This window comes from Drosophila takahashii, chromosome 3L (genome assembly GCF_030179915.1).
Source record: "Drosophila takahashii strain IR98-3 E-12201 chromosome 3L, DtakHiC1v2, whole genome shotgun sequence".
Taxonomy (NCBI): Eukaryota; Metazoa; Arthropoda; class Insecta; order Diptera; family Drosophilidae; genus Drosophila; species Drosophila takahashii.
In genome coordinates, this window is record NC_091680.1 from 13,884,328 (window position 1) to 13,993,453 (window position 109,126).

At 40.6% G+C, this 109,126-nt stretch overlaps 9 protein-coding genes and 1 long non-coding RNA gene across 13 annotated transcripts; 5 read left to right on the top strand and 5 right to left on the bottom strand.

Moving 5' to 3' along the window:
- Positions 1–1,663: 1,663 nt before the first annotated feature.
- rgn (regeneration) lies at positions 1,664–50,992 on the top strand. Of its 2 annotated transcripts, none has more exons than XM_017155093.3 (7): positions 1,664–2,248; positions 35,989–36,036; positions 45,197–45,383; positions 45,448–45,759; positions 46,891–47,002; positions 47,081–47,329; positions 48,229–50,992. In XM_017155093.3, the coding sequence occupies exons 3-7, from the start codon at positions 45,332–45,334 to the stop codon at positions 49,862–49,864; spliced, it is 2,361 nt and encodes a 786-aa protein (XP_017010582.3). In that variant the 5' UTR covers positions 1,664–2,248; positions 35,989–36,036; positions 45,197–45,331; the 3' UTR covers positions 49,865–50,992. The 2 variants fall into 2 exon arrangements, with proteins under 2 accessions (XP_017010582.3, XP_017010583.3); XM_017155094.3 differs by having other exon boundaries at positions 47,105–47,329.
- Positions 29,388–30,929, bottom strand: sa (spermatocyte arrest). The gene is made up of 3 exons (XM_017155096.3): positions 30,771–30,929; positions 30,126–30,704; positions 29,388–29,665 (listed from the first exon to the last, which is right to left on the bottom strand). The coding sequence occupies exons 1-3, from the start codon at positions 30,883–30,885 to the stop codon at positions 29,445–29,447; spliced, it is 915 nt and encodes a 304-aa protein (XP_017010585.3). The 5' UTR covers positions 30,886–30,929; the 3' UTR covers positions 29,388–29,444.
- barc (RRM1_TatSF1_like and RRM2_TatSF1_like domain-containing protein barc) lies at positions 47,020–60,595 on the bottom strand. The gene is made up of 7 exons (XM_017155095.3): positions 60,462–60,595; positions 51,861–52,688; positions 51,022–51,224; positions 48,011–48,177; positions 47,758–47,944; positions 47,562–47,698; positions 47,020–47,503 (listed from the first exon to the last, which is right to left on the bottom strand). The coding sequence occupies exons 2-7, from the start codon at positions 52,678–52,680 to the stop codon at positions 47,341–47,343; spliced, it is 1,677 nt and encodes a 558-aa protein (XP_017010584.3). The 5' UTR covers positions 52,681–52,688; positions 60,462–60,595; the 3' UTR covers positions 47,020–47,340.
- LOC108066540 (uncharacterized) lies at positions 55,518–60,637 on the top strand. 3 transcript variants are annotated; one of them, XM_017155092.3, is made up of 5 exons: positions 55,518–55,656; positions 56,688–56,888; positions 57,624–57,839; positions 57,902–60,412; positions 60,504–60,637. In XM_017155092.3, exons 1-5 carry the CDS (start codon positions 55,518–55,520, stop codon positions 60,635–60,637), a joined length of 3,201 nt encoding a protein of 1,066 aa, XP_017010581.3. The 3 variants fall into 3 exon arrangements, with proteins under 3 accessions (XP_017010581.3, XP_070070355.1, XP_070070354.1); XM_070214254.1 differs by lacking the exon at positions 55,518–55,656 and adding an exon at positions 56,196–56,425; XM_070214253.1 differs by lacking the exon at positions 55,518–55,656 and having other exon boundaries at positions 56,196–56,888.
- A 740-nt stretch (positions 60,638–61,377) lies between these two features.
- On the top strand, positions 61,378–66,111 carry Aef1 (Adult enhancer factor 1). The gene is given in 3 exon segments (XM_017155132.3): positions 61,378–61,663; positions 63,357–64,310; positions 64,367–66,111. Coding segments are annotated over 2 exon segments (1,377 nt in total). The 5' UTR covers positions 61,378–61,663; positions 63,357–63,502; the 3' UTR covers positions 64,936–66,111.
- Positions 66,112–66,675: 564 nt separating this feature from the next.
- LOC108066563 (uncharacterized) lies at positions 66,676–69,475 on the bottom strand. Its single transcript, XM_017155131.3, has 3 exons — positions 68,618–69,475; positions 67,901–68,566; positions 66,676–67,839 (listed from the first exon to the last, which is right to left on the bottom strand). The coding sequence occupies exons 1-3, from the start codon at positions 69,368–69,370 to the stop codon at positions 67,006–67,008; spliced, it is 2,253 nt and encodes a 750-aa protein (XP_017010620.3). The 5' UTR covers positions 69,371–69,475; the 3' UTR covers positions 66,676–67,005.
- A 299-nt stretch (positions 69,476–69,774) lies between these two features.
- On the bottom strand, positions 69,775–72,800 carry Alp1 (Alkaline phosphatase 1). The gene is made up of 4 exons (XM_017155186.3): positions 72,658–72,800; positions 71,849–72,108; positions 70,120–71,224; positions 69,775–69,919 (listed from the first exon to the last, which is right to left on the bottom strand). The coding sequence occupies exons 1-4, from the start codon at positions 72,731–72,733 to the stop codon at positions 69,789–69,791; spliced, it is 1,572 nt and encodes a 523-aa protein (XP_017010675.2). The 5' UTR covers positions 72,734–72,800; the 3' UTR covers positions 69,775–69,788.
- A 1,005-nt stretch (positions 72,801–73,805) lies between these two features.
- Positions 73,806–76,384, top strand: Syx7 (syntaxin 7). Its single transcript, XM_017155182.3, has 6 exons — positions 73,806–73,985; positions 74,141–74,348; positions 74,428–74,497; positions 75,153–75,297; positions 75,377–75,799; positions 75,859–76,384. The coding sequence occupies exons 2-6, from the start codon at positions 74,198–74,200 to the stop codon at positions 75,952–75,954; spliced, it is 885 nt and encodes a 294-aa protein (XP_017010671.3). The 5' UTR covers positions 73,806–73,985; positions 74,141–74,197; the 3' UTR covers positions 75,955–76,384.
- Positions 76,385–90,719: 14,335 nt separating this feature from the next.
- Positions 90,720–91,508, top strand: LOC138913175 (uncharacterized). The gene is made up of 2 exons (XR_011418827.1): positions 90,720–91,354; positions 91,416–91,508. It is a non-coding gene; the product is annotated as an uncharacterized lncRNA (long non-coding RNA).
- A 14,758-nt stretch (positions 91,509–106,266) lies between these two features.
- croc (forkhead box protein crocodile) lies at positions 106,267–108,581 on the bottom strand. Its single transcript, XM_017155022.3, has one exon. The coding sequence runs from the start codon at positions 108,326–108,328 to the stop codon at positions 106,817–106,819; it is 1,512 nt and encodes a 503-aa protein (XP_017010511.2). The 5' UTR covers positions 108,329–108,581; the 3' UTR covers positions 106,267–106,816.
- Positions 108,582–109,126: the final 545 nt, after the last annotated feature.

Here is a 109,126-nt window from a genome sequence, read left to right on the forward strand (position 1 = left end):
AGTTCCTCAAACTTTGGCAGCTTCTAAATAGCGCTAATGAATGGGATTACTGTGTTACAATTTTTGGAAATTAAGGAATCAAAATTTTCCGAGAAAACTTCTGTGTCAGTATGCAAATTTCGCAAGACCTCTGCATGATTCATTAACACTGCCGCGCTGATCTACGTAATTGTTTATAAATATGGGCGGCACCGGCAGACAGATGGCGTCATTTGTTTGCATTGAATGTGGTCAGGAATTTTCTCCCCCATTTCTCGAACCATTTCAGGTTGACTGAGCCGCAGAAGGTAAACAGAACGCAAAATCCGAATCCACTGGCAACACTTTCCGCGTTGGGTAACTAAGAAGAATTCGGTTTATTGCTCTGTTATTTGAAACATACATTTTTAGTTTTGCCGACGAGACAAGACGCACCCGTTGCGCCCATAAATTAACTGGGCCAAGCACTCTGATCTCATGCAAAAACTCGGCGCCCATAAATTTAAATGTCTTTATAAATAAGCAAAGGCTAAAGCGGCAGGCGGCGCAAAATAAAAATCTAAAATCCAAAGCGAAACTAAAATAAAATCAACTGTATAAATTATAAATCAGGCATCAGCAATTAAAGGGGCCAACTCAAATTAGCGGAGCAGACTTCAAATAAATAAAAGCGCGCCAAACTTCGCTCGGCAACATGTTGGGGAACTTGGGGGTAGGCTATATACAAAACACTTGGAGCCGGCAATTTTGCAAAAGAGCAAATCTTCTTCTCTTTATGCTTTCGGATGCGGTGAGAAGAGTAGGCTCCTCTTTTGATGCTCTCTTCACTTAACGAAAATTATTGGGGATTGCGATTGGAAATAAGAAATAGGGAATACTAACGAGTAAAGAATACATTAAAAGATAAGATAAAATATGTTAGCATCTAATTATACTAAGTTGGTCATAGGCATTTCAGATGGATAAAATTCAATTGATTAGAAAGATTTTTAAAAATATTATACCAATTTATTATTTTTTATAACTATATAAACATTATATTTTTTCATTTATGGTTAGTAAAGTTAAAGATATTTTAAGAATTTCTTTTAAAAACTAGACTTAATTTGAAAATATAATAAAATTTTTTTTAATATGAATATGACTTAACAATTACAATTTTTAATCGTTAAATTATAAAAAAAAATTATTAATACAATATAAATTCTTATTCGTGTTTAGTGAAGTTAAAGATATTATTAGATAGATATTATTAGAATTGGAATTAGAAAAACTACTCTTGATTTTTAAAAACTGTTTTTAGAATATGAAAATATCACCTAACAATTAAAATTCCTTATTTGTGTTTAGTGAAGTTAAAGATACTGTTAGAATTAGTATTAAAAAACAACTCTTGATTTTAAAAAACTATTTTTAGAATATGAAAATATCACCTAACAATAAAAATGTATTTTAAAACTTTGAATTACGGTTAAATCGTAAGTGGTGTTCGATAGCGCAAAGTTGCTATTAGGGAATTCAGTTTCTTGAAGTTTTTTTTTTCACTGTACCCCTCTCTCTCTCTCTCTCTCTCTTTTGGCAACAACAGCATCACAGCAGCGACGTCACAACACTGAGCGGCAACTTTGTGATTCGTTTCGTTTCTGGCAAGCCGGCTGCGAGCTTTGCGTCTGCTTTCGCGACGGCCAGTCGCAATTTTCCGTTCGCGACGAGCACACGCGTCTCCCAGCGAAACAGCGAAAGCAGCGTTCAGAACTGCCGGCACTCGAATCTCTTGGCCGTTAGAAGTAGTTGGCCCAAAGCGAAACCTAAACTCCGAACGACTAAAACACAACAAGTGCGATTCTTTCATTTTCGCCGATGCTCGCCAGTGCCACTTGCAATTAGCTGCAAGTGCTTCTTGGCTTTTTGGCTTCTTGGCAGCAGGTGTGTGGCTGCAGGTGAAATTTCGGTCGTGCCGGTTAGATTAGCCTGACACCTTCGACGTTTCCGATTCCGATTCCCATACCTATCCGAAACCGACTCCGTGTGTTATTTTCCCCCGCCAAAATCGCGCTAATTGGCTTGATTTTCGGCCCAAAACTAAATATCAAGTTTCAATATTTACCGTGTGTTCGTGAAGTCGGACAGTCTGTCACTTGCGGAAACCGAAAGAAATCTATATACAAGCCGATATATATTTTTGGCAACGGGCCATCGTGAAGTGAGCTTGGAAAGCAAAGAGTTCTGCCTATTTGCATTTCAAATTGTTTGCGAACATCTAAGAAAGGTAAGTGGCTCGCCGGCGAAAAAGACTGGCTAAGTGAAAATCAAACAAGAAGTGGTACAATAAACTCGAACGATTTTCGATTCGATTTCTGGATATTCGAGCGATATTTGCATAACCCGATGGGAATATTCACTCGTTTATATATTTTTGTGCTTGTCCATTTCCTTTGGGCTGCATAAATTATCACACTCTCGCGAGCTCTTCTATTCTATTCGGTCGCAATTCTAATTAAGTGCCGAGACCTGCCCCAATGATGTTGCCACTCCCACGACCCTTGGCTCACCTCTGACCCCTTGATTGCTACACGGAGAAATATAATTGTTGGAATGTAACTGTGTGTAGTTTTTCTTATCAGTGCGAACCAAAGTCATCGATCATCAAGAGCTAATATGATTTGTATTATTATCGCCTGGCAACATGTGTTTAAAAGCACTTTTTTCGCCAAAAATATTATTAAAATTGGCAAAAGAGATAATGTGATCTATATTTTATTTTCAAATAAATCAGAATTAGTAGAAATCATACAAATTAAATCGGTTTTAGTAGGTAATTTAATACTATGAAGTGGTTTTTTTATATTATTATCTAAGATGGTATTAAATTTAGTGTTTTGGTTAATAAGTTATTAAAAATCATACAATAAAATCTCCTATGCATTGTGCATAAAATACATTTAAGTGGTGTGTGATAAAAAATGTTAGGCTTATTAGAAGCTAATTTAATAGTTCATTTTCATATGTAGAAAAAAAGTGGGAATAACTTTTATCTTTTAAGGTCAATATACTCCTAATTATCGTAGACAAAGCATGTTATGTGTTATGTGCAAAAATACAAAGTAGACTTCCTTATAAATGTGTGTCAATTGCGATAGGCTAAAAATAAGTTTACCAGTATTATGAAATGTCAGAATGATAAGACGGAGATAGTAGCCAATTTGTTTGATTACCAAATTTCGTTGATATTTTTTCGCCGTGCATTTGGCTGCCACTTGAGGGCTCTTTTTATTGCCTTTTTCGCTATCTGTGCTCTTGTTGGAATTGTTAACAAAACTGTAGATTTATGCAGTAGATTAGCTCGTCAACAGAAAGCGAAGGCCAAAGGACATGCTCCATGCGAAGGTCCAAATCCGCTTATTAATGAGCTGTCACAGGGCAATGGGCACTGGATAAGGGGCGGTGGTCAAGACTTACTTGGTCATCAATTAACGTTAATGTGCCAGTGTCGTCAGCGCTGCTCGCTCGCTAAATGTCCTTGCCACACTTTTGTCAATCACAAGTATTTATTGCAATTTGTTTTATTTTCGCCAGCCGTGCGAATGCATTTCATATTCATAAGCTGTCGGTTCGAGGTAGTGAGTGTGACTAAGCCGACAACTTCCACAGGCCAAGAAATCATAAAATCGTTAAAATCGATTTGGTTGGTTTGTTTTTTTTGGATAAGGAGGATGAGGAGAAGGAGGGGTACGTGACCAACGATGACCTTCAGCGAAGCAGCTTGCTCCTGGGAGATTTAAGCCAAATGCACGAATCGCTTTTCGAGGGTCATAAATAAAAAAGCGAAATGGACCCCCTCTCGTATTTTAGCCCCCGCTCTATGCCACTCAGGTGCTCGACATGGCGCATATTTTTAGACGTTTAGCAGAACCCACTAAAAATACATTGCTTTCTTCAGCAAAACGAACAAAAAAGGAAAAGTAAGGCAGGAGGGAACGAAATATCCCGCAGAAAAAGGAAAACAAAGCCCTGCACTCAGAAACGACAGAATGCGCGCTGGGATATCATAAAATGCCGAAATGCAGAAAAAGAAACCAAAATACAAGAAAATAGACATTAGCCAGCACAAAAGGCGAATCTGAGGTAGAGGACAGTGGAGTTTTTAGTTGGGATAAGTCGAAGATGGACTACCCTAGAGTGCAAATGATATTATGGCATATTTATTAAAATGTATGTAATCACGAAACTACAATAAATATTAATCCATCTTAGAACATTAAAATAAAAGTATATGAAACAGAAAATAGCTGATAATTATAGTAAAACCAATAGTCCAATTTCAAGAAGTAGATTAAAAATATTAAAATTCTTGCATTAATTAGGCAGATGAGTTTTTTAAGAATATTCTTGGTTTTAAGCTAATCATCATTCGAAAAATAAAATAAAATTTGTTGTAGTACAACTCCCCACCCGAACTATTAAAGTTACATAGAACACCAATTGCTTCTCCATTGGGACAAAAATGATCAACTTTTTAGGGTTTGTGTGTGCAGGGGATGTAAAAATGCGAGACGTGGAAAAAAAAGCATAACAAAAAAGCAAGAAGACCGAAAAAAAGGACAGAAAAAACATTTGGCAGAGCGTAAAAATAAAAATGAAATAAAATGGCATAAAAAATGCAACAGTTCAGTGAGATAAACACGAAAAAGCCAAGGTAGAAAAAGATATGAAACGGGGGAAGTTGGCTGAAAGCGGAGGGAAGCAGCTAAGAAAGAAGAGGAAGCTGAAGCATTTAGACCGAAAGAAAGAAAGAAGGGACACAAAATGGGCCAGTAGCTTGGATTTCAAGCCCACTCACACATGAACACACCTTGCCGAATTTTAAATGAGTCAGCCAACAATTCAGGTGGCCAAAAGGGGCGGAACGGGGCGTTGAGAGGGGACTTCAGGGAGGTGGATCCTTCAATAAATGTCCAGTTGTCCGGCTCCTCTGCTTTCGGCCAACTTCAGGGCCCGGCTTCGACACTTGGCACGGTTTTAATGCCCTGCCCAAGGTTAGCACGAACACACAGAGAGAAACAAAGGTCAAGATTTTAAAATAAAATTAAATTTAAAATACCATTGAAAGACCCTAGCTTCATGTAAAAAAGTTGAAAAAAAGAATTGTCTTTCAAATAAAATTTTGTTTTGATTTTTCTTAATAATTTACAAAGAAACATTTTAAATTAAATTATAATAATTATTGGTTTTTTGTCATCTCTTTAATTTACTTCGTTTTTATTAGACATCACTGTTTAGATCTATAAAGTTGCCAATCCCTAAAAAGCTTTAATAACTTCAAGATTGAAACCTTCCTAGAATATTAGTATCTTTTTCCCAGTGCACTTACACAAAAAGAAATACAGACGCTCTCACATAATGAAGAAAAAGGCGGATAAAGCTAGCAAATAGAAATGAAGAAATACAAATTGTATAAAAAGGCAGGAGGGGTTTTTGGTAAATGTGCCACAGAGATAAAAGCGTAAATAGAAGCGAGGCACGAAAATTTTTTCAAATTACCAGCAAAGCGGTTGAGGCAGGGCCACCCACTACCTCCCCCTATTTGGGTGGAAAATGCGAGTATGTGAGTGTGTGAGAACTTATTGAAAGTGCTAACACACACGCAAGTGAAACTGCTTATGCATTCGTGTGGGTGTGGTGCTTCCACATCCTGCCAAGCGACCGCAGTTTAAACAAACTGCTTGGCCTGCCCGTGTCCATGTTCCATATACCACAACTACCAAGCGGAAAAGTTGTCACCTTTCTCCTGCCCCATTTACTCATCCTTTTTCCCCTCCCTCTCTGCACGGAAAAAAATGCATTCTAATTCTAATTTTTGGTATAACAAATTTTGATATTATGTGTGAGATCCACTGTATAATAAATACGATAATAAATATTAGAGCTTTCTTTACCAATTTCTCTTGTTTAATTTCCATTTATCTTATCCCTATCTATCTTATCTTCTAAACCATTGAAAAATATTTGATTACAATTTTGGATCATTAGATCTTAATAAACTGTAGTTGGTCTTGACCAAGCTGCACATATTGTATTATTTAAAATTTTTCTTCTTTAAATTATAAAAATATTGCTTTTAAGAAAAATCTTAAACCAAAACTAAATTTTTGGTAATACATTTTTTGTGTGTGCACCTACCTCCTTTCAACGCTGCTGACTTTGCGTGTGTGTAATGAATTTAAAGTTTGCTCCGCATACATTTTTCATACGCTTGCAAATTGTTATGGCTTTTGGACAACCCCCTCCACTCCGCCCCTCTGCACAAGCACCCGGAAAACCCCCATGTATGTCGGTGTATCCACCTTGTATTAAGTGGGTGTCGTGTGTTAGCTTTTGTCCTTGTTATCCACATGAGACATGATTATTAATTTGCAATTCCTGCTAATTGCATGAGCTTCAGCCACCCCTCAGGTGTTTCTTTTGCCATCCAAGCGATCGCTTAGAAACTTACTTTCATGTGTAGCAAACTGAGGCACATTCCTCCACGCCGCTGCTGTTCAAATAGATAAGCCTAGATTAGATTAGCGGTCACTGGAGCACATGGAAAACATATTATGCTTTCCCTTTGGCTCCCCCCACCGAAGTGTTCTACTTGGGGAATTATAATGGCTTAATGGGATCTTCGAATAGTTTGGAATTTTCGCATTTTAGGCTGGCCACTTGACATTGAAATGGTCAGCCGAGCGAAAGTATGCGCGCAAATGGTTCGAATTGGTGGAATTATTCTCATTGACCTAGCAATTAGTTCAATTTTTTCGGGAGAAACTTCTAGAAGAATCTACTTATCCAGAACAAATTGTTCCATTACCATTAATTATTTTTCAAATGTATTCCATAATTAAATAATTTAAATTATATATTTCTAATAAACGAAGTTATCGAAGATTTGAATTATTAACTGTATTTATTGTAAAGCTTGGAAAAATCAAATCAAAACAAGAGAGAACGCTATAGTCGGGTTGGTGTCCCGACTATCTAATACCCGTCACTCAGCTAAAGGGAGTGCGAACGCTGTGTCGGGTTGGTGTCCCGACTAATAATCGTAACTCAGCTAAAGGGAGTGCGAGCGAGATAGATATATGTTGACAATTTATAAAGCGTATAAATTTTTAATGAATGGTCCGATTTGAAAAATGTCTTCTACATTTCGATAGGTATAAATATACACAACAAAATTTCATTTATACTTCTCGGAAATCTTTAAAGATGTGGGCGCAGGACCCATTTTAAAATCGTTAGTGGGCGATTGTGGGCGTTAGAGGGGGCGTGGCGCTCGGCTAAATTAAACTTGCGCTGCGTAGGAAGCCAAAGAATATGTGTGGGAAATCTCAACCTTCTAGCTTTTGTAGTTTCTGAGATCTCAGCGTTCATACAGACGGACAGACGGACAGACGGACAGACGGACATGGCTAGATCGACTCGGCTAGTGATCCTGATCAAGAATATATATACTTTATGGGGTCGGAAACGCTTCCTTCTAGCTGTTACATACTTTTGCACGAATCTAGTATACCCTTTTACTCTACGAGTAACGGGTATAAAAATATGCATATTCAAGTTATTTCCCAGTTTACATTTCGTTCCCAATAATCCAAAATCATCTTACACTATTTATTCACACAGCTTCCACCTCATTTATCTCACTTGATGACGGCACTCATTCATTAGGAATTTTTAATGCCACCCCATTACATGGAAAAATTCACAAATTTGAATATTTATTTTGTGGCAAATTATAAGCCATATATTTTGTAATAAAAATCAATTTGTGAGCGAACTGCCTGCCATTAAGAAGGCAACCAGCCCGAAGTGGGCTCAGTTTAGCTCAGCTCGGCTCGTCACAATTTTTTCTTGGCCGTACGATGATGATGATCTTGGTGATGAGGCGATGGCGCTTGAGAACCGACGGCTGTCATGTCGATGCATTATAAATTGTTGACATTAGCGGCAAATCGACGACCAGACGGCGTCGGGCGATAGGTTTAATTTCGTTGATTGAACAGCATCGAAACGGAGCAGCTCCTCCATAGAACTACATATAGCTGCTACGAATGTTTTACGAGCGCATTTTAGCTTTTCGCATTTTGCTTATAAATCGCTGGCAATCTAATCGATCGGATGGGCTTTGGCATTTGATGCTCGTGGGGTTAGCGGCTAAGTGCCGCTAGTTTAACTTCCTGTCTGCCGGCGGCCAAAAGGGAGGCGCTGATTCGCTGGGTCGGCCTTGACCCGGGCGCCATTCAAAAGGGCGGCCTATTATGAGGCTCGCCCACCGAAAAGTTTCACTCTTTGTGAGCCTTTCTGCCTAGTACAGCGCCATTGCGCATACACTCAAAATAAATTTAACCCTAAATTTTAGAAAATCGCCCTAAAAATTTCTTTTTTCTAAATACAAGAAAGTTATTTCTAAATCTAAGGAAATTTTTCTTAAGTCAAGAAAGTTTTTCTCAAATCTAGGAAGTTTTTCTTAAATGTAGAAAATGGTTACCATGAACTAAAATCACCCTAAAATCTAGAAAAAATGTCCTAAACTTTAGAAATTATTTTCTGAAAAATAGAAAGGCAAACGAAAATAATAAAATATCTTGGCAACACCTTTTCTAAAAATTAGTGCCCTAACCCTAAAATGAAACCAACCCTAAATAATAGAAACATTTTCTAAAAAGTAGAAATTTTTTGTAAAAAATAGAAATATTTGTTTTCTCATGCTCTGGCACACCAAAATGTTCAATGCCAGAACTTGTCAACTGCCGGCCGGCTGTACCCGTGGCGCAGACGGTTAAAGCACTTGGTTAGCAATCGAATCGACGCGGGTTCGAGTCCCAGAGCAAATTTTTTTACCTTTTTTTTTTAATTTTTTTTTTAATGTTATTTTATTTTTTTTTTATTTATTTTTTTTATTCCTTTTTTTATTGATGGCAAGCGGTAAACTGAAAATAATTAGGTTTATATTCAGCTATTTACTATATACTACACATAATATAAATTGCGTTAGCATAAATATATACATATGTATATACGTATGTAAATAAGTAAAACGCGGATGGTCAAAATTATGCAATTAGTATTCAAATGTGTTGTCCGCTTCACCCTTTACATACAATGCTCCGTTTGCCACAACAAATTTATGTGCTACAATGGCCCAGTATGTAGGCCGTTCGCTCCTCGCGCGGGAGACCCGGGTTCGATTCTCACGACGGACAAGTAAAAATTGTAAGTTTTTTTCATGAAGATAAAATATTAACTAATCATAATTTATACATTCCCCCATTCCCCCGCAGTCCCGTAGTCCACATTTACAACCACATTTGGCTTTGGTGCAAGTCCAAGTGCAAATACATAATAATAAATACATAACCTTTAACATTCACAATATACAAGACACACAACGCCTGCATATGTACATAGGGAGTAGTACATAATATAAACGTATATACAAAAAAAATCATGATTGAACATGTTTTTTTGTTTTGTTTTTAATTTCTATTTTTTAGGAAAATTTCCTACTTTTTAGAAATTTTTGCCCTTAAATTTAGTAAAATTACCCTAAAATTTAGAAATATGACGTCAAAAAAAATCAAAAATATAGAAAAATGTGACCCTAAAATTTAGGGCTAGCTTGTCTTGAAGACAAAAGTAGGGCGATTTCCTTGACTTTAGGGTTAATTTTATTTTGAGTGTACGCCCCGTTGCCAGACTCCGATTAACCCTTCGCAGGGCATGTACTTTTGAGTAGTAGCGTTAAGAAATTAAAACAAGATTATGTGTATTAAATATAAGCCATTATCTATGATAATAACATGAATATTATTTAATAAAATTTATAATTTATTTTCAATGATGTTTTATAAAACCATCAAAGATTGAACTTTTATGAATAAAGAAAAAATCTAACTAAAATAAAAAACCTTAAATAAAATATTTAACAAAATAATAATAAGAGACCGCCAACATATTATAGAAAATAAACTAAAACCCATAAAACCTAAGAAATTTTCCTTTTCAGGGTTAAACTGCACAGCAGCAGGAGTTTTCCTCCTTTCATTTAATATTTTCCTTTTGAAGCTGCAACAGAGGCCGGGTCCTAATTAAGTCGATGTTTGGCTTTCCAGCTGCGCTTTTGATGGCCAGCTCGAACCCCTAGATTTTGGTCTGCTATGTTACCGAATTCAAAGCGGAATCCTCCCCATGGGGAAAACAGGGAGCGGGAGCTGGAACTGCAATGGTGGGATGTCGGGCCAAAAGGCACGCACATGCTGATAATTTGGCAAACTGGCGGGCAAATCTCGGCCAAAATCCCCAACAACCCAACCGCAGGTCCACCGCTTGACAACTTCCATCGGGCAACAAATTGTTTTCTTTTCTGCGGTTTTTACTCTTAATTATGCGCAGTTAGGTGGAGTTGACTCGGGAATTACCACGATTTGGGTACTGGTAATGGGACCCCGGGTTCTTCGCTTGTTGGGATTCGCTGACTTTGACATTTGAGTTCAGCTTGGTTCCCTTTTTATATATATATTTTGTTTTTTTCGCTGGCCAGACTGTCGCGAATCGCCAGTTCATTAAACTGAAGTGTCATTCTGCGAACGTTTCCCTGTCTTTCTTTTATGTCTTTCACGGTAACGGAGAAAAGTACACGGTTGTAAGAATGTGTTGTAATGGGAATGGAAAGAATGATTTTTAGGATTTTTTACAACTCTTTTCGAGCTGACCCTAGCAAATTTCGGTGAATTACCCAGGTTTCTTTTTAAAAAAAGAATCAATTTCTGTCAACTAATTTAAGATCTTAAGGTTTATAGTTTACTTAAATATAAAAGATTCAGTTAAATTTGAAATCTTGAGGTAAAAATAAAAATTATATTTATTTCGGATTTCTGAGGAAATCCACACAAACCACAAAATCTTTAGCTTACAAATTAAACGATTCCATTTTTATAGAATCTGGCTTTTCCCCAAAACTCCAATAGCCGTTATAAAAAGCTTAACTTTTGAACCAATAAAATATATGCTTTAAAAGGGCCCTCGATGACTTTATCCCCATGAATTTATAATATTCCGTTTTCCAAATTCGCACTCATCGGAATTGCCAACACCCAAGTTTCGACTTTGCATGAATTACATCATAATCTCCTCGTTCGCACACCTTTAAGAGCATTAAACGCGTCGCTTTGCCCATAACAAATTGAAAAACTTTCAAATTGCGAACATGCTCGTAAAATCAGTTGTTATGGCTTCCAACGCCGACTACGGAATACACCCGACTCAAATCGGTAAGATATGGCACCATTATGATTGCACAGGCACAGACACTCGTCTTTTTTTCTTTTTTGCCAAAAGAAAGCGGTGAAAAAAGTTTTTTTTCCTTTGGCTTCGACATGCAAAAATTGTCAAGAACAATAAGGCGAAACCATATAAAATATGTTTTGGGTGCGTTGAGGCAGTTCATCAGAGAAGCAGAGATGGCAACGCGTTGAAAATGCCAATTAGGCTGAAACCGGCCTCTCAAAAGCCGAAAAAAAACATAAAAAACTCTCCAAAACTTAATAAAAAACTTTCAAGTTTATTGTGCGTTTGGAATGCGAAATAAACAAGATCATGTTGCCGGCGAAAAAAAAAGAGAACAAACATAACTATAACAAGGGACCGAGAACCGTCGTTTCATGAGACCCCTTATCATAAACGATCGTGCTCAGGAAATCAAATAAATTATGTGGTCAGCGCAAAAGAAAAAAAAACCCAAAAAAAAATATAGGCTTTCGTGGTGGATTAATTTCTGACGCCAGAACTTGGAGACAATGTTGTCGCCAGGGCGAAACAATTGACGGCGGTAGAGTTCTTTTTTTTATTGCGGAATTCGCTTTGATTTTGATTTGGGCAAATAAAAGAATAAAATCCACACAAACTCGTTTCTTTTGGCCTACGAGGTGTTAAGTTATATTTCTAATTAAGCCAATCTAGTGGGAAGTAGTCATAAAGTCAGTCTTAAAGTTCAACGAAATTAATCAACTTGGCTTATTTATCGCTGCTCCCCTGATTAATTTGGCTGCGCAGAATTAATGATGTAATACATAAGGCCAGCTTCTCCAAGCCAGCCTGTGCCTGTGCCTCATTATAAATTCTATTGCGCCGGTAAATGAAAACACCATAAATATGCAAAATGATGGCCAAGATGGCGTTGACACAGTCAATGATGAGGCACCTGATAAGGTGAACCTGTGGGCGAAACCATTTCACTTAACCCGGTAAACTAGACCAGATAGCAAAAAGGGAGTAGGGTAGTTGTGTGCTCATTATATAGAGATAAGATAACTATATGTCTCAGGTTTATCTAAAAATCTTATCTAATATGCGGAAAGTTAGCCAAATAAAACATACAACGTGCTCAATTTAATAGTTATTAAATTCTGGAAATTGCGGGAAATTACCTTAATTGCATTAAGAATGGGCAAGGCATAAGTGCTAAACTTAATTAAAACGTTTTAGCTGAGGGAAACTCGTAGATTTAATTTAATTAGTCGTTTAAGTAGTTACAAATCGAAAGCCTCTTCCTAGCAACATACACTTCACATGTTGAATTCTTATCTCATTAAATGTGGGGCATTTGAGCGCAAAAAATCTTCCAGGTTATATACAATAAAATTCCGGGAATTTAATAAAATTCTGGGAATTGAATAAAATTCATTGAATACCAATTTGCCAAGCTTTTGGCCTTAAAGATAATTTATAAATAAATATGAACATATTTTTATTATATAAATCTTTACTCATGAACAATTTTCGTTTACTTGCACCTTCGCTTCAATTAGACCATTTTAGATAGCCAACATTATTGAACTGAAACTCGTTTAATATTAAAAACATTTCCGACAGCACTCGTCGGAATGTTCTAACTCCATCCATCATATTTCCGGCCTTCGAGCGACTTCCTCTTCATCGCCCTTCAGCATTATGACATATGAAATTAATGTACATTTAATATGTTTTCAATTTCAATGAAAATACCAAAAATATGCCGAAAAATTTCCGGCATAAATTGGCGCCATCCAACCGGAGCGGGCCTCATAAATCTTTTGCAGCCAGGACAGGATGCTCCACGTCCTCCGCGTCCCTTAACTTCAAATTTCAGTATCGCCCCGGAGGGCTGTCCGCTATTTATGCAAATTGCAAACAATCCGAGGCTCCTCATTTCCTCCCGCTTCCCGAAATTATTGTGGCAAATGGAATTCATATTTGTGGCTTGTTTGTGCTTTTTTCAATTAGAGTTTGGTCAATGATTTGTTGTACAATTTAATGGAGAATTGATTTTGGCCCAAGGCAATTTATAAATAAATTTATTTTGTCCTGTCCTTTTAGACAATTTATTTTTTTCCAAATTAGTTATTAAAGAGGGACAGTCGACTGCTAAAGGGGGTTTGCATTTCCGTTTAAAATGTAATTTCCCTACGTAAGTTCCATGCATGTAGAAAAAGCGGAAAATTCTGCAGCAGAAGGAAACGCGAAAATGCGGAGTGCAAAAAAAGTGAAATATGTGCGCCAAGCAAAAAATGTGTTTTCCTCGCACACACTCACTCACTCACACCCCCAACCCCAGCCCCCTGTTTGTTGTGCATTTATTTTTGTTAGTTTCATTTGCTTTGTGCAGCTGCTTTGCAATTTAACTCCGCTCCCGCCCCCGGGGAATCCCCCTTAACCCCTTGTTGCCGGCTTGCTTAGCTGCTTCGCATCGCTAATCCAGTACGAGATATTTTCCCGCTGCTGCCAAAGATTTTTCTCGAGCATTGTTCGGCTGACAAAAAGTCATTTGTCGCACTTGCCAACTGGCGAGCTGAGAAAAGAATAGATCTTTAGCGCGAAGACGGCTTCTTATGATGTGCTTAATTTGAGTTTGTTTAGCGGAAATGTGACAGGAAAAAATAGTTGAGCAAACAAGGAGATGATGGTGGGAATACCCAGGGGAACTTCGCTAGAAAATTACTTTTTTATTCACGAAAAACTAATAACGTTGCACTTAAGTCTGGAAACCTCGAAAACAATTTAATTTAATATTGATTGTAGCGCAGAATATTTATCTATGATTAGTTTATTAAATTTATATTTACACTAGGAGAGTTTTTACTTTAACTTTTACTGTGACCATATCACTTTCAAGCCAAATTATAATTCTATAATTTTTATTTCTCTTTTCAGGTAAGCCCTCCTGCCATCCAGATAATCTTGGTAAATATTTCCAGCTGACCAAATACTCCCTCCCATTTCTTGAAACTTTTCCTTGAAACTAAAAATAAAATATATGTATGCAATGCAACATTCGATATGCAAACACACAACAAATTGTGTTCAGTTGGCAGAAATATTTCAGCTTTTAGCATGTTGATTTTCGCGAAAACGAAGCGAACGGCGAGCTGCACACCAGTGCGTATGTGCAATGCATTGCGGCAGGCAGGCACGAGTCGCATAACGCATACGCAGCGTATGCACGCCATGCGCAATTAAGCCAAACAAAATGCGATCGCAAAGCGTTCATAAAAATAAAATAAACCAAGAAGAAAAAAAATGCAAAAAGCGAGATGCGAAAAACGCGAAATAAAAATTAACACCGAGCATAAAATATTCCCAATTTAACGGCGGCGTGTGCATGATAAATATATTTGAAATGTGCACGATAATTAATAAACATTTAGGCGGGAAGCGAGGGGTGCTGGAGCTCCTGGTGCTGGCCAACAGCACTGTGCAGTCAACCACTTGACCATAATCAGTCAATCAGCCGGCAAAACGGGGACGTTGTTGTTTCACCCATTAATGAAGTTGTTGTGTTTGCTTTGCGCCAGCCCACGCATATAAATATGTGCGAATCTATGGACACATATAGCGATATATGGCGATATAGCGCTATAGCGATACAGCGACTGACATGACTGCAATTGCCGCTGGCAATGGTTTCGATGCAAGCCAATTAGGCGCATCAATTTGGCCCGCTTTGCTTGTTTATCGAAGTGCAAAGCGGCAGACACGAGCCACATGTCGAATGGCTAATCAGACACTTTGGGGTCATTTCCAATGCAGATTTTGGGGCGGAGTTGTCCCGGAGTTGTCGTTCGTTTCCCCCGGGGGGCGACCAGTTCCGCAATTGTTCAATTCTCAATTAAATCTATCCCCTGTTGGGAGGCCATTTCCCCCTTCCATTCGAAAAGGCACTCTCTGCGCCTTCGGTTATCACAGCCGAAACAACTACGCACTTTCAGTTCTGTTGAGCCATCGCGATTTCAGTTTTCACTGGGTTCCCTTTCTCTTGTTTTCATTCATGTATCCATGTGGGACAGGGTGAGTCGGTGTGGGGTTATATGGAGCAGTTGCAGTTCCTAAATGTTCTTTTTGGTTTACTTTATTTTCAATATTTAATATTATTTAGTAGGTAACATTCCAAAAGTTATTATTAAAAAATATTCAAATTGATTTCTAGTTATTCCAAAGCGTGACTAATTGTTTTAAGATAAATAAATAAAGTAAAATAAATTGTATAAAATGTTACTATTCTAAGAAAAATAAACAAATTTGTATTGTACTGAAGACAGTAACAAAACTTACAAATAAAGTATGCACTTAAAAGAATATTCAATTACCAAACATTTTTATTTTAAATATTTTAAAATAAATATTTATTGTGCAGTATTTTATTTACCTAAACTAAATACTTTATTCCTTTTGGTAAAATACCTCAAGAGCGTTGTGAATTATCTCCAGATAAGCTTCCCTCTTATGAATTCATGCGTTGTAGGCAATTTAAACAGAGCCACCCTAATAGGCTGACCCAGTTGAGTGGTGCAGTGCGTACACATACATATGTAGGTGGTGCTGCCCAGTTCTTCGCCCAAGCAGGTCAACAATGGAGTGCCACTCAATATACAAAAACACGGCTATCCGCCGATGAATGCAAACAAGAGTGGCAACAAAGACTTCCTAACAATCTGCAAAAATGTAGGGGCGGCTAAAAAAAAAAGAGTGTTTTTAGAAAGACCAGTAAGCCTGTGAGGGGATACCAAAGGCAAATTGCTGAAATCCTTTCAGACCGAACGGCGGCGCCACTGGCCGGAAAGGATACGCTTGTTAGCAGCGGAAGTGGCACCCAGGATAAGAAAGAGACAGGCACACGCAATTAGAAAGAGACAGGGCGTAGTGGGGACACCATTGTTGCCAGGAACACTGTAATTAAACGCTTAATGCGATTTCACTTGCTGCTGTTTTTGTTACTGCCGGCCGCTCCGTTAATTGGGTCACTCGAAATGAATTTTTAGCGCTTATTCAAATCGCCGGGCATAATGAAGATGTTTTCCCAGGCTTAGCCACCTAATTGACTTTCATTGTTGTTCGCAGTGTTCTGTATTCTCGCTACTCGCTGTTCCACCTGCAGCACAACTCAATTAGCTGAATGGCAAAGTTCTTGCACAACTTTCGCAGTCTGCATAATTTGTAGGTCAGCTCGCTTTGGCACAAAAGCCTCTCGAACAATAAATTGCAGTTAAATGGAATTGCCAAAGGATTTTGTTTTAGCCAAGTAGCTGGGATTCTTCGCTCTGCATACTTGAGTTCCGTCGTATTTATGTGTGGCCTACTCCAGGCCAAGATGGCCCATTTATTGGTCAACTAATCGCCAAGCATTTAATTAATTCAGCCCTTGATTGGAAATAAGAAAAATATTAGGGCTCTTAGACACAGAAAAAAATATATATAGAAAAAGGCTCCATATTGTCTTAATAAAATCCAAAATAATATTTCTAACTTTTAAATCCAAATTTCTTAATTTTAAAATGTTATACATCTTTAGGAATTTTTAACGGATTTATTTGGTAAAATAGCCGTAATAAATGAATCTTTCTATTTTCAAATTTATATTTCTTATTTTTGAACTTTATACAATTTTATGAAATTTAAATTGATTTATTTTTCGTTTGCCCGCGCAAAAGTCGCGAGTGAAACTAGAAGCAGCCATTTCAATTTTCCATGCCTACAACTTTTACTTCAACGGACTTTTGCCAAAAGTTGAAGTCGAAAACAAAAGCGAAGCGTGCGAAATATTTCTTATTCTTTTCGTTCCTTCGGTTGTCAACATTTCGGCAATTTGATTAAGTCCAATTTGTGCGACGTTTTGCTGCCACGCCCACCAACCCATAGACCCTTCAGCCCACCGCCCCTCTGCCTCCCGAACAGATCGGTTTATTTGCGCTCAACTTTGCAGTTAAATAAGACAACAAAAATTTATTTTCCCAACTTTTCGTGTGTGTGTGGGTGGCTGGGAAATTGTGATTCCATTAGGAAAAGTCTGCAACTCAAATGTCATTTAAGTTTGTCTAAAAGGGATGCTTGAGGGAGGGGGACTTGCCCGAACTCCTGGGATTGGGATTGGATGCGGAAGAGCTCCGAAGTCGGAGTAACCGAGACACACAGCATTTGCATGGCAAATATAATTACAAAGAAACAGAAAATGCAATTTTCCGTTGCATACTTCTGGGCAATCTAGCAGGAGCTCACACATACGTAAATTTTTTAGGGCAAAATTTGGTAAATACATATGAATATTGCATTGATCGATTTTTGAGGGCAGCTGCCAGCTCGGTTACATCAATTAGAGTGTCCAATGAATATTTCACAATTTCGATTTCGTCCAATATATTGCCATATAATTATAAGCAAATTGATCCTTTTCACAACGGATTTGCCACAGGCTGACACCCAAACGAACAATTGTATTCGTGCAGTGAGAAAAATATTTACAATTTTATTAGTTTTATCGAAATGTCGAAGTAATTTATTAAAAAGTTATAAGCAAATACTATAGTATTTCTATAGAATCCATAGATGCATGCATATGTTCATCTCCCTCGCACTTCTTCTGTCTGAGTAACGGGTATGTGATAGTCGGGGTAAACTATAGAGTTCTATCTCTATTTTTTATTGCAACCTAGAAACAGTAAAAAACAGTATTTTAAGAATGCAATAATAGCATTGAATTTGTTTTTGTTTTTAAATTTAACAATTACAAAGCATCTCCAATGTTTTCGCCTGTGCACTTGGGAAATCCCCCCGCACATGCATGCAGAACAAGTTGAGCTCACTCAAACTAATCAGTTGTTTCAATATTTGCCCGAAGGCGAACAAGGACAAAAGTCATCAGGAATGGATGAAGCCGGGGAGGCGGATGTAGGGGAAGGGAGGGGAGGAACCTGCAATGCAGGCAGGAAGCGGAAACGAGCGGCGAAGAACAACGGAAACAGCGCAGTGCACTGCAGATATGCGAGCCACTTCCTCCTTCTCCCTCTGTCACATGCCACCTGCAAGCAGCCACACCCCCTTAAAGCGCCCACATGTCGATTAGGAAAGAGTTAAGGGCACTCAGCTAAGGGCTAATTGATTTTCCCGCACTCGCTCAAGTTGGAGTTGCATCATCAAGAATCCACCAATTTTTCCATCATTTCACACCCACTCAGATCCTTTTCACGTTTGTCTCGTCTTATCGCGTGGGCCTCGTTTTCAACACTCTTTTGTTGACTTAAATACGTTTGCATAAAATGCGGCTAATTAAAACTTATGAAACGCCCGAAAAAAAGCAGAAAATGGTTAACGCAAAGCGAAGGAATCCGCTTGAAAAGTGCCGAGAAAAAAGGCGAATAAAAAATGTGAGAACCAACTTTATTTGAAGGAAAACTTATTGAATTTTCATGAACTTTTACGACCATAAGAGCGGAAGACCTTCTTCATTCAGAAGGCAAAAAAAAATATTCTCAACATTAATAGGCCTAGGTATTTAGGATATACCCTTTATATTTGGAAAGATTTCAGCAATATAAAAAGGATAAAGGTGTTTCAAGGAATATATTAATAAATTATTTTCAAAGTCAAAATTATAGTAAAATTTATAAATATTATTTATAGTAAAGGAAGAAAATGTAAAGAAATTTTTTGAAGAATAATTTAAAGCGGTAAGTTATAATTTAATTTGCGCAACTGTTTAATTCCGGCTGCTTTCGCAGAAAGTCCCAGAAATGCAAACATGTCCAAGTTATTTAATCTCAGAAAGGAAATTTCACATCGTTGCTTCGCTCCAGGAATTTCCGCTTGGCCAAAGTGCCATCGCTCATTGTGAGTGAAATAAACATAATGTCGTTACCCCAATCCTCCCGCTTTTCCTCTTACCTTTTTTTTTCTTTTTTGCACGAGGACAACGGATGACTGTGCAAATGAGCAATAATAAAAGCCAAAACTCTTGGGCTGTTAATGCTTGCGCATTAAAATAAAAAACCCCGAAAAGGCGAAATAAAAAAGGGAATACAGAATCCAGGGGGAAGTGGAATAAATCGCACAAAAAGCGAAGTGAAGTGACGTGCCACGCCCCCAGGCTCCGTTTGCCCATCAAGCATAATCAACTCGCTGCTTAAGTTATAATTTTTTCCCTCTTTTTTATTTATTTTTTGCCCCTGTCTGCAATGCTAATGTTCCATTAAAGATGCCGCAAAACTTCTCATGGTCGAGTGTGAGGTTTTGCCAGTTTGCCCTTTGCCAGTTCCATAAACAAATCCAGAGTGTTTCTTGCAAGGCTGTTGCATAAATATCCCAAACTTACTGCCCATAAAAATCAATTCCCCTAAAACGGCGAGGGAGCTATTCTGGATGTTCTTTTGTTTATTTGCATTTCCTGCCCCGAGAAACGGAAGTTCGCATGTCAGTCGCCGGGTAGCTGGATGATCATAAAATCAGCCAAAGGCCAGCCGCAAACTTCTCTTATTTACGGTTGTCTACATGGGGCTTCGCAGCCCCAAAAAGCGGGAAAGAAAAAAATAAAACTCAGTGCCCGGGGCTTCACTTAGGCAAATGGGGCAGGATACTCGCCCCAGCTGGCCGTGAATAATTTCTAGCATTTATGATTAAAGCTCGTGGCGGAGGCATTAAAAGCGATTCGAGTGGCGATGATGATTTCGCTGACATTTCTATGCTAGCATTAAAAAATATTTAAAGACGAAAAAGAAAAAGAGAAACACTTAAAGATGAAAAACAAAATGCTATTCATTAATGTTTCTGCTGACACAAAGACACGACGAATAAATCTGCAAGAAGTCTAAGATATATATATATTTAAGAGGATTCTAGATGAGTAATATTTTATTTGACCAGAGATTTAATATATATTATCTAAATTATTTCTTTTCCTATTTCGTCAGTTTCTATTTTCAGTTTCTTTTTAATGATTTCCCTTCTTTTCAAAAGCGCCAAGTAATCACATACTTACAGTATTATTTTCTTTTTTTTTGGCACTACAAACCGCAAACATTTTCCCAACTACATGTGTGTATATAAATATATATTTCAGATAAGCCTTAAGGCTTAGCCCATAATTTAGTGGGCTAATTGGTTCACACTTTTATTTTCGCCGTAGTTTTCCTCAATTTTTGGGGTAAACATTTGTATTCGTTTTTCGGCTCTTTGCAAGAAACGAGAAGCGTGCCAATTTTCTCAGCAATTTTCCACTTTATTTTTAGACAGAAATTAGTCATACCCAACGCAACTCGAGACTCAGACGGTTTTCCATTTAAAAATATTTAAAAGAGATAGAAGGGCAAAGCAAACACTTGTTGCGACAGGCTTCCCTCGAACCTAATTGACAATTAATTGTTTCTTCGGCTACTCGGGCAGCTTTCGAGGCTATTTAGATGGCGTTTCCAAGAATGCCGGAGATTATTCAAAATTTATGGCAACTGGCAATCGTTAGGCCTTCGTTTATGTCACAGTTTCTCATTCTTGCTTTAAATATACATATTTTGGCTATACATCAAAACTTGTTTGATTTATTTGTAGCATGTTCTCTGTTTGTTGAATTTGGGTTAAACAATGTTGTGCCTCCGTTTTATTCCCCTGTTGTACTCTTTTCGCAGAATTTTACTTTTGATTTTATTGGCAAGCATTGATACATTATATGGACTGAATGATTGATGATTGAGCGGTTGCTGAAATACCGAAACATGAACTGCAAAAAGAGGAAAGAAACAAAAACTGTTGTGAAAATCATGGCCATTATTTTCGTGTACACTTTTTTGCTTTTCATATTTATTTCAAAATTATGCGACACCTGAGATTAAAGTGGATAAATTGTCCCAGGCATTCCAGCAGCTGTCAAATAAGTTGGAAAATATGTCAACTGCATGTGCGGGGGTCTCTGAATGTTGATGCCTATGAATTGGCCAACGTGATTGATGTTTTTCGTCGGATGACATAGACGGGAAGAAGAACATTTCCATTTATTTAAGAGTACATTTATGGAATTTTTATTTTGTTGATCTTTTTTATTGGCCAACCGTGTGCGGGATTTTTATACTTTGTAGAACAATTCGATTTGGCTGCATTTAATATGCAATATTGATGCTATTCGGCGTTTACTTTGTGCAATCAACAGGCTCAATGCAATTTTAATGCGTTAACCAAATTAAATAAGCCAGCTCGAAAGTGATTCGATTAATCTGCATAAAAAATGCATTTATGATTCATTTATACACTCGGCGCAAATGGGAAATCCATGAAAAATGCACAGCCATCCAACCGCAACAAAAGGTCAAAAGCGCAATTAGCCAGGCTATAAATATATATCCCATTCGGGGACAGATATCCGCTGTGACATCCACAGGGCATATAAATAAATAATGTTTGAGAGTAAAATCCATTCCCTGAAAATGGACTGGTAAGAGGGCAAAGTGCCTGAAATACATTTTCAAGTTCAGGCCAACGAAATCGTCTCGAAAATAGAAATGGCCAAAGGTCATGGGGCATCCCGATGGCGGGTGGGTGGATTGTTGGGGAGGGTCGTGTTCATCTGCTCATCGCTGCTGGGCCCCCGGCAAAAGTCCCCTCGGAGTGCACCGCAAATTGAATTCAAATTCGTAAACGTGCCATCTCATGTGTGGCAAGCAGTTGAGCGGTGGTTTTTGAGGGGGGGCGCAACAAATGTGGGTGGCTGGTTCTGCAGCTAGTCAACTGTCTGCGGGGACTTGGGGAATTGTTCTGAGTGCCACACAAAAATTGTCTCGATTGCAATGCAGCGACAGTTGATAAAACAAAGAGAGATACTACTCACACAGAAAAAAATCATACATAAAAAGGTATAAAGATATTTAAAAATCTCATCCCATAGAAAGCTAAGTAAAAAAAAACTTAATATTTAAAAAACAAAATTAGATACTTCTGACACAGAAATGTCCCATTAAAAAATGGTGTTGTATTATATTTCGTACATAAATCAAGAAAATCAACTTATGCTAAACCAAAAACCTATTTCATATATTTCATTTAGTAGGGGAGAGTGGGGGAATTTCGTCACAGGGGCAATTTCGTCACCTGCAATATCTCGGAATCCATAAGTCGAAAAAATATATAATTTTTTTGTTTTAGTCCTTCAAGACGGCCAGACACAACCAATGCATTTGTTTTGCACAGAAGGCCAAGATAATTAAGCTATAATATTAAATGTGTTTTAACAGTTCAAAAGCTACATTTAGTTATCGACGAAATTTTTTCTGTATGCAACAGTTCAAAAGGAATAAGATACACGATTTTTTATATAATACACAGTGCTATAATGTGCATTTCTGCGTCAGTGATTTTTAACTTCGCGCCTAATTTCGGAAGAAAAATAATTATTTCTAAAAAAGGACTGTCTGGGGAAATTTCGCCACCCTACGCTAAGGGTAAATTTGCACCTATTTTAAATACATATTTTTATATTTGACGAGCTGGCTAACGAACAGACTACCAGCAGCAGCAACAAATATAGGACGTCAACAAAAATGGTACGCTTGATCAGTGTAGCATATTTACAGGCGTTAAACTCCCTACATTTTTCAGGTGACGAAATTGCCCCGGTGGTGTGGTGATTTTACCCCCCTGTGTAGCGAGATTTCCCCAGTATATTGGTTTTACATTTTATTTTTTTATAAATCACCAAGGTAATTAAAAAACATTTTTAAAGCTTGGTGCTAACCGCATTCAACAATAAAAATAAAAATATGATAACGTGTCTTAAGATGGACAAAAAATAGCTTTGAAAAAATGCTGACGAAATTCCCCCACTCTCCCCTACAACCAACTCTAAGAATAAAACGCAAAGAAAACGTATAAAGAAGAAATAAAACAGAACTCCAACCACAGAACACTCAATAATCATTCGATCGCTTCGTCATTGAACTGCGACGACTTGTCTCGCGACGCCCAGCCGTTTTTCCCATTTCTTTCCACTATAGAAATGAAAATTTTGCGCTAAAGCCGAATGCATTTTCCACTTGGAAATGGACGGGCGAGTGTGTTTGCGGATATTTTCCAATATTTTAAATTTATGGGCTGCTTCATGACCTGCAGAAATAAATACCAACAACATGTTGCTGTAGAGCATTTTTCTGCCGCTGACAGGCCGCGTTATTGTTTTTGTTGTTTTAGATTCTGGTTATGGTTGTTGTTGTTGTTGCTATTATTATTGCTGTTGGTGGCCTAATCTCCGACAAGATGAAGCGGCAGCCATATGGAAAAATATTTCAAAGAAAGATTGCCAAATGCTGATAAGAACGACTGAATGCGACCGCCACGAACTCCCCGAAAAGCATTTGAAATTGATTAGAGAGGGAGAGAGAGAGAGATGCCAGATGAAAGAGACGGGGAGATGGAGCCAGCGGAGCATCGTCTGCGATAAACATTTAAGATAGCATCGAGCCCATTAGAGACACAGATCGCATGGGCCAACTCGCAGGGGGTCGCAAATCAGCCAAATCCCCACAGATTTATATTACGAATTTTATGGCTTCGATATAAGTCACATTCAGGAAATTTTAAATTATATAACCCTTGGGAAAATAAAAAATATTCTTTAATTTCGTAATAACAATTGAAATTTGCTGAGAAAGGGATTTTAGGAAAATGTATAACTTACTTGATAAAATAGTTTTCTGAAGTTTTATAATACAATAGGGTGGTCGTAAATCAGCCGAATCCCCAAAGATTTACATCCCGAATTTTATGGTTTCAATATAAGTCGTATTTAAGAAATTTGAAATTATGTAACCCCTGGGAAAAAATGCCAAATGTTCAATCATTTCGTTATAACAATTGAAATTGCTGAAAACGGGAAATTAGAAAAATGATAACTTAACTTGATGGAAAAGTTTTCTAAAATAATATGGAAAAATAAAAGTTGGTAATTTATTTAAAACAGGCAAAAAATATTAACATATTTAAAGAATATGAATTTTAGTAGAATTGTCAAAATTCTAGAATTTTTAAATGTAATAATATTTCTTTTTATATTACCTTGTTTTCTAGGACCCTTTGAAATTTTATCCCAGCCACACCACTGATACTGTCTCCTACTACTACTTTCCGCCATAGATCTTTACCAATGATTTGTGGCTGGCAAGAGGCTAACTTTGCCTCCTGACACAATAAAAAGCGATTTGAAAGATTGCGGAAAGTCAAGCTGCCACCTTGCAAGTGGAGCATTCGAGTCGCCTTCGAGCGGGAAACTCGAGATGCGCGAAAAGCTGCGCATGCGCCGCCGCCTGCCCTTGCTGCATGCCCCATTCATGGCTGTTTGGGCATTATATCCATTATATGTTTGGTATATAGTATAGTGGCATTGTTCGGCAGTCGCCAACTTTGTTTCAGACATCTTGCCGCGAGCTTTTGAGCCAAGTTTGTTGTGATTATGAAATGAAATTCCCCCCTTTCGAGGCTGGCTTTCATTGTCATGATGGCATCTCGGCTTGTGGCCGGGTGAAACTGCTTAGAATGCATAAATTGGCAAGACAAGCTAATGAGACAGGCCTTCTGACGGAAGTCGAGCCAAGATGTATCTGTAGTAGGTACTTGCATTCGCTGCTGCTACTTTGACATGCTAAAATTTCTGCACGCTGGCACGTTTCTGGCATTATAAACACATTAGGTATTCGCAAAACATTTTCATTTGCCAAATGGTTGAGGGAGCAATGCAACGAAGTTTTCCTCTCTTCTTGTCCTGCTGCTTTTCCAGCGCTTTTACAGGTTTATTAACTCAATTCGAAATGCATTTTCGGCGAAATTGCTGCCTTTTGCTAGTGAGTGAGTGAGGCTGCAAAAATTTGCATAATTGGGTGTTGTCAGAGGCGAAATCGACAGGTGAACCGAAGGGAGTCTGTAATTGCATCCTCTTTGGCAAGTTGGCACTGCCGGCAATCAAATTCAATCAATTTAATTAAGCCGAAAAGGGGGGCGTGTCGGCAGCATTTGAAAATAGAAGAGCGGACCCGGCGCATACGCAATTTGCTTTATTTTTAACACGTTACGCACGTAGAGCGATGCTAAAAATATAATCGCGTATACACTTGTCTTTATATAGCCGCCATAATATCGAGTAACAAACGCTGCGGCACACACGCACAAAGGCTGGAAAAGCGAGGAAAAGCGGTGAAGAGAGGGGAAATGCTAGAAAAGGCCAGAAGGAAGTGAGTTTCCCTGGTCCCCCGGCTACATAATAAAGCGGCCATAAAGCAACAGAACGTGCTAACAACACGTACAAATGGGCCAAAAGGGATGTGGCCTCGGTCCGCCCAGTTCTTCTCTTTCTGTTTCTGCTGCTGTTTTGCCAAACTATTTCTCAGAAAAGTCATACGGGAAAAATTGGGCAGAATGATAAGGGAAATGGGTAAAGTTGGAAAGTATGTAGTTTTCTCGATATATTATTTATAGTACTTTTTGCCAAATTGGTTACATCTTTGTTATTACAAATAAAAACCACGGAAGCTTCTCCTTTTTTCATAACGTTTAGATTCTGCAATCGATTTGCTAAATAAATTAAATAGTTAATGTGTAAAAATAAAATCTTTATTATATTATTATATTTTAACTTAGATCTCTTATTTACCACAAAAAAAATAAAATACATAAAAGGTTTAACTGACCTAAAAACCTTTTTATTTTAAAGAAGGACTGACCTAAAAACCTTTTTATTTTAAAGAAGGAACCCACCTATCTTGACTTTCCCAATACGAAATATGAGCGTTTTTTTTTTGCCACCCATCATATATTCCAAGTTAAAGTTTTTTGGAAGGTCCCCGTCCCCGACAGTGGATGATGTTCTGCAGTTGCTTTGGGCCTTAAGAAATTTGTAATTCCCAAACGAGGCAACGGCGCATTCTCATGCTAAACACGAAGCAAGAGCGATTTACTGGCACTTTTTCCTTATTTTTTTCTTCGCCTCGACTCCATATTGCCGAGTATGTGTGTCAAAAAGCAGACAACATAAATAACACGGGCCGCAAAAGAAGAAAAGATGCCCAACAAGGGCGAAAAGTAAAACACGTGCAAAAAAAGCGAAGCTTGCTTTGTATTTTCCTTAAAGGCAGCCGCTTGATAATAAAAATCAAATAAAGCCGGGCCCAAGTCGAAGAAGAAATGACTGAAACCGCAACGCAAAAGAAAGTGAGGCTGGGAAAAGGCAATGGAAAGTACATTTCACACACGCGCCGCTCCAAAGCAAAAAAGAAAAAATAAAATAAAAGCCAGGAAAACACGTAAATAAATAAGAAGCGTGAACTTGAATTGATTTGCTTAAGAGAGCCCAACGAAACTCCCCCTCTCGTTAGGCGTAAAAACATCATAATTATAACGAGGTAGCAATTTGTATGGCTTCACGCAGACAACGAGGCGTATGAGCAATATAAGCAGGCAACAGCAAGGAACTTTTTTATGGCACACACGGGCATCAAATTTAAAGCGAATGTCAAGAGAAAAAGGTTAAATGCAGCTGTAAAAATTCAACGACAGTGGCTTGTAGGGCCGAGGGAAAAAAAGATTTATGAAAAATTGGCTTTTGTTGTTATGGCTGTTATGTCGTTGTTGCTGTTACTGTTGTTGTGGTTCCTGTGCGTCGAGGGGCTTCGCAAGTAAACAAGATAACATGGTCGAAACACACACACACTCAGTCGTAACGAAACTTACTCACACACAAAAGTCCGTGAACGGAAATGAAAATGTGAACTTTATGACAGAACTCGCCTTTTTTTTACCACTGCCACACACGACCTTCTCCACCCGCTGTTCGTTAGGATATCCGCTTTTTACCCGGCCGCATTTTTATCAACTAGAATAAATAAATCAGAAACTATATGCCCTGAGGTCAACAAGGTTTGTCCGCCTGCATGCACAGCAAAAAAACCAAGGTTACTATGAAAAAAGAGAAAATAAATGGAAAAATATGTTACGAAATTGTTTATATTTTCTTAGGATTTAAAGAAACATTTTTATGCAAATCTAGGAATTATTAAAATCATTATTTTCATCATAACTAAAATATAATTTGTTTTTCTTTAATTAAAACGATTACGTTTTTTAATCCAAATGAAATAATTATTATTCTGCATTTACATGTGTTACATCGCATTTTTTGTCACTTAATAAATTGAATAAATTAAAAAATACACTTTTTTGTGTCTCTAAAAAATGCAAAATAATAATCAAAGCAACCATAATTTTCATCCTCGTTTTCATGTTGAATTGAATTTTATCTGTTGACCGCAAAATAAACAAAGATGCCAAAGCAATTTTGTGGCCAATGGAAACAGCAACAACAACAAGCTCAGTGTTGGTTTTTATGCATAGATAAATGCATATTGGCTAACATGGGTTAACTGGGTTAAAATGACAAACGCAATTGGGCACAGCAACAATAAAAACAGCACATTTTTGTTAAACATTTGCTGGCCTTTCTTCACGTGGCTGGCTTCTTCTTCTCCTATTCGTTTTGGCCATGTTTTCCCACATAAATGTAATTTCATTTTTATAGGTCTTTCACAAATTTGTGTACCGTTGTTGTTTATGTTCATGTGTTTATGTTTATGCATTTTAATGGCACAGTAACAAGAGCAGCAGCCAAGAAAAGTCGGAAAAGTTGGCAAGTGAAGCTGCCTGCAAGCAGCCGGCGTTTGCCAGCTGTCTGATCTTTGGCCCCTGGCCCCCTGAAAAACCCCTTTAACCCTCCCCGACCCTGGCACAATATCAAAGTCAAATTGTGCGTAAAATTCTGACGTTGCCTGTGCCAAATAAAATCATCATCGGCGGAAAATGTTGAAACCAATTCAAAGCTGATGACTAAATGATGAGCCAAATGATGGGCAGAAAAGGGCCAGCATCTCGGGAATGTGGAGCAAATGCGTCATGTTTCCAGGTCATTACACTTATTTATTGAATCAATTTCTTTTGGCAAAATTCAACAGGCAAATTCTTGTGAGATCTGAATTATTCAGGCCTCACAGCTGTCGCAAATATTTTTGCTTGTGCTTGCAATAATTCATTTATCCAGAGTAAAAACATTTATTTAGATGAGAAAATAAAACTTGAAGAGCATAAAAACTAATGAAAGCATTTGCCATTTAATTAAAAGATCCACTTCGTTTAAATAACAATTGAAATCATAATAATAAAATAAATTGAAACAAAAGGGAATAAAAAATAGGATCATTAAAAAAGAAAAACTGAAAAAATAACAGCGGTTTTTATTAAGAAATTAATAGCTCCAAATGATGGTTATTTGCAGGGCAATAAAAGCTGCTTGAAAACTAGTGGTTAAAATGAAATGGCGTGTAAAACTCATGGGATACATATTATTATTTCAGACGAAGTATAAAACTGGGGGAAGACAAATGGCAATTGCTTTATTGATTATTGCCACGACTCTTCCTGTGTAATTAGTTTTCCAAGTGATTATGCTCGTTCCCTGGGATTATTAGCTTGTCATCCTGGGAGACTCTCACCCGAGCTTCTCTAATTGCATTCAATATTCCCACCTTAAAAACACCCCCCTGCCATTCGCCAGATAAAATTTCAAATAGTTAAGGGAAAGAAGTTGGGGGGAAAGATGAGATGAGACAGGGATAGCGATGCCCTGCCAAATCCCCTGTAATCCGAGCCAGGCGAAGAAATCACAGTCACAATCCTTTGGATCCTGTGGACTGCCACTCAGGAGTGTCGCCGCCCCGATGCCGAGAAGTTCGGTAGAAACTTGTTGAAAAATTGCAAACGTTAATCAAAGTTAAGCGGCGCAGCAGCGCAGACGATGCTTCGACGTCAAAGTTAATTAAATTACAAAGTTATTTAATACTTTCGAATCGCAAACCGTTCAGGAGAATCCAACCAGACCAGCAGGAGCATCTGCTGCTGGCTGGGGATGCCAGGACCTCTGCTCCTGCGAACATCAGGGCATCGCACCATCAGGGCAACGTGTGGCAGTCCTTAATGAAATGTAATTGAAATAAATTAATTTTTCTCACACTTTACGGCGGAGTCCCGGTCTGTAATGGAAACATTTCGTGTGCTTTTCAGCTCTTTTCCTGAGCTGCAGTTTAATTCGGTTTTTCAGTGTTCAGTTTTCAGTCCGGCTGCGACCAGTTAATCTCCTGCTCGCAGTCCGAGTCCTGCATCCCATCTCCGCCCTCTCCTCCTGCAAGGACCTCTTCCCCCTCGTCGGAGTCCGAGTCCAGTTCCACATTGCTACGGGGCTCCTGCATTTCCACGTCTTCGCCTTCGTAATTTCCACTAGATTGACGTGAACTCTGCTCCTTGGGCTCCATCAAAAAGGGGCACAAGAGGGCTGTGGGGGCGGGGTGAAAGTGGTTATGACGATGAGGAGATGATGATGGCTGCATAATGAAATAAACTCGGGCAGGCAAAAACGATCAAAAGCGTTGAATGCTTCAGTGCTTCTGTGGATTTTTTCATTTTCGAGGTTATTTCACCAAACAGCATCGGCATTTAGTTCAGGTATTCTAAGAGTTCTTTTGTGATAGAAGGAGAATTATTCATCGCAAAACTATTTTTAATCTAAGCCTCTGAACTGGCTCTAAATTATTTAGATTATTGTTTCTTCTTAAATTAAATTATTAAAATTTTTAAAAGTTTTTTTCTAATTTGATCTAAGTTTATTATTTAATTTAGTTTTACTGAGTACTTATATTTAGTAATTAAAGGTCTAAGATTCTTGATTTTTAATCATATTGGATGTTAGTAATTTTTGTAATACTATAAAAATATTTCCCTATTTTTGTAAATACCTGCATGGGTGATCTCCTCCTTGGACTCGTAGATGTCCTTCTCAAAGACCTGACTGCGCGGCATCAGGGCATCCAAAAAGGCAGGTTTCTTGGGCGGACCCACAGACAAAACCTTTCCGATTTCATCGCTTTGGCCACTTTCGAATAGCGATAGATTGGGTCCGCACCTCAAGTAGAATCCGTTCAGAGCCTTTTGGGTGTTCAACTCGTTCTCGGCACGGCGATTCCTTACAGCCACATAGCTCCTATCAGTGACCTGCTCCATAACCGTATTCTTGAAGGTGTGCGCCCCGGGAAATGGGGGAAAATAATCGGGGATGTGCGAGGTGCAGGCCATTTCACGGGGCTTCGAGGCGCTCAGCAGTGGCTGTGGCCCCCTGTGGAAATCCTGGTCGCATGTCTGCGGCCCTGGAAATACGACCGCGGCCTTCGACTCCGAGTGACCCTGGCAAATGGCCTTGAGGTCGCCCACCTTGATGTCCAGCAGGCCAAAGGTGCGCTCCACATCAAAGTAGCTGGGCTGACTGCGACCGGCGTGATTGGCCCAATTGGTGGTCCGATTGGCAATCTCACGGAATCCTCCGGGGAATTCCAATGATTAACATTTTTCATTGCCTTGGATTGGATTTTTCTTTAGCTACTCACTGTCCCGCAAAAGTTCCAGCATCGACTGACGTAGCACGTCGTCCACCACCTCACAGTTCTTCTGGGCCAGCAAATTGTCCAGGACTTTGGACAAGGCTTCGTCGTAGGCATTCATTTTTGGCTAACTTACGTTGAACAAATAAAATTGACATGAAAATGAAGTGGAAGTAGAGTTGTAATCACTTACCATCGATATACGCATTGTTGCAACCCCAATTTCAAGATTGCCAGCTTAATTTTCCAATTAAACAAATTTAAAAATCATGGTTAATAAATTCCAAATATTTTAAGTTACTTAAATTGTATTTTCATGAGTCAACAAACCACCATCCGCTCTTAACAAATTTACACAATCTTTCCAAAAGGCTGAGCACTAAAAACCAGCAGCTGACTACCGATTGGAAACTGTCTTCGCCACTCCCCGAAAACTAATTACAATATTTTCGCCTTATGCGATCGCGACCAACTGCAAACTACCCAGCATAGACTCGTATCTTGAGCATCTCTGCTAATGAGATATGCAAATATTTGCAGACGAATGGGTTCCAAGAAAACCAAAGTGGGAGCCATTGTTTGTCCGATGACAAATTCTCCAGGCTCCGTCATAGATTAGCCGAAACGTGAGGCATAATCAGTCATAAGCCAAACAAACGGCGCGAAAAGAGAATGGAGAACGGAAAAATGAGTGGAAAAAAGGGGAAAATAGAGGAAAACCCAGGCACGAGGTCACTGTGTCAGAGTGGAAAAAGTACTTTAGATGCAGACAGATTCGCGCTTGTGACGCCCAAGAGGCTGCTGCAATTGAACAAATTGTACCTCCCCCTCCATAATCCCCATATTCCCCCACAATCCACATCCACTCTTTATTTTTTACGATCTCCATCATGATGATGTAGATGATGGGGATTATGTTGGCGGTCGTGCATTGTGGGCGTTCCATGGCTGACATTTGTACAAAGAACTCGCCCGTATCTGAGATCTAATGTTTTTGCCCCTAAGCGCTACCGTTTAAGGCCCACACAGGAAAAAAAACTTAACTTCTGAATAATTCATCAGAAACTTTGAATGCTAACCACTTATTTATCTATCAAACGGCGAAATATAATGAAGTTTGAAGTCATTATTCCTGAAAATGATATTAACATTTCATTAGATGTTATTCAATTTTCAATAGAGAACGAGTTTTCATGCATCCCATTGTTTATATAAAAACATACCATTTGATACGGAATATTAATCTTGATAAACAGGTGTTATTGGCTATAAAATTAGTTTTTTATGAATCTTCAAAAACTAGTTTAACTTTCTTTATAATATTTTCTAAATGTTGTATTTAAGTAACATCATTTAGATTTGATTCACTATAAGCCCTAGTTTAAAGTAAGTGTGACACTTTATATTATTCCAATTAATTCATGACAAATTTGTTAAGGGTTAGGAATTTTCAGATTTTTAAATAAAATGAATAAGGGAGAATACAATTGCCTACTTTTTATTGCAAGCCTAAACTGAACTTCTTAATTTGTTATTGACAATACCCTTCGACCACTTCCGTTTAAGCTGATTTTTCCCAGTGAACTTTTGTGATGAAAAGGAATCCGCTTTCTTGACATGCAAATTTATGCACTCGCATTTGCGGTTGCGCCCATTGTCGCATAAATTCATTCATAATTAACAAGAATAGAGAGTACATCCCGACATCCCGACAACGCAAGTTGTTTGCCCAGACGACAAACAAAATAATTGCTGCAATTTAGCCACCAGCAAAGAGCCTAACAAACGAGTATATATATGGGAAGTGCAGTCGCAGTCGGCGCAAATTGAGCTGTCCCGGGCTAATTCGAACGATTAATTCGATAAGCTTGCAGCTCAAATCGGCAAACAGAAAGACGGGACGACAGTTGGACAAACTGGCAGCCAATTGATTGAGCAGCCGATTACGATTACTGGGGAAGTCTTGTCCGAAGGCCCCGAGTCTCGAATCCCGGTGCAAATTGCCCCGTCGGCTGGTCGGAGCACAAAGCCCCGCAAATTGTTCCAGTTTCCGAGAGGCGCAGATAAATCTATTGAGATATGGAGAGAGACCCGGTTCCCCTTTTTTCTTCAGCTGTGTTTTCTTTCTGCACCGTTAAGCCCACGCAGGCCAAATGCATTTTGGCGAGAGTCTGTGGCACGATCTTCGGCGTTCTTGTTCCCTGGAACCAATCACTTGACCGAGGGCGGCATAATCTTTATGACAGGCCGCTGCCGGAACTTCACAACAGGTTGAGCCACGTCTTCGACGATAGAGCCAGTTGAACTAGTGACCTTTGCAGAAAATAGATTATTAAATTTCTTTAAAGCTTGCCAAGATAAAAGTTCCTTTACCACTCCATTCCATTTTTCTTAAATTAAAAGAGAACTTTCAAATTGCTAAAAATATTTAAATATTTTTAATTTAGATCTTTTTACCAACGAAAAATGTACTTCACATTTTTTCAATTCTGCTAAATTTATGTAATATTTTTCTTATAGACAGTTTTTAGAATTGAAAGCCTTAATATATTCTTAATTTAGTTCTCTTGCTGCCAGAAAATCCCAAGTCCCACTAAATTGCTGATTGGCGATCAGTTTTCGATAATGATCACTTAGTAAAGGCCTCATTACAATCTCCTGAAGTCAAGACAATCAAAAACAAGCGATTGCACGACTTTTTGCCGGTTAAACAAATCGCTAATGACACAATCAATGCAAAATCAATGCAAAACACAATCAAAACAAATCGGAGAACTACCAGTTCATTAGTTTTCATATGTGATTTGCTGACCTCTGAAATCGACTGCCCCGCACTGCTGGGCAGCATAGGGTTATCGGTGCCTGGTAGATCGTTAAGAACGTTTGAACCATTTTTTGTACCGGCTTACAGAGCCAATTATGCCCACAATGAGCCGTTGTGTAGAGCCCTGCATTTTTATAATAAGTTGCCATCTCACATGCGGTTGGATCCATGCTCCCCCAGAGATTTAATCAAGAAAAACTTGTATAATTATTTTGCCTCACTTAGTATTTAATTTAGTATTAGTTAGTAGCCAGTTAAGGTTTTTTTTACTGTTGGCGAATAAAGAAATAAAAAAAAAAAAAAAAAAAAAAAAAAAAAAATTGCGTAATTAAAGCCAGATGGCCAACGGTTTGGGCCACGTTTTTGATCAATGGCCAGTCAGCCCACGGAAGCCAATTTACCAAAGACACAAAGCGCGTTCGTCAACCCGTCAAATTGTGTTAAATTGTAAAATGACAACAGCACTAACAATAACAATAATTGTAAGATTGTAAGTTATTGTGTGGCGGCGGAAACGAGTTTGCTTGACCAGCAGGTGCCACGGGGAACCAAGTGAATTTTCAATACTTGGAGTACGAATTGGGAAATCACATATGTTCAATCTTTAAGTACTTACAATTGGGCCATGTGCAAATAATTACGGAATCGGTGGGCAAATTTTGATATGTCGCCTTCTTATCTTATCGGCTCAAAAAAAAACCAGATGCCTTTAGCACAAGCAAAAATAGGTTATGAACATATTTACACAAGCCTCTCACTGATTTTTTTGTTTTATTTTGTAAAAACCATAAAAGTTTTTACACTCGGTTGAGTTTCAGGAATTCTGTAAGTACTGATTGCGAGCAGCTCATAAAAGTTTACGGGCTAGTGAATCATTTTTTTCAGACAGGTTTAGTTTTAGTTTTGTGTGATACAGTTAAATTGCTTTGAGTTCTATTTATCTAATGGATTTTTTTCATAAATCTTTTTTGACAGTCTTTTTTCAGGACCTAAGCTACTTTTTTTATATACGAATATATCTTGAAACCACTTCCCAAAGAACTCTTGCTCGCTTTTTGTTTTCTTTTCAGATATTATTAGGGCACTTGCACTTTGCAAGTTCTGTTGTTGACTTCTTTGCACTTCGACATTTGTCTGCTCCAAAAACTTTTCCCCCAACGCAACTTGTTTGCATTTTTCACCCAGCTACGACAACGCTTCTTTGTACTTCGGTTATGCAAATCGAATAGAAAAGATTGAGATAGTCAAACAGACAATGTTGCAATTTAGCCTTTTATGAAGTTGACAAAGTAATTTTGCACCGAGTATTATTTTTTTACTTTCTATTTGCATTTGGCTTTTTAGATTGAACGGCATGTCTGGAAACGCCTATCTAATCATAGGCCAGGTATCGTCAAACTCAATATCTGAAAGGGAAAACGAAGATAGCAATCTAAATGACTTTATTACTTTCAATTGACACAATTTTGAGGCTGCGACGACTGGTTTTTGGTTTGACCAAATTGAAATTTATTGCCGAAACAAGAGGAGAATTATGTCGAACGGAATTTAATAAATTAACAATTCAAGTGAGGGGCTTCATGTGCAAAATTGGGAATTAAAAGCGGACTGCGAAGCTCGTGGCACATTTAATAATTCAATTCTCTTTTCCTGAAACGCGGCAAACGGAGTCTGCCCCGATTTCGATTCGATTTAAATTCAAATCAACTTTTCAAAAGCTGGCGGCAAATTTATGCAATATCAGGTTCCCCACGTCTTCTTTTGTGCTCCAACCGTTCCAGAAACACAAAAATGCAAAATTTGTGCTAAAAACTAAAAACCTTCTAAGCATAATTACACAGAAACAACATTGGGAAAGAACTTCAGCTCCCAGCATCATCAAGAATTTTGGGTAAAACGGCGGAGTTTTGTTATGGGGAAGTTTCTCCTACCAACTGACTGTATCGTATATGGGCAAAATAAACATTTCCAGCTGACAGACGTCGAAGCCAGAAAAAGATAAACAAACAAAACAACAGAATGCAGTTGCTTAAATTATGAAAGAAACGCCAGATCAAAGGGATGGGTAAAATAGAAGGGGTATTATTGCTGGGGGAAATGGGGAAAGGAAAATCCTGACATTTTCAAGTGGCTGTGATTCGCAGCGAATCCCGTTGCAATTATTATTATTTTTCGACCGCATTTCGCTGACGCCGAGTGCCTCGAATCGGAGAAGTCTGCATTTTTATTCGCCTCTCAATATGTCAAAATGCTTTTGCCCCACACTCGGAATTGTTGTTTGCATTTTGTGCTTCGATTGAGACAATATTTATGGCAAAGGAAACCTCTAGAATTTAATCTGCATATTTTTCTTAGCTTCAAGAGTTTTTATTGATTATTTTCTGTATTTTTGTATTGCAGATTCGCCAATTCTGTTCTGGAGGACTCTCGAAGACGCCTACCAAATAGGTAATTATATTGCAAGTATTTTATGTTTGAATGGAAAAAGTAATTCAGATGACTTATAATTTGAAAGAAATTATTTATGATTTATGCAAATGGGTGGTGAAAAAGATTTGATGTCTTTTGGCATAAATAATGTATTATTAAATTGGTTTTTGAATGATCAATTTAGTTGAATTCCTTCTCAATATCTGCAAACCGCTTTTATTACTACCACATAATTGCATATTAGTTACTTATCAATTTTCGCAATCAAAATGCCTTTTACGTGTTCAATAGATTCCCACTTACAAATGTTTAATGAAATTGTATTATAAATTTCACTCGGGAAAATGCCAGTATATAATTCAAATGAACGTTCGATACGGATGCCATTTCTGCAGTTCATTTGGCTAATGCAATTTGAGCCACCAAAAAACCGCCCACTCGAATGTGGTTACACCTCTTGGCCCTCTCTTGTTAATATTTACCGCACATTTTGCGCAACGCCAGGCGGCGACTTTGGTTTTCATCTTTGGGATTCGGTTTTTGTTGCTTCTCGCATTCGGTTTGCATTTACACTTATTTATATTTATTTCCACACATGGGCTTCGCTCTATGGCGACTCGATTCCCGCTTTTCCACTATGTATTTATTTATGCTGATTCCTTTGGGCACTATCGCCATGTGCATTTTTTATGGAAAAAGGGAATTGCAGCGGCATTTACTACAATAAGTTAGCGATAAGGCATTGGAGTGGCATATAAATTAATAAGAGTACAAACGGAAAAGTTTATGCCGTTGCACGTGGCGCATACGTAATAATTTCCAATGGTATTTCTGTGGCCTTACGGCAACAATTTACTTAATGCCGCCCGATCAATATTGATACTTGGCCAATATTTGTACAATTTGTTTCAAAGTCACATATTTTTGTGAGGTGAATTGGTAGAAAGAGCTGAGTGAGTCAAATTGCAGATGATTCAGTTTTCAGTTTTTAGATTCCCCCGATTCGAACACACCTTCTATAAAGCTGCATTTGGCTTAGTCAGCGAAGATTTAACTCATTCCTTTTTTATGACCAGAATCAATTTGCATGCCATTTGCTATGTCAAAGTTTTTCTGTATTTTTTTTTTCACTCTTTTGACCATATACGTTGCGCTGCCTATGAGAACGTAATTTGATTTTCAGATATCGAGTTTGATTTGTGATTTTTGTGGCGATTCTAAATGGCTCGCCTTGACATTTCGCATTGGAAAAATTTAAATATAGATTAAAAAACGCCAAAAGCGGCCAGCAAGAGTGTCGAGAGATGGCGGAGCATCATCTGGCGGGCCATTAGTGAAAAAAGCTAATGCCACGCCCACTCGCCTCTGCCACTCAATCTATAAATATGCCAGACTTTGCATAGCCGTAAAGTCAACAAAAGGCATCCGCAAAATGGCAGGGAGGATGTGATGATGCAGCAGCTGGCGGGGATATCGGGATGATGGTTAAATGGGGGACTTTAGTTCCAAAGGGGGTGTTATATGAGGAGTTACGGGTCGGGGGGTGGGTGGTTAAATGGGGAAAAACGAGTGCAGCAGACCGGTTGCCTATAAATTACAGTCAAACGGAAATCATTTTGCATGCATGTCCTGGCTCCTGACTTGTGAAAAAAAACTCTTCGTTCTGTTTGTGCCAGCGGAAATTCAACATTTCAGTAAACAGGCGGGAAAATTTCCACTTGGCCTGCCATTGTCAACACTGCGTATACGTGATGGGTCCAACATTAGTCCGGTCATAAACTAACATTCCGTAATGCGATTAACCCCTAGCACAATGCAAGTCTAGATCCCACCCCCCCGTCGGCAAGAAACCGAACAATTTCTGCAGCACACGCACAAAAACCAGAAACGAAGCAACAAATTTCCAGCCTGAAAATGATTTCAAGCCAACTCATGTGAATGTGGGGGGGCGGCTAACAAACAAGATAAAACTTTTGATTTATCGTTGACACGAACGCCAAGAACAGAAAGAACAAGCTGGACAAGAGGACCAGATCCACAAGCATAACCAAAACCAGCTCGAGGACCAAGGTCCTGCTGAATTTGTTGGCCTGTGGGAGGCAACTGAAAACTAACTTGGCTCACAAATGCGTGCGTCGATAACGAAAGGCAGATCCTGCACACAGAAAAAAAAAAAAGAATTAGGAATTTTTTAAATCGATTAAAAAATGTTAAGGAATTTTATAATTTTATGTGTCCTTTTCATGTGTGCATCTAAAAATAAAAATGCCTTCGTATACTAATTTGTTACAAATGGATAAAATCTAAAATTTATAAAAAATATTTATAAAGCAAACAAAATAAATATGGGAAAATAATAAATAGAATTAGATAAGAAATTCAGGAATTAAATTTACTATTAGAGCTTTTAATAAAAAATGTTCATTACTTATGACTACAACAAAATTGTAATTGGAAAAAAGGTTCTTAAAAATTGAATAGATCTTAAAAATAAGTTTTAAAAATTGAACAGATCCTAAACAAATTCCATAATTTCCTCTGAGTGTACCTGCATTGAAGGCAATTACCCAGGATGGAGGAGGGGGACCAAGAAGCCCTTTTGCGTGGGAGGCAGTGTCAAGTGTGTGTCACGACACGCGCCGACAAATTTGTGGGCTCCCCTTGCCAAAAAGCTGCAAACAAGCATAAACTCTCCAGCTTCTGCTACACCAGGCAAATGAGGCGGTTTTCGGGGGGTGTGGAATACAAGAAGGACAAGAGGAACAGACAACAATGGGCAGCTGAATGGTCAACTTACTTGCCCGACTCTCGGATAACATCGCCAAAACAATTTAGCCCAAACCAGAAACCGAAAACAGAACTCTGAAAGCAAAGTTCCACAAAATTTGTTTGCTTTGCCAGCCTTAATTTCCACAAATATTTGCTCACTCGCATTTTTTGTGTGTGCTCAGTTTTGGGCGGCATGAACTTGAAAAAAATTAATAGAAAATATTTGTACGAAAAAACAGCAAAAACAAAAATACTACAAGTGACATTTTTATGTCAATGAAAAAGACACACAAAACAATCAACAACATATCACGGAAAAAAACGATCTCAAAGGCGAGAATCGATTTAGCAGAATTTACATCATCATTGGTTCACATACTTTAGTGCACTGCAAAAAAATCGGATGTAATTTTTAAAGATTTTTTTTTAAGAGTTAATATTCAATTAATAAAGCATTTATATCGCTTGGAAAAATAATTATTAATCTAAAAACTAAAAATATCTTTTGTGCATTTGTTCATTTCGTTATAATTTTAGTTTTATTACTTTTTGTGAATAATTTATTATTTTAAAAATATTAAAAAATACTTTATTACTTTTTGCGAACTTAGGTTATCACTAAAGATTTATTGAATGGAGCACATCTGTATGAACAGATTATTCCATTTCTGGTGTTAGTTCGTGAGAAATGGGGTGATCCCGTATGCCAAAAATATAGAACATCGTAATTTTGGCACGTGTACGAACTGATAGTGTCAGATAGGCTGGGACACCCCGCCGTCGGCTGAAGTGGAATAAATTTGAGAGGCATGACATCACTTCAGTCTACTGCCTGAGTTCCAATTGCCGGTCGAGTACGTGTTTTGGATGCTGACGTAGCCGCTGGCGCCTGCGCCCAATGCAAATCTCGAAGTTTATTTGGTCGATGACGTTGTCTTCGCATTCGAAATGCACATACGAGTATATGAACGAAGAGTCGTTGGAAAATATCAGAATTGCGGGTACGTGCGGCGAGTCAAAGGCGAACTTGGAGCGATTGCCGTGGCTGATATTTATTGCGGGGACCCAAGAGCTCTCGGCTGAGTTATGTCATATCTTTTGGGGTAGGACCCAAAAGGTGCGCACGCCAAGCAGGTAGAAATGATTGATAGGTTGCTCCGTGGGATTCAAACTGCAGCCAAGTTGATTTGTGATGAGTTCTGATGAATTGCCTTTGGCTTTCGCCTGAATCTGGAGATCCAAAAATTAAATTTATGACTTTGGACAGGGGGAAAAGGAGATTTTTAATTTATAATGCTTTCCCCTTTTTCTGTTCTCCTTTTTGCTCCATTGAGTGGCAGAAATCCAACCGGAAGGAGTCCATTTAAAATTCATCTAAACTCATTAAAAAAGTTTTCTATTTTTTTCGGCGGCGAAACTGTAAATTAATTTCAACTTGGCCCGCAGCAGCAGCAGAAAAACAGAGTCGAAACTTTAAATGCACTCAAATTCAATTGAAAAGTGCAGCCTCATGGCCTGGCACTGCGTATACTTGATATCGCGCATACGCCGCATGGGACCTGTGGTGCTGAGTTGCTCTGCAATGCCATCGTCCTGTCAAAGCAGCAAACACACAACAGACACAATGACTTGTCAGCAACTAAATGACTTTCACTTTTCCCGTTTGCCAGTGAAGGGTATAGTAAATTTACACAGGAATAAAAAATGTGATTTCAAATTAATGGTTATAGAAATGCTGTTAAATGTCACAATTTTAACTTATTATTAATTTAAATTTTTTAAACTTGAAATGTTTGTTGAAGGAATTTTCTACATATAAATACATTTATAATCATTAAATACATATATTACAAAACTCAAAGTTCTTAGGTTTCTATAAATCTTTGTATTTTCTTAATTCATGGTTATACATTTTAAAAACTTGTGCATGGGATATAAAACAATATTTTTTCAACTGCACGCTTAGCTGGGTGTTGAGATGTGTATCAGTGGACAGCTCGGAAATTCCGAGAGGACAAAGTTGCCAGCTGACGATAGCACAGACCCTCGATGGGGGCCCCAGAATAAAGATGGAAAACTTCAGTCAAAAGGCACGACAGATGCGGAGATGGCTGCTCGAACCACAACCGCTACGTGTTGGCTCCTCACCGACAGATTCCGCACAGGTGAACCATGAAAATGCTGGCAATTGCACACAGGTAGAAATTTTCAAGGGGTGGTTGGGGCTCAAAATGGTTGGAAATGGCTGAAATGGCAGCTGTGAAAACGTTTCTCGGCTACTTTTCGCTGCAATCGAGGCAGACGGAGCAGCAAGTGATTGGTTGGAATCTGGCAGAGATGCGTATAAATTATATGGCTCGTCCGCGATTTTCTACGGGAATGAAAAGCTGTGCAGTGCAATTTATAGCCACCATTTACACCCGGTTTTCTGAACTATTTCGTGTGGCGCGCACTGTGATTGCATTTAAATCAATGAAATGCGCATAAATTAATTAAGCCAGAGCGAATCAAACGAAAAGAAAACCCATTTGTTGTATTTATAAATGTTTAACTTCCTATGGCTACAAATTAACCGCACAAAAACATTTACCTTTAATTAAGCCGCAAACTGGTATTTTGCTATCGAATTTTCGTGTTTGTTTACTTCGCCAAGCGAATAAAATCTATGCAAATTCGTTTGCCAACTTAATTATGCCAAGAACGGGTTGATTCCCCCATAATTGATTACGACATCTGCCGGCCAGGAACTCCCGCAACATAGATATGACATGGTCAAGATTAATGTTACCAATTTGTCCACTTCCCAAGCCGCATGCCGATCTCTAAGCTCTTTCGATTTATTTGGCAGCCGTTTGCATTGAACCCGTCGTGAAGAGGTTAAGTCCAAAGATGTATTTTTTTTCGCCATTGACGCAGCCATTCAACTTTTGCTTTTAACTCGAATTTGTTTTGGGGATTTGATTGATGGCCGACGAGTTCTGCGAGTGGGTGATGATCTGCTCAAGAGATCTCAATTATTTCCAATTCCCTCGCAGTTCGCAGTTCTTAAATTTTCAGCGCTGTTTTTGATGCGATTCTAATTACGACACTATCATCGCATAGGCATAAACACTTCGTGGAAGTCCGTAATTTATGCTAATTCCCAGCGAAGCACCGAAATAGCACCTCATAAATGTAAATTCGGTTCCCAAATAGAGGAAACCCCCTTCAAAAAGGTAATCGCACGCCCCTTGATCATTTATCAGCATGGTTTTTTTGGTTGGAGAGGGGCCACACGTGTGTTTTTCAAATACGATACCCGTTCTCATTGCGCTTCCCTTGGGTATTTAATATCCGAGGCTTAAACCCAAAGTGCTGATGAGCTTATCTCCAACCTCGAATATCTGGACAAGGTTACGGGAAAGGGTCGGATTAGTTCTACAGACGGAGCACTGCCTTTAAAAAGTATAAAACACAAATTTAAATACTTTTTGGGTCTAAGCTGCCGCCAGATTGATTTCCCAAGTCGTTGAATTTTTTCAAACAATATTATATGACTCCGTTTCTCGGAAACTTGTTGATACGATCCAATTAAAATCAAATTTTCGATGCCGTAATGCCTTAACTTAAATTATTACCGACGCGCCCAAGTTCAAGATCAAGGCCTTACGATTTCCCCTTCATCATTTTCCGCGACATTTGAATGTCGTCTGGGCACCCACAGCCAACTGCATTGGAAGTGGGTCATAAATCAGTCAAATTCCGCCCACTCGCAGACATTTTCCCTGCGCCTACTTGTGTGTGGGTGCCGTCTCTCTTTTTATTAGCCACTTAAACGAATGTCGAGTTGTAATAATGTTGACAGAATCGTGGATCGGCGGTGTCTTGAAGGTCTATATCTACCGGGAACTCTCGCGTCATCGCGTCATCGGGCCGAGCAAACAAACCAGAAAGCAGGTAAACAAACCAACTGCGGAGACAGCAGTTACAGCCACTGAACCTTGCCAAGATCGGTACACGGAAAAAATAGTGCAATTATTGGAAAATCTTGTGGAAATTATTATATCATTATTTAAATAGTTTAGAATTTAAAAAATATTTTTTAAAGCGCTTATCTATATTCTCAAACACAATCCTGTGAGATTGGATTACTAACTTATATTCTTCAGATTAACAAAATAAAAAAAAGGTCCAAATTAATTTTTATTTTGCTTTCTGTTAAAAATAAACTTTATATTTTGTCAGTTATTAAAATGTTTTAAATATATTAAAACATTTAATTTCTTTAAATATCTTAAAGTAAGATCTTATTATTATATTTATATAATGCTTTTAGCTGACCTCATATTTAATTATCGCGTTCGTTTGGAATCCGATATTATAAAACCTATTATCCAAGACACACCTACATGTCATAAAAAACGTAAGTGCTTAAGTGCGGTTTTTAAATATTTAAAAAAATTAGTTTTCCGTGTATCGAGCCTATAATGAATGTCAAGTCGTCACCGTTGAGGAATTTGCTGTCGATTGGCGTTGGCCAAGAAAAGCCAAGAGGCACAAGCCAACAGGGGCTTCGGGCCAAGACAACTGAGCCCAGCAACTCCGGCCTGTCTGGCGAAGCTGTCAATCCAGTTGGCCGGCGTGTGTTTACTTCTTTAACTCTTTTTCTTATTATATCTTTCCCCCCTTTAATTTGTTTGCTTTCGTGGGCATGAATTATTTTACAGGAATTGTATATGATTAGTCGCTGGTCTTTGGGGGCAAAGAAAGGGGCGGCGTCAAATTAGCCGCACGTTCAAATGGCTCAATTAAAATGACACAATCTAGCCCATAATTTGCTCGGTGAGTGCAATTTAAACCGGTATTCCATCGCTAAGAGCTTCAAATGATAGATCATTTAATTAAGTTTAGTGGAAAGTCAAAGGTGAAAGACATGTAATGGTCGAGCCTGCAGAGAAGGCCCAACTTTTAATTACATTTTTCGTTTATCATTAGATCTTCTTTACTTTCACTTTTAGCTCAGTTTTAAATCTAATTTTGCCTTGGAAATTTAGGTTTTTAGCAGCTGCCTGAAAACAACCATTTCAGTGGCCTTTTTTTTAGTTTTTATTTTTAATTCGTATTTAAAAAGTTTCGAATTATCATAAAAAACAGATTTTGGCTATATTTAAAGCTCTTTTATAAATGTTTACTTTTTAGCTCAGTTTGAAATCTAACTTTGCCTCGAAAATTTGTGTTTTTAGCAGCTGCTTGAAATGTACAATTTCAGTGACCTTTTTTTTTAAGTTTTAATTTTTAATTCGTATTTTTAAAGTTCATCATTATCATAAATAAACATATTTTTAACTATATTTAAAACTCTTTAATAAACGTTTACTTATAACATGTTCGGTCATTTAAATGTCAATGCTAAGATCAGATGCTAATTATTTTTCTTCAAAGTAGTATTAGAAGCAGGGACCGTAAATAATCATTATTTGAGATTTTTATTTTAAAAAGACTACTGCGATATTTTTTTTTAAACGTCAATAATAACGTTCTTTTTACTCTTGTCCACAAAGTATATGCATTTCAACAAATCTGGAAAGCAAATGAACTGTTATTTGTTCATGTCTATAAAGTGCATAAAAACCAGTTAAATTGTTGATTAAAACTTATAAAAGTCTCAGTAGGCCTTTTGAAATAAAAATCTCAAATAATGATTATTTACGGTCCCTGATTAGAAGTAGTTATTAAATGTTGCAAGTTTCCCATCTTAAAGAACGCAACTCAATTTATTTAAGACCTTAACTTGCAGTTGTACCAAGAATAACCCATCAGAGACCCTCTAAAACAGTTAGCGGATTAACCCGCGGCAATTCCACTCATTTATATGAGAAAAGTGGGTCACTGCAGCCAGCACTACTGGCACACACACAATTCACACACTCGGAGGCACTCGGTGTGTCAACAAATTGAAAATAGAATGCAATAACAAGCCCCAGTGGCAGTGGCAGCTACAGTGACGGCTTTTGACCAGGTTGTCTGCCACTTGACGAGGTGGTTAAAGTTATGAAAGTGCTAATTGAAACGCCACACAATGGCCGGCCAAATGAGCCGCTCGTTGAGTGGACAGTGACTAAACCCAGAGATGATGATGATGACCAGTTTCGTGGCCAAAAGCTGTTTATGAATGGGGGCCAATAAATAAAATAAATCTGTTCGAATATATGTATATTCCCGTCGGCTCAATTTGTCTTGCTTTTTGGCTTTTGGTGTGGAGGCGTTTGTGTGTCCATCCATCAACGGAAACACTTGTTAGAGGCTTCTCCTCCGGAATATATTTGCATAAAACAAACATTTGCTGAAATGAAATTATGATAAGCAGACGAGTTGAGAGATTAACGAATGTTCATCGTTTGTTTTCGTTTCATTCCCCCTTTTTTTGCAGACCGTCAGCCCGTCGAGCGATGTAAGAAGTGGCCAAAACAGAGCAGCCAGAGATTCATAATAGCCCTAGGAACAACAAAACAGGAATACAATCCCCGCACACCATCAAGCATCAAGGAGCAGCAGAGGCATCAGGATGAGTGGCAGCCATAAAATGTGGTGCTGCCAAGTATTTATCTTAGCTTTATGTGAGTGCTTGCACATGCAGCTCCCGCGATGATTTATTATATTTATTATTTTTATGGCCCACAGTTGCCCACACGATTCCGGCGGAGTTCCATTCCAGCGCAGCTCATGCCGGCATTAGCTTCGATGGCCCCTCGCCGGCTCTCAATACGGATGCAGTGACTCCAACAAGCAGGCCGAAGCGTCGCGTATACGCCCTGTGTCCGCCACAATTCCATCGCGTGGGCACCGATTGCTACTCGCTGGTGGAGCAGCGCAGCAGCTGGCTGGAGGCGCACTTCTTCTGCAAGGACAAGAACGCCAATCTCACGGAGCCCGGCAAGCATGCCGACAAGAAGCTGAGGCAGTTCCTCCAGAAACAGGATGCCCTTTCAGGAGGTGAGTAAACATTAGAGCCCTGCTTGAATGGATTCAATGAATTATTTAGAATTTTTTGTATTATATGAATGAATTAATTAGAATTTTAAGTTAAAAGAATTGAATGAATTTGTATTTTGAGAATTGAATGAATGAATGGCATGAATTCCGAAATAATTCAAACGACAATTTCTTTTGAAGAAGAAAGGGCCATAATTATACCCGTTACTCGTAGAGTAAAAGGGTATATTGTATTCGTGCAAAAGTATGTAACAGGGAGAAGGAAGCGTTTCCGACCCCATAAAGTATATATATTCTTGATCAGGATCACTAGCCGAGTCGATCTAGCCATGTCCGTCTGTCCGTCTGTCCGTCTGTCTGTCCGTCTGTCCGTCTGTCCGTCTGTCCGTCTGTCTGTCTGTATGAACGCTGAGATCTCAGAAACTATAAAAGCTAGAAGATTGGCATTTTGCATGCAGATTTTAGGAATTCCTACGCAGCGCAAGTTTGTTTCAAAATGGTGCCACGCCCCCTCTAACGCCCACCATCGCTTATATACGATTTTAAAAATTTTAATATTTTGGAAAAGTAAAAATGCAGTTTTATTGTGTTTATCAATACCTATCGAAATGTAGAAGAAATTTTTCAAATCGGACCATTCGTTAAAAAGTTATGCGTGATCAACGTTTTCTATCTCTATCTCCATCTCCCTCGCACTCCCTTTACCTGAGTAACGGGTATCTGATAGTCGGGGCATCCGACTATAACGTTCCCTCTTGTTTTGTGATTAAATCTGCCTGACTTTTATTTAGTAAGCAGTTAAAATTGATTTGTTAAAAATTTTACACTTTTTGTTCTCAAAAGAAAGCACAAAAAAAATCTGGCAAATTCAAAAAATTTATAAAACTTATTCATTCATTCATTCAATTCGAAATGAATTAGAAAAACATTCAATTTAGTTCACGTAGAATTGAATTAAACAAATCAGAAATTTCATGGCATACTATGATAAAACAAAAATTGATTGATTAATGCAGGGCTCTAGTAAACATCTGATTAACCATAATTAAATAAAACCATCATACCACCATTTCTGGTATTTAATTCTTAGTATTAAGCGGTAAAACTAAATCCTCCCTCTTTAACCTATAGAGAAAGATCCCATCTGGCTGGGAGCCACCTATGATCACCACAACAACCAATGGCAGTGGAGCATGAGTGGCCGCAATCTGACCAACGACTCCTTCAGCCGCACCGATCCCACGTAAGTCAACCCTTCGATGCTCTTTCCTCTCTTCCTTTATTTCCGTAGATTGATTTAACGCTTAAGCAACAATTCTAGCTATGTGCAACTTATCTCCAACAGCCAACCGATGGACAGCAATTGTGCCATCTACGATCCGAATCTCAAGTACCGCTGGTCGGCGCGTCCCTGCTCGGATAAGTTGCGCTTCATTTGCCAGCACAAGATGCCCAAGGTGAGCGGGCCGAATCGCTACAAAATCTACAATCGCTGGAACGCCACCTATCCGAACCAGCAGGCCAACGAGGTGGTGCTGGAGATTCTCGAGCCGCGTGCAAACGATCGCAGGTAAATTGAAGCTAAGGGGTGGCATCTCCTGGCAACAGCTGGCTTTCCGGGGAGTTGTCATCTTCGTCTTTCTGCTCCTCTTCTGTTGCTTTCTTATCTTCAGCTTCTTCTTGGGCCAAGAAGTCATCCCATTTGGAGAGTCTCTCACTGGCCTCCGTGGCTGACTCATCAATTCTGTAGGAAATTAAAGAGTTATTAACTGCTATTGAAACTATACTAATGCGAAACTTACTTGTATTTGGTCTTGCCATCCCAGGATTCGGCACTTAGCTGTCGCTGGCCAAAATAGCGGCCCTGCATCATTTGAATCACCTGATCGGCTTCCTCCGGCGAGGACATGTTGATCTGGGCAACGCCCTCAGGATGGCGCTGAAAATGGTGTACTTATCAGAAACTTTTGGCTCTTTAACAACTTTAGGTTCTCTTACATCATAGATGACCACTTTGCGGACCATTCCGCACTTGCCGCACTCCTCACGCAGATTGTTCTGGTACTCCAAGATGAGTTCCACCTCCTTTTCAAAGAGTTCGGGTGTAAAAAGGTTCTTGAGGATAACAGTTTTCTCATTCTTTGAGCGCTCGCCACGCATTTTATCTGGCCGCCAGTCGAATAATCTAAAAATGGGAAAGCAGTATATTAATATAGGGATTTAATTCTGATTTAGTTTGGGAATCACTTACTTTTCCTTCATCTTCTGCAACTTTTCCTTGTCCTTCTTCTTGCGCTTGGGCTTCAGGGCGGGATTGTATTCGCCGCGCATCTGAAACTGAGCTCTCTGGACGCGAATTTTATGGCCTCGCAGATTGTATTCGTCCAGGATTTTCAGCGCCAGATTGACACTCTCCACCTGAAAAAAAAGAGATGAAATATAGAAATTAATTAAATTATTTCTCAACAGATTCCATCGACGTGTAAAGGCGGAGGGCAGCGACGAGGAGATGATCATCCCCAATCGACGCCGCAATAATAATCGCCGTAATAACCAGAGGAACCGCCAGGTGCCAAACCAGAATCAGCATCCCAACGATGTGAACTACCAGCCGGGGGAGCAACGTCAGAGGAATCGTCCTCGTGCCACCAGCACCACTGTGGCGCCACCGACTCCCCAATCGGTTAATCCATCTAATGATGTCCTGGCTGCCTCACCGACGCCCCAGCAGATGACCCAGTATGATCGCAAGCTGCAACGCCAGCGGGAGCGGGAACGTCGCCGCCAGTTGCGTCGCCAGGAGCGCCAGAAGTTGGCTCGCAAGCAGAAGCAGGAGAAGCAACGTCGCCAGCGGGAGGAGCGCCAGCGATTGCAGCGGGAGGAGCAGCAGCGCCGCCAGCGATTGCAGCACGATGATCCCAAGCCCCAGGTGGTCGATGAACTGCGTCAGCGTTCGGCAGAGGAGCAGGAAAGGAAGCTGAGGGAGGATCAGGAAAGGAAGCAGCGAGAGGAGCAGGAAAAGAAGCTAAAGGAGGAGCAGGAGCGGATCAGGCAGGCGGAGGAGGAGCAGCAGCATCAGCAGCAGCTGGAGGAGAATCAGCAGCAGCAGCTTCGCGAACTCAAGGCCAAGCAGCAGCGTCAGCAGCAGGAGCAGGAGTACCAGAAGCAGAAGCGCGACCAGGAGCTGGAGCTGCTGAAGCAACGGCAGCTGGAGGCCGAGCGCCAGCATGCCGCCGATGAGGCAGCGGAGAAGCTGCGCCAGGAGCGCATCCACAAGCAGCGCGAACTGGAAGCGGAACAGCGAAGGGAACGCGAGGAGCAGCGGCGCAAGCAGCGCGAGGAGCAGGAGGAACTGGATCGCCAGAACCACGCGAAGCGCCTGGCCGAGGAGAAGCGACTGCAGGAGCTGTACGAGGAGCGACTGAGGCAGGCCAACACGGAGCGCGAGAAGCAGCTGGCCGAGGCGCACGAGGCCAAGCGGCGCGAGGAGCAACAGCTGCAGGAGCAGCTGAAGAAGCAGGAGGAGGAGCGCCAGGAGCAGATTCGCCGCGAGCAGGAGGAGGAGGAGAAGCGCCTCGAACTCCAGCGGCTGGAAGAGACGAAGCGGTTCGAGGAGAAGGAGCTGAAGCGCCTGCACGAGGACAACCGGCGGCGCGAGGAACAGAAGATTCAGCGCGATCGGGAAATCGCCCAGCGACTGGCCGCCGAGAAGAAGCTGGCCGAGGAGGAGGAGCAGCTGCGCCGGGAGGTGGCCGAGGAGGAGCGGGCAGTGAAGCAGCGGCTGGAGGACGAGGTGCGCCAGGCGGAGGAGGCGCGCAAGGCCAAGGAGGCCGAGGAGCGGGCCGCCGAGGAGGCCAAGGCCGCCGACCAGAAGCGTCGTGTCGAGGCGGCCAAGAAGCTGGCCGACGAGGAGGTCAAGGCCAAGCTGGAGGAGAAGCGGCGCGAGTATGCCAGCCGCATCTCGGCGCTGAGTCCCGAGGACCAGAAGAAGTTCATCGAGATGCGCAAGCGGCGCAAGCAGCTCAAGGAGAAGAAGGAGCGCGACCAGCGGGCGAAGGAGCTCAAGCGGATACAGCAGGCCATGCGGCTGGACGACAACGAGTAGGGGGAGTCCAGGCGGCAGATCACCACCACCCACTAACCAATACTAACCGAGACATATCGATCAAATTGGTTCCACATACGCACCGTTGCCCAGTCGATCCCTTTTCGATGGTTTTCTTTGTGCTTTTTAGCTGGAAAAACAAACACGCAAAAGTATTATTTACCAGAAGAGAAAGAAAGAAGGAACATCGCTGCGAAGGGGAATCTAATTTCAATTGCATTTCGATCGAGCAGGAAACCCAATCTCCCTGCACTTCGCTAGCTCTATTAGTACTGTACAGTAAAGATATACTATATATAGGTCTAGGATATAGACACACCCCACACACAAACACACACACACGGCAACCAGTCACGCATGTTTCCTTAATAACCGAACTAGAACTAGAAGTTAGCCATCAATTTTAGAGCCAATAAACCCCACACACGCAAATCACACGGGCATTTTTAAACTCAGCACAGAACCACGGGAATATTGAGTAGTGACGAAGAAGACGTAAGATTGAATGGAGTACTCCCCAAACTCGGTTTGCCTAAGGTGTCCTTTTAAATGGGTCGCCAGCGAAGCAATAATTTACTAATAATAATCTTTTGATAACATCATCATCGTGGATGGTCAACGGCCATTTCCTAACTTCTTAGGTTACAAACTATACTTTACAAAGATGTATGTAATAACTAAAGTATGTTTAAATGTAAATTTTTATGTATTTTTTAATACCTCAAGCGAAAAGCAAAAAAAAAAGAAGAAAAGAGAAAAACCCCGAAGGCAACTTTCAGTACGTTTTGTTTCGTTTAAAATGGAAATTGAAAGCTGGCAGGGACGGGAATGAAATCGAAAGGAAAAGCAATTTTATAGCCAAGTAAATGCATTTTAATAGTAAACTAACCAATTTTAAATATTATCATTAATCTACACACGGAGAAATGAAAAGCGAATACAACTAAATAGTCAGCGAAACGTAAGCAAAGAGAAAGCAAGAGAAAGGAAAAAGCAGAACACACAAATGAAATACGAAAACATATGATAAAATTACCATATAATATTTATGCAAGATAAATTCTAGTTAAGAAGCAAACAAAGTAAAATAAATGAATAAAGTTTGAGAAAACACAAAACAAAAAGAAATCGCAAAACATTCGTTTTTAATATCCCACCTTGATGTAATCGCAGAGGCCATCACCTTTGATCTGACCATCCTTTTCGGCATACAATTTCAGCTTGAACTTCTGGGTCTGGGGATCCCGCATAACCATGCCGCACTTGCCCATCAGATCGGCAAACTCATCCATTGTGATGTCCAGGGGCAAATTGGAGACGTAGACCTTGGTATTCTGCGAGGGATCCATTTCGAACCATTCTACGAGGAAATTGGTGATTAGATGTGTTACAAAAAAAAAAACTATATAAAATCAACATAGGAAAATAGTAGTTCACTATTTTCTGAATTTTTGTTGTTATATTTTTTGGGTCATTGAATAGTATTTAACAATTAAAATAATAGAAAACCTATTTACGAGATTTGCATGTATTTTGTTGTTTTATTCATTTGGCAAATTAATAGTAACGTCGCAATTAATATCGTAGCAATACTTTTTTATTTGTTTACGTGTATTTTGTTGTTCTATTTTTTGTGGCATTGAATTAACAATTAACATCGTAGCACAACTTTTTTTTGCCTTCATATATTTTGTTTTTTTTTAAATTACAATTATTAATTGTAGGTCAACTATTTTTCTGGACTTTTCTGGCTAGAGTATCCGAATCATAATCTCTGGGTTGTGATTTTTTTTTAATGTGGTTTTTAAGTCTATAGATTTTCCTCTACGAAAATCGTTTTTCTGTGGTTAAATACTATTTTTAGGTCTATACTATTTCTTTTGGGAATTTTCTATTTTTTTTTTTAAGATGGGGCAGTTTTCACTATTAATTAGTTGATTTTACATATTGTTTTTTTTTGTGTAGAAAAGGAGTATATATTTTATATCTCACTCACTTGGTGGCTCCTGGACCTTCCGCTTGCCGGTGGGTGCGGCTGTTGATGCCGCACTATCCTTGGACATGGCTGCCTCTGCCTCGGCCGTCATCCGCTTGAGCTCCTCCTCCTTCCTCTTGGCCTCAGCCGCCTCCTTGTCAGCCTTTTCCTTCTCCCCCGCCGATGTGTTGTCAATGAAGCCATAGTTCATTTGGTAGCGGGCCATGAAATCATCATCGATCTTGGGGAACCAGGCACTCTTCGATGCATCCCAGAAGAACTCGGCCCCGTCCTTGTCGGTAAAAGTGCGCTCGCCATGCTCATCCACACCGTAGACCCCTTCCTGCCCGGGATTCGGTTGCTTGGGTATCCACTTCTTCTGCTCGCCATCCCACTTGTAGTGCTCCGTTTCGGTTTCCTGCTGCTTCTTGGGCAACCACTGCTCCGTCTTGGGGCACCACTTGTAGTGCTCCGTCTCGTAGAGATCTCCTGCACTGGCTGCCTCATCGGCACTTAAAGGCTTCCAATTGTTTTGTTCGGTACACCATCTGTACTTCTGCTTGGTGCTGGGATCCGTGTAGATGGCTCCACCATCCGCTGCATAGGTCATGTGCTCCTCGTAGGCAGCAAAGTCCTGTGATTTTGTTTCCTCCGCTTTGGCTGCTTGATTATCCGATTGGGTTTCACTTTCTGCCGGCTTGTCATCAACTTGCGGGGCTGAAAGGCTATCGGGAATTGGCTCTATAGCTTCCTTCGCTGCTATTTCCTCCTTTTTTTCCTCCTCCTCCGCTGCTTCAGGTTTCTCCGCCTGCTCCGATTTACTTTCACCTTCGTCGCTCATTTTGGGTTCTGTAATTAAAGCAAGTCGAGAAGTAGACTACATTTAGTTGCTTCCTATTTCCATTTCTCCCTTTTTTTCCCAGCTAATTTCATATTTTTTTTCCCCTGGACAAGAAATAATCACCACGTGAAACAACAAAACTAAATTGCAGGAACGTGCCCATATCGCTTGACATTGAAGAAGGCGGTGGAAAATCAGGGGTGAGGAATGAGAGAGAGCATTCCGAGAAGCCCCCGGGAAAATAACAAGTTTTCCTTTTTGCACCTTTGGCCAGGCGAGGTAAACAATTTACACAATGATTGCCATTTTTCCCCCGCAAATACGTATATGTGTGTGTTGGTCAAGCTTTGAGGCAGGTAATAAAATGAAATGAAAAGCGCACGCCACTTTCTGGGCGGTCCAAGAAAAGACCAACACAAATCCCCCGAAAGGGACACACCAACACACAAAAGGGAAAAACGCTCTGAAGGTCAACAAATTTCGTGTTTTATTTTTGGGGCAGGGAACCCTCAAGTTCTTCCCCTTTTAAATCGATTGCTTTGAACTGCCGGCAGGTTCAATCAACCTTTTGGCCCCCGAGTAAGTACAATTCCGAAGCCAAATAGATTTGTCAGCCTATTGACACATCGCTTGAGAGTTCCGGCAGCTGACCCGCAGGTTTTTGACCGATTCAGCCTTACGTCATTCGGAACATCTTGACCCAATCGAAGGGGTTCAATGGACTCGGTCTCGAACTCAAGCTAATTGTCACAACTTGAGGCCACTAAAAATAGGCGCAAAAACCTCAGAGGTCCTCGAGTTCAACGCTCAACGAGTGGGCAGCATTTGCATGCCCTCGCCCAAGATTCGCCCTTTGCCAAGTCAGCGGATGAAGGCGGAACCACCAGGGGATTTAGGGAAAGGAGGGGGGAATTCCCTGGCTAACTGGCACATGCAACAGACCATGCCCACTCCGCCTCAACCCGGAAAAGCTGCAAGGAGGCGCGGTGCACGGGCCATTGCAGTTTGCAGGCCAAACAACTTTGTTAGGGGATTCATAAATTACACAGACATTCGAGTACATACTCGAAAGGCTCAGGGCTTCCACATGAATAAGGCAAAGTGCTGGCATATAATATGGAAAGTTTAGACTCCAAACGGGGGGCTACACATTGCAAGGCGAAATAGAACACAGAACCCAATGAAAGTAACAGAATAACGAACGCGAACGGTAGAGATTGTCCAAGACGAACTTGGGTTGATTGGTTTTACCCAAAAAAATAATAAAATCCTTAAAAATAATAAGTTAATTAAACAGTAAATAGAATCTCCTTTTGTCCATAATATCTTAAGCTCTTTTAATAAACTCAATATATAATGGTTCGGTTAAATGAAATTTAAAAACTGGAAATATAAGACTTCTTCTCTTTAAAGAAGACTTTTTAGAATATTTAAAAAAAGTTTATACCAATTAGTATAGTTTTTTATGGGCTTTAAATATTCTGGTGTACTTTAATGTAAATAAGACCACATTTATTTGCATATCATCTCATCTCCATAGTTTCCGTATGTACTAAATCCTCAAACGATTCTTTAAAGTAAGAAATTTATTTTTTAAGGATAAATATAAGGATACAAATTGTGATGCCTTCTATTTTTTTATCGATTTAGATTTTAGTTTGTTTTATAATTTTAATACTGTATATAAATGAGTTAGGGATACTCCATTCTAGACTTGAACTGCAATGCCAGGCAATTATTCTCCCCTTCTCTCGGGACACCTTTGGCCTTTCCCAGACGTCTGGCAAACGCACTTATTGCATAACTAAGTACGGGAATCGAATGAAAAAGTTCCCGGGATGCGGGCAGAAATCAATTAATTGTCGCAAATTGTCTGCGAAAGTTGGCAAATGTGGGACGAACTGGCCAGAAGTTGGCCCTATTTTATGACGGCGCCTTGGAGGTCATAAAATCGTTAGCCAATTTCGGCTAAGCGTCGCCAATCCCTCTCACCAAAAAAAAAAACCCATAGAAAAACGGCCAAAAACGAATTAATTAACTTTTCAGAAATGTCGCGAAATTCGCCGGACACTCGTCCTGCCTAAAATGTCAACAGGTCAGGGGAAAAGGGAGAGTGTTTCGGGAAAATTGGAAAACCTGGACGAACGTATGCGCAATGAAAGGGAAAAGCAACGACCCAGTCACATATATAATAATGTTATTTTTAACGTGGCTCGTATTCCGAGAGATTTGCAAACATTACTCACAAATGCCATAAATACCAAAAAAAAGAAGAAGGAGTGGGTGAAACGAAACTCCGAACCCCGAAAAGAAACCGAATTCCCATACTCGCTCTTTCGAGCACGGAATAACTTAACTCGGAAAAACGGACGTGGTAGGGTGACTCACTCTGCTGTTTTTGGTTTTCCATAGCACACTTATGGGGGCCAAGCAAAGCTGGGTTAAAATGGCCCAATATTGATGGCCCATTTGTGGGTGGTTTTAAATGAGAGTGAGAGCTAGTGGCTAGCGGCTAGCCAGTTAGCCTGGCTAGAGTGCTAGCCCTGCCAGTCCTCGCTGACCAGTACGCGCTGAATCGTCCGACTGACCGCAAGTGCCGGTCAGCAAAGCCACGGAAGCAAACCGCCTCGGGAATTGGGAGCACGCAACTCCAAATGGCTTTGTTGTGTATATAAATATATATATGTGCGCCTAGGGGCCCCCCATAAAAAAAAAAAACATTTGAAATGCAACCGGCGAAAAATATGCAAGGCACACTAATACTAAAATCAATATTGAAAATCCAACCAAAAAAAAACACAGTATAAAGTTTTAAACGTATAACAAAAGACACAATAATGGATATACCTGCTAGTGGAGCCATATTCACCCTGGGCAAATCGCATCTGGCGGAGAATACCCAAAGCTATTTCTACATCAAGAACGATCCTGTGAAGCGCCTGATTTCCGGTCCCAACCAGAGCGCAGTCATTTGTGGTAACTACGTGACCCCAAAATCCTTTTCGCTGCCCCAGTGGTCAAGTGGTCAAGTCGGTTGTCTAAGGCTTGCATGTTGAGTGCAATTTTCTTTAAATAATAATAAGCCGTGCTGTTCAGCTTACTTTCACTTTCTTGTTGGCCCAGTCTGTCCGTGTCTTGTGGGGTCTATTGAATTACTGAATTACAAACCGGCTTTTGTAACCCGACAAATTTGTAACCAGGATTAGGCGAATTGCAGGGGTGTTTTGAATATTTCATCCGGCCAATCCACACCGAAATTGAATAACGCTCGTCTTTTGGACGTAAGAATCTTGCACGCAAAAAAAAAGTATAAATTTTTAGTGGTAAACTATTGGAAAGATAAATTTGGAACACAAAATTAAACACACATTTAAAAATGTCTAATGGTTTTTTTGATAAAATAATAAAAAATAACTACACAAATAATTTAAAAAAGTATACATTTTTTATGATTAACTATAAGGAATGTTAAATTTGGAACACAATATCAATCTTACATTCAAAATTCTAAAAGTTTTTCTTGATAAAATAGTCAAAAATCAATTTCTTTCAATTAATTAACACCCGATTTTTCGTTCTAATAGATATTCCTTTAATGTATTATTTTTGACCCACACTTAACCCGAATTACATAAGCTTTAAATCCGAGTTGAGCTGACCAAGCACTTCAAATCACGGCAACTTCGACAACTAATGGGGTCAGACGCAGCGTTGAAATACCTGAAATATGGAGCAAACTCACGAAGTAAACCCCGAAAAAGCCGAAACTGAAACTAAAACCGAAGCCAACGTAATTGAGGCGTTAACTTTTGCGGGGGAGCAGTTAAACAGTTGAAACGTGAAAGGGATGGAGGAATTCGGGGGACTGGCCCCGAACTCCCGCACACTTTCTCAATCAATAAAAGTCAAGAAAACGGGAACAACCCAAAAACCTCCCCGTCCCGCCAAACATAATAAAACAAAAACAAAAGCCGAAGCAAATGTCAAAGCGTTCTTATCAATTACAGAATCTGGGCGGCTATTTGTTTGGGGCGAGAACCACTACGGGCAGCTCGGGATTGGCGGCCATGGAGGAGCCTCCGGCAAGAAGGGAGGCGCCGCCCAGGGGGACATTGTGACCAAGCCCACCTGCGTGAAGGCCTTGAAAACGCTGGGATTAAAGATTTGCGACGCCGCCTTTGGCAATCACTGGGCCGTGATGCTGACACGTGAGTGAATCAACAAATGCGCTGCAAGTTGGCTAAGTCGCACAATGTGTCACCAAAGAAATTGGTCCAAGGAAAAGTTTTAGTTAGGGCGAAAAAGTTTAGTCAATGGCAGCAATTTGCCAATTGTTTTGCAGGTCAGTTCAGTCTAGTTCTGTGTTTATTATTTAATATTTTAAGGAACCTAGCATAAGAAAAACATATTGTTAATCAACCAGCCAAAAAAAAAATGAGAAAAGGTTTTGACCTATTTGTAGTCTCCTCCGCATGCTAATCTAAAAGTAGGTTTTAAACAGGGACCGTAATTATTATGAGTTTTATTTTAAAAGTCACACAAAAATCATTAATTTTGAAAAAAAAAATAAATAAAAATAATCATTATTCATGAGTTTTAAAATAAAAATACAAAATAATCATTATTTCTGATCGGAAAAAATAAAACTGAAACATAATGATTATTGTTACAACTTTTATGGCCGTTTTCTAGTCCGTTTGTTAAATTTAAAGTAGGGTTAAAACAATGATTTCCCATACAATTTCAGGGTTTAAAAACATTAGAAATTGCAAAAAAAAAAAGGGTGTATTTCAGAAATTCAATTTCTATTTTCAGGATTAAAGTAGTCAGTTAAAACCTTTTTAAAAATGTATAATTAAAGAAATCATTGGTTCAGTTATATCACAAAACATAATTTATAATAGCCCCTACCTCATTATTATCAACAAAAAAATTACCCACAGATTCCAACGAAATCTTTTTCACGGGTCGGAACATCTTTCCCGACGATACCCATGTGGCGCAGCACTTTACCACCGCCCAAGTGGAGCAGCAGCCGTGCGCCATTATCCGGAAACCCTTTCGGCTGGAGGAGTTCGACGATTATCTGTCCAAGAGCGAGGAGACGGACAACTTCATGGCCATCCAGGCGGGAAATGAGCACTTTGCCGTGCTGACCGGTGAGTTAATCGCCGGGAAATTGCAGAGCTACAAGTTTATAATATTATATATGTTTGAAAAGCTACTGGTCGGCTGATTGGCTGCGGTTCGAATGTTCAACAGCAGCTGGGCGAACTGGAGGCGGACTACGATGGCCATCCGGTGGAGATTCGCCTGGACGCACCCGTGCAGCAGTTCGCCTGCGGACCCCAGTCCACGTTGGTGTTGACCGCCAGCGGGAACCTCTTCCTCACCGGCCACCTCAACGAGTTCGTCTTTCCGCGCTTCACCGAGCTGCAGAAGAACCTGCCGCCCACGGAGGCCATCATCTTCATGCACATCTCGAAGACCAGCGAGGTGTATATCGTAACGAATGCGGGCAGCATCTATCGCAGCTTCGAGTCGGTGCGGAACAAGAGCCTGGTCTTCCAGCGCTTCTACGACTACGACAGCGAGGAGAACGGGCCCATCTGGAAGCTCCTCAAGGGCTTCTCCTTCTACGTGGTGCTCAGCAAGGCGAACAAGTTCTTCACCACTTTCTCGGAGAGCGGCCATCATCTGAAGACCTTTCGCGAGATCTCCAAGTTCAAGAACCTCCGCCTGCTGGACATCGCAGTGGGGGATCAGCACGTCCTGGTGCAGGGCATTCCGCGCTCCTCGATGTCATCAGCTTCGGTGAGTGGCCATTTGAGCCGCAGTTTCGTGCTGCAACCGCAGGATGCGAATGGAAACGGTGAGGTGAGCAGGAGCCACAGCGGAGGACATAGAGGACTCACCAAGCAGGAGGGCATGGAGGAGCCAGAGGAGCGATCCATGGTAGCTACTGTGGGAGGAATGGTAGCAGCAGCAGGCGCAGGAACAGCAGCGGCCATGGAGGCAGTGAAGCATTTAATCAATGGTGAGAAACCGGAGGAGAATGATGAAGTCAAGGACATAAATGCAAATACCGAAAAAGAACCTTTAGAAGTAAATGGCAATGAAGAAAACAGTTCAGCGAAGGAGGAACCGCATCAAATGGAAGATCAAGAGACAAAAACTCCTAAAGATAAAAATCAACACATGGAAGACCACCCAGAAATTAAAGATAATCCAAATACAGCTCCTCCAAGTGAAGCAATGAAGATCAAAGAGGAGTACAAAGAGATGGAGCCCACGGCGCCTATAGAATCTCCAATAAAACCTGAGGAATCAAAAGAATCCTCAGCAAAACCAATGGAATCCCCAGTGGAACCGCCTGATTTACCAGTACAGACCAACGAATCTCCAATTAAATCAATGGAGTCCCCTGACAAACCCATGGAATCAATGCAGAAGCTACCCACACCACCTACACACACACCTACGCCTCCCAAATCCCCCACAGAATCCATGCACTCTATGCAATCACTCAATCCGGAACATCAAATCCCAGGCAGCCAGGAGAAGCTCCTGCGACCACGAACTCCTTACCCAGAGAGCAGTGATTCCAGCACACCGCAAACGATCAAGAAGACACCCATACGAAACTTCTCCTACGAGGCGGCCATGGATCACGATCATCTGGAGAGGACCTCGCCGCTCGAATTGGTGTCCAGCCTGGAGACGGTGGAGGAGATGCCGCCGCCGGCCACCATTCAAGTGAGCACGCCCACGCCGCCCACCGAGGAGGATGAGCAGCTGGCCGTGGAGATCACGACGACGAACGACTCGAAGGACAGCAGCAAGGTGATCAACGAAATACGCTTTATCAACAACGGCGTCGATGTGACGGCCAAGGTGGAGGAGCAGATGCCCGATACGCCGCTGGAGAGCTCGGTGGAGGAACTGGAGTCGGATGGCGAGCAAATGCTAGACAAGATCGTAGCAAATACCGAAGAGGAGGCGTTGGAAGCCATGGACAGCACGCGCAACTCCATCCAGACGGCGGTGAGGAATGCGGCCAATGGAGCCCGCGAAGCCATGGAGGCGGCCGGCGAGCGAATGGCCACCGGAGCTCGCGAAGCAGTAGATGCCGTTGGCGGGGCAGTGGGCGCAGCGGGAAAAGGTGCCCAGCGAATGGCCAGCGATGCCATGCACGCCGTGGAGCAGGCGGGCAGCAATGCGGTGAAAGCGGCCGCGGACACCAAGGATTCCATGGGCAGGGCCATGGATTCGGTGACCAGCAAGATCTCCAGCGAAGTGCAGGGCGCCAGGGAGAATATCTCCTCGTTGTTTCAGATAAAAGCGGCCAGGGAGTCGGATCCGCAGACCACGCCCGTTTCCACGCCGCGCGGTGAAGATGACTTGTCCTCCAAGGAGGGGGCACCCAAGACGACCACCACACTGGGCTCGAATGAGGAGGAGGATGAGCGGACAACGGCCTCGGTGAACTCCTACCACAATTCCAATGGCAATGGGAATATCTTCGAGCCCAGCAATCCGTTCGAGGATCCGCTGGACGCGGTGGTGGAGCGCAGCAAGAAGGCCATGCAGGAGGACATCCGGGCCATGCAACTGAGGGCCAACTCCCATGTCCAGGCGGTGCAAGAGCAAAGCGAGGAGGAGGCCAAGGGATTCATGCAGCAGGTGATTGACAGGCTCTCGTGTCGCAACGAAAAGGCGATCAGGATTGAAGGTACTCATTAATGGTTATCCCGTACAAGTAATCCCATCTGTAGACTCACCTGAATCCTCTTGTTTTCCTCTTGTTTTCGCCCCACAAACAGATGAAGTGCGTCCGCCGGCTGGGATTCCCAGCAAGAACACAAACAAGGTGAACAGCGAGCTGAGCTTAACCAATGGACAGGCACATGGCGAGCAGCAGCAGCAGCAGGCGTCGCGGGTCTGCACGATTTTATAAAACTTGCACCAGCGCCAGCACTTTTCTAAGCAATTGCATTTGGTCTTGAAGTACAATTTAATGAAAATAAAGCAAACAAAATTGCCATAAAAAAAGTTCTGCTCCGGGCGGTGTGACCGTACTGTGGCGGGAGAAATAAACCAAAAAAAGAGCAGAGAAAACTTTGCACGTTCACGGGGGAACATTCGATAGTGGAACCAGTTCATTTGGCGCAGGATGGCGCATTCGATAGTCACGATGCGTCACGGTTGAAAAGTGATTTTAAAATTACTTTCGGCTCTGAATTGGGGTAAAAAATTTAAGAAAATAAAAAATGTTTAATCATCATTTTGGAAAAGTAATTAAACCAAATTATATATTTCATTTTCTTTCTAATGGTTGTTATTTATTAATTTTTAAAATTTATATATGCAGATTTATTTAAATTCAAAGCAAAGTGTTTTTACCCATTTTTTATGCATTTTTTATTTTATTTACCATAATTATACACTTCATATATGCACACTATTTTTATTTAAAACTATTTTATTTGGTCAAGTTTGGTCACAAAATATACATAAGTCATGGATATTAAAATAAATTTCACAAACCATGTTTTTCATCAACTTTTACATCTAAATTACCTTAATTTAACCATAAAAAGTTAACCCTTTTATTAAAGCACAACTTTCCCCGCAAGTCACGACCACCGTTCGTGACTCTGTCGCACTCGTGACCAGTAACAGGTCCCCCCAAAACTATCGCCCATCCCCACTAGTTCATTCGCGTCTATTTTGTACGCGAAACAGTAAAAAAAGAAAAGAAATATTTGTACTATTTTTCTAACGTTTATACGCTTTTTATAAATGAAGACCCAGCCACAGATAATGCTGTGAGGCCCCGTTTTCGATTGGCGATACCAAAGCGCGAACTCCCTGCCGACGGCCTGTGTCCCCAAAAAAACCGAATCGAGTGCGGAAAATGATGTAAAACGGGGGGAAATCTAAACCTGAAAGGCCCCACACAGCACAGCCACAAAATGGAAAGGTAGGTCAATGTGTGGGCGCCCCAAAAGAGTGCGGGTGTGTGTCTCAGAATGGCCGATTTCGAGTCGTAATCACCTGGTAATCGTAGGATTTCGGAGGAGCGTGAAAAACAATGGACATTTTCGAGCGGAGAGCTCCAAAATTAAAAGTCTCCTAACCTCAAAAGAGCTTTTACACAGTACGGGTGTGTGTGCGAGTGTTCCGTGTGTGTGAGTGTGCGACTGAAAGTGGTTGCCACTTATGGGCGAAGGGGGGGAGCGAGAGGGGTGATCCGAAGGCAACGTGTTAGTGGAAAAACTGCTTTTAAAAAAGGGAAAATCTCCCCCGAAAAGCCCGCCCAAAAAAGGTCAGTGCGTCAACCAGGTGATCTATGTTTCGATTAGATGGATATTCCATGGGTAGAGTTATGAGCAACTTCTTTGGTTGCCAGGAAAACACATGTAATTTGCGAGAAAGTAACACGCTGTCAGTTCAACACCAAAAAAAAGAGAGATACCTGAGTGCTCCATGTGTGTGTGTGTGTTGGCCCGTGTGTTGCTGCTGTGTGTGTGTGAGTAGTGGGGCGGCGGGCGGGGGGCGTGCCAAGTAACCTGTCCGGCGGACGTAAAAACCAGCGCTCGAAATAAAAAAGTAACAAAGTTACATGCATTCAGGCAGCGCGCGCGTATTTATTTTGTTTTAAAATGCATAATCGAATGATTTATAATTTATGCCCTTTATCGCGAGCAAGTCGAAGTGTTGATACCCTAAGGGGTTATAGACAACCTTATTTAGTCGGTAGAAGATATGGCATATAGTCATCCGATCTTTGGTAACGCCAAATGTACTCATTAAATGATATCCCAAAAACAAATCTTAAATTAGAAAAAAAGTAAATTTTTACCTTCAGTTTTTCCCATTTTCAAAAGCAGACAAATGGGATCGCGTGATCTTGTGGTATTTATGAGTTATAGTAATATTAAAAGTAAAGTAAAAGTAATCATTAAAACACATTATTTCCCTTTTAAAACCTTGTAAAACAAATATCACACTTTAAGAAAAATTCCATTTTTACCTGGACGTTTTTTCTATTTTCAAAAAACAAAGAATTTAGTACAAATAATATCGCCTAATCTTGTGGCATTTATAAGTTATAGTATTCCAATTTTAATAAAAAAAATTTTTTTTCCTTTTAACCTTATAAAACGACCATCCTACTTTAAGATATAATACGATTCAAAGATACTCAAGTTACGCAAGTAGGTTTACATCGTTCCTATGATAGATACAGGTTACTAAAGCTATGCTTTAAATGACAAATAAACTATATAGCCGCATGATCCGATCTGTCATTAAACTTTACTCTCTTACAAAGGTTTAAAAGTACCAACGTTTTTAAACTATTATGCATTTATCTATGGTGGTCTAGAGTACATTCGGTTTATAAAGCTCAAATTGCGTTTTTCCAATAATGGTACAAAAAGAACGCCGAGAATGTGGGGAAAAGGGGGGACTGGCAGAAGGGGCCCAGTTAGCGAAGTGTGTCAGCTATTGAATAATTTAGATTTATAATTTCGCAGTTAGGTATTTCGTGTGTTTTTGGGAATTCCTCACATATTTTTGCATACCAAAAAGCCAAGCCGCCGCCGTCGACTAATCCCACAATCTCCCTTCTCCATTCTCCACTCTCCATTCTCCCTTCTCCAAAAACACAGGCACTAGCAACAACAACATCCAGAGATGAGCATGTCGTGGCATTTTTGAAGCATCGATCTTAGTTTGTTAGCCAGCTTTCCGTTCATCAAGTCACCGAGGTACCCCAAAGTTCCAAATCCGCGTTCCCGATCCCAGCGAGCAGTCCATGATGCATATCAAGAGCCTGCCCCACGCCCATGCAGCTGCCACGGCGATGAGCAGCAATTGCGACATTGTCATAGTGGCCGCCCAGCCCCAAACCACCATAGCGAATAACAATAACAATGAGACGGTCACCCAGGCCACGCATCCCCATCCCGCTCACATGGCGGCGGTCCAGCAGCAACAGCAACAGCAGCAACAGCAGCAGCAGCAACATCATCCGCAGCAGCAGCAGCAATCCAGCGGACCTCCCTCTGTGCCGCCGCCACCCACGGAAATCCCCTTGCCCTTCCAGATGCACTTGAGCGGGATCTCGGCGGAGGCGCACAGTGCCGCCCAAGCAGCAGCGATGGCCGCCGCCCAGGCAGCAGCGGCTCAGGCTGCAGCGGCGGAGCAACAGCAGCCGGCAGTGCCGCCTCCACCGCCGCCACACCTGACGCACCTGACCACGCACAGTCCAACGACGACGATTCCGAGCGATCATTACCTGGCCAACGGACATGGCGAGCATCCCAGCGAGGGTGCGCTGCCATCCGGCGGAGGAGGAGCTGTCCGCGAGCCGGAGAAACCCTTCCACTGCACCGTCTGCGATCGTCGCTTCCGGCAACTGAGCACACTGACCAACCACGTGAAGATCCACACTGGCGAGAAGCCCTACAAATGCAACGTTTGTGATAAGACCTTCCGTCAATCGTCGACGCTGACGAACCATCTGAAGATCCATACGGGCGAGAAGCCCTACAACTGCAACTATTGTCCCAAGCATTTCCGTCAGCTGAGCACTTTGGCCAACCACGTGAAGATCCACACGGGTGAGTAGAGCATTAAGTTATTCCATAATAGTTTCTAAAAGTAATCCTTTTTACAGGTGAAAAGCCCTTCGAGTGCGTCATCTGCAAGAAGCAGTTCCGCCAGTCCAGCACACTCAACAACCACATAAAGATCCACGTCATGGACAAGGTCTACGTTCCTGTTAAGATCAAAACGGAGGAGGAGGAGGGGTGACTAGGACGCATGGCGTTGGCGGCACACCACCATCAGCACCACCAGCAGCAGCAGCAACACCAGCATCAGCAGCACCATCAACAGCAGCAGCATCAGCAGCATCCTCCGCCTCCGCAGCAACAGCACATTGACCAGCGAGGAGTCACCATTACCACGCTTCCCTCCGCCACAACAGTGGCCCAACACCAACAGCAGCAGCACCTCCAGGAGGGATTCAATGTGGCCGCTTTGGGGGATCTCTCCAGCGCCATGCAACTGGGCGCCGTGACGGCGGACGGCAGCTTTGTGACCATGGGCGGCGTGGTGGTGGGACGCATACAGCATACGCGCGAGGAGCTGCAGCAGCTGGGAGTGATCAAGGTGGAGTCGCCATCGAATGGCGGCACAGCCACGACGTCAGCGGCGGCGGCGGCAACGCAGCGCGAGGGATGAGTCGATGAGCTGCTCCTCGAGTACGTGCTCAAGGAGGAGAATGTGGATGAGGAGGATCAGGATCAGGAACAGGAAGAGCAGCAAGAGGAGCACGAGCATCAAGAGGAGCAGCCATCGAGCCAGAAGTGAGCCATGTTTGGTGTGTACGCTTACGTTGTTGTTAGTTGTTTAATTGTAGCGAACATTGTTGTTGTTGTTAAGGTTTAAATGTGTGACTAAGAACTTACCAAGATGAATGTATAGCAAACGCTTCAAAAGTAGCTAACCGAAAGGCGCCAACACCAGCACCCAATGCTCCCAGAAAAACGAAACACAAACAGAAATCCGCAACCAGAAACAGATATACTAAATGTAATAGTAGAAAACCAGAGGAAGAAGGACCTTATCTCACATTCTCAGCCCCGGAAATAGATTAAACCACACTCTCTACTCACTTAAATAATCCTAACCATAACTAGAAGAAAGCTAAATGGCTAATAGAAAAAGAAAACTAATACCGTAATAAGCGAAAAGTCATTGCGTGTAAGAAAACAGACATAAAATGCTTTACGAAGCCAATTCAAATTTTAAATTTGTCCATCCGCCTCACTTTCAAATTGTTTAATTTAGCATTTAACGTTTAAGATAAATTGTACGCACTTGACTTAGTCAAAGTTGCCGACGTTTTGGTCTGGGCTAACACACAAATACAATTTGTTTTGAAAATTCCTAGCTTAATTATTTAATTTCGTATAACAACTATCAACCATAAACAATACCCCAAACAGAAAACGGCAAACAAAAAAATTCTAATAGCGTTAAGTGGTCGAAACTATCTAATTTCGTAGTCCCTAGAGAGCCATAGTTTTAAATGCAGCGTTTTGTTAATTTTAATCGATTAGTCTTAGTAGTTTTAATTTCTGCATTGGCATAATTTGGAAACACAAAAGCTGTTACGCTCTAGCCTTCGTTTAAATATTAGTTAATGAAGTAAACACAAGCTACCGCCAATTGATTAACAATTAATTGTGCGATAGGAATGCAACAAGTTCTGTACAAAGCCCAACTCCAATTTGTATGTATAAAGCGAAAGCGGCGGCGGCGTTAAGGAGAGAGTTTAACTAAATTGTAAAACAAACCCTTTTTAAAAGAGAAAATAATATTTTCTAAAAATACATCCTGCGACTTTTTATGTTACCTCTTTGTTTTCTATGTTTCCACACAGCCCGACTTAATTACCTTTAAAAACTGCAGCAGGGGACTCCTGCCACAAGTTCCTATAGATTTCAAAGCGCAACAAAAACGAAAATACCCCAAAATGTATACGAATCGATGGATGAGCCGGGAAGTGGCGATGAGATACATTAAACGAAACCTAAATAATAAATAAATGTTGATAAATGTGTAGTGTTAACGAATTGAAAGAAAGCCGGCAGCAGAAACGAATATCCCATAAACCCAACCTAGCAGAGCGATGATATGATATGCGGATCTCCAGCAGGATCCAAGATCCGTAGAGATCGGAATTCGGAACTCTGCACCCAGCTTCCCCAAATCCTCCCACGCGTATGCATATACTTTACCTATAAGTGACGTAGTGAGATTAGCATTTAAGAGCCTAATTTAATGATAGTTGAGTGTGTAAAATGTAAAACTGCAAAGAATTTAGACATACAATGAACAAAGACAAGAAACGTTAGGCAAAACGAGGTGGCAGATGGAAAACAAGCAAGCAAAAGGCTTAAAAACAAATCGCGATAATATTGTATAATTATACACATATATATATATATTTATTAAAGTATGTATGTACATGCGCAGTAGCTGTATTTATATGTAAATGTGTACGTAATTGTGTATTTAGTTACAGCATAAATATATATTTGCAATGGAGAAATACAGAAACAAAAGAAAAACTATGACAAATGGCAATGAATCAAATGCATTCTTATTTGAAACCGCTTCGTTAAACATTAGTTAACATAATTATAAAGATCTTTTTCAACCGATGAGCCTAGAGAAACTAAAAATGAATTGAACTTTCGGTTCGACAGGCCTTAAAACGAAATTGAGCTTAGGAAATAGGGGAACTCAGTCATCTTCATCTGAATCCGTTCCAGATGCGGAGCCCGGTTGCGATGGTGGATCGTCGCCGAGCAGGAAACTGTCCAGATAAGTTAGCCAATCGGAGACGTCGACCTCCTTTTGGACTTTGCTTTGCAGCAGTCGTCGCAGGAATCGCAGCTGTCGCACTTCCTCGCCGTAGCGCAGGCACATCTTAGCCACATTGATCCTGGCCACCGGCAGATTCACCCTTGGCCTGCCTATGATCACCTTCGTGTTCATGCGCTCCCTCCAGGTGTGCACCTCGTCCTCCATCTCGTCCAGCATGAACACCTTGTGCTCATCACCGGTTATCACACCCACCGGGGTGGCCAGCGGACTGCTGGTTCTCGTGGTCAATGGCTGCACTTGCTCCTTGCACTTTAAATACTTCCAAAAGCCTGCCACATTCAGCCACTTGTCGAAGTCCTTCAAACCGCTTAGTAGCAATCCCAAGTAGTCCTCGCGGGACAACTGTTCGTCGTCGTCCTCGTCCTCAATCTCGCTTTTCGGTTTGTAATTCAGCCAATGTCGTAACCCGAACTCCTCGACCACCTTTTCAGGTCCAAAAGGTAGCTTTTTGGGAAAGTAGAAGAGCTGCAGAAAGTGGTCCGTGAACTCGAAGCGAAGGTACGGGTGATCCAGCTGCGGAATGGTCTTCAAGTAGGTGCTAATGTGCTTGGGGTTCTGCGACTTGAAGATCTTGAAGAAGTCTGCGATGAGCAGGCGGGTTTGGGGGCCCAAATTCGGATAGACCACAGCATTATCCACGTACTTTAGCTCGGCCGTGTTGCTAACTTCTATGGCGAGGGAAATGAGGCGCTGGTGGGATAAGAAATATTGTTTTCAAGGTAAAAAGTAAGCAACTCATAACGCAGCTCACCTGGAGAATCCTCTGGCGTTCAGGGTACATAGATTTCGCTGCCGCCAGTCCATAAAGCTTCATGATTTGCTTAACGATGTCGGTGAGCCGACTACTAGCCGTCATTCCAAACACAATCGCGGCAAACGGCTTGGAGTCCTCCTGAAACATCTCCGACTCCGACTGCCGCAACCTGTTGTGATCCAACCACGATAGGAACTCCATTTCCAGCACCCAGGTCAGCATGTTCAGCACATCACATAGTCGCGCCAAACGGACGGCGGGAGACATTCGCTTGAAGTCGTCCAGGCAGAGTTTGCCACTCAGCCAATCGTATTCCTGGACATGCCGCAAAAAGACAGTTTCCTGCGACATATTCGCATCCTCCTCCTCGGAAAAATTAAACACAAACTTCTCATAGAACTTGGTGTTTTCGCGCAGCTCCTCGTCGCTGCACTGCGAGAGATTCTCCTCGAGGAGATCCAGGTAGAACTGCAGCTTGTGGGGCGAATCAGTGGAGCGGGTATCGCGCGTAGCCTGATTCTTGACGCCCAGGAAATTCAGGTAGTAGGGACGCAGGGCGGTCCAGCAGGGCGGGAAGGCGTCGACCAGGAGGAAGAAGGTGCGTATGAGCTTGTTGTAGGTGTCGCCCAGCTCCTTGACGCTCATCTCCTTGGCAATCAGGATCTGTAAAAGAACATGATTAGATTTTTGATTAGATTAGATGGGTAAACCAACCATCGCCATGTCGATGAGTCTGTCGAAGACTCCCTCGCCCGGGTAGACGCACTGCAGCGCCATCATCTCCAGGATGTCCAGGAAGGTATCGTAGTGTTGGCCATGCAGCGTGGTACGCAGCGCCTGGACGGCCGTAAAGTTGGGGGCATCGGGGAGCATGGAGCAGCGATGCTTCTCCGTGCACTGACTGGTGTTGTGCAGGCACTTCGGGACACAGGCGCCCGGCAGACGATCCTCGCTCTTCATGTACAGATTGGAGATCAGGATGCGCAGGTTCCACTTCCAGTTGAGCTTCTGCGGTGGCGCTTCCGGCGGAGCGGGGCGCTCCTTGGTCTTCTTGCGCCGCTCCCGCCGCTCGGGAAGCGTTTGCTCCGATTCTGGCGAGGAATTGGGAGGCGATCTGACTATGGACTTGAGATCAGACTTGGCATCTGACTTGGCATCCCACTTTGCATCCGATTGTGCATCCGACTTGGTGGACACCATTTCCACATCCGAATCTGGCGGCGCTTCGAATAGAACCGTATCATCACTGTCCGTGTTTTTAACGATTACTTCCGCCACATCCGTAGTTGTATTTAAAATGGTATCCACGCTATCCGTATTTCTAGTCAAGTCCCGAAATTCCTTTTCATTAGAATCCGAATCCGGATGATCCATTTCAATGTCGAATATGGACTGATTTCCGGGCTCTTTGGTTTCCGAACTCTGATCTCCCTTGGGCGGGGAGCCCTCGTCAGTTGTGGCTGACATCTGAACGCGTTAATTTCTAGGAATTACGCTAGATTTTCACAATTAACAAATACGCAATTTGTTTCCTGTTTATTTTTTTTTTACCGGTGCGGATTTTAGTGTAACCGTTTGAGAACCGCCTAAATATACCTAAGTGTCAAACGGCAAAATATCGATCGATAATATCGATAGCTTGTATCGGTTTTTGAAATTGTAAATATAAGGGGAGTTACCACAAAATTTAACGCTCATCGGTTTATTTTATTAAATCGCGAAAAGCTATAAAGAAGATTTTGAAAGATGTTAAGAATCCACCTTAACTTTATTTGAACATTTAAATATTTGCATATTTCTTAAGCAAAACAGCTTTAACCAAATATAAAAGCTTTTTAATTTAAACTAATTATTTAGCGTTGTCTTAATTCTTTAATATATTTAACTAAGGATTGTATCTAGCTTTGGGCTGCAGATCGCAATATGTAATACCAGGTCCCAAACAAGAGGCGAAGCCCATTAAATGCGGCAAAGTGCTTTGCTCGTAAACTCCAGTGAAGAGATGAGACCAAGGACCTATAAAATAAAAGATAAAAATTATAAAAGCTTTTTAATAAATTCCTTATAATAGATATATAGAATATTCAAATAGAAATTTATTTAGATCAGTGGTTTTGTTATTCTGACTTGCATTTACTTTGCAAAATTACAATGAATATTTTTTTTATTTATTGCATTGTGTTAAAAATTTTTTTCCTTTATTTAGATCAACTCACCATGAGCATAGACGGCCACATCGCCGCCCCCATGGGTTTCCTCGGCCATGGGGACACCATGTGGATATATGGCATCCTGATTCGAAAAGTCGAGGGTCCGGAGATCAACTCGCTCCACCTCGCCGTCCGTGGACTTGTAGAATCTCTCGTAGGCCGGACCATTGGCGTAGGAAATGGCCGTGTAGGGCAACTGGTCCACGTTGCTCAGCTCCGAGTTCAAACCCACAATGCTGTTGTTCACATCCGGATAGCCGCTGATGGTCACCGTGTGTCCATGGTCGGCACTCACAACGATCAAGGTGTCCCAGGGATTCGTCAGTTGACGTGCCTTCCTCACAGCCTCCGAGAATTGGACGGTTTCGTCGAGCGCCTTCTTGGCCTTCGTTTCGTGGTGGGCGTGATCGATGCGCCCGCCCTCCACGAACAGGAAGTAACCATTGGGATCCCGGGAGAGCACATTAATGGCCGCCGTCGTCATTTCGGGAAGGGTAGGGGTGTCCACACTCTCGTCCAGGTGATAGGCCAAATGGGAGGCATTAAAGAGACCCAGCAGAAAGTCCGTGTTCTGGTTATCGTTTTCCAGCAGATCCGTGCGATTAAAGACCACGCGGGCATTTCCTGGTTTCGTCTGTTGCCACTCCTCGATGAGATTCCTGCCATCCAACCGCTGACCCTTGTTTCCATACACATCCGTGGTGGTGTTGGGCAGGAATTTGATAGTTCCACCACCCATCACCACCCGCAATCGCTGGCCCACCTCCCCATCTATCAATTGCTGGGCAATATCGGGACAATTTCCCGGATTCTGACCCAATTTGGTGACATCGTAGTCGCTCTCGAAGTCGCGATTCGAGGTGTGGGCATAGACGCCCGCGGGACTGGCGTGGGTCACCCGGGTGGTGGTCACCAGTCCAGCGGATTTCCTACCTTTCAGCGCCCAGGCGGCGATGGAGGAGAGACGATTCTGTGGCAATCGGGAGGCCTTGCAGTCGTTCAACTCCACATCGGCGCTCACTCCGATGGTCAGATAGTTCGCCTTGATCCCCGACAGGTAAGCCGATGCCGTGCAGGCGGAGTCAGCCACCTGTTTATTGACGCAATAGGTCTGAAATGAAAGTGAGGTCTTAATCAGTAACTAATAGTTTTAGCACATTTTAGAACCGATTTCTTAAATTAATTAGCAATTTATTAGCTTAACACCTGATTTTCTGGCAGTTGATGATACGATTTTTAACAGAGATGCTCATTTATAATCTTTAGTTTCACGCAAAAAAATATCAATAAGAAACGTAGATCGATTTTACATAATTTAAGATCAATTTTAATTTGATATGCGGCCAGGTAAATTTGATATGGTCGAAATGAGTATTTCATGTAAAAACGATATAGGTTTTACATAACCAGAAATTTACATGCACATATCGATTTTACGAAGACATGCTTTTTTTGTGTGTATATAAAATTTTAATCTTATAAAATTACCGTATTTCGTAGAAACAAATTTTCAAAATTATATATTTCCTAACAAGTCGTTCGTAAGTAAGTAATATTTTTAAGAACTAAGAGTTATGTATAAATAATTTTATTATTGTACACATTTAATGACCAGTTTGGCAACACAAAATAATTTACTCTCTTTTTTTTTTGTTATTTATGCGCTTAATTTACGAGGAGGCGTGTGACTTTTTTACTTACAAATATCAAAAATGGATTGTAATTTTTACTGTACCTTTGAGAGACCCACGTAGTTGAACTTCTCGAATTCCAGACGATTCCGTTCGCCCACCACTCCACGCACCTGACCATCGAAGATCCTTCCAGCCGTCACAGTGGGCACGGACATTCCGTCGCCCAGGAAAAAGATCACATTCTTGGCCCGATATTGATTAGGTGGCGTGGAGAGCTTCTCGTAGAGGGTGCGTTGGGCATCGTGGAACCAGAACTCCTTGCTCTTCAACTCAGAGATGGAGTCTAGGTCCCAAGATTGCTCTGGAATTTTACAACATTTTATAATAAAATAAAAGCGAAAATTTAAAATTACTTATATAAAATATTTGCTGACAAGTCTCAATTAAATCTTGTTTGTTTACTGTTAAAGCTGATATGCAAATGATTTCAAGTACAACCTCAAGAATTAATCAATTCCAAGCACATCTGTCGTTTTACAAAAGAAAACCTGATCACAATTGCTATTGTTTTGAACTTCACTTTCGAATTAATCACCAAAAAGGGAAATTACTTTCTTTTAATTGAGAAACAAATACAAATTGCATTAATTACGTTTACATTTATATTAAGTGAAAGAATATTAAAATTTCTATCGTATATATTTTCAAAATTGGTTTTTGACATCTCTGTTGGGAAAGAGTGTCAAATATTTAATTTAATTTATTTGGCTGCCGACTTTTATATTCCGTTTAGCACTTGATTAATCAATTCTGCATATGTTTTGAGTTTGCTTTTCGGCCTGGCGCACTCTCACTCTTTATTCAGTTTATATTTTGGCCCGATCTTGATCTCGATCTTAACGTCACGCACCTGGCCCATATTTGTACTGGCTGCTACACGCCGTGAGTTGGAGGGCGAGAGCCAGAAAGAACCGGAGAGCACGCATCGCACGGAATTTTGATGAACTAACTTTCGATCGAACCGTTACGAAGTCTACGGATCGACTAAGCCGCATTTCGGAACTGAAGGCTTCTTTATACGATCCCCGAAAAAAAACAGGGGCCCCAAAATGCGAGAAAAATTACCGAAGCGCTGAGACAATAAATTAAAACCCGCTGTATTAGAAAGCTTCTAAATTAACCTCTCATCTGGATTTTCGGATCGGACTAAAAGGCCTTAATGCCCTTTTAGAAATTTTGTTCTTCTGAAATCAGGTTTGTTGCACATGTCATTTGCATAATGCCGTTAATCGCAGTTGGAGATGATGTAATTAGTGGATGCAGGCCGCCGAAACTCCCTCACACGTTTAAATATTTTCAAGTTCATTAACCCCGTCTAACACCGGATACCGAAACTGATATTTCACATACTGCTTTTGGATAATTAATGTTTGTTTTAATTGAATTATACAAAACGTTTATAGCTAAAGTCTTCTCCATATTATAAACAGTTTGCATTGAATTCGTCTACCAGTTATTTGGTTCTGGTACTGACTGGTTTCTAAGTAAGCAATACAGTTAGTACATTTTTAAGTCGAAGTTCTTTAATGCATTATTTGACTTTTTGACGAAAAACAAGAATCTTAATATTTTTATTTTCAAAACCGGTTTAGTTCAAGTGTTCTTATCCTGGTTGCCATCAATATAGAGAAAGTAAACATCTTTCAGATGGTGTAGATAATTCTCTTTATTTTGAATTTAAGGAATTCTGACCAAGTTTATTATGATCCTTTTTAGTTAAGGATTTTCTACAAAAATAATCGTGTAAAATTTTTTAAGGTTTTATTAAAGCCAATTAAACAAAAAATATATTTTATTTTTTAAAAATTATTTATTTTTTTTTTTTTATTATTTATTTTATTTATTTATTATTTATTATTTCCTTTTTGAAGCTCGCGCCACATATCGATAAATTTTCTAGTGCTGTAAAATGTGCAAAATAGGTATTGCAAAGTCACCATTCACCAAAAAGGCGATAAGGCAGTTTTAGGTGCTAAATGAAAGTGGTTTTCCCCCAAGTTGGCAGTTCCTTTCCAATTGTTGTAAAAAACTAAATAAAATTGCAGTTTTGCGAACTTTCAACGGCTTTAAAACCACAAATTAAAGGGTGTGCAACGCGTATAAAAGTGCAAAAGAGATGCCATTGGGTCAGGGCCACTAGCGAAGGTCATCAAAGGGGCAGCAAGGGCAAACACAAAGGTGGGTGGTTGGCAGCAAACAAAGGGAATAGGAAACTGAATCACAAACATCTCGACAAACAGACAAACAGGCGAATAGAAACTGGCTGAGACGCATAAAAAGCGAATGTGATATAAGTGGGCCAGCAGCTAATTCGATTGTCGGTTCTCTTCCAGGAATAACTTGTCGTCAGCGATAACTTGAAGGTCACCAAAGTGTCTGCCTACGAAAGCATGGACTTGCAGCATATGGAGAATGGCCTGAATGGCCATGGTGGTGGCGGGGGAGGAGGAGTTGGAGGCGGGGGTGGTGGCCTCAGCGAAATAGATTTCCAGAGATTGGCCCAGATCATAGCCACCAGCATCCAAAAGGTCCAGCAGAATGGTGGGTGCTCTTCTATACATAGTTCAAAACTTTCGCCTATGACTAATCTGTTATCTGTTTTTGTTTTTCTTTTTCGCAGTGTCTACTATGCAGCGCATGGTCAATCAACTGAACACGCCCCAGGATTCCCCGGAACTCAAGAAGCAGCTGTAAGATATAGCCCACTGATCTGTTAATAATCTTGCATTTTTGGGATTTTTACTAGTCTCCATACAATGAATTTTTTAATGATTCATAAAAACATTCCAACACATTATCTTCAAATCATTCCCGTTTTACTGATTTGTATAATTTCTTCTTGAAGTTCTCATTTTGTTAGAATATGCCATAAAAGATTAATCTAAATTAGTGCATATGGATTAATCTTTAAGAAAAATAACCTTTATTGTTGTATTCTTATTAGTTATCAGCAAATAGATAAGAGATATGCATACCATCTTTCTATATAGATCATTAGATCTAAAAGAAAAATATTTAAAAAACTCCTATAACTTTAATTTCATTTTAAAACCAGTTTTATTGCGGAGTGTACTTGATTTTACAACCTAATAGTTTTATGAGGTCCATTTATTTGTATTTGTGTAATGATATATTTCATAATGAGATATTTTCAAATTCTTTATAAATCTTCATCATTAAAAGAGAGCTTAAGAAAGTATACTTACTACATCTTAAATAAGTAGTACTTATCTTATTAAGTACCGAATCACTATCCTAGTATCAACAATCAACACCCTAGTATGATTCACCCTTCAAACCTATTTATAGAGCACGCTAAACATAACAATCCCTTCCCCAAAACAGCCACCAAATAATGACCTACACCAACCAGCTGGTGACCGACACAAACAATCAAATCAACGAGGTGGACAAGTGCAAGGAGCGCCACCTGAAGATCCAGCGGGACAGACTGGTCGATGAGTTCACGGCGGCACTGACCGCCTTCCAGGTTTGTTTTTTTTCTACTCGCAGATAAGCAAATGGCTTTGTGACTCATGCCCGGAATGTTTATCGATTGGTATTTTTAGGCTGTCCAGCGCAAGACGGCGGACATAGAGAAGACCGCGCTGCGGCAGGCGCGCGGAGATAGCTACAACATCGCCCGTCCACCCGGCTCCTCGCGCACCGGCAGCTCCAACAGCAGCGCCAGCCAGCAGGATAACAACTCCTTCTTCGAGGACAACTTCTTCAATCGCAAATCAAACCAACAGCAACAGCAGCAGCAGGCGCAGATGCAGGAGCAGGTGGACCTGCAGGCGTTGGAGGAGCAGGAGCAGGTCATCCGGGAGCTGGAGAGCAATATTGTGGGCGTGAACGAGATCTACAAGAAGCTGGGCGCCCTGGTCTACGAACAGGGACTGACGGTGGACTCCATTGAGTCGCAGGTGGAGCAGACTAGCATTTTCGTATCACAGGGAACGGAGAATCTGCGCAAGGCGAGCTCATATAGGGTAAGAACTTCGATAATCCCTTCAAGCAGTTCCCTGCATTGATATCACGTATTTTCCAGAACAAAGTGCGCAAGAAGAAGCTGATCCTGGTGGGCATCCTGAGCGCCGTGCTGTTGGCCATCATCTTGATACTCGTCTTTCAGTTCAAGAACTAAGCCGACTCCGAATTCGAATCATTCAAACCAAACTAGCAAATTGTTGTGAAAAGACAAGAGTTGCCGCATGCAGCAGGCCCCTAACCCCCGTAATTCCCCACCCACTCCTTTTGGACCTTAGGCGAGATTGTGGCTTGAATCCTTAAACCAACTTCCAATGTATTGGCTTGAAATCGAGGAGTATTCACCGGCACGTGCATATGTTATATTCGCTTTAAAAATTATCTTATACTTTATATGTACTACTTTTATTATTACGCACCCTGTATATTGATTATGATTAACAACTGTTGGCTGCAAATTCCAATTATGTTCCGAAACTCATTTGCCAGCGCTTTGTATTGTATTGTAGAGTTAAGAGGCATTGGAAAGGCATATACGATGGCATACACACATGTACGAAAAATGAAATAATAAACATGAAAATCGATATGTGTATCGTCGCAGCGATCCTGCGTGCGTTGGAAACACTTGGAGCACTTCATTTAGGGCCCGACCTGAATGAATCAATGAATGGAACTCGCCAGCTCTTTTGGGCATACGAAAATGTGCCTGGTCATCGACTCCTCCTTGGCTTGGCTTCGCTTGGCGATCATTAAGATTTCGTGTTGGCCATTGTTACGCATGCTTTAGCGGCTTAGGAGCTCGGAACCCAATACCAATCTGGCTGGGTGTTCAGCGCTCACCTCGTTCACATTAATGCCGCAGCAGACCTGGATGCGGTGGACCCACTTGAGGTCGCTGCATCGTTGAGGTGTGTCAGCTAAAGGGTTTCCTCGTGGCCCCGGCCGGACTCCACATCTTCCACATCTCGGATTCCAACTCCGCTGGCCTGCATACAAATTGAGTTTAAATTTTTTGCCAATTCACTGACATTGATAGTTCGTTTGGGCATCATTTGTGTGGTGGCTTCTTATCCACTTGTTGGCATCGAGTGGTTTTCTCGCATGCATTTAAGTGCAGCTCATTTCCTTCTCTAACTCGCCCCGGGGCTCGCCAACAATCATTTCCCGCCGAGTCATCCAGTTATTTCTGGCCCAAGACGATTCGTTTCCCTGCTTTGGGATAAACGGGGTATATTGAGCTTATCATAGAAGTGGAAATTGAAATGTATAATATGTAATTAACACATAATAAATTTAGAGCTTTAGGTTTTTAAAAAAGAAAAATTAAAAAAGAAAAGAATTTTGAAGAATTAAAACAAAATTGTTTTATTTTATTTATTTTCTTAAACTATTTTTTTTAGACAATAATATAATTAATACGGATTTTTTCTCACTAGTTCTCAGATTTGTAAGTAAGTGAAAGTAATTCCCTAAATTTAAACAAGAGAGAACGTTATAGTCGGGTGCCCCGACTATCAGATACCCGTTACTCAGGTAAAGGGAGTGCGAGGGAGATGGAGATATAGATTGAAAACGCATAACTTTTTAACGAATGGTCCGATTTAAAAAATTTCTTCTACATTTCGATAGGTATTGATAAACACAATAAAACTGCATTTTTACTTTTCCAAAATATTAAAGTTTTTAAAATCGTATATAAGCGATTGTGGGCGTTAGAGGGGGCGTGGCACCATTTTGAAACAAACTTGCGCTGCGTAGGAACTCCTAAAATCTGCATGCAAAATGCCAATCTTCTAGCTTTTGTAGTTTCTGAGATCTCAGCGTTCATACAGACGGACAGACGGACAGACGGACAGACAGACGGACAGACGGACATGGCTAGATCGACTCGGCTAGTGATCCTGATCAAGAATATATATACTTTATGGGGTCGGAAACGCTTCCTTCTCCCTGTTACATACTTTTGCACGAATACAATATACCCTTTTACTCTACGAGTAACGGGTATAAAAATGTAGAAAATGTTTTATAATATATTTTTTGAGTCTGAAATAATTTTAAGTATTAGGAAATGTATTTATTGTTTCACAGGCCTATAAAATATTTCTATTCTATTTAATTGGTAGGTGTTAGAAAAATGTTTGAGATTTCGTTAAAATTTAAATACATATTTCTTTCAATTTTTAAATAAGATTGTTTTAAATTAGCAAAAACCGTATTATAGTTATAAATTCCAAATATATAAATTGAAGTAAGAAGAGTATTTTTCCGTCAGTTTAGATATTTCTTGACTTCTTTTTGGTTGTTTCTTTTGGGCCTGCTTGGCTGTCAGTGGCTGTCCAAATACGTCACCGAGTTGGGATTTATTGATTACTCGTCCGTGGGGGCCAAGGGTTAGGTCCCGATCGTTCCGTAGACATCACGGCCTAATCACATCGATTATGGCTACATGAGGCACTTGGCAGGTTGGCCCGTTGGCCCAGTGGACAAATCCGAGCACAAATCCCGACCCGGGGCCATGGGTCACGTTGCGAGCTGGGCGAAACTCGAGTGTCGGAGGTGTTGGAAATTAACAGAAACTATGCACACCTTCGAAACACCTACAAGGCCCTTGTCACAGCAGGTAGCCTTCGTTGGTCTTGGTCTTGGCCAAAAGGCTGCTGTTTGCATAGGCCAGAATCCCAATCCCCGTGATACCCATGATAATATTGACATCTTCGGTGGTCAGGCTGCAGCCACCGAATCTCATTTGCAAAGTCATTTTGTCCAAATAAATCCAGCCTCCGTGTCTTTGGTGATTTTCCCAACTTAATGCGCGAACACAGGCCGCATGTTTTGACTTTGGCATAGAATGACCAATGGGAAATTCCGTAACTTGCTAATCGGTGGATTGACTTACCAACTTGCTAGCCAGGATTTTGGTATTTTTGGTCCTGGGAAAATTGCCGTTAAAAGCGAGGGGAAAAACTGCGAAATGGCAATCGGTTATCTTCCGGTTTCCAAAACCCCGATAATCCCTTCACGTTTCACACGTTGCTTTGCGATCAGTTCCCTTCTATAACTCCGATGATGATGATGATGATCATGATGTTGTGCGTAGTGTAGTCGATAAACATCCGGCTTGTGGCATTTCCCAAATCAATAAACTTATTATTATCCCATTTCCCCAAAGCCTTCCATTTTTATTTGGAAAAATTCTTAATTAAGCGTTTTTATGAATGAAGACGTAGTGCCCACGGGCACTTCTTCCCTCGGTTCTTCTGCTCTAACAGTATTTTAAGTGGAATTACTTGCCTGGAAGTGCTGTAAATCTTTTGAATTTTTATTAAAAACAAAAATGCCAAATCAAAAGTTTTCGTTTGATTGTTCCGTTTTTACCTGTCGAGGGGGCAGAGCACTTGATGCCCAACACTTTCGACAGTTTTATTAATGAAATTCGCAGAAAAAGTTGCCCACTGATGTGCTGCCTCTCATTTTCTCTTCATCACAAAAATATTCACTCTCTACAGGGAGAAAAATAGCTAGTCCTTTCGAAAAAAATAGTATTAATATGGTATACAAAATATTATAACACATATGGAAAGGTTTTTTCCTAAAATACTCCGTCTAAATCCTTAGCTTAGATTTATTTATTATGATTAAAAAACCTATATTGCAATGCATTTTCCCAGTGTAGCTGCGATTTTATGGACTGCTTAAGAAGGCCTCCCCCTTTATAGCTCCCCCTAGCCCCCCTTTCGCCCAGCTGGTGCGCACACTTCTAAACAAATTGGGTGTCAAAAAGTGCGCACATTTCAAAAGATTTAACCGTTTTGCAGGCACCGCTCGCTAGTCTTTGATCTTTGCCGCCCCCAACGGCAGACGCCGCCGGTGCCCGTTTATGTGGTTGCCACTGTGGCAGCACAGTGGAGCCTGCTGCTGCCGCTCAGTGGCGAGTGCCCCACCGAAGGCACAGTGGGTGTGAGACTTTATGGCAAATATAAATGGGGATCCTAGTAATGCAATTACTCCAAATATTCAACAGTTTTATTGGTTAATAATAAAATGAAACCATATATGTACGTATTTCTATAAGAAATAGAAGTACTTAAGTTTGAGGCATCAAAAGTGATTCTATTTTATATTTATTTATTAAAGAAGATATACTTCTTTAAATAGTTAAAATAAAATCATAAAACTACCATAAGAAATATTAGAATACATACTCTTTAAAAATGTCTGAATACCTCATTATTAATGGCTTTACCATGAAATTTAAATCATTTTACATTACAATAATTTTGAAATGATTATTTTAAGCAGGGTTAATACGAACTGATTGTATTTTGTTACAGTTATTAAATCATAATTCTTTATTAAGAAAAACGCTTATTATACCACCCACTGTAAAATCGTAGCTACTCTGCTCTTCGCTCGATATAAACACGCTCAACTATATCTTTTATCTGATTCGCTTTATACACATATACCACGCGCCCGTCGAACTGTGTGAGAAAAGCGTCAACACAGCAATAAGATAGCGAAAAGAACAATTTTGCGAGCCAGGGGCGCTGAGGCTGTTTTTTATAAATTGGCAGGGATCTCGGAATCGAAAGTCCCCCAGGCGGGATCGGGATTACGACTACAAAGAGATCGGCGATCGCATCGAGCGCATCCCAAATTCGCAATCGCAACTGTAACGGCGTATTGAGATGTCTGAAGCCGCAGGCCGGGATTAAAGTTGGTCGAACAATTGAGGGCATGGATAGGATATAGATGGTATAGTCGGTATAGGGCCATGTGTGGGGATGCCAATGCCACCGTGCTCGAGTTCTGACATCCCATTGTGTGCGATCTATATATTCCCATTCTTCGGGAAGGTGTCTAATGCGACGTGGATGGAGTATCTCTTTTTTGGTGGCCCATTTGCCGATGCTTTGTTGTGTAATTGTTTGTTTACGAATTGGCAACAAAAGCCAGACAAAAGGCCACGGCCAGGGCGAATTTCGTAGTTCATTGGGTTCACACACGTACCAATAAAAAAAGAAGGAAACTGAAAAAAATGAATCAAATCGAATGGATCGAAAGCTGCAATAACAAAATGATCATCATCGGATGATCAGCCTCATCCCCAGCATATATCTCAATTTTTCAGGGCTGCCCGAATGGCTGTCAAATTATTTCTGGTTGCCTCGTTTATCGTTTTTTGATTGTTTCTTTTTCCAAAACGCCTTGTTTTTCTTCCTTTTCGCTTTTCCGTCGGCCGTTTTCCTCCCCGACTAATTGTGCCTGACATTAATGTCACTCTGTATTAAATATAGCCCAGCGTTTTGGAGGCCTCCTTGTGCCTGCTCCATTTCATATTCGGGAGTAAGGGCCGCGACTTATGAGAGGGGGCCATCTATATGGATCGCTGTCGGTGGATCGGTGGATTGGGGGGCCTTTGCCTTAGCAACGTGTTGACAGCATGTGACAGACACATTCATTAGGCGGAATGATTCATATTCCAAGGGGGGTTGCGTATCTATGGATGTGGAAGTGGAAGTGATCTGACAAATGGCAGACTAATTTGAAGAGCATTAGACCAAGTGATTTAGGGCTTCGACTTGCGGTTAGTTGGGCTCCATCAATAATATGGATGGTTGGCATTTAGCCGGGCATGTTGTAACTCGATTAGGATAATTTATGATACATTATTGATTAATGTCTTAGCAATTGCGAACTGTCTTTTTTATTTACTTGAAACTTTTTTACAAATTCCTTTCGGTAAGTAAGTAAACACAAGGATCAGGATTTAAAAGAAAAAAATTGTTTTTTGTAATTCAAAATTTTTAAAGATTTCCAAAAACGAAAATTTTTTAAAAATACCATCACATGCTTTAGTATTCTGGTTGACTTCGTTTATTTTGCAGTTATTTCTCTTTTTTCAAAATAAAATATAAATATAAGATACGGTAGAATCGCTCAATATTACCACTTTTAAATTTAATTTCCTCGATAATTTGTATGAAGTCACCCATGAATTTATTAAATATGCATGCGCCAATCTCAATCGACTTTCCATCACCCAATAAAATCCAATTCCTCTCTCTCTCTCTGTATGATTAATCGAATTTGTTTGCGGCACAATCCTTGGAATATTTTCCACTTATTGAGTGAAATGGCAAACGGTCAAACCAATTATGGATTACGTCCTCAAGTCCATATGCGCGAATAATATTTTCAGAGTAAATATTGCCGGGGCGGGATCCGGAGGGATTTCGAACGGATGTGGGGGATGGCGATGTGTGTCGCACATCATTTCATATTTCGCAATTTCGCATTTCGCATGCAAGCCGTGGGCGCAGCTCGGACACGAAATGGGCGCGGCCAAGTAGCCGCCGGTTGCTTGGCCAAAAAGGGCGACAATGCGAAAAATTGTGCAATCGATTGGAGGGAGATTGGAGCCAACCGAAGGCCAAGACCAAAAAACAGATATGGATTCCATCTGGGATTTCTGGCAAATGTTAAATCAAAGAAGAAATCAGGAGTGAGTTTCGGTTTCGGTTCCTGCCTGCCGTTCTCGTGTGTATATATCCTGATTGTTTTTTATCCATAACAAGCCGGAGGCCACAATTTATAATAGACTCCCACACATATATGTATGTATCTTTGGTATATATCGTGTCTATCGGCACACAGGTGCCGGAGTTCACAAGCCAAACAGTCTTTTGGTCTTTCTCTGGAAATTCAATGGAATTTCAAAACGGAACGGGCATTCCCAAAAAGCGGTGCAGGGCTACTGCCTTCTACCACTGCCCCCATCTGCATACAGTAAATTATACAATAAAACCTGTCCCAGTCCGGACTTAGAGACCGATTCGAATTCAAGTGTCATGCTATTTTTGGGCAAACACACACGCACTCGATCTTTCACACAAAATTTGTCGCCGGGCTGCCTCAAGTGGCCACCAGACCAAAACCAAGACCAAGACCCAATTCCATTTCCAATTTCGAATCGAAAACCCAGCCCAAGTCGGGCCAGACTGCCGGGCGACACTTTTGTGGACGTCATGCCCTAGCCCTCATCAAACTATTTGCTCATGTTACATCTTCTGCAGCCCGATCGTCCCAAGACCAAGGCCCTAACATTGTCTGGGTGTTAAGAACAGTGGTTAAGGATATGAAAGACTAGGATATTACTAAATTATATTGAACTTTTGTATGTAAGAATGAGCAATTTAACAACAATCATAATTTAATAATGTTATTTATTGTCATGTTTTTACTATAAAGTTTCTTATATTTGCATATCCATTAGACTAAAAATTTTTGTTTAGATTTCCTAATACAATGCATAATATTAGTCACTGAATGACCTGGGTATATTATAAATCCTCCATAAAAAACATGTATTACAACAAATTAATATTTATGGTTCAGGGTTTATTTATTATTCATTATAATGAATAAAAATTCTTAATGGAAAAAATAAAAAAAGGGAAGTCAACCAACTAATATTTAATTTAACCATAATAATAATATTTCTTGCTATTAATAGGCTACTAATTAATTAATATGCAGTAAGGTATGGTTAAGGTCTCAATTTAATAAGAGGACTGGAAGATTAATTTAAAACCTTAAGTTATAAAGGAATTTAAAGAAAAACTTGTCACTAAATATTACCAGAATAAAATAAAGTTAGGTAATTTCTATATTTTCTCTAACCCAAAACCACTGTACTCGAGCTGCCCCTGGTCGCTTCTTTTATCGCTCGAGCTCGAGACCAGATTGGATGATCTCGGGCCTGCTCCTCGCACTTAATTGTTGGTCATGCACTGACGCTGCATTTATTTATGGTTTTCTTAATGAGTCTCATATTTATTACACAGCGGACAGACGGACGGACGGCACGGGCAAAGTCATCCGTATCCACATCCACATCTACAGAACCCTATAATATATCCCGTTTTGGGTCAGGGGAAATACGTGTCGCATTTCATTAACGGGCTCGGGCTCCCTTCGGGCTGCGATGTCCAATCGAAGGCAAGAGTTCGTAAAATATATATCGGGTGTAATTTGAATATGCACTTGAAATTGCATGGAAATTATTTGTCGCGTTGGACTTAACACTTATTCCGGTCGGAAATGACCGTTCTTGGATATCGGCGGGTCATATCGGATTTGAATGGGTCATTCGGGTATACTTGTTTTGGGTCTTTCTTTGGTTGCGCTCCTCGAGAATGGGAAGTGGGTGTGGCGGAACATAAGATCGGTTTTCCGTCTATTACCGATTTTAATTTGGTGCATCGCATTAGGGTTTCCAAACTAATCCTCAACGGCAGGGCAAATAAACAGTTTGCTTTTGAGGATTCTAATCTGGGATCTGCAAGCGTATGCTGGGAGTCAATCCTACCCACAATCAATTAAAATGTCGACCGAACAACCGCCTCTTTCCCCACAAAAGCGTCTTTCCACACACCTTTAAGCCCACCCTTTTGGCCCACAGCTCGGCAACTGAATTGCCGCTGGGCCAAAATTGATAACATTGTAACATTGAATTTTCTGCATATAAATGAATTAATTTTCTACCGACGCATCCTTGTGGCTCTGTCTCCGGCTCTGACTCTCCGGCCTTTGTCCGTCCGGGGCTGTGCTGTGGTTATCCTGTCCTTCGTATCAGCAGACTAGCACACTCCCCCTAGTTCTTCCCTTCCTGGCTGCAGGCATTGTGTACCGGGCTAATTTCCATAAACCCCCCTTCTTCTCAAAGGAGACGAAGAAGTCTCAACGCCATTGTTATGCTAAAGTTCGCTCTGTTCGAACTGCGAAAGGGGTTGCAAGTTGTTTAAGCCTCGAATATCAAAGAACTGGTGGACTGGGTGGAAGACAGACCACCGGGCTCGAGTGGGAATCCGCTAAAAATTTTTGCTAGCCAGAGGCCCAGAGAGGATAAGCTCACCACCAAACCAAATTGTTGCACAAATGTCTTTCGTGGAATCCCGGCCAAACGGGAGAGGCGAATAATGGAAAAAAGGAGCAACCCATGTAAGCACCTTAAATATCGGGGCCGTAGCGCCCCTGAAACCTGCGTTCTTTATAGAGATAAGCACTGGGAAAAAATGGTTTGATTTAAAAAATAAGTTTAAAAATTAGGTAGAGGTAAAGAAAAAAATAAAATTATATTAATTTAACAAGGTTTATATTATTTTAATAGGGAATTCTTACAGGTGGAAAAAAATAGGTATCAAATTATATATTATTTAGAAACGTTGTTTACTTTAATCTTAATTTTAAACAAGTTGTATTTCAATCTATATTATTTATCAAATTCTTAATAAATTTGTTATTAAAGATCGACTCCCCCAAGGTTATAAATAACCCCATAGTCATAATTTCTCACCGTGCACAGGTATTTTAGTTTTAAACAAAATGTATTTTAATCTATATTATATACAGAAATTTAAATAAAATTGTTATTAAAGATATACTCCCCCAAGGTTAAAAAAAACCCATCTTTAAGGATAATTTCTCTCGGTGCACAGAAATCGGGCAACTGTAACCATTATCCCAGGGGCCTAATCGTGCGTGAGTAAGGGCGAGGATCGTTCTCCGGCTGAGCTGCTTAGGTTATTGTGCAGTGTTGCCTGCAATTGCCTGTGAAATTGCATTGCAATGCGAATTGCATTATGCATTAGGAGCGATACCGACACAGTAGCAGCATCCACTGTGGAAACACCAACAACAGATCGACGCCCCGGCAGTCCTGTCAATCAAAATAGATCGCTTAGGGATAGAATTCGAAATGGGGGGTGGGGTTGGAGTGAGTGTAAGGTGTTCGCTGTCAGATTTTCTCCAAAACGAATCGCTATAAATTTTATACGCTTCTTGAAACTTTATTTTATGGCTGTGCCAACAATGGCCAAAACGAAAACGAGCAGTGAGTGAAAAAAACAAGTAAAATAGAGAAATTACCAGCGGAATGGAACGCCGTTAATTTACGAGATATACTCCCCATGGTTTCTCGGTTCTATTTGGTCCATTTTGTGTATACAAAACGGGCGAGTGCAGAGATCGGAGCAACGGATCCGGGACTTCCATTCGTGTGAATTTGAAATAAAACACACTGCACCTAGTAAAAGTCATCGGCGGAAAGGGGACGGCTGCAAAGTGGTCAGGGGCGGGGAAGGGGGTTTTGTAGTCCCATAACTTCTTATGCTTGATGGCCAATTATGTATTGGGGGTCAATTAGTATTTTCAACGATTTTAAAGTGCAGTGCACTACAGTGTAAAAGAAATTATTAATCAAAGAGAGTCGTTTGTAAGTTAAATTCAAATTATAAAAAAACTTTTATTTTGTGAATTTGTATACTTTTACTCAAAACAGATTAATCAAAACCTTCTAATAAAATTAAATTATTTTGATATTACACCCTTGTGGATTGGTAAAAAATATGTTGACCTAAAATTAAAAAATACTATTTTTTTAAATTGAATGTCCACTAATTTTTTTTTTAACTACGATTTTAGTTATAAAAAGATTCTGTAAGGGGCTAATAAACCCCCCTCTACATTTCCCCCTAAGGACCACGTCCATGTGCCATCTGACGAAATCATGTAAGATCCGAAGATCCGATCTCCGTCTCTGTGGCATCCACAGATGCCCACGACATGCCACAAATGGACTGTGGACTTGCCTTTGGGAACTCACCTCCCCCTCAATTCATCCCCATCCGATCCATCCATCTCCCGATAGATAGTGACAGCCAAAGACCAAAACTCCCGGCCAAAGACTCGCGACCCGGACATGTGTCAAATCAACGCGTTAAATGTTTGTGGAGCATTTAAAAAATATTTTCATGTAATTTGGTAAACTAATTGTAGCTCCTGCCGCTGTTATTGTTGTTTTGACAATAAGGCATTTGTAGCTTTTCAGCGATGAGAGGGACGTGATTCGACTTTGATTGACTTGGGCTGACAGACGGGCTGACTGCGAGTTGCAGTTCCAGTTTCAGGCTCTTTTCATGTGTAGTGCGGACTGGGGTTTTCCGGTATTCATTTGCCTTTGCCTTGGCTTGTTGCATTATGTTCGACATCGACATGTAATTGATATATTGGATGCAGGCGCTCCGCCAGCGATCCACCCACTCTCCAGCTCGATTTCCCCCCACTAAACAGATGTTTTGCATGCTAATGTTTGTTTACTTAGTATTGTTTTTAAACTAATGCTGATGCTTCGGTCTGGGATTGTCGGAGTTTGCATCTGAGTCGATCCGCTGTGGTTTTCCATATGCTAAGGGGAAAAATTCTTAATTGGTTGGATATTGGAAAGCAATTAAGAGCGGGAAAAGGTGCTGTTTAGATTGTATTTTGAGATTTATGTTGGGCAAAAAATATATATATATTTTAAATTTGAATTTTCATATTTTAGGTATCACTATTAAAATTTGTATTATATAAAACTATGCAGAGATATAAAAATAATTAAAATAAAATTGTAAATTTATTTTTAGCCTACAATTTTTTAGAAATTTTATTAAGTAATTTACTTATGCTCTATTGACATTTTCCCACATTTTTTCGAGTTCATCCGGTGGAACTTACAGCTTCCACATTCTCCAGACTCGTTCATCCGCTGCAATCACTCAAAAATTCTATAGAAAATGCATAAAAACTCAAGCATGGTTTGTATACACAAATTTGTTTGCTAGTAATTAACAAATTTAGGGGAAACAATATCATTAATCCTCGACAATATAAAATCAGAGTTTATTTCCAACAATAATACAAACATTTAATGCCCTGCGATTCCGAAACCCCGTTGTCGTAGGGCTTCCCCCATTCCAAATCCTCCATCCTGGGCTGTATATCAAATCTGTAATAAGTGCTGAGTGCGAAAGGGTGGGGAAAAGGGGGATGTTGGGGATCGGGAATCCAGAATCGGGAAGCCGCTTGGGCACATGCCTCGAATGGGAAACGGACCGATTGTGTTTTTTTCTGGGAAAAAAATGTCGACGCAACGTCTACGGTGCAGCAGCAAGTCCATAAAAAGCAGGCGAGCGCATAATGGCAATGCCCATTAAAAAAGGTGCAGAACGCTGTTGATGTTTATGGCCACATCGTTCAGATATATAGCCCAGATATATAGCCCACATATATACGAAACGGTGCCAACTAGTTGCGGCTGAATTCGATGTGTCAGTTGATGGAGACATTTGTGGTGCTTAATGCGGTTAAATTAAAGACTTGCAATGTCAATTTAAATTATGTAAAATTCAAGAACAATTAGGAATTGTTGTCAATAAATTATTATAGCAGTTTATATAATTTATCTCAAAAATGTAATTTAATGTTAACTGAATTTTAGTAAAATTCGTATGTATAATTGTATTTAAAATAAAATTAGTTTACTAAGGTTTACTTCACTTAATTGAAGTAAAGTTTTACTTTTATCATTTGCCCATTTTAAATTTTTTCTGAATAATATACTAACAATAGATCGATTTATTTACAACGTATCCCCTTTAAACTCAAAGATCCTTTAAAGCTGAATAAAAACCTAACAAACTGAACTGTGTGAAACGATTTCAGCCACGCTCAACAGTCTGTAAATACAATCTACTTGTCTGCCTTTTCAGTGGTGGAAAGTGCCCTTGACATTTGCCTTTTACCTTTCTCCAGTCCAGTACTCTGAGCATTTCCTGTTTGCTTAACTGATTTCTTTCCTCTTTTTCCGAGGAGCCATGTCTTTCGGCCACCTTTCCCAACAAGTTTTCCCAGCCGATCGCCGGACAAAATGGCCGCCACAGTGGTAACCGCCATGGAGTGAACAGTGGATGGTGGGCAAGGGCAAGTACAGAGCCACCCCGAGAGCAGACAGACTAGACAAATATTGAGTTTTTCAATTAGCACCCCGAAAAGTTGTCTCTCTGCCTTTTAGCCGCCCCCTTTTTTGTGTCTGCTCGAAAAGGGAGAACTTACCCTTACTTGGAACATTTCGTTTCGTCTCTTTCGCCCGGCATGGTCCCGTCTCTCTCTTTCTTGTTCACCGTTTTTGGGCACGGGAGCGGTAGTGTTTGTCTAAAGGATCAGGCTTTTGTTTGCGTACGGCCGCGTTAATTGCCCATAGTGGCGAGCGTTTAAAGCCGCCACAAATCCCCACCGACGAAATGTCATGTCGCCCCTCGCCACGTGTTGTATTACCTTGGGAACTGGAACTGGAACTGCTTCTCCTTCTCCTTCTTCTATTTTTTTCCTTTTTTGTGTGCGCAAAAGATAAAGCAAACCGATCCCGGGAGTCCTCCTCATTGCTGTTTGCCCCAGCTTGTTTTTCATGTTGTAAAGTTAATTATAAATTAAATATTGATTCTGTGCGTGCGACCGGCTCTCTCGATTTTCCCATTTCACTTCACCCATTTTCCGATTGCCATTTCCCCCGTTGCACTCCTCATTTTTTTGCAACGCCAACAGAACGGCATGAAATTGATTGGTCACGTATGATTTATTAATATTTTCTTTTCATTACGCATCCGCAGCGTTGACAGCAGCTGTTTTAATTGGTTTAAAATTGCCAATGCACTTCAATTGGGCCGCCAATTTGGCCCGCAGTGGTCTGAGGTTTAATGGGCCACAGTTGTTCGGCCTCCGATTTGCATTTCGATATGGCCACTTGCAGTAGCAAGTCATGTCTTCTGCTTCTGATAATACTGGGAAAATATATGTATATTGATTTGTGCCAGCTCAAGTGGCCATCTATTAGTTTTATTGGATTTTATTGAATGTTTTGCTTATCTAAGTGAAGGCTTAGTGCTGGTCATGTTGTGTGCAAAGGTAAATATCTTGAATCTGCAAGATGGATTCGCAAATCCTTTAAATTGATTGGGTAAATTTATTATTTTGGGCTGCTAATTAGAATCTATGAAATAACGCTGCCTTGTGAACCGAAATATGCTGGAATTAATGGTTCATTACTGGATTATTTTTGGTTTGTTTAATTATATTGTTTAATCATTTCGAGAAGAGGTTTTATTAAAAGCAAATGTATTCCTATTTATGGTATGGTACTAGCTTTTATTCATTCAGTTTTAGTTTATATGAATTAATGATTCAATTGGAATATATTAGGAGCTTCTCAAGAGGGTAGTTATGCTTTCCTTTAGTTGGAATTCATTTGAAGAATATTAATTTAAGAAATACTGAGAAATTCCAGGGCAAGGCGAAATCAAGGTGAATATATTATTAGATAAATAAAATATAGAACGGTTTATTTAAAATCTTAAAATTAGTAAGAAAATTTCTTGAAACTAAATTTAAGTGCTAACGAATTTAATAATAAAATAATATTCAAAGTTCTAATAAGCTTATAATTTATTAGTCGTTGATTTTAATTCGAGGATTCTTTGATTAAGTTAAAAAAACATCTCACTTTGGTTTTTATTTTTATTGTCATTGTTATTTTAATACATATTTAGGTTATATTTAATATAAATATAAATTACTCTGGTTGTAAAGGATTAATTTAATTTGTCCGAAAAAATAAATATATATTATAATATTTTAAAAATGATTTTCTTAAAGTTTAAGCTAAGTATCTCAACTTGTTTGAATGTTCTCTGTAAACCGAACTCACCGCGAAATATGCGAACAGCGACGGCAAAACCTGAAAGATGCACAGTTGACTCACACTCGCACGCACGCACACACACCAGTTGGAAGTTGTATCTATGTGGGCCGACAGGTAAAAGCAACCAAGATGGACAGGTCGGAATCGCAGGGAGGGGGGATCTCGAGGGGTCTCTCGTTGCCAGTAATTTATGTGCGGCCATCGATGGTTCGGGTTTTTGGCTGTGGAGGTGAGGCAAATGGCCACACCGTTGACCGACTGGTCAAAACAAGTCCACCATACACTCATAGAAATTTTTACCTAAATAGTAGAAAAGTCGCCCTAAAACCGCGGTCGCCCTAAAGCTACGAAAAATTTTCTTATTATACGGGTGGCTAGCCCTAAATATACGAAAAATCGCCATGGAAAATATTTTTTAGGGTTAGTTTTTCCAAAAAGGCCAATTTGCCCTGTTTTTTAGGGCGAAATTTTATGACGCAATAAATGGATACATACATGTAAAACATGTTATTTACATGTGTGTGTAGTTGACAGGTCAAGACAAGTGAGTAAGAATGGGTAGCCCAGCGGTCTAAGCACTCGCACTTTCAGCTTTGCTGTTTGAAAATACATGTCGTGGGTTCGATTCCTGTGTGAGTCAACACTTTTTTTTTTATTACAGTTTTTATTACTAATTAAGTTTTTTCGTTCGCATGTTAAATTTAAAGTAGTTTTAAAACCCTAAATACATATGGAAATTCTGAATTTAAAGACTAATTTATGCTAAGCATGCGAAGAAACGGCCCTAAGTATCCCAGCCAGCAAAAAATTCAAGTTTTTGTACGAATAACTTAGACCGCAAGAAAGTAAGATGTGTACAGTGTTTGTACGTTGCTTAGCGCGATGGGACTGTGGTGCAGCGCTAGAGCGTTAGACTCCAACTCGAGAGGCCGTGGGTTCGAACCCTCGTAGAGACCCCAAATGTTTTTCTCAAGTAAGTTGTTTTTTCTCCTTATATATAACTCCTTAATTCGATTACAAAGATGATTTTTCAGTTATAACCGGCAGTTATACAAGTCTGCTGCCTCCTGCCCCCAATGGCATCATCCGATATAGCAACAATTCAACAAATAAATTATCTGAAACGATGTTCGTGTGTGTGTGTGTATGTGTTGAGTCCAGTTCCCAGGAAAATATCAAAACCCCCCCACCCACCGAAAAATTAATAGATTTTTTTGCTTTTATTTGGTTTTATTTTTATGGCGATTCGCCCTAGATTTGTTGCCTAGTCGCCATTGACCCCCGTTTTAGGGCGATTTTACCGGAAAATTTCTATGAGTGTAGGCGACGGCGGAGGGGGGCGGGGGCTTACCTCCGATGTGGATGGGATATGGAATATAGATGTCGAGAGCGGTAGGAGATCTGGAGATCTGGGCATCGAGAGGCAGACTGCGCGGCCCGAACGAGTTGTACTGTTCAATTGCCAATTGTTGTAGTTGCCCCTGCACCCCCGGCACCCCCTCCCCTGGCCAACCCCCCACCCCCCTCTGCTGCTGGCAGAGACGTCGACGCTCGCGCTCTCTGCTGCTCCGGGCTGCAAATGTGTGTGTGAGATACTTTTGCATCTGTGAGATACTTTTGTATCTGTGCTGCGCAGTCAACGCTGTGGGCGTGGCCTGGGCCAGTACGAAATTTGCCAAAATACTTTTTGTGTGTCGCTCAATTTGAATTTGCCCCTGCTGCTGCAAACGGCACGCCCCAGTTAGATACATAAATATTTATAAACTTTAGATACTTTTCGCTAGGGTTTCCAGCCAAGGTGTGAACTCGGGGTTCCGAGCAAGAGAGGCACCTACAGACGAAAAAAAAACAACCCCAGATTATGAAAAAGTTTTGCTAAACGGCGGAAGCCAGAAAGCAAAAAAAAGGAAACGAACAGCGTATATCAAAAATGGCCGAAACGTGGAAATTTCTCCAACTGAATTTCGCGGCCCGCCTTCTATTTATTTGGTTAGCGATTTCTGATTTTTTACAAGCCACCACAACCTGGTCAGGTTGTCTTTCTCGCATTTATCTATTTTGCATAATTTTGCTAATTTTCATTGTTTATTTTCGCATTCGATTTGCCTTCTCTCTCTGGTTTTCAGCCCGCATTTATTGGCTTTGTGTTTGTGTCAATAATCGTTTTTCCCTCGCCTTTTTCTATTTATTTTTTTTACAACGATTGTGCTAATTTATTTTATTGCATTGCAAACGCGTGTGTGTGTGTGTGCTGGTGAGTTTTGTAATTGCTTTGATTTTTGTCTGCTTTGGCTAAAAATTTATTTGAAATTTTAATTGTGAAAATATTATGCTAGGGATTATGCGATTTATTTGTTATTAAACGGAAGTCATGAAAATGAAATTGCAAATTGAAAATTGTAATTTCAATTGTAATTTACCAATTGTGTATTATTGTTTTCGCACCGTCCGTCTGTGCGTCTATTGTTGTTATTTATTTGAAATGTATCCGGCGGATAAATTGTGCACACAACGCGCACACTGCACTGGCATATTTTTTAATGAAGCCTGAAACATTTCGATTTCCATTTTCATTTCCATTCCGAAACGGCTCTGATTGCCAATTTTTGTTTGTTATTGAATGATTTGTTCTAAAATTTTATGATGCATAGATTTGTGTAATATTTCAATTAAATAGTCAATGGAATCATTTGGATAAATATGTGGGCTGGCATTGTGTATGTGCTGCTGCTCTCAGGTTAATTAACTTTTATGAAATGAAAATGTTTGGATAGATGGATTTAACTTTTTTAGTGGCTTTGTTTGGCTGCTAATTTGATACGTAAATATGGGCTGGAAGTTAAGATGCAGTTGTCTTGCCAACTTGTGCGACTTGTTTAATTAATAAAGTTTTCAAGTGCTTGAGACTGACTTAAAGCATTCGAGCAAGGTATTTAATACGAATTTCAAGTACGTTAATAAGGGCCACAAAAAACATAATAATTTTGTCAAATTAGACAGAATATTTACAATTTTTTATTATATTTTTAAGTGCTAATTTTAATGGTTCATCAAGTAAGGAACTGCTTTTACTCACATCCTATATCATCCTTTATCCACGTTCCCACTGGCTTTGCCAAAGAGTAAACACCATAAATCGATTATTGATTATTCGAAGCGGCTCTCCGCTCTTTCCGAATGCATTTAAAGCGGCATTCTGCTGAAATTGAATTTCCAGGGAGTAAAACTAATTAAATGGAAGCACTTTACTGGCCACAGCCGCCGAAGGAGTCGCAGGAAGATGGAGTGGAATGGGATGGAATGGTCATAAACGAGGCAGATAGTCGCCATTACGAATGCCAATTGAAAAGGCGACAAAACGCAGCCAAGGATGGAAGGATGGACAGGGGGGATTCCCGGGGAAGTCTGTGGCAATGGCAACAAAAACTGAAACTCGAATTTCGAATTCGGGCATAAGTGACAATTCAATAAGCCATGACGTGCCCAAATGTTTATTTAGCATATAGCGACGGGCGAATGAGCGACGCTCGACTGGATCGGGGCATCAAGGGGCAGGGGGACTTCCAAGGGAAGTGGCTATGGCTGTGGCAATAGCTATATAGGGGAAGAGATATAGCGATATAGCTGCTGCGGAAGTGCGCGAAGGGACTCGGTCTGCGCTGCAGGGAGAGTGCTCTGCGTCTGCCTTTAAACGGTGGTATATTTCAGGCAGACAATTCACTCGACCCATCACCATTGCCATCAGCAGCGGTACACGGTGAGAAAACGTTACTAAATTTATATTTAATTCCCAGTTCGGAATCTATAAAAGTTAACAAACATTTCTTCGAAACAAAAGGTTCAAATTTTGTTAAAACTTCGAAAGATTTTAAGAAAACCTTCTAAACAGAATCTTCAGATATTTTTGGGAACCACGGGATAATATTTCCAATCTTAAATAATAACATAAGTATTATCTGTAAAGAAGAGTTTGTATTTGGTGATTTTAGATATCGATTTTGTCAATAAACCATAATAATTTATTAACGATAATAATAATAATAATGAGCTTTATTCATATTTTTCGAGATAAAGCGAGTTTAAAGCACTTCTATGACTTTCAATGATAATATTTTTAATGTTTATAACCCCTTGGCTAAAATTGTTTTTTGTACAGAAATGATATTAGAAAATGGCCATATTGAATTTAATTTTTTTACAGTGCAGCCGTCTCGTTGGCCGCCACTTTCATAAAATGTTGCTGCTGTCGCTTCAATGTTGCTGCCGTGCTGTGGTTGCTGTGGCTGTTCAAGAGAGATGAAATGTTTATTTAGGACAAATTGTCTTGGCTCGGCGGTGAGTGTAGGCAGCAGGAAATTGCTCATTGCAGGGCGGTCGAGGGTTATCCATTCGTATTCGTCTGCGTACCTTGTTAAAACCCTGGGCCAGCCTCAAAATGGCTTACCAATTAATATGCCTCGCTTGGAGAACAGGGTACATTGGCAGAGTATAATCACTTTCATGGGCGTTACTCGTCAAATTGACTGCAAAATCTTTCGAATTGTTGACATGTGCTTGCCTTGAGGGGGGAGTCCCCATCCCCCGCATCCCCTGCATAACCCATATCCCCACTACCCCGCAAAATCAACCTTGACTGCATCTTTCCGCTCGGCTTTTTTACCAACAGCTTCTTTTTTGGGCCTTGTTTGCTTAGCCGCGCGCCATTGACGACACGTTTCCCCATTCAACTTCCCAACTTCCCAGCTGCCCGTGCATCGCTCAACTAATTTCGTTAATCTGCGGTTGCAGATACAGATACAGATACGCATTCAAATTCAGCCACGCCTGTTGATTTTCGGATGTGTTTTCATTGCTTATCAGCTGCATAATTAATGGCCGTGCTGCCAATGGGATCGCAAGTATCTGTCAGATACGTTTTTAATAATCTCGCTGATGGCTACTTGTGGATGCAGATAAGCATCTCGCTCGAGTGGCCGCCATTTTAATGCTGAAAATATAATTTCATAAGTACCTACATAATTTGATGAATGATAGGAAGAAATGACTATGTAAAAGGCATGTTGATTGGTGTACTTAAAGGCAAAGATACATTTTTGTAACGAATATAACGGCTATGGAAAAAGGACCTCAAATATATATTTAAATACTTTTTAAATAATTTTTAACTGTTAAATATAACTTTAAACAATAAAACATATAGTATATAGTATAGTATGATGATAATAATATGATGCACATAATAAATAAATAAATAATGTATACGCTTTCGTAATTAACTTCTGGATAATGCTCACATCGTTTTTTTTATAAGCTAGATGTAAGACAAGTACCCACAAATAATTTAAACATCTTTAATTCAACTTAATGCTTTTAAAATCCTGGTGAGGCCACGCCCATGTTAGGGATTCCCAGTGTTTTTAGAGAACCACCCCCTTGCACCACCCAGAAGTCCCGGAGACCAGTGTCTTTATATATTTGTCAACGTCTTCGTCGTGGTAGACTCGTTTTCCTCGCTCGCCTCGCTGCAGTTGTTTTCCCAATGTAAATATTTAAATATTTTCAAGACAAACATTTGCGTGTTGTCTCTGAAAATATGTTGGTAAAATATTTGCTCAGCAAACTGGTTAAAAATTACAACAATTCCCGTCGCCGTCGCTGTGTCTGCCGCTGACTTTGGCATTTGTTTTATTAATTTTCTCAACACTTTTCCCGCTAGGCGTGGAAAAACAGCAAACAGGCCACAAGCTCAGAGCAAAAATCTGCATGCACTTGAAAAAAATATATATTTAAATCAAATACAAACATGACCAATATTTACTGCAAAATTTTCTGTAATAATGGGATTAATTATGTTTTTCCATAATGGTAAAATTAACATTTTAGATTGTAAAATATTGTATTTATTATTAAAGTATTTTTCCGAAGAGTTTTCTTTATTTTTCCTTAGTGGATTGCAAAATTTTCTGGAATAATGGGATTAGTTATGTTTTTCCATAATGGTAAAATTAACATTTTAGATTGTAAAATATTGTATTTATTATTAAAGTATTTTCCGTGGAGATTTCTTTATTTTTCCTTAGTGGATTGATTTTTGATTTCCTTTTTTTTGTGAGTTATATCCATTTTGCATCTGGCGGTGGGCTTCTTTTCATGCACAAATATGCAGTGGTTGGCCGTGTTTGTTGTTGCTACAATTATTGTGGCCGTTGCCCATTATTGTTGTTTTTGTAATTTTTGTTGTTATAATTGCCAGAGCCGCTCGTGCAGACAGCGCGGCACCAAGTGTTTCACATCCCAAAGGCAAAAAAAATGAAAAAATACGAACCCCAAGCGAAAAGAATAGAATCAAATATGGAACAAAGAAAATAGAAAATCTGGACTGCTCTACTTTAGCCCAATTTGCATTGTGGTCAAAATGTTGAGAACTTCATCCTCCTTCCCTTCGGGCTTATCCCATTCTTTATCCGACATTCGAATGGGCCGTCAAAAGGTCAAAACAAAAAAAAAAGAAGAGGCCCGACAGGCGGTCCACTCTTCTATTTTATTTCCCCGGTCGAATGAATCAAGTCGCAGCGGCTGGAATTTTACATAACACATACCAATTGCCACCGGCTGACATTAATTGTAGCGCAAACGATCGATTAGTAACATTTGAAAATTCATTAATGAATTGCTTCTCAAATACACGTCCACCACGCACCCAACAACTATGTACATAAATAAGCAATTCCCCCATGAGCGCCCCCAAGTCTCTGGAAATATGGAATCGGGGGAGCATGTTGGCCAAGACGGCACAGTGCCTGCCAGAAGTCCGTTCCACAACAAAGGTCTAGCTTAAAAAGTTAGTAGACTATAGTGTAATAAGAGAAATTAATTATATATAACTTCTGATTTTTAACAAAGACCTTTGATTTTCCATAATAATTGGATATTACCTGCTAGTAACAGTTTTTAGGATCTAATTAATGGCCATCCGCATCGCAAACGATCCGAAAATTGCTGGGAGAGTTTTTGCAAATGTTGTAACGCCAACTTATTAGTTCTCGTTTCATCACTTCTCCTGGTTAACTTATTTATATGCTAATAATTACTTAACAAACATTTATTAAAATAATTTCTATGGATTTTTTACCCCAGATATAAGAAATTATCTTTAAATATTTGCAAAAATATAGAAATTTTATATATAAACCAAACATAATAAACTTCAATCACCATAATTAAATAAAAATAATTAAAAGTATCTCACATGCATACTTACCTAAAGCACTGTTCGACTTTTACTTCCTCACACACGCAAGCCCAATAATAAATCGAAGAGAAAACTGTCTGAAAATGACGAGCTGACGATTTGTATGGTATTTTGATATCCACAGACAGCAACAATACCAAACCCTAAACAAGCAGAGGCGTGGTTAAAGGGGGTCTACTTCGCGCCCCCACCTTTATGATTGTAAATAAAAAATCCCCTAAAAAATTTTACCAGCTCCACAATGAAGTTTTTAGCAAGCAGCCCTTTGCTGCATTTTTTTGCACCTCCTCTGGCAGCATTAAAAAAACTTATTATGCACAAATAAATACCAGAGGCAGCCACAAATTTCCCCAAATAGATAAAAATGAAGAAAAATTCGTTGTTGCTCTGGCGTTTTTCTGAGTTTCGATTTTTTTCCATTTTGTTCCCCCACAGTTGATTTATACGAGGAACGGAAATCGTAGACTTTTCGACGCGCAGCATGAGTGCAACAGAAAACTCAGATAGAGATACATCTGCTGGATCTGGCGTATCTAGGGGATTCGGGGGACGTGGGGGCAGAGACCCCGCTGAATGAAATTGGGCAAAGCGCATGAAATATGTTTGCAAACAAATTAATAACAATCGATCTGAAACTGCCCAAGTTGCCACATCGCACAGCCAAATGATGAACGATTAGGCTTCTGTTTTTATAATCTGGGTTACACAAACAAGGCAATAAATATATATGCCGAATGAGTGATGCAGAATTGGCCATGAGTGGCTAATATTTTACGGATCTCTAGGTGGTTTTGGCATTTTTGCGAGGGCCTCTTGCACTCCCACTGCCATTCCCATACCCATTCCCAATACCAATAGCATTTTGTTTACCATTGCATCGGCCTGGCCAGACATTGGAACGCCAAAAAGCTGTCGTAACCATAAATTAGCACCTCCTTGGGACTCCACCATATGGTTTCCATGTAAACTGCATTCTGGGCCCGAAAGATTTATCTGCCAATCCATTTCTAAATGAGTTGCTTTGCCCTCTCCCACTTGCGATTATTATTACGATTAAACAAAAACAACTCTAATCGCACTAAAATGAAGTGACGATCGAAAATGTTACATTAATATTCTGACAATACATTTTCTAATAAAAGGACAAAAAATATAAAAAAACGATTTTTTGAGCAACTACAATCTAAACTAATAATCCTCTACTTTTCAAAAAAAATTTTGTTTATATGAAAAATGGACAAAAATAAAAAGTTCCAGGTTCGAATAACAATCGATTCTAAATAAACTTATGATCTAATCGAGATATAATGACTGGCAAAATATAGAAGTCGCCTTCGCAGTGCATCGTCACCATGTGTAATGCCGTCCACAGTATTTACAATGAATTGGGATGCTTCCGTAAACAAGACGATGCTTCATGCCCTTGACGATGATCGATTGAGAATCGGAATTGAAGTAATTCTATGTTTTGGGGGTATTGCCGATTGCAAATTCAATTTTTCCCTTAAAAGAACAAATATCCTGTCAGATAAAATGTTATATTTTACTATTATTTATTTACTCATTAATTTAAACATTAATTCTTTCTATATAAATACTTCGAAGGTCAGTAATTATTTTATTGATATAAAAAATGTTCAGTAAAATCATTTTCTCCTTACAAATATCATTCATATTCATACTATCCGTTTTTCGAAAATATTATTGGTTTCAGAACCGATCGTGTTGTGGTTTTTCTTGAATGCGACCACCAGCTGGTTGTGGGCAAAGTCATTTGGTCAGTATCGGGCAGCCACGCCCTCGCTTCTGGAAGAGGGAGGAGGGTGATTTCGACGGCAATCAGTTGCTCCGTCCGTGCCTGCCATGTGTGAGGGATTACGGATTAGATGTGGATCCGGAGTCCGGAATCCGGACTGCAATCGCAGCACGAGCTGGCGCTAGGCAGTCCAGTTCGGGTGTCTGTTTTATAGCCCAAGATCTCCGTTGTTCGGCGCATTTACCACCTCCGTGGGCGATAAATCTGCAGTGCGCCCGTGGCGCAATGAACTCGCCTGGCAACTCCTCCACTCCAGTGAAATCCACCCACTCCTCCTCCTTCTCCCTTTAATTTCAGTCGCTGCGGTTTGTTTAGCTCGCTGACGACCATAAACACTTTGGCGCCAGTGGAAAAGAGCGATGCTATCGTCCCACCAGTTGGTGGGTCCTTTCCATGGGGACCCTTTGACAATGTTCGAGGTCCACTTGAGATCAGCTCATTAAGCCTTTCAGCTGGTCAAGTGGACCTCCTTCCTCCACCTTTCGATACAAGTACACCTGTTGCCCAATTCTAGTGCCATGGCTTTATTATAATTTTGTGCGGATCAGTGGTGCCAGCCTAGCTGTATTGTATATAATTTTACAACTTTTAAATAAATTTATATAAATTTGGAAAGCTTTTTAAATAATTTGAATTATGTTTTAAAAATTATACTCATGCGGAAATAAATTTTAAGAATTCTAAAAGAATTAGATAAAATTCTTATAAAATAATTTGTTTTAAATCTTACAAAGCATTAATATTCTAGCAAAAATCATAACAGTTTTAAAAATTGTGGTCTTATATTAGTTTTATTTTGTTTACTGTGTTTGTATTTATTTACCTTTGCTGCCTGTAAATTAAAATAATTGTTTTTTAACGTTTAAAAAATTAAAAAAAAAAATTGTTTTTAAAATATTAAAAATCTAAAAAATTGTTTTTAAAATATTTTTAAATATTTATTTGTATTTTTCAACCTGATCAGCACTGATTGCTGACCAGAAATCGATGGGGTTTTGTGACGACGCTCTGGCGGCTGTCGTGTGGAGCGGGCTTCCGTCGAAAGCTCTTGAAATTACACACGATATCGGGCGGTAATTATGCATGCATTTATGTTATTGTTAATTGTTTAAACAATACACCTCTTGCAGTCCGATTGTTTAACGTGTGTCTGTGCGGGGTTGGGGGTTTTGGGTTACGAAATGGAATCGGAATTGGAAAAACCAACCCCACGATCGAATTCGTTGAATGGTTTCTGTTCATTCATGGATTTGGAGGAGGAGAAGGGCGTGGGCGTTGTGGGTGTGAATGATTCCGAACGACTGTTCCATTCGATTCATGGAAAATAGTCAATAGACACACGGGTGGAATAAAATATGCCCCAGCTCCCAATTATATAACCTCATTGCAGTCACTTACAGCGCATTTCCCCCAATGTTTTCACTCAGCATAATTACACGAATTACAAAATTCCAGAAAAGAGCCATTGGAAAGCTTTTGCAATTGATTTATGGCCACTTCCCTGGAAATTGTCGACAAAATGTCTGGCGAGGCAGCAGATCGAATCGGTTAATAGGGGCTGGGTGCTACATATATTTTTCAGCCTTTCCCAAAAGGAATGCCAAACGAGAGGAGTTGCTGGGAAGAAGTCGTTTCCGTGATTTACACGCCAACGAAATTAGAAAATAAACAATGGATTTTAGTATTTCTGGCTGGGACGCGTGATGCGGATTTGATTCTGAATTTGATTATTTGACTTTCGGCCTAAGACGATGTCGGGACCCGGGCACTTTGATAGTGCTGAATGTGCGCAAAAAAAAAAGAAAACAACAAAAAAAAAATGTCTTGGGAAAGGGGCTAATAAACTATTCGCAATTCTCGTTATTCCCCATTTTATTTATTTTCTTATGTCGCGTCAACTGGTTGGCAACTTCGGCGGCAGCATCAAATGGCCCAAAAAAAAACAGGGAACAAATAAAAAAGAACATTCAAAGCCCGGCTGACGCATAAACATCGCTCACAACCGAATTGATCGATCTGAATATGAATCTGAATCCGAATGATGATGTACCCCAAGTGACATCAAAGCCAAAAAAGGCCTGATAAGCCAAATAAACTAAGCATCAGCATAGATAATCAACTCGGCCGGGCGATAACTTTATTCAGAAAGGGGAAAGGATCAGTGCTGGCCGTTCAGCCTTTTTATTGCCGAATTCAGACAATTTTAGTGCGAAAATAACAGAAAATTTCGAAGAATGCAATTAACCTTAATTCTATTTATGTTTTTGCTGGTGAAAATACGAAAGGAAATTAGTTTGCTATTGGTCTTCATATTTGCAGAAATGGCTTTTGTATGCATTTGTCCATTTAGTGCAGCGTTTATTTTTATATAAATATTTTAAAACCCTTTAAGAACCTGAAAAATATAAATGTAATTGTAGTATTTTTATTTTACCAGTATAAAATGTTCAATATGCATTTATGAGGTTAACGGATTTTAAGTAAGACAAAAATAAGAACACTCTTCTTTATGCTAATTAGAAATAAAATATAGCAGCTTAAATATATAAAAACATTATTAATTACATAATTCGTTTATAATATTAGTGCTTCCGATGATAATCCATAATTTTGAATACAATTTAATGGCACTTTGAGCGGCTTTTTCCTGGCGTCGCCGGGCAGCACGGCTGATCCATCGATCCACCCATCAGAGATCGCAGATCAAAGCGTTCCAGGCCCAACAGTCAATCAAAATTTCCCCCCAGTTGCAAGTTCGCGGGCTCGAGCAACCTAGACGGCCAATAAATTCTGCACTCCTCGCCCACCATTTTCCCCCCATTTCGATTTTCCCATTTCTCCCTAGATGGATAATTTACTCAAATGTCGACGCCTGGCGCTGATTTTCGCGTTTTTGCATAAATCGATCATAAATTTAATTTGAAAATTGCTGCCTAAGGCCGACGACGCTGGCCAACTCCAAAGTCATTTCTGCGTATTTATAACTCAATAAAACTTCAAAAGTGTTCGAAAACATACGCTCTCAAAGTTTGTTTAATGCCATAAAAATGCAGTTGCCTTTATTGTTGTTTTTGTCGTTGTTATTGTGTATTAGCAGACATCGGGCACTAAAACCGGGCTATAGGCTATAGCTTTATGGCCTTTATAGAGCCCAAAGGGCCGCAAAGGGAAGCGGAAGTTTACTCGATGCAATTGGTGGAGTAAAAGGAGCTTCTACAAAGTTCAATTGATTCGGCGGAGAGCAAACAATCAATCTGAATTTGATCGTGAAATATGGAGTCCGATTTCCCAGAAACCATAAAGTTTTGGAACTGTTTTCTGTTTTTTCCCAAATATATGTTTTAAAATGCAACAAGAGATTTTATGACTTTCAAACTATATTTTTAATAGTTTCTTTCATTTTTTAAATATTTCTGAAGTAAATGAAATCTTAACATCAAATTAAGTTTAATATTTCACATATTTTATATTATCTAATTTAAATTACATTTTCTTTTCAGCATCTTTTAAATTTCCTTAATATATGCACACTATCTTTGTTTACCTTTTGCCTCCCTTAAGTTGAATTTATTCTTGTCATATTTTTCCCATTGTGATTTCAGCTTTTTCACATTGTAAAAACGAACCAATTTGCGTTCATTAATTTGTGAGAATTTTTTCCCACACCCATTTACAAATGTCATCCCGACCTGCCGACCTGCCGACCTGGCCGAAAGTGAAGCGAGTATGGTTATTAAACCGGCGATATGATATGAATTTACTTTAGAGCCATTGTCTATTATGGCCTGGTTAATTGCAACGACAGCTGGCAAAACAACGGCAAACCGTGCAAGAACAACAACGTCATCATCATCGAAAAAGCGAGTTGTTGTCACCGCTGCTGAGCGTCGACCGCTGAATTTATTGTTATAACGGGGCAATGATAACAGGTCATCAACACAACTGGCCAGGTAAATAAATATCAAGGGGGTTGAGGTGTTTTGGGGGCTAGAGGGTGGGGGTTTTTGGGGGTTGTAATGAAAAGCGCGAAAAATAAGCAGTGTTAATTACAAAGGATCTCCCGGGGGCCAAGTCATAGTGATAGTCATAGAATAGAATAGAACACAATGTATCCGCCAGATACTGAAATCCTTGTGCAACACATTTGGCAGCTGGCCGGCTAATACTTGCATTTAATTAGGCTTGCAATAATATTTATGTAAATCGCTGGCTGGTTGCGCGATGAGCCACATAGACAGCTGTCAATATTTGTGAGCGGCATGTCCACCTCCCAAACCCTAGCCAAACCCCCCCTCTTTTAACTCGATTTGATTATTGGGCATTTGGCATTGTTGTCCTGCGAGTTTCCCTGTCCCATCCAAAGTGCATATGTGTGTGGGCGTCCTTATCGCTAAGCAAACAGTGCAACATTTTGTCGCCATCGCATTTGTTTTTCTTGTCCTCCGCCTGTGAAACAGAGGATTCCGGATTCTGGTTTGTAAATTCTGGATGGACCACCCGCGCAATCGGCAATCAGCGACGGCTGCACTCGAAGCAAACATATATCTCGCCATATCCCTCTATATATACCCTCCCTCCCATACTCTCCTTGTTTTCGCATTTAATTTTGTTGCTTTTGACACCGAATGGAGTCCGGATGGCTTCGCATTTTTGTGTTGTCAACCAGGCAGCCGAATATTTTTGGTACCGAAACTGCTGAATTTGCATACCAAACACGTTCGAACACTGGCCAGCCAAATATTCAGATTTAATATACTAATGTTGGGGGAAATTAAAATCAACTGTTTCTTATCCCAGAGGAAATTGTTTAAAATTTTCATCTAATTAAATATTTAATGGTCGCAAAAAATATATATTCTAGATTCATTTCCTCATTTTAAAGATTTTTAAAATAAGCTTTGAAAACTTGACTTTGATTTCAAGGATTCGTTCAACTCTTTTTGAAAAGATCTTAAAATCACTTGATAAAATTTTGTTGATCAGAAAGAATAACTATAATGATATATAAATAAAAATTTATAAAAATAATAATAAAACAGACCTTTTTATGTGTGAAATATAATATTAAAATATTTCCCACATTAAAAGGTCTGTTTTATTATTAATTTTATTTACCTTCAAGTACCTATTTTAAGTTATGAATTAAGCTTATTTTCAGAGCCTATAAATCTAAAATTTTAGGGCCTATGATATTTTTGGTTATTTAAAAAGTTTTTCGAATTATCCAAATAATTTGATTTAAAATGTAAAAATTGTGCTGCCCAGTGTAGGCCACTTTATTGAATTTTACAATAAATAAAAATCTGTCTAGGCTACCTACATCTAGTGCTCAGTGTAGACCCCCTTTTGAAGCTCACTTTCAGGCCTACAGTCTTTGGCACACTTTTGGCTGGCACTTGAGCGCCATTCACATGCCACCCAGCCAGGTATTTCTTTGTTGTGGCTACGATGGCTTTCAAGCCGTGTCCGCCATTGAAAACAACAGCAGAAGATCCCCTTCCCCGCCGTCCATGTGCCCCTTGGGTCAAGCTGCGAAACACCTGAGCGGAGTTTAGCCCACAAATCGAGAGCTACGAAATGTTTCCCCGAGTGCGATCTCAATGCCGCGGTGGCGCCAAGCGGAGCTTACTCAAGTGACAATGGCGGAGACTCAAGACGAGACCATGACAAGCTTCCCGTAAATATCATCATGAACATAAGTCATCGCCCAAATCAGCAGCGCTTTTTGGCCATCAATCAGTGGCGATCCATCTATCGATCTTTGGGCTCCCTCAATCAATCGATCTTCGGTCAGTTGGGTAACTGGTTCGCTGGCTAATAAGCTGAAAATACTTCTTATTTTTATTCGCACTCATCGTGAATGTTGCGCAGGTTGCTGTTTTACTTTCTACCAATTTGCAGCCATTGTTGGGCAATTAGGAGCAATCGTCGGAAAAACTGTGGCCACAGTTTGCTTAACTAAAGATTTGTAATTTATTGGACATTGTTTGGCGACAGTGAAAGCTAACATTTTCTTTTTTAAATAGCATTTAAAGGAAAAGAAAGAAAAACTAAAATATATTTTTCTAGTAATGATCAGATATTTATTATTTGTATTTACGTCTGAGCATTAAAGTGACAATAAGTCGTCTAAAGGACTTCTTACTTAAGATCAAAAAGATATAACAAGTTTTTAAATATTTTTTTCAGGTCAGGCTTATTCAACTGATTTAAAGAAATAAAAAATGTGTGTAGTAAACATATAAAGGATCAAAAACCTATCAGTTATTCAAATTCTTCTCAAAATACAACATTAAATTTTTAATAAAAATATTAGTATTTTAGGATATTCATTTTACAGGTAAATACAAGAAATTGTGAGAACAATCTTTGGTATCAAAATAAAACTCCATGGTTTAGAAAATATTTGATCAAGTTTCGGAAAAGTTGAAGAAATACCAGGTAAAAGATCGAATACATAATTACTTCCAACGAAGTGTCCGAGCGGATCGCTCAATAAGATACCCATAACTCCACTTGCAAATCCACCAGAATTGAATATATTCGATCGGCTGCATATGATATGATACGGCTACCAAGAAAGCCATCTTCCAGTGGCAATTAGCCCGTTGACTCAACCATTCAGACCTCGAAATGGACACGGCTTGAATAATTGTTTATCTAGGAATTTTGCGTGTGTGTCTGCTATCCAGTTTCGGGTTAAAAAGTCTGTTTTGCCAGCGCCCAATGGCCAGATGGAATGGCCATTCCGATTCCGATTCGTTAAATCGTAAAAAGCTTCAAAAGGGGAAAAAAATAAAACACACGATTTGAGATATTTTAACATATTTTCAATACACTTTTTTGTTCGGCTCATATTGGTTGTACGCTAGTTTTGATAATCATATTATATCTACGATTTAGTTTATCATAATTTATTATTGCTTACGTGGGCTAGGCTAGTGTACTAGGCGATAGATCCGATGCGGTAGTTGGTTTTTAGTTATTGACAAAATGCGCTAAGTTAAGTTTATGATCTGTGTAGCAAAACCCCCTCATCGTCCTCATCCCCATCTCATCACAAATTGCATAGCAGACAATTGGGACTAAGCCTAAATTCGATAACAATTACGGGCTACAATTACAAATTACAGTTAATACGATAATGCGGTTGCTTAACAAGCTAGAATCCCCCCTAGATTTTTTCGTATACAATACAATATAATATATATAATCGAGAAAACAAGATGGAAAACAAAACGAACTGAGATACAAGGATCCTCCGACAGCTGTGGCTCGTTCTTTTTTTTTCGGTTATTTGGTATATTTACAGGAATATACAAGAGAGCCCAGCTGCTGTGAGTCCGGGAATCCGGGAATCCGGGAGCTTAGACCCCGTACTTGATGCCGTACTCCTGGTAGTGACCCACATGCGGCCGGTAGTGGCTCAGGTTGCTCAGTTGACCCAACTGGCCGAGATTCCCGCTGAGTGCCGCATGGTGATGATGATGATGGTGGTGGCTACTGATCACCGCCGCCGCCGCTGCCGCCGAGGCCGCTGCCACGGATGCGGAGGCGGGCGGACTGGCGGACTGGAGGCTGCCGGTGGGACTGCCGCTGTCCAGTTGGCAGGATTGATTCTGCTCGAAGATCATGTCGCGGAAGCCGAGTGCCGAGGTGGGACTGCTGGTCAGGACACTGGAGGATCCTCCGCCTCCTCCGTTTCCCACTCCATTGTGATTGAGTACGGTGCTGCTGTTGTTATTGTTGTTATGTCCCGGATGGGTGGGCGTTCCCTGCTGACCATTGTGGGCCACCGGTTCCGAGGGCGGGGTCTCCGGGGTGTACCAACCCCCGTGCGCCGGTCCATGGGGCGTTGAGATCGTGGTGGGCGAGTGTCCCGAGGATTGACCCCCGGCTCCCTGGCCGCCGGGCGTCAATGGGTGGGCCACATGCGCCACATGACGCTGCAGCTGCTGGGCATGATGGGCCGCCGCGGCATGATGGACATGGTGCATCTGACTGCTGGCCACCGTGGCCAGGTTGTCCTCGTTCAAGTGGTAGGGATAGGCGCTGTGATGGATCCGCGGGTTGTACACATTCATCAGCGAGTCGACGGTGAAGCCGGGATGCTCCACACCGCCGCCGGCCAGGTGATTCATCTGGGCCAGGCTGTCGTGGCAGGAGTTCAGCATGGCGGCATGCGACACATCCTTGCCGCTCAGGCAGCCCAGATCCATGAGCGGCTCCTTCTTGAAGTGCGCCGCATGGGCGGCCATGTGCTTGGCCTCCAGTATACCGTTGGTCATCAGCTTCAGCGGCTTCATCTCGGCCAGCTTCTCGTTCATCATGGCCTGTCGCTTGATGGCCTCCTCCTTTTCCCGCATCACATCCTTCTTCTTGAAGCGACGACGCCGCCGCAGGAAGGACCCATTGTCGAACATGTTGTACGAGTCGGGATCCAGGGTCCAGTAGGAACCCTTTCCGGGCTTCTTGTCATCGCGCGCCACCTTCACAAAGCACTCGTTCAGGCTGAGATTGTGCCGGATGGAGTTCTGCCAGCCCTGTTTGTTGTCGCGATAGTAGGGAAACCGTTCCATAATATACTGATAGATCCCATTGAGGGTCACCTTCTTGTCCGCCGCATTCTGAATGGCCATGGCTATCAGGGCGATGTAGGAGTACGGTGGCTTCACGATCTCCTTGTTCTGATGCGGGGCACCCAGGCCGTAGGCACTGGCCGAGTACGGATAGCGGGAGTACTGGTCGTATGCGTAATGTGCCGCCGCTGCGGCTGAGGCACTGCTGGCGGCCGCCACCGCGGATGCGGATCCGTAACCGGCGGCTGTCTGGGCGTAGTGCCGCGTAAAGGAGTTCTGGTCGCTGAATAACGTATGCATGGCGGCGATTCCGGCGGATTTCTGCTGGCCGCCTTGTCGTACTTTCTTTTATTTTCTTTCTTTTTCTTCGGTTTTCTTTTTTTCCCCGTATTCAATCACTTCAATCACTACTGCTGCTGCTTCTTATTATTTCTAGCGATAATATTTGCTTAAACAAGTCGGGCACATAAGTACGGATCGGTTGTATATATATCTAGCAAGGGGAAATGGGAGCGCAGGGCGAGCGCAGAACAGAACAGAACCGTTCGGTATAGTAACACGTCTGATACTGAATCTGTGTAACTGAAATAACACACAGCTCGCGTCGAGCAGAAGCAGAAGCGTTTGCGTCGGCAGCAGCGTCGCCCGCACCAGAAAGTATCTCAGAGTGAGCGAACGAAAGTATCTGTGTGTATCCGTATCCGCATAATGTATCCGCATCGGTGTATCTGTATCTGTAGCCAACCAAACGATGGCTGCCCTGCCAACCTCGCAGTCAGTAAGTGAAAAAGTATCTGAGAGAGAGAGAGAAAAGGACAGAGAGAGAGAGAGAGAGCGGACGCCATTCATGGTTTTTTCTGCTCAGGGGAAAATAGTTAGCTAGCTCTGCGGTGGGTGTCCTTTTGAGAACGAACCCCCCTCCCTTTTCCAACCCCGTGTTTTTGTTGTTCAAACTAATGCTTAAAATACGGCCTAGGCACATGGCTATCTCTCTCTCCCTCGCTCTCACTAAGAAAATACAAGCGAGAGCGAGTGGGCAACACATAGATGAGACACCTGGGAAAGCCAACAGCACAAGTGGGTGGGTAGAGCAGGGCT

Coding starts and splice junctions, on each gene's coding strand:
- rgn (XM_017155093.3), top strand. CDS start 45,332: ATGAGTGGCAGCCATAAAATGTGGTGCTGCCAAGTATTTATCTTAGCT. Junction 47,003..47,080: donor TTCAGCCGCACCGATCCCAC/GTAAGTCAACCC, acceptor CAACAATTCTAG/CTATGTGCAACTTATCTCCA. Junction 47,330..48,228: donor CCGCGTGCAAACGATCGCAG/GTAAATTGAAGC, acceptor ATTTCTCAACAG/ATTCCATCGACGTGTAAAGG.
- LOC108066563 (XM_017155131.3), bottom strand. CDS start 69,370: ATGTCAGCCACAACTGACGAGGGCTCCCCGCCCAAGGGAGATCAGAGT. Junction 68,567..68,617: donor GACTCATCGACATGGCGATG/GTTGGTTTACCC, acceptor GTTCTTTTACAG/ATCCTGATTGCCAAGGAGAT. Junction 67,840..67,900: donor AACGCCAGAGGATTCTCCAG/GTGAGCTGCGTT, acceptor TTATCCCACCAG/CGCCTCATTTCCCTCGCCAT.
- Syx7 (XM_017155182.3), top strand. CDS start 74,198: ATGGACTTGCAGCATATGGAGAATGGCCTGAATGGCCATGGTGGTGGC. Junction 74,349..74,427: donor CCAAAAGGTCCAGCAGAATG/GTGGGTGCTCTT, acceptor TCTTTTTCGCAG/TGTCTACTATGCAGCGCATG. Junction 74,498..75,152: donor CCGGAACTCAAGAAGCAGCT/GTAAGATATAGC, acceptor TCCCCAAAACAG/CCACCAAATAATGACCTACA.
- croc (XM_017155022.3), bottom strand. CDS start 108,328: ATGCATACGTTATTCAGCGACCAGAACTCCTTTACGCGGCACTACGCC.
- barc (XM_017155095.3), bottom strand. CDS start 52,680: ATGAGCGACGAAGGTGAAAGTAAATCGGAGCAGGCGGAGAAACCTGAA. Junction 47,945..48,010: donor TTGCAGAAGATGAAGGAAAA/GTAAGTGATTCC, acceptor TCCCATTTTTAG/ATTATTCGACTGGCGGCCAG. Junction 47,699..47,757: donor GCAAAGTGGTCATCTATGAT/GTAAGAGAACCT, acceptor CACCATTTTCAG/CGCCATCCTGAGGGCGTTGC.
- LOC108066540 (XM_070214253.1), top strand. CDS start 56,528: ATGGAGGAATTCGGGGGACTGGCCCCGAACTCCCGCACACTTTCTCAA. Junction 56,889..57,623: donor CTGGGCCGTGATGCTGACAC/GTGAGTGAATCA, acceptor AATTACCCACAG/ATTCCAACGAAATCTTTTTC. Junction 60,413..60,503: donor AAAGGCGATCAGGATTGAAG/GTACTCATTAAT, acceptor CCCCACAAACAG/ATGAAGTGCGTCCGCCGGCT.
- sa (XM_017155096.3), bottom strand. CDS start 30,885: ATGAATGCCTACGACGAAGCCTTGTCCAAAGTCCTGGACAATTTGCTG. Junction 30,705..30,770: donor GCTGGAACTTTTGCGGGACA/GTGAGTAGCTAA, acceptor AATTCCCCGGAG/GATTCCGTGAGATTGCCAAT. Junction 29,666..30,125: donor GGAGGAGATCACCCATGCAG/GTATTTACAAAA, acceptor CCGCCCCCACAG/CCCTCTTGTGCCCCTTTTTG.
- Alp1 (XM_017155186.3), bottom strand. CDS start 72,733: ATGCGTGCTCTCCGGTTCTTTCTGGCTCTCGCCCTCCAACTCACGGCG. Junction 72,109..72,657: donor CCAGTACAAATATGGGCCAG/GTGCGTGACGTT, acceptor GTAAAATTCCAG/AGCAATCTTGGGACCTAGAC. Junction 71,225..71,848: donor ACTACGTGGGTCTCTCAAAG/GTACAGTAAAAA, acceptor CTTTCATTTCAG/ACCTATTGCGTCAATAAACA.